Source organism: Pseudorca crassidens, chromosome 3, assembly GCF_039906515.1.
Source record: "Pseudorca crassidens isolate mPseCra1 chromosome 3, mPseCra1.hap1, whole genome shotgun sequence".
In the NCBI taxonomy this organism is placed as follows: domain Eukaryota; kingdom Metazoa; phylum Chordata; class Mammalia; order Artiodactyla; family Delphinidae; genus Pseudorca; species Pseudorca crassidens.
Window position 1 is genome coordinate 98,520,245 of NC_090298.1, and position 144,179 is coordinate 98,664,423.

General features: G+C 39.8%; 1 protein-coding gene across 4 annotated transcripts; it reads left to right on the plus strand.

Moving 5' to 3' along the window:
• Window positions 1–1,145: 1,145 nt before the first annotated feature.
• FAM170A (family with sequence similarity 170 member A) lies at window positions 1,146–56,646 on the plus strand. 4 transcript variants are annotated; one of them, XM_067731522.1, is made up of 11 exons: window positions 1,146–1,545; window positions 1,883–2,014; window positions 6,277–6,370; window positions 14,246–14,371; window positions 37,134–37,292; window positions 39,200–39,396; window positions 50,072–51,503; window positions 53,903–54,043; window positions 54,850–55,576; window positions 55,849–55,907; window positions 56,512–56,646. In XM_067731522.1, exons 7-10 carry the CDS (start codon window positions 51,434–51,436, stop codon window positions 55,853–55,855), a joined length of 945 nt encoding a protein of 314 aa, XP_067587623.1. In that variant the 5' UTR covers window positions 1,146–1,545; window positions 1,883–2,014; window positions 6,277–6,370; window positions 14,246–14,371; window positions 37,134–37,292; window positions 39,200–39,396; window positions 50,072–51,433; the 3' UTR covers window positions 55,856–55,907; window positions 56,512–56,646. The 4 variants fall into 4 exon arrangements, with proteins under 4 accessions (XP_067587623.1, XP_067587621.1, XP_067587622.1 ...); XM_067731520.1 differs by having other exon boundaries at window positions 1,146–2,014; XM_067731521.1 differs by lacking the exon at window positions 14,246–14,371 and having other exon boundaries at window positions 1,146–2,014.
• The last annotated feature ends 87,533 nt before the right edge of the window (window positions 56,647–144,179 follow it).

Genomic DNA, 144,179 nt, shown 5'->3' on the forward strand with positions numbered 1-144,179 from the left:
GGAATATTACTCAGCCATAAAAAGGAACAAAATTGGGTCATTTGTAGAGATGTGGATGGACCTAGAGACTGTCATACAGAGTGAAGTAAGTCAGAAAGAGAAAAACAAATATCGTATATTAACGCATATATGTGGAATCTAGAAAAATGGTACAGATGAACTGGTTTGCAAGGCAGAAATAAAGACACAGATGTAGAGAACAAATGTATGGACACCAAGGGGGGAAAGGTGGGTGGTGGGATGAATTGGGAGATTGGGATTGATATATATACACAAATATGTATAAAATAGGTAACTAATGAGAACCTGCTGTATAGCACAGGGAACTCCACTTCGCTGTACGGTGGAAACTAACGCAACATTGTAAAACAACTATACCCCAATTAAAAACAAACAAAAAAACTAAAAGTAAAAAAATAAAAACAAAATATGGTCTCTGGACCAGCAGTATTAGTGTCTCCTGGGAATTTGTTAGAGAAGCAAGTTTTGGGGCCCAACTTCAGACCTATTGTATCAGAAACTCTTAGGATAGGGTCTCGCAATCTCCCTCCAGGGGATTCTGATGCACATTACTGTTTGCACACCCCGTCCTGGACTGTCTGGTTGGCCTCCATGAAGGCAGATTAGGCCACTTCATCTCCCCCTCCTCCCTGTACTAGTCCGAGAGAGTAGAATTTCTGCCTGGGGTCAGGTTTCACTCTATCTCTGCCATCCTGTTGCTCAAATCCATCAAAAGGATCATGATTATTTCTACATATAAATAGTCCAGGTTAAGATTACCATGGGGGCATAACGAGCCACATATTCTGGTGCTGTGATTTACAGACATCCATCCTGACCTGAACTAACTGAGTACTAATTCCGCAATGGCAGACAACATACAATTTTTTAAAAAACAAAAGAAATGCCACAGGAGGGAGTGGTGGGGATGGTGGAGGAGCTCAAGGGTTTGAAGTCGGCTAGAATATTACCCTATATCACACTCAGGATAACTTCCCTGTACTTCCTTTTTCTCACCTCTTTTTTTTTTTTATTTAAACATTTCCTTTAATGAACTTGGAAGGGCTTGCTTTTTGCTTGTTACTTTAAATTTTATTTATTTATTTATTTATTTATTTATTTTTGGCTGTGTTGGGTCTTCGTTTCTGTGTGTGGGCTTTCTCTGGTTGCGGCAAGTGGGGGCCACTCTTCATCGCGGTGCACGGGCCTCTCACTATCGCGGCCTCTCTTGCTGCGGAGCACAGGCTCCAGACGCGCAGGCTCAGTAGTTGTGGCTCACGGTCCTAGTTGCTCCGCGGCATGTGGGATCTTCCCAGACCAGGACTCGAACCCGTGTCCTCTGCGTTGGCAGGCAGATTCTCAACCACTGTGCCACCAGGGAAGCCCTCTCCTCTTATTTTTTCCTTCTGTTCTGGTTCTGATTTTCTTTCTTACAGGAACAGATGAGTAGTTTGACAATGGTACTAGCTAATGAAAAGAAGAGAGCATTGCCTTATTTATAGACTTTGGGCATTACTACCTAGCGGCTTAAATGTGAAAGCTGAGGTATGTTTTCATGATTGCTACTTAATTTTCTCAGGAATAACTAAGTGGGAGCTACAACATCTTTGTTGAGCAGCTATGGTTTTCATTAAATTTAATTAAGTCTCCCAGAAGCTTTAAATTTAGGGTAACTTCAAAATTCTGGTGGCTTCTGCTAAGTATAATTATATTCCCTTTACAGCTGCCATGGTTTGGGAAAGCTGGCCTGTCAGACTTAAAAATCTTTAACAAGTTCACCAGTACTTTGGTTTCAGAGAGTCCATTTCCAAGCTCAGCCCTCCCTTCCCTCTCTCCTTTCCTCCCTCCCTCACTCCCTCTTTCTTTCTTCCCCTTTTTGCAGAAGGCTGTGGCTAATGTGAACTTAACAAAAGCTGCCCAGTTATGCTTACAACCTCAGTAATGAGTTGAGGTCAACATTTCTGAGGTTACTTTTGCCAGAAGGATTCTAAGACAGTCTTGGTTGACCACTGGGGTAAGTTGGGGTCCCTGAGTTCACTAGATTCTGTGTCCAAAGAACCAAGTGCACACAAGGCCTGGAGAGGATGAGAACAAGGGTCTGAGGCTGCCTTAATGGCAAACACTCACTGCCAGAGTGGAAGGAGACTTAAGTGCCTGGAGCTTCCCCCTCACCTTCTGTTTAATCCTTTTTCCTTTGAAATAAGTACATCCTTTTTAAATCTAGATTTAGAAAGGACTGTGCAAATTTGCTGTGAAGGTAGTGCAGTAACATTGCAGAAAGCCTTTTGATGTAACCATCAGTGTTTTCCAAATGACAAACTGTGTCATGAGAAGGAATTTGCTCCAGGTCGGTTTTCTGAGCCCTCACCTGTGCAGTCCTGCAAACTGAGGTGGGCATAGGGAGGAGGAGAAGGAAGAGGAGTTATTAAACAGCTACAGTGTGCAAAACTGGTCTTCCAGGCTCCAAGATTTTCTTATGAAAAGAGTTCTTCCTCAGAGGTCCCAGAACAATTGCATTTTTGTACTGGTGCTGTAGTTTCATATCAGCATTTTTCTCGCCTAGCTAAGAGTATAATGTATCATTGCAAAGGTAATGAGAGAAGGTTGTCAGGAGTTTGATGAAGTTCAAAATTTTTTTTGTACCCTTGGTATCAACTACACTTCCCTGGGTCTGAACGCAGATTATCCAGGTCAATTCTATTTCTTTCGAAGTAAACAATTTTCAAGGTGCAAGCAGATTTCTGTACTACTTGTGTGCATTCTGTTTGTTTCCAGCTGTAATCCTGGGCACATTTAATGACATGCATAATTGTTATGATGATCTGTTGTCACTGGGGATAAATATCAAGCAGTTGAATAAATTGCCTTAATTAGTATTGTTTTAATAGAGCTAAACAAACCAAATGTTTTAAAGTTTCGTTTCCCTTTGATAGTTGTTCAGTATCTATAATCATATTACTATAATCATTTTTTCTATATTATTAGTTTTCCTGCTATCCATACAAAATAAAAATATTCCTCTCCAGTTCAGGATTGAATATGGACTGGATGTTAGATGATATCAAGGAATTTTATTAAGGGTAGCAGTGGTGTTGTGCTTATGTAAGAAAATGTTCTTACGTTATAGAAATGCACACTGAATCATGTAGGACTGAAGTGATATGCTAGTTGATTATACTATTTTTTTGTGCATATTTGAACATTTTCATGATAAAAAGCTCATGGATTGGAAGAATTAATATTGTTAAAATGACCATACCATCCAAGGTAATCTACAGATTTGATGAAATCCCTATTAAAACACCACTGGCATTTTTCATGTGACTGGAATAAATAATTCTAAATTTTGTTTAGAAACACAAAAGACCCTGAATAGCCAAAACAGTCTTAAGAAAAAAAGAACAAAACAAGAGGTATCATGCTCCCTGAGTTCAAGCTAAATTACAAAGCTTTAGTCATCAAAACAGTATTGCGCTGGCACAAACACAGGCACATAGATGAATGGAACAGAATGGAGAGCCCAGAAATGAACTCACACTTATATGGGCAATTAATCTGTGACAAAGGAGGCAAGAAGATAGAATGGGGAAAAAGACAGCCTCTTCAATAAATGGCGTTGGGAAAACTGGACTACTTTCTCACACCTTATACAAAAATAAACTCAAAATCGATTAAAAACTTAAATGTAAGACCTAAAACCATAAAACTCCTAGAAGAAAACATAGGTAGTATGTTCTTTGACATTGGTCTTAGCAATATTTCTTTGGCTATGTCTCCTCAGGCCAGGGAAACAAAAGCAGAAATAAACAAATGGGACTACATCAAGCTAAAAAGCTTTTGTACAGTGAAGGAAACGATCAACAAAATGAAAAGACTGCCTATTGAGTGGGAGAAGATATTTGCAAACGATATATCCAATAAGGGGTTAATATCCAAAATATACAAAGAATTCATACAATTCAATATCAAAAAAACAAACCACCCAATTAAAAAAGGGGGGAGGACCTGAATAGAAATTTTTCCAAAGAAGACAAATAGATGGCCAACAGACACATGAAAAGATGCTCAACATCACTAATCACCAAGGAAATGTAAATCAAAGCCACAATGAGATACCACCACCTCACACCTGCCAGAATGGCTATCAAAAAAACAACAAAAACTGTTGGTGAGGATGTGGAGAAAAGTGAATCCTTGTGCACTGTTGGTGGGGATGGAAATTGGTGCAGCCACTATGGAAAAGAGTATGGAGTTTCCTCAGAAAAATAAAAATAAAAATACTGTATGATCCAGCATTTCCACTTCTGGGTAGTTATTCAAAGAAAATGAAAAATTAGTTCAAAGAGATGTACGTACTTCACTGTTCATTGTAGCATTATATACAATAGCCAAGTTATGGAAGCAACCTAAATGCCCATGAATAGATGAATGGATAAAGAATATGTAGTATATATATATATATATATATACACAATGGACTATTACTCAGCCATAAAAAAGAATGAAATCTTGCTATTTGTGACAACATGGATGCACCTAGAGGGTATTATGCTAAGTGAAAAAAGTCAGACAGAGAAAGACAAATACTGTATGATTTCCCTTTATGTGAAAGCTAAAAAACAAAACAAATGAACAAACATAGCAAAACAGGAACAGAATCATAGATACAGAGAACAAATGGGTGGTTGCCAGAGGGGAGGGAAGAAGGGGGATGAGAAAAATAGGTGAAGGAGATTAAGAAGTATGAGCTTCCAGTTACAAAATAAATGAGTCCCAAGTATGAAATGTTCAATGTGGGGAATATAGTCAATAATAATGTAATATCTTTGTATGGTGACCGTTGGCAACTAGACTTATTGTGGTGATCATGTTGAATGTATAGAACTATTGAATCACTGTGTTGTGTAATGGGAACTAACATAGTGTTGTAGGTCAATAATACTGCAAACCCAAACAAACTCACAGAAAAAGAGATCAGATTTGTGGTTACCAGAGGTGGGGGTGTGGGGAGAGGGGGCATCTGAAGGTGGTAACAAGGTACAAACTTCCAGTTATAAAATAAATAAGTACTAGGGATGTAATGTTCAACATGATACATATGATTAACACTGCTGTATGTTATATATGAAAGTTGTTAAAGTAAACCCTAAGAGTTCTCATCACAAGGAAAAAATTTTTTCTTTTATTTTGTATCTATATGAGGTGATGGTTGTCACTAAACTTATTGTGGTAATAATTTCATGATGTAGAAGAGGCAAATCTTTACGCTGTACACCTTAAACTTAGATAGTGCTGTATGTCAATTATATCTCAAACATTGGAAGGAAAATAAAATTAGCCCCTTCATACGCGTGCACGCCATAATGCAAAGCTACCGCCTTTGATCTGCACACATAGAGTGAACCCCACCCCCTCTGCCCAGTTTGAAAAGATGAGCAAGGAAGTCTAGAAAATGCTAGGGTTACTCCGCAGTCCTTGTGACAACCAGAAGCACCCCCACGTGTCCAAGTGAGCCTAGGAGGCTGGCATCTGAGTACTTGGTGCAGGGCTGGGTGGGGTCAAAGGGTGGGAAAGGAAAGGAAAGCCTCTGCATCCAGGCTGAGACTGCACGAGATATTCGTGCTGGGGAAAGAAGGGCTCCAGTCCCTGAGGCTGTGTTTCTGGGGCACTGCTGTCCTGTGGCTCTTGCCTCCTACCCATCACATTCCCCTCCATTTCCAGAAAGTGGTTCTTAGGTGCTCCCTACAAACTCCATCTACTTGCTGATGGCTAAAATCCCCGTAAGAGGAGAAAGCATTTCAATCTCTAATCCATCATAAGATACATAAAAGCAAACACCTGGTTGAGATGAAGCATTGGCATTCATTTACCCTGAGGTCTCATCAGTCAACAAGTGTTAAGTATTGAAATGAGAGCTTCTCCTAACGAGAGGGGAAGAAGGTGGTGAGGACGGTGCCTGGAAAGCGGAAGAGGCCGCTCCGGACTCATTCTGGTCTGTGTGTGGACTGACAAAGGCCTTTCTTGCTTCCGTGGCCTCTGGTGCCTGAGGTACGGAAGACCCTGAGGGAAACCCCGAGGTGTGCTTTTGAAGCAAGAAGCCTTCCTGTTATATTTGGCCAATGGAAATCAATTTCATTGCTCTACAGTATGAGGTTTTCTTTTTTCCAAATGTGACAGGGGAAGAGGTCTTAGAGGTTCAGAGATGGCAAGTGTAAATTAGGGAGCTAAAACCAGACAATGGCAAGCATGGCTGACACGTGTTCTCTGTCTACTTAGGTGCTAGGATGGCCGCATCATTTTGGATATTGTAACAACTGAGTTTTCCTCTCTGACACTGTTACATGGAGACTGGGCTGCACAAGTGAAACAGGTGATCTCTGATATCTAATACAGTGTGTTTTTACCTTGTATTAACAAGGTACTTTTAAATCCTTGCTTTTTACCATAAATTAATTGTAGTTGTTAATATGCTTTGGCATTGTCTTAAATCATTGTATTAGCTGTGAGAAGATCATTCAGAAAGGGTTTTTTGTGTTTTTTTTTTTTTTGATAAAGATTACTCATGACTGCTCCCTGAACTATCTCACATACAGTATTAGACATAAGGTAATCAGTACATGATTTTGCTCCATGACCAAAAAAACAGTGCTTTGTGGAAACCTGCTTTGTGCCAGGGACTCTAATAGAGCCTAAGCTATGTTTTAAGTGTATTGTAAATGGCTTGGAATGCAGAGGAATAAATTAAGATGACTGTAAGGGGATGTGAGTCCAGCCACATTCCCACCTTTCCTGCCCTTATGCTGTCTCTATTGCAGTCGTTAGTCTACTGAGGACGTGTTTTTACCTCTCAGAATTGTTCACAAGCTATTAAAGTGTTTGCAATAAGAGAAGCTAATACCAGACTGCCCCCTCCCTCTGAGTATGGAGAGGTTTTAAAATGAAGAGGGACTTACTGACTTGCTAATAAATGTTGAACTCTTAAAAGTGCTTTAGAGAAATCGTGACCTGGTGAGCAGTTTGCATCTGCCTTCAGAAAAGAGCCAAGTTTTTCCTTCATTGGGCTTTTATCTGAATCAGAAGATCAGTAACAGTAATGTGATCCTGAGACAAGGGCAACAGTGGTCTAGTAATGAAGCAGAGGGAATGTGGAAAATTCTGAAAATCTTGGCAAGGGAAAAGGATCCAGAATCCAGAAGGCCACAGTATCAGTAGCAGTGACTTTAGCAAGTGATTATGGAATCCAGGATCTCTAGAGTAGGTGAGGGCTGCAAACGAATTCTTGAGGGTTTTAGCTGTTTTTCTAATCTTTTTAACCTTAAAGTTGGTGTGTGTTGAGAAAAGTCAGTATCTTTCCAGACTGGAGGTTAATGCACAGGGATTTATGCAGCGGTTTTCAGATCATGGTCATGGAATCAGCAGCATCAGCATCATCCAGGAAATTGCTAGAAATGCAAATTCTTGGGCCCAGATCAGACCTACTGAATCAGCAGTTTGTTTTAACAAGTTACCAGGTGATTCTGATGCCTGCTTAAGTAGGAGAGCCACCTGTCTACATCCTTTCAGTGGATCCCACCCGTAGGTATGTGGGATTTCCAGAACTCTTTGTGAATTGGTGAGATTAGAGCTTGGTTTGTAAGCTCTCCTGTAGTGAATGAGTAAACAGGAGGTTGAGTTTTGGCAGCTAAAGTTGGCCACAGATTTAAGAAAAAGATTTCTTTTCCTAAAAATCTTGGAGATATTTTGCCTCTTCAGAATAAAATATTCCTGAAGCTAAGAAGGAAAGTACTGACTTAAAGAGGAAAAGGAATAAAGGGTGATTCTGGGAAACACCAAGACACACCTGACTGGTTATTAGTTGACAATATGAAAATCACTGTGCCCCAAAGAAAACTTATTTGATGATATTAAATGAAATTTTATCCAAATGAAAGCATATAAAAAGGAAATATGGATGGATAATTACCATGAAATTGTTGAATTTCAGTAACGGCAATTTTTCATTTGTAGAAATTACATTTTTAACTCTGTACCACCTCAGAGAAACCATCAGCAGGAAGAGTCATGGGAGTTTTAGTCATTTTTAGCCTTGGATCAGTTATATAGCATGTTTGTGATGAGAATCAAATGGTATAAAGATTAAATATGAAGGCCCTCTTGCAAATCATTATATGTGTAATGTGTTCTTCACGTTAAGGTCAGTTCATTTGGTAATATAAGGAATTCCAATTGGAATATGGAATTTTATGAATATTTTCTTTCGTCAATGTGACCAGAATTTAGGTGGCTACCATGTGGACAGAATAGTAATAGTGTTCTCACCCTTCCTCCAAATAATGTTAGGAAGAGTTAGCCACATTCAGGGGGTGGTGGGATGAATTGGGAGATTGGGATTGGTATATATACACTATGTATAAAATAGATAACTAATAAAAAAAGTTGTATAAAAAAAATAAAATTCATAAACTAAAAAAAAAGAGAAAGAAAAGAGAAAGAGTCAGCCACATTCATATGAAGGGTGAATAAGATTTTTTGACCACAGAGTTACACTGCTATGGAAAAGATACAAAATTAAAAGTAACCGAATTTTACCTCAAGTCAAACCAAGGTTTTTGAAAATGAGAACGCTTATATGCATAAAGGAGAAACCATATACAAAAGTAAAAATATCACCTTAGGAATGCCTTCCCTTTGAGATATGGGGCTCTTAATTTTCTAAAATTACCCCTTCCCTTGTGTGGATATTATATGCTGAGCTAACGATTCCTTATTGAGCATCCTTTTTGGCTGAATAGCTTCCCTATCAAACTATCCCAGAATGGTCAAGACTGAGATAGATTTTTAGAAGATTGGGTATATCAGACACTGACTAAAAAAGGATTCCCCAGTTCCTCATATGTCCACTCTATGACTTATTCTTCCCATTATATGTTTTAGAAATCAATTGTGAATCAGGTTTCTGTGAGTCATTTTTGTAAACAATAGTCTTTTGAATCTTTTTAATAAAATATGTGCTTTCTGCTACTAGATGTCTAGAAAAAAATGGAGTAATATACCTTCCTCGGAGCTCTAGTGAGGATTCTTTTATGTTAATATTCTTTTAAACAAATGAAGCTTCAGGATAAAAGTTCATTCAGCAATGTCTATGGGAAATAAATGATAAGCCACAGGCCATATTCAGAAATGCAATCAGAGGGCTTCCCTGGTGGCGCAGTGGTTGAGAGTCCGCCTGCCGATGCAGGGGGCACGGGTTCGTGCCCCTGTCCGGGAAGATCCCACATGCCGCGGAGCGGCTGCGCCCGTGAGCCATGGCCGCTGAGCCTGCGCGTCCAGAGCCTGTGCTCCGCAACGGGAGAGGCCACAGCAGTGAGAGGCCTGCGTACCGCAAAAAAAAAAAAAAAAAAGAAATGCAATCAGAAAAGAAGGCTAACTTTTAACTTAGGGCTGTTTTTTAACTTTGTGGGACATAAGTCATGCTAGAAGGCTGGCGATAGATAACTACATACATACATAATATTTGTATATGTAACCAGGCAAAAGTACTTCTTCCCGTGGCAGGCCAAACAAAGTCAGTATGGGAAGAAAACCTTCATTATATTTAAACAGTGAGAATATGTGAGATTAAGACTTTGGAAGGCAGAATGTGGGAATAAACATTAAAATGAGAGGAGGAGGATCTATTATTTCAACTATAAGCCGAGTGTTTGTATACATTATATCATATAGTCCTCAAAAGAAGCTTCAAGGATAATATCTCCAGTTTACAGATGAAGTACGGACGGATCAGGAATATCCTCAAGAACTTGGACTAAAAATAGGGGTTTATTGCAGAAATCTTATCGAAGACCCAAATCTTCGGTGCTGGGATGGTAAAGTCCAGGCAATGCCAGAGCCCTGATGGGATAAACAGTTGATAAAAACATACATAAGCTGACTGGCACGATTCCTCATTTACTGCCTCCTCTCAATGCTGCTGTTCCCTGAGTTTACTCATAAAATCTTGGCCAAAGAAATTGTTCAAAGGAGGTGGATAAAAGTCCAGTATCCAGAATATATAAGTAACTCTTACAAATCAACAATAAAGAGACAAATAACCCAAATAAAAACGGGCAAAGAATTTGAATAGACCATTATCCAAAGAAGATATACAAATGCCAATAAGCATGTGAAAAGATGCTCAACGTCATTTGTCATTAGGAAAACTCAAATCAAAACCATAATGAGATACCTCTTCATAGCCACTAGGATGTGGAGAAATTGAAACCCTTATTCATTTTGCTGATGGGGATGTAAAATGGTGTTGCCACTGTGGAAAAGTTAGGCAGTTCCTCAAATAGTTAAACATAGATTTATCACATGACCCAACCACTTGACTCCTAGTTATAGACTCAGAAGAACTGAGAACATATGTCCACACAAAAACTTGTACGTGATGTTTGTAGCAGTATAATTCATAATAGCCCAAAAGTAGAAACTCAAATGTCCATCAGCTCATGAATGGATGAACAAAATATGCTATATGCATGCAATGGAATAATATTCCACCATAAAAAGGTAGAGGCACTGATATCTGCTACAACGTGGGTGAACCTTTAAAACATTACGCTGAGTGAAAGAAGCCAGCCATAAAAGGCTACATATTGCATGATTCCATTTATGTGATTGACCCAGGATAGGAAATTTATGGAGACATAAAGCAGATCAGTGAGCGAAAGAAGGAAATGGAAAGTGATGACTAATGTATATGGGTGCTCTCTTGGGGTAACAAAAATGTTCTGAAATTAAATAGTGATAATAGTTGAACATTCTTGTAAATATACTAAAAGACCAGTGAATTGTACACTTGAAAAAGGATGAGTTTGATGGTATATGAATTATATACTAATAAAAAAAACCCTTTATAGCTCAATAAAGCAATAGAAAAATTAACAAAATCAAAGGCTGTTTCTTTGACTAGATAAATGAGATTGACAAACTCTAACAAAAGTGTCGAGGAAAAAGAAGGTCGATAAAATTAAATATGATACAGAAAGAGAATGGTCAAATAAATACAGATACAACAGGAATATTAAAAAGAATAATAAAAGATTACAGAAACATCTTACAATAGTATGAGCTTGATATATCAGGATTGATGATGTATCCTGCCGGTGTTCTCAAATGGCTGTGGGCTTAAGGTTTTATCTTTTCTGGGAGGGCCATATTGTGGGTGTGAGGGTAGGGTTGGGGGGCAACAGCAATCTTTGAAGGGGCCTCAAAGGGAGAAGGAGTCCCTTTAGGCCAAATCTGCAGCAATGGGCAACCAGGGAACTGGGAAATTCCTAGCATTTCTGCCAGTGACCTGGAAGTTTTGGCTAACCTGAGTCCTAGCATTGTTACCATCTATAATGAAGCCCTAGTGGACAATAACCACTAGATGGCATCATAATGCAGCTAGCCAGGATGAATTTGAACTGTGCAACGCTGCAACTCTCGGTCCATGGTTATAGAAGCTTGTGCTGGACATTTCATTTAGTCTCACAATTAAGCACCTCTTCATTTACATGGCTAATTTCTAATGTTTGCATTCTACTTATCCAATTATGGCTTTTTCTCTACTGTGAATGACTGTATGTGAGTGAACTCAAAATGTAGATGAAGTGGATACATTCCTTGAAAAATATAAAATGTCACAACTAGCACAAATATAGAAAACTGAAATAGAATCATACATATGAAATAAATTGAAATGGCATTGAACAACTTCCCCTCCCTGGAACCCCAAGCTTAGATTGTTTTACGGGTAAATTCTAAGAAACTTTCAAGAAACAGTTGTTTTCTAACCTACACTGGATATCCCAGACAACAGAAGAGAATAAAAACTGCCTGCCTCATTTCATGGATCCAGAGTAAGAACTAAGCCTCACAGTGTGTCTATGAGCGCACCCTCTGCCAGGAGGGGCGGCTCCCTCAGCACCGGGCAGACCTTGGAGCCTGGCCTTTGCCCACTGAGTCCAAAGATGTGCCACCACGGTGCCAGGTTCTTCCCGCTCCCTTCTTCCTCAACCTCCCCAGCAGACGAGAGCTCTGTGTACTCAGGATTGGAGACCTCGGCTGGTATGTGGAGACTCCATGTCACACCAGGACCTCTTGATTAGAGGAAACCAAGGCAGAGAGAAGGGACTGCACCGCTCCCTCCTAGGGCAGCTGGGTGAGAAAGCCCTTCCTTGGTCTGAGTTGAAATCTGCTTCCCTGGGGCACTCCCTGAGAACAGGACCTGCTTGAACCGCTCAACTGGGAAGGTAAACAACTGGCTGGGAAGAAACAGGGTCTTCTGATCTATCTGTGGTGCTAGGGTTAAAGACTGAGGTCTAAGGAGGTACTGGCTACCACACACTGGGGACCTGAAGCAGATGAAGGACAGACCAAGATAGTGAAGGGTCTTGACTGGAGGAGCCAAAGGCAGCTGGGTTAGCTGTTTAGCATACAGCTGCTGTGGCTGGATAGCACAGGATATGAACGGTGTTGGGAAAATCCCATATTAACCAGAGGCTTCTCTGTTATACTGATATCATTTGTCTGTCAGTCCATATGTAGGAATTTCTGCAAGACAGACTGTATCTAGGAGTTAATTTATCCAAGACTATGCACATGCTCTATGGGGAAAAAATTAAAATGTAAAGAAAAGGCATAGAAGATGATCTGAATAAATGGAGAAACATTTCATGCTCTTGGATGAAATGACTAATATAATGAAGATGACAATTTTCCCTAAATTATCTATAATTCCAATTCAATCCTGATAAAAATTCTATTTGGATTTTTTGATGAATTTGATAGCCTTTACTTGAACATTTATACAGAATAATGAAAGTCCACAAATAGTAAACCAATATCTTTTTAAAAATTGTAAACACATGAGATCTGTGCTCCTAACAAATGTACGGTACAGTATTGCTAACTATAAGCAGAATGTTGTACAGCCGATCTCCCGAACTTCTTCATAGTAAGCCAATCTTGCAAAAGAAAAGTAAACGGAATAACATTCCCTGGCGGATGTTAAGACATACTACAAAGCCATAGTAATGAAAACAGTGTGATACTGATACAAGGACAGACAGATCGATCAATGGAACAGAATAGAGAGCTCAATGTGATTTGTATATTGATTGGAAATTAATGTATCGTCAAGGTGGCACCACAAGTCAATGGGGAAAGGAAGGATTGTGTAGTATACTGCTGGATGAACAGGCACATTATACAGAGCAGAATAAGATTGACCTTGTTATACACCATATACAAAGGCAGATTCCAGAAGAATGAAAGACCTAAATGTGAAAGTTCAAACTATACAGTTGTTAGAAGAAAATGTACAATTTCTTTGTGATCTTAAGGTGGGGAAGGATTTATTAACTAAATCCTCAAATGTGAAATCTTTAAAAAAAAAGTTGATTTCGATTACACCTGGGCAATGTTATTGTTGATACAAAGATTAGAATGTTAACGGACATGATAAATAAAGTGCTAATGCCAACAAGGGACTGATATCTGAAAACTATTGCAAATTAACAAGAAAGAGGTACAAACTGTAGGGGAAAATGGTGAAGTATGGGAAAAGAAAATTTACAGAATACACACAAAATTTTACAAGAACGTATGCAAATAAAAGAATATACATTGTTTACAAAGAGGCAGAGAAATGCTGGTGGGCCATGGGGATTTACAAGTATACATGTGAAGAGACAAAGGAGTTAATGAATAAATAAGAGAGGAGTCTGTGTGGACCAATAACTGAGTCCCACCAACTGAGGCATGTAATCATCTCAGTCTTTGAAGGAGACCCAAAAAGAAAAGGAAAGCAAAAAAATTGAAGATACCTGTCTTTTTTAAAGCTCCAAACCCACCCCTTCTTTCTAGTTTTATCCCTTGAGGCTCTGTAAATATCTTCTCATTAATTAGGTAACTTCAGAGGCTGTCTTTTTTTTTTTTTAACATCTTTATTGGAGTTTAATTGCTTTACAATGTTGTGTTAGTTTCTGCTGTATAACAGTGAATCAGTTATATGTATCAGAGGCTGTCTTGATGATTATCTGAAGTGATGTATGTAGGGTAGCTGGCACAGAGTACATACTCAAATGCTAGTTTCCTCTTCCTCACTTTAATGCTTTCTTTTTCATCGGCCTTCCCCCTACCAGTTCTTTATTTGAACCTTCAAAAATCTTTCACTGTTGGGTTCATTTCTCTCTGTTTTTCTCTATTGCTTTTGAAGCGTGGTCACCTATTCTCTCCTACGGGTGTGTCTCCTGATTAACCCTCTTCTGGAGATCTCATGTCTATGGATGCAGCCTGGGAGAGCACGAGGGGTTTCGGCAGCCACATCACCCTGATGACTCAGGTGGAGTTACTGCCCCCCAGCCCTCCCTCCCTACCCCAGAAATCTATCACGGAACTCCTGCTGCTAACGCCCTTTCTCTCCCATCCTCTCCTTGTGCTATACTTTCTTAGCCCCAAGGAAAAAAGGTTGTGGATACCTGTTGGATTTCATTTTGTTCAATTTGCCCTCAGCCTGTCAATTGTGCTATCAAAGCAGCTCTCCAGGTTTGTATCATTCCAGAATTTGATATACGTATTGGGTAGATTTCCATGGTGCTTCTGGGCAGAACAAGGACAAATTGAGGGATGGTACAAAACGCGGCTTTAACTTCAACGTAGGGGAAACATTGAAAAATCAGAATGGTCTCAACAGGGAACGGGTTTCCATGGAAGGTAGTGAATTCCTTGTCAGTGGAGATGTTCCAATAAAGCTCCCTGTGCTTGTCCCTTTCCCTCATTTAGTCTTCTTTAATTGGTTCGACATGGGAGCAGACATCAGAGTTAAAGCTTAAAACTCCCCAGGTGATTCCAATATGCCCCCAGAGCTGAGAGAGTCTACTGCAGAAAAAAATTAAAGTTATGGAAGTTGGGTCTGACAACCTAAAACTCTTCCTTTCATCTTGGGAATGATATTATTTTAACTTCCTATTTGGTATCGAGTCGGTGCTTAGGTGCTTTTTGATGCTGAACTCCTTTTCCTCCTCATGTTTTCTTTCAACTAAGCTCTCCCCTGTGTCCACCCAGAACAGCTTTGTGGAAGGCAGGTGGCTGCCTCTCCTGTGGCCGCTCTTCCTCTTGGGTGCTGGTGTGTTTTGCTCCCTTTGAGATCAATTGCCTTAAAGTGCTCTGTTGCCCTCTCACACTGGAAATCACAGCACTTTCTCCAGAGGGACAGTTTTCTGTAGAACTGGCTATTTTAAATAGTAGCACAAGATTGAAGAAAACACATTAAACTGTGAAAAAGCCATTGACACTAGCCGTAAGTGTAAATTTTGTTTTTTGGGCCCATATGTTGAACTGGTTTAGAAAGCCCCAGATTCTTGTTAACTTAGTTGGAAAACACATTAAGGAATGATGACAGGGGCCTCCATTTAGGGGCGCTTGTTAATTACCTGCTTCCTGCAGAGAAAAGATGAGGTTGGGTGGAGGAAGGGCATAAGGGGAGAGAGAGAGAGAGAGACAGACAGACAGACAGAGACAGACAGAGAGAGAGAGAGAGACAGACAGACAGACAGAGACAGAGAGAGAGAGAGAGACACACAGACAGACAGACAGAGACAGAGAGAGAGGAATCAACTGCAGGATCCCAGCCTGTAATAGAGGTAATGACCTGAAGTCCCCTCATCACAGAGTCTATATCCTGTTTTTCTGTCAAGGGAACTTATCTTGAAATCTGGGATGCCCCTTCCCCTCTGTCCTTTTCAGACTTGCTGTCTGCTCTTTCCTTCTTTTTAGCTGCCCTGAGAGCACTGTGACACAGTGCCATTCTATAGAGTTAATTCTTATGTCTCTTGCCTCCTTTCAAGAAAAGGATCAGCACTTGACATTATGACAGGTCTCCTCAAAGACCTGTGAGAGGGTAAAGTTCTTTAAAACATAATCATTTGCTTCTAGGAGAATAGCAGCAATTCTTGTTCCCAAACTTTAACCTTCCAACCATTAAATGTTAAATGTAAACAAGATAAACCTTTATATTGCCTTAAATACCTTCCTTTAAAAAATTTCCTCTCAGATAAATTTTCCCACCTAGTTTCATGGATTTCTTTCCTTAACCTGACAGTTGGCCATATTTACTCCTTCCTAAATTCTTTTTTTTTAATTGAAGTATAGTTGATTTACAATGTTGTGTTAGTTTCAGGTGTACAGCACAGTGATTCAGCTCTCTATTTTTTCAGATTCTTTTCCCTTATAGGTTATTACAAAATATTGAGTATAGCTCCCTGTGCTGTACAGTAGGTCCTTGTTGGTTACCTATTTTTTTAAATTTTTGTTTATTTTTAAAAATAAATTTATTTATTTTTGGCTGCATTGGGTCTTCGTTGCTACGCCCAGGCTTTCTCTAGCTGCGGTGAGCGGGGGCTACTCTTCATTGCGGTGCATGGGCTTCTCATTGCAGTGGCTTCTCTTGTTGCAGAGCACGGGCCGTAGGCACGCGGGCTTCAGTAGTTGTGGCATGCGGGGTCAGTAGTTGTGGCTCGCAGGTTCTAGAGTGCAGGCTCAGTAGTTGTGGCATACGGGTTTTGTTGCTCCGCAGCATGTGGGATCTTCCCATACCAAGGCTCGAACCTGTGTCCCCTGCATTGGCAGGCGGATTCCTAACCACTGTGCCACCAGGGAAGCTGCTATCTATTTTATATATAGTAGTGTGTACATGTTAATCCCAGACTCCTAATTTATCCCCTGCATCCCCTTTGGTAACCGTAAGTTTGCTTTCTATGTCTGTGGGTCTATTTCTATTTTATAAATAAGTTGATTTGTATCTCTTTTTCTTAGATGGCACATATAAGTGATATCATATGATATTTTTCTTTCCCTCTCTGGCTTGCTTCACTTAGTATGATAGTCTCTAGGTCCATTCATGTGGCTGCAAATGGCATTATTTCATTTTTCTTTATGGCTGAGTAATATTCCATTGTACATTGTATATATGTACCACATTTCTTTATCCATTCATCTGTCTATGGACACTTAGGTTGCTTCACTCTTTCCTAAATTCTTAAAATGGGGTGCATGGGAGTATAGTTTTTAAGCCACAAAGAACATTTTGTTTGTCTGTTACCTCACTGATAAGCGCTTCTGTTTTTGCTGGGTCGGCTCTATTGAGCTAAGGCTGAGACGCGATGCTCTCCACTCAGCCATCTCATTGCCCTCCTGGAACCGAAGTTACTGCGTCACCCTTGGCTGGAACTCCGGATTCAGAGGAGGAGAATCTGAAGGATGGGAACAGGGGCTTTGTAGTTATGGAATTATACCCTTTCCTTGAGTGAATAGAGAAAAACACAAGCTCGTGTTTATGTTGGTCGTTTTTAACTCATATCCTTTTTGGGGGGACGTTAAAATGCTGCTCACGAAACACAGAAGTGCTAGGCTTCAACTGTGTGCCTTCAGCACAGTTGGCTGACATGCAGTGCCCAGCAGGCTTCTAGAGCAGAGGTCCCAACCATTTTGGCACCAGGGACCGGTTTCGTGGAAGACAGTTTTTCTACGGACCGGTGGCGGGGGGGTGGGCAGGAATGGTTCAGGCAGTAACGCGAGCCACGGGGAGCAGCAGATGAAGCTTTGCTTGCTGGCCCAGCACTCACCTCCTGCTGTGAGGCTCGGTTCCTAACAGGCCACGGACCAGCTGGGGAGCCCTATTCCAGAGAACAAACCAGGATGATGGGGTTGAGGAGTTTCACTTTTGGCTTAGCTTTATTTGACATCCAGAGATTTCATTTTAGAAGTTCGATGCCCTAAAGGTCCAGAGATGGATAAATGTTTATGGCTCCAGGAAGCTCTCACCGGTTCTGAGCTCCCTTATGAATCATTTGTGTGACTGTAAGAAGTAGGCTTAAAGAACTTCCTAGGCACAAGTCAGTACCCCTTGGCCTGGTGGAGGCTGACAATGTTGGCACGACCATGTGACAGATGCACCACCTCCTTAAAGCTTTTGGGAGCCTTTCCTCAGTAGAAGGTGCTCTTACCCTGGAGAAATAGGGGCTATTAAATTAGGAGGAATTGTGGTGTCTTGGCCCAGCATCCAGTAAGAGGTCCTCAGAGCAGCGCAGCTACCCCCGCTCTGGGTCCTGGCTGCCTGGAGCTTTCGGTTCACTTAAAAAAAATGACCAAACAAAATCACACACACAAATTAGCTCATGCTGAATGGGTGGCAGCTGACAGGAATCATGTTAGCAGATATGATGGAAATGAGTTTTATTAATTACATAATTTTGAACTATCTGAATTCAGCTAGTTACACCAGACCCATTTGATGAATCAAGAGATCATGAGTATGAATAATGCCTTGGTATACATTTGCTGTGTTTCTGAGTAAAGTCCATGTTTATAGGATAATCATTGATCTTCTCTAGCTACCATTATCAACAGTTCAAACAGTCTTCCCAATTATGTTTTTATTTTCTTGTGACCTACTTCTGAAAAAATGTAGATGCCTTTGGTCTAGGCTATGATGGTCTTGGACCTGCTCTGCCTGAGTTCCTTTTCTTTTGTCCTTCTGCTGCTGTGTTCTCTGTCACGGAGGGGCTAACGCATGAAGGCTGTGGTTTACCAAAGTCTTGTGTTTGCTAGCTTCTCACTGACTTCAGCCAGCGGAGGCACTGGTGAGAGCCCCAAGGGAGGCTGGGAGAAGCCAGGGCATCTTCCCTCCTCCCTCTGCCTTGGGCTGATGCTCTGGCAGCAGGTGAATTTATCACGCGGCTCCAGCTCCCACTGTACAGGCTCTCCGTGCTTCAGGCTTTGTTGGCTGATGGACTGTCCTGAGTTCCAGCAGTACCACCTCTTCTCTTTGTTCTCCACCCTAAAGGTGGTATTGGCTTCCTGTTGTTGCTAATATCTGGGTTATGACACATCATCACCTGTTCAACTCTCAGCTTCTCCATCACGTGTGTTACCCATTCTGTGCCTTCAATCCCCTCTGTTTTAAATACTTGCAGTGGTACCTAATCAACCTCCTCATTTTGTAAAGAGGAATTTGAAGTCCAGAGAGATAAAAGTGTGCTTCCTAAGGCTATCTGGAAGTCAAACTTCTAGCATTTCAAGCACTGGCAATGCGGTTAAGAATCCAGCAGTAAGAAAACAGTAATTTCTTTGATGTGAGTAGCTATCTGAAAATCCTTACACTAAGGTCCAAACATTAGCCCCCCAAGCAGACACTCATTAAGCCTATTATTTCTGTTTTTGGCAAACAGTTATTCAAGTTGTTGTCACTAAAATTCTCCTGGGAAACTGGTGCTTATATTTGCCTGGTGACAGCTTTGCGCCCGGGCTGCTGTTTCATTGACTTAGAGCTCTCATAGCCTGGAATGGTGGTGAATGTGTCTCCCCAGGCACCTAATTTACTGTTAACTAGAGACTCGCCCAGTGGAATCTGAGTTGATAATTTATAGAAACACAGAGAACTGAAACCCCCAAACACAGGACTAAATAAATTAGTGGTTTCATTTTCCTGACACAATGAGAAGCCAGAAATGGGGAGTTGCCGGCAGTAATCCCAGCTTAACGATATCAGGGCTGAGACCTTCACTGTGGTGCTGGCCATGCAGGTCTACCGCTTAGATCTTCCTTCAAGGAAGAATTTGCCATCTTGAGAGACTCCAAACGCAACGCTTTCAGGATCTGCCTCAGCTTTTGATGCAGGGCCACACTTTTCCCAGGCAGCCCCCAAGTAATGACTGAGCATAGCAGAAGACACTTGGGCATGGCCATTCTCTCTGATATAGGATTCATCAAATGGACAGTCTCTGCTCTGGAGGTTCCTGTTGGCTTTGCTGAAATTTTGCGAGATTTGCATCTTAATTCAAGGCTCCTCTTGTTCAATACTGCCTTCTTCCCCCTTTCTTCTCATAAGCGTGGTCAGATTTTCAAGTCAGAAAATCTGAAGGCCTTTGTGGCCCAATCCCCTACCCCCCTCCAATACCACTTTTGATCTTTACCCTCCCAATAATGCCAGAGTTGCACTCCTAACTCTGATTCAGTGTCTGCTTCCTGGAGGTCCTGACAGCGCTTCTCTTGGCCCTTCCCTACTATTTTTTTTAAAATTAAATATAGCTGATGTATAATATTATATAAGTTACAGCTGTACAATATAGTGATTCACAATTTTTAAGGGTTATACTCCATTTATAGTTATTATGATATATTGGCTATATTCCCTATGTTGTATCCTTGTAACTTATTTTATTTTTCCATTAAAAAATTTTTTTAAAATAAATTTATTTAATTTTTGGCTGCATTGGGTCTTTGTTTAGTTGCTTTCTCTAGTTGTGGTGAGCGGGGGCTACTCCTTGCTGCAGTACACGGACTTCTCATTGCGGTGGCTTCTCTTGTTGCAGAGCATGGGCTCTAGGCACGCAGGCTTCAGTAGTTGTGGCATGCAGGCTCAGTAGTTGTGGCTCGCAGGCTCTAGAGTGCAGGCTCAGTAGTTGTGGCGCACAGGTTTTGTTGCTCCGCAGCATGTGGGATCTTCCCGTACCAGGGCTCGAACCCATGTCCCCTGCATTGGCAGGTGGATTCTTAACCACTGCACCACCAGGGAAGTCCCAAAATTTTAAAAACTTTTATATTGGAGTATAGTTGATTTACAATTTTGTGTTAGTTTCAGGTGTACAGCAAAGTGATTCAGTTATACGGCTACATGTATCCTTTTTCAGATTCTTTTCCCATTTAGGTTATTGCAGAATATTGAGTAGAGTTCCAGATACAGTAGGTCTTTGTTGATTATTTTATATACAGTAGTGTGTATATGTTAACCTCAACCTTCTAATTTATCCCTCCCCTCCCTTTCCCCTTTGGTAGCCATAAGTTTGTTTTCAAAGTCTATGAGTCTGTTTCTGTTTTGTAAATAAGCTCATTTGTTCATAAGTTCATAAGTGATATCATATGATATTTGTCTTCCTCTGTCTGACTTACTTCACCTAGTATGATTATCTCTGGGTCCTTGTAGCTTATTTTATACATAACAGTTTGTACCTCTTTGTCCCCTACCCCTATATTGCCCCTCCCCCTTCCCTTTCCCCAGTGGTAACCACTAGTTTGTTCTCTGTATTTGTGAATCTGTTGCTTTTTTGTTATATTCACTAGTTCGTTGTATTTTTTAGGGTCCACATGTAAGTGATATCGTATTGTCTTTCTCTGTCTGACTTATTTCACTTAGCATAACATGGATCCAAATCCATCCATGTTGTTGCAAATGGCCCTTCCCTTCTATTTACTTGAGGTTGTAGAATGGTGCTCCCACCTCCAGCATCTCAGCACTGTGCCCATGCTTCAGCAGAATGCAGCACTACCAACTGATTCTGTTCTCCTTTTAGGAAATTTTACTGCTTTCATTTCTTAGGCCAGAACTGTGTCGTATAACTATAGCAACCACAAGGGAGGTGGGGAAACGTTTTTTGTTTTAGCTGAACATATCACAGTCCCAACAAAATTGAATTCTGCTACTGAGAAAGAAGAAAAGAATAGGTATTTTGTAGGCAACAAGTAGTTTTTGCCCCACTTTCTTTTCATTTCTGGAAAACATTTTTTTAAATTGAAACATAGTTGATGTATGCTATTATGTTAGTTTTAGGTTACTACATAATAATTTGACATTTGCATACATTATAAAATGATCACCATAACTCTAGTAACCATCTGTCCATGTACAAACTTTTTACAATATTACTAACCATATTCCTTATGCTGTATATTATATTCCTGTGGCTTATATATTATATAACTGGAGATTTGTTACCTCTTATCTTCTACAGCTGCTTCATCTCCCCACCCCTCCTTCTGGCAACCACCTGTTTGTTCTCTGTGTGCATGATTCTGTTTTCATTTTGTTTTGTTTGTTTTTGTTTTTTAGATTCCACATATAAGTGAGACCAGGTGGTATTTGTCTTTCTCTTTCTAACTTATTTCACTTAATATAATACCTTCTAGGTCCATCCATGCTGTTGCAAATGACAAGATTTAATTTTTTTATGGCTGAGGAATATTCCATTATAATTTTGTAATATTCCACATCTTCTTTATACATTTGTCTATGTCTGTCTTAGGTGGCTTCCATACCTTGGCTATTTTAAATAATGCTGCAATAAACATTGGAGTGCATATATCTTTTCAAATCAGTGTTTTTGTTTTCTTTGGATAAATACCCAGAAGTGGAATTGCTGGATTGTATGGTAGTTCTATTTTTAATTTCTTTAGGAACCTCCATACTGTTTTCCATAGTGGCTGCACCAATTTACAGTCTCACCAATGAGGCGTGAGGATTCCCTTTCCATATCCTTGCCGTTACATGTTATTTGTTATCTTTTTGGTGATAGCCATTCTGACAGGTATGAGGTGGTATTGCATTGTGGTTTTGATTTGCATTTCCCTGATGATAAGTGGTGTTGAGCATCTTTTCATGTGTCTGTCGGCCATCTGTTTCTCTCCTTTGGGCAAATGTCTATTCAGGTGCTCTGCCCATTTTTTTAATTGGGTTATTTGTTTTTTTGATGTTGAGTTGCATGAGTTCTCTGTATATTTTGGATATTAACCCCTTGTCAGATATATTGTTTGAAAATATATTCTCCTATTCAGTAGGCTGCCTTTTTGTTTTGTTGATAGTTTTCTTTGCTGTGCAAAAGCTTTTTAGTTTGATGTAGTCCCATTTGTTTTTTATTTATTTTTGTCTTTGTTTCCCTTGCCTTTGGAGACATAACCAAAAAATTATTGATAAGATCAGTGTCAAAGAGCGTATTGTCTATGTTTTCTTCTGGAAGTTTTATGGTTTCAGGTCTTACATTTAAGGCGTTAATCCATTTTGAGGTTATTTTTGTATATGGTGTGAGAAAGTAGTCCAGTTTAATTCTTGTTGCATGCAGTTGTCCAGCTTTCCCAACACTATTTATTTAAGAGGCTATCTTTTCCCATCATATTTTCTTGACTCCTTTATTGTAGAATAATTGTTCACATACATGTAGGTTCATTTCTGGACTCTCCATTCAGTTCCACTGATGTATGTGTCTGTTTTTGTGGCAGTACTATACTGTTTTCATTATTATAGTTTTGTAGTATGGCTTGGAATAAGGGAGCATGATACCTCCGGTTTTGTTCTTCTTTCTCAAGATTGTTTTGGCTATTTAGGGTCTTTTGTGCTTTCATACAAATTTTAGAATTATTTGTACTAGTTCTGTGAAAAACGCCACTGGTAATTTGATAGATATTGCATTGAATCTGTAGATTGCCTTGGGGAGTATTGTCAATTTAACAATATTCATTCTTCCAATCTATAAGCATGGTATATTTTTCCGTTTGTTCGTGTTGTCTTCAGTTTCTTTCATCAATGTCTTACAGTTTTCCAAGTACAAGTCTTTTACCTCTTTGGTTAGATTTATTCCTAGGTATTTATTCTTTTGATGCAATTGTAAATGGGATTGTTTTCTTAATTTCTCTTTTTATAGTTCATTGTTAGTGTATAGAAGCACAACAGATTTCTGTATATTAATTTTGTATCCTGCAACTTTACTGAATTTATTTATTAGTTCTGATTTTTTTTGGTGGCATCTTTACGATCTTCTATATATAGTATTATGTCATCTGCAAACAGTGATAGTTTTACTTCTTTCTTTCCAAGTTGGATTCCTTTTATTTCTTTTTCTTGTCTGATTTCTGTAGTTAGTGCTTCCAATACTATGTTGAATAAAAGTGGTGAGAGTGGACATCCTTGTCTTGTTCCTGATCTTAGAGGAAATGGTTTTAGCTTTTCACTGTTGAGTATGATGTTGGCCGTAGGTTTGTGATATTTGGCCTTTATTATATTGAGACTATTCCCTCTCTACCTACTTTCTGGAGAGTTTTTACCCTAAGTGGATGGTGAATTTTATCAAAAGCCGTTTCTACATCTATTGAGATAATTATATAGTTTTTGTTCTTCAGTTTGTTAATGTGGTGTTCACCTTATTGATTTGTGGATATGGATCCATCCTTGAATCCCTGGAAGAAATCCCACTTGATCATGGTGGATGATCCTTTTAATGTATTGTTGTATTTGGTTTGCTAATATTTTGTTGAGGATTTTTGCTTCTATATTCATCAGTGATATTGGCTTGCAATTTTGTTTTTTTGTGGTGTCTTTGGTACCTGGTTTTGGTATCAGGGTAATACTGGCCTCACAATGAGTACCTTCCTCTGCAGTTTTGGGGAATAGTTTGAGAAGGATAAGCGTTAACTCTTCTCTAAATGTTTGGTAGAATTCTCCTGTGAAGCCATCTGTTCCTGGACTGTTCTTTGTTTGGAGTTTTGTTTGTTTGTTTGTTTATTACTGATTCAATTTTATTCCTGGTAATTGGTCTGTTCATATTTTTTATTTCTTCCTGATTCAGTCTTGGAGGATTGTGTGTTTCTAGGAATTTATCCATTTCTTCTAGGTTGTCCATATTTTTAGCATATAATTGTTTGTAGTAATCTCTTATGATACTTTTTATTTTGGTGATGTTTATTGTAACTTTTCTTTCCTTTCTGATTTTAGTCACTTGGGCCCTATCTTTTTCTCTTGGTTAATCTAGCTAAAGGTTTATCAATTTTGTTCATCTTGTCAAAGACCAGCTCTTAGTTTCATTGATCTTTTGGTTTTTCAGTCTCTATATTTCATTTATTTCTGCTCTGAGCTTTATGATTTTTTTCCTTCTATTAATTTTGGGTTTTGTTTTTTCTTTTTTTAGTTCCTTTAGGTAAAATTAGATTGTTTATTTGAGATTTTTCTTGTTTACTGAGGTAGGCTTGTATTGCTATAAACTTCCCTCTTTGAACTGCTTTTGCTGTGTCCCATAGATTTTGGATCATTGTTTCCGTTTTCATTTGCCTCCAGGTATTTTTTGATTGCCTCTTTGATTTATTCAGTGACCCATTGGTTGTTTAGCAGCCTGTTGCTTAGCCTCCACATGTTTGTGGTTTTTTGTAGTTTTTTTCTTGTAGTTGATTTCTAGTCTCATAGCATTGTGGTCAGAAAAAATGCTTCATATGATTTCAATATTCTTAAACTTGTTGAGACTTGTTTTATGCCTAGCATGTGATCTATCCTGGAGAATGTTCCACGTGAACTTGAAAAGATTGTGTATTCTCCTGCTTTTGCATGAAGTGTTCTATAGATATCTATTAAGTCCATGAGGTCTAATGTGTCATTTAAGGTGAGTGTTTCTTTATTGATTTTTCTGTCTGGATGATCTGTCCATTGATGTATGTGGGGTGTTAAAGTCCCCTACTATTATTGTGTTATTGTTGATTTCTCCCTTTATGTCTGTTAATATTTGCCTTATATATTGAGGCGCTTCTATTTTGGGTGCATATATATTTACAATTGTTATATCTTCTTCTTGGATTGATCGATGATCATTTTGTAGTGTCCTCCTTTGTCTCTTGTAACAGTCTTTATTTTATTTTATTTTTTTATCTTTTTATTTTATATTAGAGTATAGTTGATTAATAATGTTGTGTTAGTTTCAGGTGTACAGCAAAGTGATTCAGTTATACATATACATGTATCTATTCTTTTTCAAATTCTTTTCCCAATTAGATTGTTATAGAATATTAAGCAGAGTTCCCTGTGCTATACAGTAGGTCCTTGTTGGTTATCCATTTTAAATATAGCAGTATGTACATGTCAATCCCAAACTCCCTAACTATCCCTCCTGCCACCCTTCCCCCCTGGTAACTATAAGTTCATTCTCTAAGTACGTGAATCTGTTTCTGTTTTGTAAATAAGTTCATTTGTATCATTTTTTAAGATTTCGCATATAAGCAATATCATATGATATTTCTCTTTCTCTGTCTGACTTAGCTCACTCAGTATGACAATCTCTAGGTCTGTCCATGTTGCTGCAAGTGGCATTATTTTATTCTCTTTAATGGCTGAGTAATATTCCATTGTATATATGTACCACATCTTTTTTATCCATTCTTCTGTTGATGGACATTTAGGTTGCTTCCATGTCTTGACTATTGTAAACAGCACTGCAATGAACATTGTATCCTTTTGAACCATGTTTTTCTCCAGGTATATGCCCAGGAGTGGGATTGCAGGATCACATGGTAGCTCTCTTTTTAGTTTCTTAAGGAACCTCCAAACTGTTCTCCATAGTGGCTGCACCAATTTACATTCCCACCAACAGGTTCCCTTCTCTCCACACCCTGTTCAGCATTTATTGTTTGTGGATTTTTAACAGTCTTTATTTTAAAGTCTATTTTGTCAGATTTAAGTATTGTATTTTGGCTTTCTTTTAATTTCCATTTACGTGTAATACCTTTTTCCATCCCCACACATTTATTCTGTGTGTCATTAGATCTGAAGTGAGTCCCTTGTAGGCAGCATATATATGGGTCTTGTTTTGTTTAATCCATTCAGGTACCTTATGTCTTTTGACTAGAGCATCTAGTCCATTTATATTTTAAGTAAGTATTGATAGGTATGTACTTTTTGCCATTTTCTTAATTGTTTTGGAGTTGTTTTTGTAGTTCTTTTTTTTCCTTTCTTCTTTTGCTGCCTTCCCTTGTGATTTCATGGCTACCTTTATATTGTGTTTGGACTCCTTTTTCTCTATTTTTGTATCTGTTACAGGTTTTTGTTTGTGGTGACCATATATATATATATATATATATATATATATATATATATATATATATGTTTATTTTAAGTTGATGATCTCTTAAGGTTGAATGTATTCTTACAACCCTGCATTTTTACTCACCTGCTGTTGCCCTGTGCATGCTTAATGTTTTTTACATCATATTTTACATCTTTTTATGTATCCCTTAATTATTTATTGTGGATAAAGATGATTTTTACTTCTTTTGTCTTCAACCTTTCTACTAGCTTTATAAGTAATTGATCTCCTACCTTTACTGTATGTTTGCCTTTACCAATGGAATTTTTCCTTTTATAATTTTTATATTTCTAATTTTGGTCTTTTCTGCTTAGAGAAGTCCCATTGACATTTCTTGTAAGGTGGGTTTAGTGGTGCTGAGCTCTTTTAGCTTCTGTTTGTCTGTAAAACTCTTTATCTTTCCTTTATATTCGAATGACAGCTTTGACAGGTAGAGTATTCTTGGTTGTGTTTTTTCCTTCATTACTTTTTTTGTTTTGGCTGCGACGTGTGGCTTGTGGGATCTTAGTTCCCCGACCAGGGTTTGAACCCAGGTTCTCAGCAGTGAGAGCATGGAGTCCTAGCCACTGGACTGCCAAGGAACTCCCTCCTCTCATCACTTTGAATATATCATGCCACTCCCTTCTGGCCTGCAAAGTTTCTGCTGAAAAGTCAGCTGATAGTCTTATGGGAGTTCCCTTGTGTGTAACTAGCTGCTTTCCTCTTGCTGCTTTTAAGACTCTCTCTTTATCTTTAATTTTTGCCATTTAAATTACAGTGTATCTTGGTGTGGACCTCTTTGGGTTAATACTGTTTGGGACTCTCTGTGCTTCTTGGAACTGGATGTCTGTTTCCTTCCCTCAGGTTAGGAAAGTTTTCAGCTATTATTTCTTCAGATAAAGTCTCTGTTCCTTTCTCTCTCCTACTTCTAGGACCCTTATAATGTGAATGTTTATACTCCTGATGTTGTCCCAGAGATGTCTTAAACTATCCTCATTAAAAAAAAATTCTTTTTTCTGTTCACCTTCAGTGATTTCCACTACTCTGTCCTCCAATTCACTGAGCTGTTCCTCTGTATCATCTGATCTACTGTTGATTCCTTCTAGTGTATTTTTATTTCAGTTATTGTATTCTTTAGCTCTGTTTGGTTCTTCTTCGTATTTTCTAGCTTTTTGTTAAATTTATCACTATGTTTCTCTATTCTTCACCTGAGCTCGTTAAGCATCTTTATGATCATTACCTTGAACTTTTTATTGGGTAGACTGCTTATCTCCACCTCATTTAGTTCTTTTTCTGATGTTTGTCTTGTTTATTCATTTGGAATATATTTCTCTGTCTCCTCATTTTGCCTAATTCTCTGTTTATTTCTATGTATTCAGTAGATTGGTTATGCTTCCCAATCTTGGAGAAGTGGCCATATTAGAGACATACTATGGGGCCTAGCAGCACGTTCCCCTGTGGTCTTCAGAGATATATGCTTTAGGGGTACCCTTATGTGGGCTGTGTGGGCCCTTCTTTATGGTGGGGCTGACTGTTGTGGGTGTGCTAGTAGACAGGGTTTGACCTCCACACCCCCCAGCCAGGTTGGCTGCCAGGCTTACCTTGTGCAGTGGATGCTGACCTGCTTGTGGGTGGGGATAAGTCTCAATATGGCTGGCTGTGTGGCCTCCTGGGTCCTGGGGCCAGTGTTGGCTCTCTGATGGTCAGGGCTGGGTCCCTACTAGGCTGGCTGTGGGGCCTGGGAGGCTCGGGGCTGGCACTGGGTGGGCCGGTAAGTCCCTGGCACTAATAATCTAGCAGATGGACTCCAAAGTGGTGCTTACCAGTTCCAGTGTCCTCATGGTAGAACGAGCTCCCCAAAATGGCTGCCACCAGTGTTTATGTCCCCAGGGGGAGTCCCACTAGCCTCTTGCCTCTTTGGGAGGCTCTCCAAGATCAGCAAGTGGGTCTGACCCAAATTCCTTTCAAATTACTGCTTCTGCGCAGGGATTTGGAGTATGTGAAATTTTGCATGTGCCCTTTAAGCTATTTCCCAGAGCCCTCTGGCTCTCCCATATACAAGTTCTGCTGACCTGCAAAGCCAGTTGTTCTGGGGGCTCATCTTCCCAGTGCAGGACCCCCTGGCTGGGGAGCCCAATGTGGGGTTTGGAACTCTTGCTCCTTGGAGAGAACCTCTGTAGTTGTGGTTATCCTTCCAGTGTGGGTCACCTACCCCAGGGGTATAGCTCCTGAGTTTACTACATCTCCATCTCCACTCCTCCTACCCATCTCACTGTGATTCTTTTTTTTTTTTTTTTTTTAAACTTATTTATTTTTGGCTGTGTTGGGTCTTCATTGCTGCGTGTGGGCTTTCTCTAGTTGCGGTGAGCGGAGGCTACTCTTCGTTGTGGTGCGCGGGCTTCTCATCGCGGTGGCTTCTCTTGTTGCAGAGCACAGGCTCTAGGCACGTGGGCATCAGTAGTTGTGGCACGTGGGCCTAAGTAGTGGTGGCTCACAGGCTCTAGAGCGCAGTCTCAGTAGCTGTGGCTCGTGGGCTTAGTTGCTCTGCTGCATGTGGGATCTGCCCAGACCAGGGATCGAACCCGTGTCCCCTACATTGGCAGGTGGATTCTTAACCACTGTGCCGCCAGGGAAGTTCTCATTGTGATTCTTTATATATTTAGTTGGGAAATCTTTTCTGCTAGTCTTCAGGTCATTCTCATCGATAGTGGCTCTGTAAATAGTTGTAGTATTGGTGTGCCCATGGGAGGAGGTGAGCTCAGGGTGAGCTCACCTCTTCCTACTCCATCATTTAGCTACACCTGCTCATTTCTGGAAAATCTTGAGTTTATGAAAGCAAAATGTTGTTGATAATATAGATGGTAGTCAGGCGTGAGGAAGAGACAGTTGACCATTGGCTCTTTGGTATAGTTTGGGGAAAGGTTTTTGCCACTGGAAAGCAGAGGAAAGAAAAAATGATGAGTCTCCATTAGTAAGTTCATGATTATGACAGGAATCTCTTGGTCTAAGCTAATAACCTTCTTTAACACATAAGGAAATTGAGGCCTAGTGAGAGTAAGCCTTCTTACTTGAAGTGTTTATTGAGCACCTGTGAGTATATGTTGTAAATGCTTGGGATTCATTAATGAACAAAACAGAGTTCTCTATCTCAGGTGCTAAGGCCCCACCAGCAGGGGCAGGATGGGTGTTGGAAGCCAGGTGTCTTAAATGCCCATTGCTGTATTGCTCAGGGCCAAAAGAACCGTAGCTTTAAGGTTATTTAAAATTCATGTAATGTAACTATTATGACTGGAAACCATCAGAGGTTTGCCTGGTTGATTTGAGAGGTATTGGGAGATTATGAAACAATCCTTTTGCCTTGTGAATCTGATTGACCTCCAGGCCATTGATAATATCTGCTGACTACCTCCCATATCCCAACCCCCAGTCTTGTCTTGTCTTTTTCTTCTCTCAGGTTTTTTTCTACCCTGTAAAGGGGAGGGAGCCAGAGCTGACAGAGTAAGTCTCATTTCTCCTTTCAAACAATACTTGAAAGGGAAATAACCCATTTGGTAGGTAGGTAGGTATCTTTAGGAATTTGCCTTAAGTTGACAAGTTACTTTTGAACAAAATGTGAAAAAAGGGATTGAGAACTATTTTGAACAACCATATCTAAATGTTCATAACAAAAAGTTTAATTTGTCACATTCTTTTTGGAGAAAGATATCTTTTCTAATGATGCTACCATTATTTAAAACACTTTGGAATTCTTCCTATCTTACTGGTTTTGGAACCACTTCATAAGTTACACAAGAAAGTTGGTGTCATTACTTCACAGGAAGATTCCAGGTGATCAAAAGGCCATTTACCTTATTTTCCAGATCTGGCTCTGAATGTCTTTGTCTGTTCTCCAAATCAAATCTACCCATAAATGATGAAAAGTTGTCACCACTGAGTCTATGTCATAAACTAAAGTTTATGTCATAAACTAAAGAGGTGTTCAGAAATATTTTGAATAAAGGTGATATTGTTGGAGTAAAGTTATAGACTCCCGAGGTGTCTAGTTGGAAAAGGTGTACCCTTTATTTTGTCAGGTATTGAATCACCTACTCTATGAGCAGTCCAAATATATATTCAGGTAATCTTCCCAATTCAAATCTAAGTGAATGTTTTTTAAAATTAAAAAAAATTAAACTATTTTATTGAATGAAAGATTCTTTAAATTCTACAATGCTTTACAATTTTCAAAAGTTTCATACACATGATTTCATATAATCCGATAATAACCCCATATTTAATCCCCTACCCCTATAATGCCCCTCCCCACTCCCTCTCCTCACTGGCAACCACCAGTCCATTCTCTGTATCTGCTAGTCTGACTTCTTTTTGTTTTACTCACTAGTTTGTTGAATGTTTTAGATTCCACACATAAGTGTGGAAATCTTTACTTAACTTTGTTCTATTAACATTTCTCATTTTTTAATGAAACACCTGTTAATATCCTTCAGAACATTAGTTTGAGAGACATACCATTAAACTGATTCTTTATTTCTATCACAGATTGAAGGGGCTGTTCTAGAATTTGATGAAGTTAAGAAATGTTATACAGTTAAACATGTCCATTCCCAGCTTGTAAAAATATTCCAGAGAAGCTAATTCTAATGCTAGAATCAGAATCTGGCAAGGATTAAATGATGTAGAAGTTGGCAAGATGTTATGCTATAGTAATTAAAAGGTTTTTCCATGTTAAGCACAGATCATTTTCAGAAAACGCTGAGAAGTATTTGTTTTGAATTCCATGGAAAATTAAAGAAAATGTAATTATAATATACTCAAAATGTGCTTCAATTTTGAATAATTTCTCTAGGGATATTATATAAATGTAGTATTTGATCTGTTGCTTCAAGATAATATTTATTGCTGCTGTGAAAAGAGAGAGAGATTTATGGTAATGATATCAGTGTTATTTTACATTAAATACACTAATGTCAAATTGGTTATTACCAGAGTCAAATTAGCATACCAGGAGCACATGGAATGGAAACTTCTGGAAATGAAGACTAAAAACAGCCATGGGAGCTGGCCCTCCCTTCTGTAATTTCTGTATAGCATCATTCCTCCTTGGAATCCCCACTCTTCCCCAGTCCCACCACGCTGTTCTCCCTGTCTATGTGGATTGACGTATTGTCCAAAGCCTAATTTATCACAGTTACCACCTCCTCCATGGAGTCTTTTCTGATCTTCTCCAGGGGCCTGTTACTGCACTGGGAGTTTTGTATTTCTGTTTGTCTTATGGCATTTCATTCTGCCTTGGTTATGGTATATGTAATCTTGTCAAGAACCTTTCATGCAACCCACACGCCACCTTGAAATCCTTGTTCGCATCTCTTATATTTAGCCAACACACAGCTAGTGTCCAATATTTATGAAGTGAAGAGTGAAGAAAAAAAAACCAAACACCCAGCTACTTCCTGTAAGTACTCTCATATTGAGAGCAACTGGTAAAAACAAAATGGGCATCTGAGGACAGTCCCCTCATTGTTCTGTGTTGGCGTTAGCATTAATGGTCTCCCCAGGACACCAGTTTGTACTCGAGAAAGAACTTAAAGTCTGTAATTTCATCGTTGTGTCTCTAAGAGTCAGTTCTAATTTAGCCAGCAGAATATTTCTCAGTATTTCTGTGGCAGGGACTGTTTTTTTTTTTTTTTAGTGTGTTATTATCTTAAGATGTGTAAATTCTTGGCAGCTGTCTGGATTAAATAAATAAACAAGAACAAAGGATGATATGAAATAAGAACATTTAAAAGGTCCATTACCTCTTGACTTTGAGCAATTGCCTAATTACCTCAAGTTCAAAGCTAATTTATGGAATTCCACATAATAATGACTTACATTTGTCTAGCGATAGGAGGTTTCTAGGGTGATTTCATCTGTGACATTCATTCAATCAATCAACTAGTCAGTCAATTAACAAATTAATCCTTCAACAGACATTTCTTTAGAGCCTATTACATAACAAACATTGGCAAGCATGGTTTGGGGATTTCTAAAATAAATAAGACAAAGGTACTGCCCTGTAAAAGTCTTCAGTCTGGTGAGGGTAGACAGAAATATAGACAAGTAAATGAGGGAATTCCCTGCTGGTCCAGTGGTTAGGACTCTGTGCTTCCACTGCAGGGGGCCCAGGTTCCCTTCCTGGTCGGGGAACTAAGATCCCCCCACAAGGCGCACGGCCAAAAAAAAAAGCAAGTAAATGACGGAAACGTTGTGATAAAAGCTTGTATACACCTCAGTGGTGGAGGCAAAGGTGGCAAGTGGGCCATTCTCATTAAGGGAGGGGGAAACTGGACAGGATAGCATTCATAGAGGAGCAGTCATTGAGTGAAGTCTTATCTGATTCTTACTAGTGTCACTATTATATTATGGCTTACAGTTGAGAACCTGACTTGGGTGTGAAGCATCTTCTCTGAGGTGACTCTGCTCTTAAGATTTCAGAAGCAACTTGCATCCCACTGCACAGCATCTCTCCTGCACCCCCTGAGATTCCTGGAGTGTGACTCTCATGTTCTAGTAGTGATGAGAAAGGGAAGGTAAAGCCAGAGAGCCTGAAAATCTCTGGCTTTATGCCAGAGAGGATTATGTTTATGCAAAATGAGCTTGGTTCCCAGAGTAAGAAGAAAAACAACTTGATTGAAAATGTTATTCATCCATAAAGAAAGGGAGAAAGCCAAACCCAAAGGCAGGGTTTAGAGCTGGAAACAATGGCTTTGTTAAGATTTACAGGTCTGTGGGATTTCTCAGTTGCATAGGGTATTAAGGAAAGTTATTTGAAAAATATTCAAATTACTTTGACATCGTTTTCCCTAGGCAATATGGAAACTCACTTTTTGGTGGTTGGGCCTCTTTAACATAAAACTTCGGAGGAAATGAGGTTTAAAAGGATGACCCACTTCTTCTGCTGTCACCACCCACAGACTCCAATTTAATTTCTTCCTTATTCTGTTCACTAAAAGTCACTAGTTTTTTTCATGGGCTGGATGCTTCTCTCTAGTCGTACTTTTGGTGTGGGTGGCCACATTTCACTAGGTTGGTGGCATATTGATTTGTATAAAGTGCCTTAAGAAGACACCCACATTCATTTAAGACAACAGTGGCAAGAATAACTTAATATTGGCACATATTTTCTTTATTCTCTGAAAGAAAGCTTAATATCGGATGTTAGAATGTAATATCATACAGAGATTTCTAATATGAGCCAGAACGGCCCAGATACTGTGATTGAAGGAGATTTGGTCTTTTTCTTTTCTTTGCCTTTGTACTTCATGTCATCACATAAGAATTAGGAGCTGGAGTGATACATTTTGTAAATTATTAAATTGTAAATTTAATAATTAAGGAAGCAGGTATTTTAACTTACCTGAAAACAAAGTTCCATTACTCCAATGGACTAGGTGGCCCCTTATTTTTATAGTAGAAAATGTTAGAAAATGTTTCAAATACTCTCTTTTGGCCCTCACAAGAACTCCAAGGGGTGGCATATGAAATCTTTTTAACTGCAAATTTTTTTTTAACTCATGAGAAAACTGAGACCCAGACAGGTTAAGGCTAGGCGCTAGCTAATAATAATGCTTTTTGGTGTATCTTCTGGACTAGTGTTGCTTAGTTCTGTTAAAAGATAAACTGAGGCATATTCAAATTTTAAGAGTTTATTTCAGCAAAAATTGATTTGAATCAAGCAGCACCGAATGGGAAATGGTTAGGATGCTCCCCATACGGGAGCTGGGAGAAAGACTTCTGTAGAGAAGATGCAGGGGAAGCAAAGCGAGGGAATTATCTGATTGGCTGAAGCAGTTGCATTATTTGGAAAAGCTGAATTGGCTGTCTGCGATTGGTTGTCCTTAGGTTTCACTTTCTTACCCTTGAGGCATTACAGGCTTAGGTTTTGGTTTGCTTATGTAGGCTAATGTATTAGAGCTGCCTCAGTCTAATGGTCTCCTTGTTTAATTGATTTAACCATTCTTTATATTATATTGCTTCTTTGCAGAGAAATTGTCTCATGGACACACACGGTGCCTCTAGTCCTGACCTGCTATTTCTCAAACGTGTGTGATTAGTTGCAAGGGAACCTTCGTGAGAAAATGCATGATTCTTTACCAGCCCATCCCACTTATAGGAAAAGTAATACAAATCATATACCCCAGTGGTACAGTAGTTTGAATTACTTTAATATACAAAGAGCAGCACATAATTAAATTCTAAGAATCAAGAATCGTATTTCTTTTACTGGGAACACCTGCATCAGAAGAGCTTTAGTCTGGATGAATACAGCCCACTAGGGATCCTCGTTACAACACTGTGTGCAGATTAAATTGTAGAGAAATAACAGAAGGAGGTGGTATTACCAATGTCAACCCATTTTCTCAGGCCACGCTAGCCTGGAGTTTTAAAAGGGGTCACAGCAATGGTGATAACCCGTATTTTTAGCTTTTTATCTCTTTGGCTATCACAAATCTCCATGTCCTCCCCACCCAGCCCCAGCGGAGTCCCACGGGTTGTCTCCTACATGCGCTCCAGTTCTGTCCGCCTCCTGTGGGTTCCATGATGCGTTCCCTTCCTCCCTCGCTTCAGCCCCCGTGGTGGTAGGCTGGTTGCCCTCACAGGGGACACAGATTTTGCTCTCAGTTGTGCAGCCTCCCCTGGTACCGTTCTTGCCTCTGCCTCTGATTTCTCTCTTGGAGTTCTTGATGTGAGCCATGCAGAAGCAGGACATGCAGTCTTCCCCCTTTTGGGATATGCATGGATCTCATAGCAGGGCAGGATTGTTAGTATGCCTTCTCTTTATTTTTAGATGGACAGCCTTCTCTTTTTAGCACTGAGTCCATGAGGGTAGGTAGGCCATGGACAGAGCTGGGGAACATTGAAACTGTATTAAGACCCTCACCTTGTCCCCCCCTTGGTTCCTCATGAAAATACTTATTAGCGTTTTTTGGCAGACGTTTATACCTATTAGCTGCCAGAGGAGCCCAGAATTTCAGCACAAAATAGAGCCTAGACTCAAGCTTAGGGGACCCCAAATATCAATATTTGTGTTCACCCTGGGGCTGATTTTTTTTCCCTTCTATTTTTCTGTGCTCTCTTTCTTGTACTCTTGGCTTCTGTTTCTTTGGTTACTTGAAAAAATGTTTAAAATCTTAGTTGTTGAAGTGAAAACTGCTTTGAAAGGCAGAACACCCTAGGTGAGATCTATCTCCCTGATGGAAGGGAAAGAAATGAAGGAGACCCACTGAAATAAAGTGAGTATTTCCAATCAGAAGAGGAATATTCTACCTCCCTCAGTGGTGAGTGACACCAAATCAGCTGGAAAGGGCTCTCATTCCTAGAGCTAAGGAATAAGGAATCTGGAGCTCACTGATACTGTACATACAAAACAAAACAAATCTAAACTGCGATATAAAAGCAGCGTTTAAATTAACCAAGGGAGGCAGAGCTTCCTGGATTTGGATTTGTGGGTGGCAGGTATCTGGGTGCACTGCCCTTATTTTACTGACCAGAGTGAGGTAAATAGTCCCTGCTCTGAATTGGGATATTTTGGGGGAGCCGTTCTCTCCCTTTACATTCCCAGCATCTTCCTAAACCATCCTGAGTCCACGTCTTTTCTTTATTCTCATTTTATTGGAACCTCAAAGAAGATCAGAGGTCACCTGACAATTTGAACTCTGTTTGTAGGAAGGTGTTTCTCAATCAAGACAAAACTTAAAAGGCAGCATGACCTGGGGAAAAGAATGTAGTCATCTGGGTATCAGGAGACCTGGAATCTTCTTTTCTGATAACTGTGCCACCTTACCAGGGAAGCTCCCTTCTCTACCTCTCATCCCTGCTCTCCCTGTCTACATCCGTCAGTCTGTTTCTTTGTAAACAGGTTTTATCTACGTGATCCCTCTTTCTCTAAAGTTCTGAGTATATAATTTTTTTGGGGGGGGGGTGGTATGCAGGCCTCTCACTGTTGTGGCCTCTCCCGTTGCGGATCACAGGTTCCGGACGCGCAGGCTCAGCGGCCATGGCTCATGGGCCCAGCTGCTCCGCGGCATGTGGGGTCTTCCCGGACCAGGGCACGAACCCATGTCCCCTGCATCAGCAGGCGGACTCTCAACCACTGCACCACCAGGGAAGCCCTGAGTATATAATTTTGAAAAGCTCCTCCCACCCAAGGAGTTTCTTCAGACCCCAAGGAAAAGTCTCTAGTTGGGAGGGGAGATATTTTCCCATACATTTATTGAGCACCTCATGTGTAACAGGTGCAAGTCACTATTCAAAGCGTCCTTTATGTGTGTCATTTAATCCTTAATGATGATGATAACACACTTATATAGAACTTCCTCTGTGCCAGACTCTGTTCTAATTAGTTTACATACATTCACCCATTTAAATCCTCATCACGAAGTGTATGAAGTTGGTAATATTATGATCTTCCTTTTGCAGGTGACCATTGAACCTTAAAGGAGAAAGAAACATAGTGCCCTAGGGCCTAGGGCTGATCTCAGTATTCATAAACCAGGACAGGACAATCATCTTCTCTTGACAGATGAGGAAGATGGGGTTCTAACAGGCTAAGGAAAACTGCCCACAGTCACAGAACAAGTAAGTAGCGCACTTGGAAATCAAACTCACGTCTAATTTGTTCCAGAGCCCACATTCTTTCCATTTTGCTGCTTTGCCTCCCAGAGACGGTTTTACTTTGTCATAAACCGCAGAGCAGAGCGTGGCACTTTTAATGAAGGAAGAGTTTGCCAAATGAAAAGCAGATTAATGAGATATTTGGGATGCTTTGCAGTAAATAAGTCTCTTTCAGAATTCTCATCTTCTCCCACTCACATCGTTAAAGCCATAACAGTAACAATTACCTCAGCCTGGTTGAGGCCGTGTGGGAGTGTCTGTCGCCCTGGGAAGACACTGGGGACCCACAAAACTTCCCTTGAGCTGACTGAGCCATAGGTCAGAAATTGGATATATCAGAGGTTGGCTTTCCCTGTCAGAGCCTCATCTTGCCCCTCCTGTTTTCTGGTTGTGTCTTGAAACACGGTTACTTGAGGAGAGAAATAGAGCTTAAAATTGGGTCAACATTAAGAATATTAGAAACGTCAATGTCAACCTGTTCTCCGAGACTTAGAGCACCATTTGAACATGATTGCCCGGGACTTGAGTAGAGTCTATCTTTTTTCTTTTTTATAATAGGTAATCTTAGCTATTCCCTGGGAATTAAAAAAATATCCCTTTGAAACTGAGAGGCCAGAGCAGAAATGTAATTATTTCTATATGATATACAACTGAATTTAAAGCCAAATGCTCACATTTATATTCAAGAGGAATGTGTGTCTGCTTACACTGGTGTTGAGGGTCTGGAGGATGTGAAGACAAGGAAGTCCCAGGCCCTTTCTCTAAGAGCTAGGAATCTACTAAGGGAAATGGGGTGTAAGCTGTAATAATCTGTGCTGCGAGGGGAAGCATATCATTTACTGCCCATCCGCCACAGACCAGGCATTGTGTCAAGTACTTTATACAAGGACATGGCAAGATGGATGTATTAGCCCCGTTTCTAGGGGAGGAAAGCAAGACTCAGAATAAGTTGTCCTGGGCCAACAGCACTTTATGAACATGGCTGAGATTCAGACTCAGGTAGCTCTAATGACAGACCTGCACTCTTTCCCCTAGGATTTACTGTTAATTAGGCAGGATCCATTTAATGGTTTAACGTATTAGGTATCCTTCATGGTATTTTAAAATTCACGAAATTAGCTCACCGAGTTGCATAACGTTTTGAGATGACGATGTTTGACCTGGGGTATTTTGAGGAGTCATGGGCAAATCAAATAATTTTCAGCTTTTTCAAAGGAATATACAAAACAGAAAACTTTACCCATTTCTTGTACTTTTATGTTGGTGGGGTGAGGCTTACGGATGGTCTTTGGGTGAGGGATAGAAGAGGTCTGGATAACCCAGATAGCTACATTACTTGGTAAGAAATAATGGTTTTGAAGTATGACTTGGCTACTTTAAAGTGGCTGTATCAGCTCAGTAGGAGTTAGCAGTTTGATGTGGCTACCAAAAAGCCAGTCTTAAGAGAAGTATCTCTGGTGGGGGAGGTAAGAACCCCACTCTACCTTCCCTTGGTGAGACCTTAGTTGGAATACTGTGTTAAGCTCTGGGGAATGTAGACTAAGATAAATATAAAGCAACTAGGACACATTCAGGAGAAAGTTTGCATCACAATGTGGAAATGAAATCTGGACGTTTAGGGAAATAGGGCTGTGTAGCTGAAGAAAAGACCTGAAGGGCTGAGATAACAGTCTTCAAATATTAGAAGGATTGTCTTGTGGAAGAGGAATGTTGATTTTTTTTTTTTCCTCTGTGGCCCTAAAAGATGCAACCAGAAGCAACAGGCTCTGGGGAAGTGGATTTGTCCTTACAAGGAAGAATTTTTTGTTATATCTGCCTAAATATGTTTTATCTGCCTAAATATGTTGAGTTTATTTTTTGTTTTGTTTTAGAAAGTGGTGGATTCCCAGTCCCTGAAGGTCCTAGGACATGTGCCAAGTAATTACTTGGTGGAGCCATGGCAGAGGAAATTCAAAGGTACCATGGATTGGGATTTCACAAGCATCGAAGTCCTTCCCAACCCTGAGCATCTCAGTACTTGTGGACTGTCCTTCCAGGCTTTGCCTCCACCTTTGTCACTAGGGTTGGGGTATGTTTTGGGGGGATGGGTAGATGGATGGGTGACAGGGGATAGGAAGAATGTACAACGGCAAAGCAGTTACTTGGTCCATTCAAATTTGGTCTGCCATTTTTAAATTTTGCCTTTCCTATATGCTCATTTGCTTGCCCTAAACTCCGGGCACCTGGAGGCCTTTGCTGTAACTGTTTGTGATCCTCAACATAGTACCCCATCTCATGCAACTGGGTTCTTATAAATGTTATTTGATAGTGATTTTTATCAGGTATCAAGTATTGTCAGGCTCCAATAGTAAGCAAATCTAACTTTGCCGTATGTACAAACTCTAGGTTTGTAAAGCTTGTGGCTGCCTCCCCTCTCTGGGGAAAGATAGAGCCTGAATTCTTTTCCAAATTTCAGTGAGATGGAAATTTCGGGACACCCATGAGACAGAGAACCAGTCAAAGGGCTTCACACTTAAAAGTAGCCTTAAAAATTACCCATATGCTAGTTGCACTACTCCCCGCTCCCTGTCAGGTAGCAATCTTCAACTGTTTTGAAAGATCTCTAGCTCTTTTTATCCCATTAAGGACTGAAAGGGATTGACAGAAGGTTTTTGCTCATAGTCTACAGCTGAACTCTTGTGTCAACAGTAAATATTCCAGCAGAAGGAGTGGTGGGGGTTTGATCATTTCACTGCTTTCTGCAGGGCAGACTCTGTGGGCTCCTGGCAACATCTAATCTTCAGTGACCCCAGTTGTCACACCCAGGAGTAGGTTTCTCTCTAATCCTTTTCAGAGCTATGAACAGCAGGGAAACATGATTTATAGACCAAGAGGCATTTTAATCATGGGATTTGTGAGCGTTTCATATTCCTTTCCTCATTATGGATACACTGCCCATCCTTTGGAAGATACACTAAGATGTTGGTCAGATCCTGTTAACCTCATTTACTTCCATGAATTCATGTCAAGTGTATTATGTTCATGGTGGAGATTTTCAAAACCCTACCAAATGGGTTTAGAGGATGATGGGGCTAACTTCAGATTACTTCTTTAGGCCAGAGGTTTTCCTAGGCACCAGTAATCATCTGATTCTGCTTTCTAAGGCTGCTTCCCTTACTTACAATTCATACATAGAAGCTAAGTCCCTGATGGAAAGGTGTTCTTTACAGTTGTGGGTTTTACCTCAATCCCTGGGCTCCTTTAAACTTCGAATATTCTTCTCAACCCTAGTTATTTGAACTCTCTGAGTCTCAGCTCAGTTTATTAACATTATTAATTTGAAGTGGATCTGTATGTCTTATGTCCTTAATACATTGCTTCACACAGGGGCACCAGCTCAGGAAGACTTCGTCTGTTGCAAATTTATGAGGAAGTTGAATATTTATTGTTGGTACTTTTTCACCACCTCCCCAACATCTACCTCCTGACCAGATACCAGTTCTTCTTTTTCCTGTCTCTACATTTCCAATCCCATTAAAAAATGGCCCAATTCTCAGCCTGTTTTCCCCTAGTCCTTGCTAAAACAATGGCTGATGATGGTTTAAGTTAAGGCATCACTTCTCATGAGGTTACTTGTATTTTAATAAAAATCTTTGAAGGGTAAATATTCAAAGTACTGCTTCTTTATGGTTAAATTTTAGGCAGTGTAAAAAATAGTTTTAGATGGAGATGAAAGGAGTTGGGTGGATTACACAGGACATGGGATGAACAGGGCTGTCACTTTTGTTCAGTTACATGAACATGGTGACAGGCAAGCATAAATGCAGAGATGGCATTCCTGTGCTGGTATGGGGAAAAAGAAGAGAGGCCACTGGTCAGGACATTGTTTGGCCTAGGGAGGAAGAAGATCCAGTACTTTGGCAATTTATTTAAGCTTTTGTTTTTTTGCGGGATAGAGGAGCTCATACTTGAAGCCGAATCCGGCCTCTGTACCCTAACACTGAATTAAATCTCAAGACAGAGTTTTGGGTGAAGTAGAAAAGAATAGCTTTATTGCTTTGCCAGGCAAAGGGGGGCTAGAGCAGGCGATTGCCCTCAAAACTCTGTGGCCCTGACCTGGAGAGGGTAGTGAGGAGTTTTATAGTAATCGGTCAAAGAGGAGGGCGTGATCAGCTCATGGACATTCCTCTGATTGGTTGGTGGTGAGGTAAGTGGGAGTCAGCATCATCAACCTTACGGTTCCAACTGGTTCTGGGGTCTGTGTGTTTGTGGGTAGCACACCATTAACTTCTCCCAAGTAGTGGGGGTTTCAGTATCTGCAAAACAGCTCAAAGATATTGTTATGTGTATCCCTTGAGGGGGAACCAAGACCCTGCCCCAAGGCTGCACTATTGTTTCTTTTGACTGTTCCTCCCTTGTCTCACATCCCCTCCCTTCTCTAATTAGCAACTGTTTGAACCTGCTCATTGGAACTCAGGGAAGGTCATGGAGGCTGAATGAAGCCTATTTCCTGTAATCAAGAAATGCGGGACACTGATACAGGCTTTGTGCCCAGGAGCCCCCAGGGTCCTGCTAGGGATCATGCTCAGTGCAAGGAGATGTGGAAAATCCAGAGATAAGGAATCTTGGCCTCTACTTTCCAAGGGATCCTACTCTATGTTGTGGGGGAAATCAGACACATTCGTTAAGAGTCTGCCCGACTGAAGAATGTGAAAAGAGTTATCACAGAGGTACAACTTACATGCTGGGAAAATGTGTGGTCCATTCTCACTGGGACATCTGGAAGGGCTTCTTGTAGAAAGTGGGGTTTTAATTGGACTTAAAAACAAATTGTACTTTGAAAAATTATACTTTTGAAAGAAATGACTTGAGCAAGCGCCTGTCCTCTGATGGAGGGAGGGAAGTCTGGCCTAGTTGAGTGGAGGCGGGAAGGTGAGTGTTACGCTTAGTCTGGAAAACTCGGCAGGGTCTTCAACCCTACGGGCCTTTGAATGTTCGGTTGAATATTTTAGGTTTTATTCTTCTCGCGTTGGGAAGCCATTTAAGATTTAAGCAGGGGAATAATATTCTTAAAGAAAATAACTATGACCAGGATGAATTGAAGGGAGGGAGAAACGACATACTCATTTATCTACAGTTTGGGGAAGAGAGGAAGATTATCTCTAATTCATTAGATGTGCATTGTATCAGCAGGAGCGAAATAAGCAGCATATCTTGATACATAAATCCTCCTCCCATATATGCGTTCTTTTTCACCAGGGAGCAAGTATTTGGCAGCCAAGTTATCTTTAAAGTAATAATAAGAAAGCTATTTGGAATAAATGTTTCAGAACCATTTGTTACTTCGCACAGACCTATGAGCAAATAGGATTGAGCTAAAGCATTTACAGTGGTATGTGGTTCTGCAGGGGCCGCCACACTATTACATATACTTTTATCTTGGCTAAACTCTAGCTGTTGCCACTGCTATTACTCAAAGAACTGAAGTGTCAACAAGCTAATCAAAATGGCAAAGTGGGAGTCAAGAGTTTTTCCCCCTGTTTCTTAAAGACTTAGGAAGATTGTTTCCTTTTTATTCCCTATATTCAGAACATAAAAGCCTCCCAGACATCTAATCTTTACTAGGTCAACCATTTCAAAAGGCAGTGGGATTATTTTCCAGTTGCTTTTCAGTTTAAGGCAAGTGTTTTAGGGGCTTCCAAAGTCTCCCTCCTGAATCAATTTATGAAAAAAACCAAAAAATGAAGTAAAGGCATTATTAACCCAACTACATTGTCTTGGTATAAAAATCCTGACATAGCATAGTGGAAAAAGGTTCTGAATCATGACCTAAGAGATCTGAGTTCTAGACCAGTTTTGTGAATGCATAGCTTGATGATTTTGTCAAGTCTTATATTTAACAGGGAGGGATTAGAATTGTTCTGTATGGTTTCTGTACTATTCAGTAGTATTGTTCACAATTACTTTTCCCTAAGGAGTTTAGAAAATGGAGAGACATATGATAATGTTGCAGGAAGAGGGACCTCTTCCGGGGCCCAAGAGTGGGCTCTTGTCTACCACTCAGAAAAGAATTTTCTGAGGAGACACACGTGCTGACAAAGCAAGAGACTTTATTGGGAAGGCGTGTCCGGGCAGAGAGCAGCAGGGTAAGGGAACCCAGGAGAACTGCTCTGCCATGTGGCTCGCAGTCTCAGGTTTTATGGTAATGGGGTTAGTTTCTGGGTTGTCTCTGGCCGATCATTCTGACTCAGGATCCTTTCTGGTGGTGCACACATTGCTCAGCTAGGATAGGTTCCAGCGAGAAGGATTCTGGGAGGTTGGTAGGACATATGGACTGGAGTCTCCTCTCTCCTTTTGACCTATCCCGAATTCTTCCGGTTGGTGGTAGTTTGTTAGTTCCGCGTTCCTTACCGGGACCTCCTGTTGTAAGATAACTCGTGCAAGTGGTTACTATCGGGCCTGGTCAGGGCAGGCGGTTTTGGGCAGTGGTTTCCCTAAAAATAAGATTGTGGTCAACAGTTTTGGGTGGAAGTGATGTGTGTTACTTTTGGGCCAGAACTCACACTGCCAGTGTGAGGCTCCAGAATTCTTTCTCTCTACAAAGATGACTGAGAGAGGTGGCTGTGTCAAGCTGGGGGCAGGAATAAGGACAATGAAGAGCAAAACTCCTAGGCAGCCCATGATGGGCATGTACGAGGAGCGGGAAATGAACCTTTGTTGTTTTAAACCACTGAGATTTGGAGGAATTATTTGTTACAATAAAATTTCAAGCTTATTCTTTTTTTTTTACATCTTTATTGGAGTATAATTGCTTTACAATGGTGTGTTAGTTTCTGCTTTATAACAAAGTGAATCAGTTATACATATACATATGTTCCCATATCTCTTCCCTCTTGCGTCTCCCTCCCTCCCACACTCCCTATCCCACCCCTCTAGGTGGTCACAAAGCACCGAGCTGATCTCCCTGTGCTATGCGGCTGCTTCCCACTAGCTATCTATTTTACGTTTGGTAGTGTATATATGTCCATGCCACTCTCTCACTTTGTCACAGCTTACCATTCCCCCTCCCCATATCCTCAAGTCCATGCTCTAGTAGGTCTGTGTCTTTATTCCCACCTGACCCCTAGGTTCTTCATGATATTTTTTTCCCTTAAATTCCATATATATGTGTTAGCATACGGTATTTGTCTTTCTCTTTCTGACTTACTTCACTCTGTATGACAAACTCTAAGTCCATCCACCTCATTACAAATAGCTCAATTTTGTTTCATTTTACGGTTGAGTAATATTCCATTGTATATATGTGCCACATCTTTTTTATCCATTCATCCGATGATGGACACTTAAGTTGTTTCCATCTCTGGGCTATTGTAAATAGAGCTGCAATGAACATTTTGGTACATGACTCTTTTTGAATTATGGTTTTCTCAGGGTATATGCCCAGTAGTGGGATTGCTGGGTCATATGGTAGTTCTATTTGTAGCTTTTTAAGGAACCTCCATACTGTTCTCCATAGTGGCTGTACCAATTCACATTCCCACCAGCAGTGCAAGAGTGTTCCCTTTTCTCCACACCCTCTCCAGCATTTATTGTTTCTAGATTTTTTGATGATGGCCATTCTGACTGGTGTGAGATGATATCTCATTGTAGTTTTGATTTGCATTTCTCTAATGATTAATGATGTTGAGCATTCTTTCATGTGTTTGTTGGCAGTCTGTATATCTTCTTTGGAGAAATGTCTGTTTAGGTCTTCTGCCCATTTTTGGATTGGGTTGTTTGTTTTTTTGTTATTGAGCTGCATGAGCTGCTTATAAATTTTGGAGATTAATCCTTTGTCAGTTGCTTCATTTGCAAATATTTTCTCCCATCCTGAGGGTTGTCTTTTGGTCTTGTTTATGGTTTCCTTTGCTGTGCAAAAGCTTTTAAGTTTCATTAGGTCCCATTTGTTTATTTTTGTTTTTATTTCCATTTCTCTAGGAGGTGGGTCAAAAAGGATCTTGCTGTGATTTATGTCATAAGGTGTTCTGCCTATGTTTTCCTCTTAAGATTTTGATAGTTTCTGGCCTTACATTTAGGTCTTTAAGCCATTTTGAGCTTATTTTTGTGTATGGTGTTAGGGAGTGATCTAATCTCATACTTTTACAGGTACCTGTCCAGTTTTCCCAGCACCACTTATTGAAGAGGCTGTCCTTTCTCCACTGTACATTCCTGCCTCCTTTATCAAAGATAAGGTGATCATATGTGCGTGGGTTTATCTCTGAGCTTTCTATCCTGTTCCATTGATCTATCTTTCTGATTTTGTGCCAGTACCATACTGTCTTGATTACTGTAGCTTTGTAGTATAGTCTGAAGTCAGGGAGGGAGCCTGATTCCTCCAGCTCCGTTTTTCGTTCTCAAGATTGCTTTGGCTATTCAGGGTCTTTTGTGTTTCCATACAAATTGTGAAATTTTTTGTTCTAGCTCTGTGAAAAATGCCAGTAGTAGTTCAAGCTTATTCTTGATTGATATGGTCTTCAAAGAGTATAACTGGAGCTTCCCTAGTGGTGCAGTGGTTGAGAGTCTGCCTGCTAATGCAGGGGACACAGGTTTGAGCCCTGGTCTGGGAGGATCCCACATGCCGCCGAGCAACTAGGCCTGTGAGCCAAAACTACTGAGCCTGTGCGTCTGGAGCCCGTGCTCCACAACAAGAGAGGCCGCGACAGTGAGTGGCCCGCGCACCGCGATGAAGAGTGGCCCCCGCTTGCCGCAACTAGGGAAAGCCCTTGCACAGAAACAAAGACCCAACACAGCAAAATTAAATTAATTAATTAATAAACCCCTACCCCCAACATCTTCTTAAAAAAAAAAAAAAGAGTATAACTGGGATACATAGGGAAAGCCCTATGGATATAGAAGATCCTTCTTTTTACTGAATTAAAGTTTAAGTTTTCTATACATAAATGTCAAAGCTGCTTTGAGGGGAATTGTTTCCTATCATTGGAAATACTGAAATATGGACTGGGCAACCTCTTGAAGGCAGTGCTGTAGAAATTGAAGGTGGTTGTGTGATATAATAAGAAATAGATATTTGGTCTTCAATTGTTCTGGCGCAGAGCTCCTAAAACCCTTGGAATTTCCTAAGTGCTGAGGGCAATAAAGGTGTCTAAGGACGAAGGCTCGTTGCTAGTAGAGCCAACCAAGTGATTAGAGGGTTGGAACTTCCATTCCCACCCCTCTGAAGTGGTCAGAGGGGCTGGAGGTTGAATCATTCACCGAAGGCAAATGATTTAATCATCATGCTTATGTTAATAAGCCTCCATAAAAACCCAAAAGGAGGGGGTTTGGATTGCTTCTGAGTCGGTGAACATGTGGAGATACGAGGAGAGTGGCATGCTCAGAGACCATGAAAGATTTAGACACTTTCCCTATGCCTTACCTTATGCATCTCTTCCATCTGGCTGTTCCTGAGTCTATATATATATAAAACTTATAATATGTAGTAAGTAAAATGGTCATCTAGTAAGTAAAATGTTTCTCTGAGTTCTGTGAGCCCGCTTTGTGTGAATGGATTAATCGAGCTGAAAGCAACATCTGGTTGGTCAGAAGCAAGGATGGAAACCTGCATTATTTGCTACTGGTGTCTGAATGTGTGTGTGTGTGTGTGTGTGTGTGTGTGTGTGTGTGTGTGTGTGTGTGGTAGGAGCAGTCTTGTAGGACTGAGCCCTAATCTGTGGAATCTGACGCTATCTTTGTGTAAATAGTGTCAGAATTGAGCTGCATTTGTACAACACTCAGGTGGTGTCTGATAATTGCTTGGTGATACGGGGAACCCCCTGTCCCTCCCCACTGGACTTGGTACTACAGCTGACTCTTGAACAACGTGGGTTTGAACTGCGTGGGTCCACTTATAGGTGGATTTATTTCAGTAAATACACATCCTTAGATTCAACCAAATGTGAATCAAAATTTCTATCCATGGTTGGTTAAATCTGCATCTGCGAAACTTGTAGGTAAGGAGGGCTGACTATATTATGCCATTTTACATAGGGGACTTGAGCATCCGTGGATTTTTGTGTCTGCAGGGGCTCCTGGAACCAATCCCCTGAGGATACTGCGAAACGACTATAGAATCTTAGGTTGGAACAGAGAAGGTCACGGTCCATTTGAGGTTAAAAGTATTCAGAATTACAGCTCCTGAGGGTAACTGTTGCGCCTCACCTTTGTGCAGCTTGTACGGTTTATGGAGTGTTTTCTCCAGTGTTAACTTACTTGCTCTTCCGTGGGTAGCAAAATGTTTATTCACTGTACCTTTCATAGTGACTTCGCAGGTGCTAAGAAAAATTTGTTTGGAGAAACAAGCTAATTTTTTACCTGGATCCCATAGCTATTCTGATAGCTGAGTAGTGGTATCTCATTATGGTTTTCATTTTCATTTTCTTAATGGCTAGTGCTATTAAACATCATTTCATGTGCTTATTTGCGATTTGTATATCCTTTTCAATGAAGAATCTCTTCATATCTCTTGTCCATTTTCTAATCAAATTGCTTATTTTCTTACTGTTGAGTTTGAGCGTTCTTTATATGTTATAGACTTACTTCTTTGTTGGCTATGTAGTTTGTAAATATTTTCTCCCAGTCTCTAGCTTGACTTCTTATACTCTTAAAAGAATCTTTCACATAGCAAACGATGTTAGTTTTGATGACGTCTAGTTTACCTAGTTTTCCTTTTATGGTTCATCTCTTTCCTGGTTTATTGCAATAGGCCCACTATTCTCTCTGATTCTGACCTTGCCTTCCAAATGTCTGTTCTTAACAAAGCAATTAGAGTGATCTTTTAAAATGTAATTTCTCATTTGAAACTCTCCAAGCTTCCCACGTCACTCAGAGTAAAAGCCAACGTTTTAGCAGTAGCCTATAAACCCTATATAATTTGGTTCCTCATTATCCCTCTGACTTCCCCTCTTACCACTCTCTCCCTCCCTCAGCCACGCTGGCTTTCTTCCTGGTATTCAAACACGCCAAGCAATCCCCGACCCAGACTCCAGTCTCTTTTTGCCTAAAAAATGTAACCTTGGCTCTAAGCTCCCTTATTGCCCTCAGGTACTACTGAAATGAGGCCCTTTTAGTGAAGCCTTCCATGACCTCCCATTCAGCATAGAAATTCCCCTATTTCCTATAGTCCCATATCCAGTTTCTTGTTTTATTTTTCATCACGGTACTTGCAAATATCTAACCTACTAGGTATTTTACTTATTTTAAAAAAGTTGTCTATCTTCTCCTCTAGAATTAAGCTCCTTGAGAGAAAATCTTTGTATCTCTTTTGTTCTTAAATGTTCAAGTACAGAATCTAGAGAGCCTGGCACATAGGAGGGGCTAAATAACTGTTTATATAATGAAGAATGGACAGAGAAATGAAGGAATGACCAAAGTATGTCCCAACCTAGCTGGGGCTAGCTGTGATGAATCCATTGCTTCTAGGTTGGACAACCTGAGCTGGTACGTTTGGAATCGTCTTTCCTTTTCTGAGGGGAGGTTCATTTCTTTCAGAAATTCAGGGTCTAAGAAAGATGCCTAAAGAATCATCCTCCTTGGAATGATGGAATTAGAACTTCTAATGAAAGTTCAACTCCTAAGGAAGTGGTGATCATCAACGGTTGTTATGCTCTTTGTTGAAAGGTTGGTGAGGAGCATTGTGGTTCCTCATCATTATGGATGGAGGGACCAAGCTGACAGTACCTGACCTCACCGATCAACCTTAACTTCATTAAAAATCAGACAGGGCTTCCCTGGTGGCGCAGTGGTTGAGCGTCCGCCTGCTGATGCAGGGGACGCGGGTTCGTGCCCTGGTCTGGGAGGATCCCACGTGCCGTGGAGCGGCTGGGCCCGTGAGCCATGGCCGCTGGGCCTGCGAGTCCGGAGCCTGTGCTCCGCAACGGGAGAGGCCACAACAGTGAGAGGCCCACGTACCACAAAACAAACAAAAAAACAAAAAAACGGACAACTTTTTGTACTTCCTGTTGCAATGCAATAGGAAGGTACACAGCATCACTTATAAAATAATCTTGTAGTAACATGAAATCGAATCTAAATCTAATTAATTCTCTAGCTGTAACTACCTGTTTATAAGAAAATAGAGGTAATAGGGAACATCTTAAATGACATCACAGGAATACAATCAACAGATTCCTGTGGAAAATTCTAAAGGATAAATTACTTAGTTTCTTCAACAAATCAGTGCCAAAAAAAAGGGAGGGAGAACTGTTGTAGACTAAAAGACACATTGACATATTGCAAGGTGTGGACCTTCTTTAGATCTTGATTTCAATAGATCATGTATAAAAAAAGACATTTAAACACATTTGGAGGAAATTGAGTATGGCTTAGTTATTGTGGTAAGAAAAAATGATAATTAAATTTGTTGGGTGAGATAATGATGTTATGTTAGAAACAAGTTTTTATCTGTTGGAGATAAATACTATGGCATGTAAGGAGAAATGACATAATGTCTGAGATTTGCAATAAAAAACAGCACTTGCCCCACCCTCCCCAAACTCCTAAACCAAAATAAATACACAAAAAACTAAAAGTGTGCGAGTGAGTGAGTGTGTTTGTGTGTGTGTGTGTAGCAGAACAAGAATGGCAGACTTTTGATAATTGTTGAAACTGGGTGATGGGTAAATGGTGCTGCACTCCTTTTATATCATTCTCTTTACTTTGTGTATGTTTGGAAATTTCTACCCCAAAAAAACTAAGAAGAAAAATCCTCCTTGCCCCATCTTTTCTAGGGATTCTCCAAGAAGCAGAAAGATTTAATCTCATCAGCAAACCCTCACAAGGCTGAAGTTGTCTTCTCTTCACTCTCCTGTTGCCTGAAACCTTAAGTCATTCTGCAGTGCCCTTTCAAATTGGGACCCGCCTCAGTCCATGTGGTATTTCTAATGAAAGCAGTGACTTCTGGGAGTCTACCTCGTCCCGTGCACCAATACTCCCACTGGATCCTGGCCACTACCTCAAAATGAGGTGTCTCTAATTCTAGAGTGGAATCAGGAGGATCCAGATGCATTGCCACTTATAACTGGTATAAATTACAGCCCACAAGCAGAGGTGTGCAAGAAACAGTACAAAAATTTTTTTTATAATTCCACGCAATTTGTATTTTAAGCCTTGATCCTGCTGGTGTCCTGTTTGGATTTCCGCCGTCCCTATTTGGAAGTCATACAGGGCCAAGCTTTTGAGGAAGTGGGTGGAAGCATGATCATTGTTGACTGGAGCCCACAGTTGTAAGTGTAGATGTCCATCAGCTCGGGGGCCATGCCTCCTTTAGGTTTGGTGGCTGCTGTGCCAGGCATGGGACAGGTTGCCGTGATTCTGCTTGTGTGCATACTATAGCCATCTCCTTTTAGAGTTTTTGCCTCATTTACCCCTCCAGCCGCACTTGAGAGGCCTTTTCTCCTCTAGGATTTGCAGACATCTCTCTCTGACTTAATTAGCACATTTCAACACTCCAGTAGGGAAACAAGACAGTACCTAATTTCAAAAACCTGCTTCTGTTATGTTTCTGCTCAAGTATCCTCTCTTTTCCATGGAGTTTGCGATTTTAGAAATAAAAGCCAAGATCTTCAGCATGCTATTTCTGCTATGCCCTGCCAGGCTCTTCCACTGGCCAGAGAACATAGGGTCTGCTACCCACCTGAATGCAGAAGGGAAAGGGTGAAATAAAGGAAGAAAAGAAAATAAACAGGAACAGATTAACATCTCAAAATATCCTGCCACATTGGAAAGATGTGAGAGTTGAATTCACGGGAAAGGTTCTACTGGGAAAAAGGAATTGTTCTTGAAAATGGGGTCTGTGCTGTTGCAGAGACTGTTGAACCTAGGTCCACAGAATGCTCTGAGGTCATCCTTGAGGTCAGAGAACTCTGCTGTGGCCGTGGCAACCTTTGAAACTTAGCAGCCCTGGTGAGCGCTAGGCAGTACTGCCGGTTCACTAAGTGGTCTAAGTTCTTCAGCCATTTAGGAGACTTGACTATTTTTATTGGTATTGAATCATTTCAACGGATTTCCCAAGAGCCAAGAAGGGCCAAGCTGTAGGGAAGAGGAGGAGTTGGAGGTGAGGCATCTTCTAAGGGAGACTTCTAGTTGGTACGATGAAACAGCGACAAAAGAGGAAACATCTGGAAAATGAAGAGTCCCAGGAAACTGCCGAGAAGGGAGGAGGTATGTGGGGGGGGGCAACTTGTCTGGGGCACATGGGTTTCTGCCAAACTGAACCTTCTCTAGGAAGGGGGGGTTACTGAGAACCTGTCACCTGTGAAGCAGGGAGCGAGAGACCTTGTCTCACTGATGCTGCCGTATCCATCCGGAGGGTCCCTGTGGTGTGAGACGGCACAGAACGGGCCAGATGCCCCTGGGAGATGGGAGGTCAGCTCCGCTGGTCTGAGGACTCTCTCCTGGGGCTGCCGGGCCTGGAGCTTTGTCGGACGCACAGCAGGCTGCATCCTGCTCGCACAGACCTAGAGGTGCAGCTTTTCTCAGTCCCCGAGTTGTCTCTTATTCTCTTTGATCTTTCCCTGGGGTCATGAGGTGTGGGATGTGAAGGATGCAAGGATGCTGAGAGAGACCCATGAGTTGCTTGGCCCCTTTTACCAAAGTGGAAAGAGAAGCCCCATGAGTTGAAGGCCTTGTTGAAAAATACCTTGAGAAGTGGAATGCAGTTCAAAAGAAGATTGTTTGTCTAGGGATGGTGTCATATTGAAAGCAAGGAAGTTTTATTCCTTCAACAGGAAGAATTTCCCAAAGGAAATCAAGGGAAGGGAAGGGCTTTCCAGAGACTGAGACCACGTGGGCAGGGGTAAGAAATGTCCTCAGGGTCCTGCGGGGAGCTCTGAGAGCCACGGGCCACGTGGTGCCTGCGTGCATTAAATGTAGGCGAGTAGCTTGCCCTGGGAGAGGGGTGGTCATGTGAGGAAGTGGGGCAGAGCGGAGCCCACCCCAGAGTTCCAGCTAGAGGCCTCTGCCCCAGATTAGAGCCCAGTAGCTTCTACCGGGCCCAGGGCCCTGGAGACTGTAGGATGGGCCCTGGGAATGGAGGTCTAGACAGCAGGCAGATTTTCAGGCAGTGGCTGGGACAGGCTGGGGAAGGCAATGACTGCCCCTGTCCCCACCATTCAGAATATTTTTCTCTATGTTCCTGTGTGTGAGAGAGAGAGAGAGAGAGAGAGAGAGAGAGAGAGAGAGAGAGAGAGTGTGTGTGTGTGTGTGTGTGTGTGTGTGTGTGTGTGTGTGTGTGTGGTAGTGGAGAGAAGAGCGGGATGAATGGGGGTAGAGTGCTTATCAGATATAAAGTCTGCATGGTAAAGTTCTTGTCACCCTGCCTGGACCTGGGTGACACTCGGTGTATGTAAGAGTGTATACAGAATTATTGTTAGGGGTGTTTTATGAGACAGTAACTCATACACCCATGTACACTCTGATACAGCAAAAATATCACACACCCCACATACGACTTCCTTATTAAACCACACACAGCACATGTAGGTATATACACGCATCACTCCTGTACTACATTCTCATACAACCCACCTGTGTCACAATCCTCTCCTCCAATGTATATAGACACACACACTATATATATATGACACACACACTATATATATATATATGTATCTCCTCAACTCTCGCACAAACACAGCTAACTTCAGCTATCTCTAAATACCTCTATAAGAACCAGTCACATGTCATACACACCACACTTATAACACATTCTTGAGTAATGCCAGACCCGCTTTGTACAAACCACAGTAAACCACAGTCTCACTAACCCATGTCAGGATTGCCAGATAAAATATGGGCTATCCAGTTAACTTTGAATTCCAGATAAACAACAAGTAATTTTTCAGTAGGAGTATGTCCCAAATATTGTATGGGCCATACTTACACTAAAAATAAGTAAGACCAAATAGTGCATGGGAATACTTACACTAAAAATTTATTCTGGGTTTATCTGAAATTGAAATTTAACTGGCTGCCCTGTATTTTTGTTTGCTAAGTCTGGCAACCCTTATATACTTACCACCAGCTGATGTATTATATATTGATTGTATTTTTGTTTAGTGTTTGTCTTCCCCTACTAGAATGTGCAGCATTACCAGAGACTAGAACAATGGAAGAGTGCCGGATACATAGGAATAGCTGCTTACTGAATCTTGGTGAATGAAAGAATGAACACACACCATAAATACAAGCCACACCATGTAATGAGGAAAAGTTACATGTCCCAGAATTCCTGACTTGTGAACAGAAACCACGCACACAAAGCCCACAGACACAGATAGACACATCTGCACTGTGCTCCCCACGCCAACCCCACGCTTACCACAGACTTAACTGATACACATCACTCACTCTTCCCTCATACGCAGTCATCACTGAGGCCTACATTACCAACAAGACACTGACAGAATAAGTATTGATTTGAATTAAATACTGGAGTATCCACCGGGAACCACACTCTCAACTGTGTGTATTCGCTGCACCTGACACGTGTCAGACACTGAGTAAATATCTGTGGACAGAGGACTGATGAACCCACCCTGAGCCTTTCATTCCTCCCTCAGGAATCTTGAAGTCACAAGAGGATCCCCCTCCGCTTGGATCCACTGTGGTGGCCCAAGGCTGCAGCCCAGGGTCAGGGGAGGTCTCCTCTGCCTCTGAATACTTCTCCTATGCTTCTTCTCCACGCAAGCTCATCTGCAGTGGTAAGGGCGCGGGGCTCCTCAGGTGAGGGGGTGCTTGGCTGTGAGGCAGGAGGCACACAGATCCCAGGGAGGCTGAGAGGAAACCCAGGGTCATCGGAGGTGATGAGGGCTCTGTGGAGGAGCCTGGGCAGGATGGCTGAGCTGTTACGAGGGCAGGGATCCCAGCTGAGTCTGGGGGGCGTGTGAATCCTGGTACCACCATGGTGGGGAAGTCAAGGAGCAGGGGCCGGAAAGGTCTGGGCTTGAGGTGGAGGGCAGAGGGACCGGATTAAGCATCTTCAGGGGGAAATGTAGGGTTTGTCTTTGCCCTTGCTTCCAGAGAAGGACAGAGTTCTTCATCATAGACCTCCAGCCTGAGAGCAGGACCACCCAGCTGAGGTCCACACAGCTCACACATACATCCGCCCTCCAGGCACAGCCCTTCTCAGTGCACACATAAACCCCAGGCACGTGATCCACAGTGCTCTTCTCCTGCACCACAGCCCCATTCCACAAGTAATGCACCACCGATATTCCCAAACTCACACTCCTTGTCGTACACGCATCCTTCCGCATCCCTCACATACCACAGCCCTCACCACCATACTCCACACCCCTGTATACAGACACCGCTCCAGTATCCCCCCACGCGCAGATGAAAAGCCCACAGATGACACCAGATACACCACTCCATCCTACGGCCAACAGACACCAAGCTCATTACACAGCTATGTCATGCAAATGTCCCTCCCTCGTCTACCACACCTGCTCCCTCAGCTTCTGGCATGGCCCATGCATGTTATTATGTTTTTAATTTCCTTTTTCAGAAATCCAGAGATTACATCGAGACACTGCCCAGCCTAGAGCACCCCTAGCCCAGGTTCAGGAACAAGGGGAGACCACTCCCCCATCACAGTATGTCTCCTTCTCATCCTCTTCATCGTATGAGGACTCTCTGTATACAGACGAAGAGGAAAGGGGCATGAAAATATTCTACATGCGGGTACAAGTGAACAAGGGTGTAGCTGTCTCCTGGATGATAGAGAAACCCTTGGAGTTGCTAGAAAAGCAGCTGAGGAGAGAAGAAGTGACCCTTCCTGAGCATGTGTGGGTAGGCAATGCCATCTCTCATGTGTCCACCAGAAACCTGTCTGACAGTGAGCCCACTGGGGAGGAGAATGAGTGTGAGGAAAGGGCAGAGCCAGACAGCCCATCAGGGTCACCTGCAGTCAAGGAGACGCCCAGGGCCAAGACACCGGACTGGCTGGTGACCATGGAGATGGGCTTCAGGTGCATGGCCTGCTGCCGGGTCTTCCCCACCTTGGAGATCCTCCAGCAGCACGTGCAGTACAGTGTCCAGGACGGCTTCAGCTGCCATGTCTTTCATCTCGCCATGTCCCAGCTGACGGACAATGTGGAATCCGAGAGCACCTCTGAGGAGGAGAAAGAGGAGCAAGAAGAAAAGGAGAATGAGGGGCAGCAGCCCACGGGGGAAGACCTCTGCCCGAGGAGCCGGTGTCCAGTCTATGTGTTTCATTCTCCGAAGGACAGGAAGTGAGCAGGGGCTGGGGCTGCGGAGGGAGCTGTACCTTCCCTGAGCCAGTCCCGTCTCACCACCCCAGGCTCATGCTTCCATAAGGGAGAGTTGGGGGCTTTAGCACCTCGGGGGACAACTGAATGGGAGATAACCGGCTCCCGTGCTTCTGGCCCAGTCATTTAATAATAAAGTCATGACTGTAAGTGGGAATTTATCCTGAGCTTTTCAGCTCCCACAGGAAATTCTCTTTAGCTAAGAAGTGTTTTTCTCTCTTTTGATTTCCACACAGCAACTGAGATTCATGGGACAGAAGATCCCAGAAGACGGTGTGGCCTTCTCTTGGAAGAGGTAAGGCTGGAGGCTGGCACAGTCTCCTGAGCCTATGTCACGAGGGCCCAGAGGAGTCTAAGGGAAGGGGCTGCAGAGATGTGCTGGTTTACCTAATGGCTGTGCAGTTGCGTCGACTTGGGGACACACCCAGCACTTCCAAAGGAATTGACCTCTGTTGACTTAAACAAGAATGTGGAGCGTTTTGACTAGGAGTTTTCTCAGGGCCTGCACGGTGGACTTCAACTCTAAGAGGATGTACTTCCAGCAGCTCCTTCTCGGCAGAGAGAGCCAGGAGTGGTCTGAAGAGAGGACAGGGCCCCTTGCAGGACCAGAACTTTGAGGTCTGAGAGCCTTTGGCCTGAGCTGAGATCTCACCCTGACCACTGTACCTAGCCTTCTGGGGCAAAGGGGAATGTGAAAGAGAGTCACGTGGAAATGAGGTCCCCCGAGATATGGAAATGTTCCAGAACCTTCGTTGTGCGGTAGTTGATCTGGAGCCAAGCTCACTGTGCTGTGTGTGGCTCTGAGCTTTAAGGCAACGCTGGAGGGTAACCCTGACCAGCAGAGCTTATACTGCTTCTTGTCTCTTCCTGTTCTACCTCATTTGTTTTCTCCATTCCAGGGAGAAGAAAGGACCCTCAGGATAGTAGCAGACAGAATGCCGTGGTCTGAAGGAGGATGAAGGGACCAGCACTCAGTCTCACATTAATATAATGTTATAAACATCATATGCAATAAAGGGCATTTTCCAAACCTTTCCTGGATGTTTTATTTAATTACATTTTTCTATCTATGCATCTATCTATCAGTCATCTACATCTGTATCTTTCAAGGTTTGTGAACAAGCTTTCGCATAAGCACTAGAGACGTCCGCCAGCATTTTCCAGAAGGAGGCCTGGAAATTGCTGGGGACTTCTCACACATAGGGAATGGCCACAACCCTTGCCACACAGACTGTGTGCGTGGCCCTCCTGACTTACTCCCACTCTCTCTCTGAATTTCCTGAGATCTGAGATGGGGGTGCTGGCTGGAGGTGATGGTCACGTGCAGGCTGAATCTTCTCCAGATTCTGATTGTCTTCCTGGGCATATCGTCCTCAAGCACAGTTTCTATGTCCCTGGCCACGCTGATCTCTCTCCTTCAGTCCTTCCCTCCCTCCCTCTCCTGCCTCCCAGTGCAGAGAATACTTTTTACATTTGAAATGAGATTTATTTTTTGTTCACAGAATTCTCACCTGTTCTACTGTGGCCTCCGTTTTTAACATTCCAAAGCTGAGAATTTTCTTTTTTTCTCCCTCATTTCTGCTGAGTCTTTACCTTCCTAATGCAGTGAACTCAGAGTGCCTAGCTGACCGGATGGGGAAAAAAATCCACGGAGCAAAGAGAAATAACAAAAAATATATCAGTTAATTTTTCATAGTGTTATCCAACTATATATTTTTAAAATTTAGGAATAATATTAGGAATATTCTCTTTATAAAAAACTGAATTATTGGGCTTCCCTGATGGCGCAGTGGTTAAGAATCTGCCTGCAAATGGAGGGGACATGGCTTCGAGCCCTGGTGTGGGAAGATCCCACATGCCACGGAGTAACTAAGCCCGCGCGCCACAACTACTGAGCCTGCGCTACAGAGCCCGTGTGCCACAACTACTGAGCCCACGTGCCACAACTACTGAAGCCTGTGCGCCTAGAGCCCGTGCTCCGCAGCAAGAGAAGCCACTGCAATGAGAAGCCCGTGCACCACAGCTAAGAGTAGCCCCCGCTCACTGCAACTAGAGAATGCCCGCTGGCAGCAACAAAGACCCAATGCAGCCCCAAATAAATTAATTTAAAAAAACTGAATTATTTTAAACGGTACAATGTATAAAAGTACAATAAAAGTCCCCCTTCATAACCCCCCAACCCCACTCTCAAGACTACTTCCTTTTGTAGAGATTATTGATCACTAGCTGTCTGATTTCAAGACTTTTGGTCCATGAATTTACATATGTAGGTGCTTTATATGTGATTTATAGCTTTATAGAGATTTTTTATTTATAAATTATATCATACCATATCTATTCTAAAATTAACATTTTGATTGGAGATCTTTTAATGTCTTTTATATAGAGATTTAATATTAATATTTTAAATAGTCTCCAATGGATTATTGACCTTTTAAACTCTGTACTTCAGTTTTCCCTCAATACCTGTAATTTTGTCATGGCTATTTCTGTACTTAAAGATGAGTAACTATATGATTGATTTCTTCATTTTTTTTCCATCTCTTTCCAAGGTACTGAAGTTGATTGTGTCTTATGAATTAGTGAAAAATGCTAGTCCTTCAGTCAGGACATTGGGCCCTTTACCAAGTAACTCAACCTTCCTGGGCTTCAGCTTCTGTATGTGTGATCAAGAGGCTTGGACTAGCTGACTTTTCAAATGCTGTGTTTCTTTGATTCACTCTCACTTACTGATCTGCTACTTAAGAAGAGGGTCTGTTCTCATAAAGTAAGAATGGTCTTTTTTTAATCCTTGGGTTGGGCAGAGTTTAACTGGTCATACTCAGTTTGTTAGTTCTATTTACTTTTACATATGCTTAGCTCTAAATTTATATAGCTCTTGTAACTATTTTTAGATCTTATTTTTTTCTTATTTTCTTTTACAGTTTCTAATTTGTTATCACCAGTGTAGAGGAGCCTGATTGGTTTTTAAAATTTATTGATCTTGTATCTATCTGTCTGCCTTGTTGAACCGTCTTATTAGTTCCTACTAGTTTATCTGTGGGTTCTTTTGGGTTTCCTAGATAAATGAGCAAATTAAATGTAAATAATGTGTTCTTTGGATAAAGTTTATTTTCTTGCATCTATATATATATTTACAAGCAATATGTTGAATTGCTTTAAATATTTAAATACTTACATACCTGTTATCATAATCTAACATTCTTTATCTTATTTTCTTTCAATCAATATTATGTTTTCAAGATTTATCCACGTCAATCCATATAGATCTAGGTCTTTTATTTTTGACTGTTTGATATTATTTCGTCACATGCGTATAGCATCATTTATTTTCCATTCAAGCATTATTGGACAATTGGATTGTTTCCCTCCCTTCTCTAGAACAAACAATGTTTCCTAGAATCTCCCTGAAGATGTTTGACAGTCGAGAAGGGCCAGGCTGCCCGAAGGATTCCTACTTGCTTTTAGCCACCTTCCGACAGGCCATCTCCAGCCAGCAATTTGAAGCACAGATGAAATGAAAACTCCCCCAAATGTGGAGATCTTAGGAGCTTCCTAGAAGGTGGGAGGTTAATGATAGGCATCCTGCTGGGATCCCAGGGGAGTCTGAGCTGGCCTGAACCTCTTCCTCCTCCTCCATCTCTCAAGAGAAATGTGGAGGAAAGACTTCAAAAACCGTGAGTAGGCAGAGGGAGAGATATTGGGGGCCGAAGCTGTAACTGAGGTCTTTGAGTGGGCTGTGAGGACGCAGAGCCTCTAGAGAGCCAGGCTCTGCCTTCTGAGAACTTCTCCCCTAAGGATGCTCATGATGAAGGTGATACCAGGCATATACAGCCGACTTGGTCCACACTGTCACAGAAAGCCTTATCAGAATCTCTTCTTGTTCATACACTCTTGTGTCTGTTACTTGGTTATTGCCTTTGGTACTCCACTGATGTGAACCACAGTCGCTAGGGGATGGAGGACACTAGTGACCCATCTTGCTCTGTGGCATTAGTCCACAGCTTGAGGGTAAGGGAGGAGGCCAAATGAAGCTCAAGAAGGAAAGATGGAGTTTGAAGAGAAGACCTGAGTTAAGGGTGTCTTCTCAAGTCTTGATGAATGAAACGTAGCTCCAGTACCTGAAGTCCTGCTTGTTCTCAAGTCTGACCACGGGGCTGGGTGTACTCAGTGAAGGAACCGTATACACTTAGTATTTCATTGCTTGCTCACACTTGCCCTCCTCTGATACACACTGCAAGACTGATATTCCCCTGAAACAACGTTCCACCTGCTACTGTCATCTCATGAACATTTGCTTCCCCTTCCTAGTGTCCCCCTAGAATCCCATTGCAGGAAATTAATAATTTGATAATCATGCTTCTTACCATATTCTCAGCAACTTCTGATAAATTTTATTCACTTTATTCCATAGTCCTCACACATCAATAATCTTCCTTAACTTCCTAGCTGCAGGTTAACCCATTCAGAATAATTTCTTTTTCTTTCTCCTCTTTGGCAAATCCTTTCTATCTTTTAAGGTCCTTTTCTTGTCTCTCTACCATCCTGCCTTCCTGAACTTGTTTTTCTGTTTAAGTAACCTTTCAATCTCCTTCCCCAATTTCCTCATAAGCATTTAGAGTTTATTCCTCACAAGTCAGACAGCGGTTTATGAATGGCCAGGCATAATGGACTCAGAATGAGTTGGTACCCCCGAGGTACCTGTCTTGCTGGGGAACCACAGGTGAAGGGCTGGCTGCTGGACATATGTTTGCATGGAGTCAGGCTGAGTGGCCTCAGGGTGTTTGCTCTGCACTTATGTGTGTTTCTCCCTAGTTGGTTTCCTTGTCCAGCCACCTCTGACCTCCCTCCATCCAGCCCAAGGAATCCTTCTCATCACAGGGGTAGGATGTTTGTCTCATTTTCCATCACATCCTTTCCAAAAGTTTGGTTGTGAGTTGTTCCCATTCCAAAGACCTTTCCTCTTTTAAGAGAAAAGAGAAAATCTTTTCTCTCCTTTTCTCTCACTTCACTTCTGCTCTATTATCTCCTCCGTCCAGAATGGCCCACTGACTCAAATGGGTGTAGATCTGAAGATGACAAGGAATGCCAGCAATTCTGAAATAATAATACAGATGTATCAGGAAAACTTGAAAACCTTTATCCCGCCACATTAAAAAAAATTGCACTTCCAGTGTGTTAAACGTCTCAGTGTAGAAACACAAATGATATAGAAATTGAATTACACTCAATCTTTTCTTCTTTCCTGATTTATTCTAATCCTCAAAGTTAAGATGATTGACTATTTGTTATGTAAACTTTCAGACATTTTCTACACATACACACTTCTCTTTTTTTCACATAAGAGTGTGAACTAGGTCACTTTCAACATGCTGTGATTCTGTGATTCACTCTCTCCCACCGAGTCATCCACTGATAAAGTAATCTTTTTCATGGAGAAATATTTCCAATAGCTAATAGCCAATGTCTGTGGAGTGCTTACTCTGTGTTGGTTTCTTCTAACTATTTTACAGATAATTTGTACAATATACCCATGGACTAGGTACAATTATAACCCCCAAGTGACAGACAAGTGCAGATAAGTACAAATAAATACAGAGGCCAAGTGACTTGCCCAAGACACTGGAGCAAATCAAAATCCATGCTTCTGTAATCATTTTGCTCTATTGCCTCTGTCTGGAAGGCTTGATGATTTTGCAACTAAAACCTTAAATATCATGTTACATTTTTATATCTCTGACACAAGCGTGGGGTTGTGATATGGGGTAACTAACCTGACTACTTTTGAAAACCCTTATGCACCTGGATGAAAGTAAGCCAGGGACTGCAAGCTATAGATTTAAGATTTCCTACCAACTTTTAAAAATACCTTCTTGAATGCAATTTATGTAATGTCAAGTCTAGGATGTAGTCCAAATAGTAACAGAAAAATGGAGATATGTAGAAAAATACTTAAAGTTGACAAGTATTGGGAGTGTAGTATTTTTGGGGCCAACGTAGACCACAGGAAAACTTGCTGCTTCCATCCCAAAGGGAAGAGCTCTATGTTGCAACTGCCAAGGTCCCTGGGGCAGCAAGTCTGCTCACTGCTTAGTAAAGAAGCCTCCTCAGTTTGATAGAATCATATGGGAGCCTTACATTTGGTTAGTAGTTCTACATTCTTGATGTAATAATATTTTCAGGGTGTGGGAGGGTATCAAGCTATGAAAATACCCTTGGAGAGATTTGCTTATTAAGTTTGGCTTTTTCAATCTCCCTAATTAATACTTCTTTACTAAACACCAGGCAGTTTCCTTCACTTTTCAGAATCGTGTTGTTTTTCCCTTGTCTAATGAACTTTCAAATACTTTCTGATGAGCTATTAAGTTTGGAGAGAAATAAACATCTCTTTAAAATAAGGAAGATAATAACAATGACAAGTAGAAAAAGCTCTAAAATTGGGAATATACTCCATTATAGCCAATTAACGGGAGTGGAAAGTTCGTGCTCACTGTCCAGGACATATAAATAAAAGTTGAGGATGCTCTGAGGCATCTCTTGGATCTCGATAAGCCTCCATCATTTCTGATGAGTAGGGTTGACAGATAAAATATAGGCTGTTTAGTTCAATATGAATGTCAGAAAAACAATGAGTACATTTTTAAGATAAGTATGCCCCAAATAGTACATAGGATATACTTATACTAAAAATAATGATTTATTATTCATCTGAAGTTCAAGTTTAACTGGGTATTCTGTATTTTTATTTACTAAATCTGACAGCCCTACTGATGGTCCACAATGGAGGCAGTTCAGGAACGGTACCTGCTGGCTCTCGGACAGCAGAAATTGCTTCAGCAGATCCAGGTACAGTAGGAAATTCTTTTCGGACCTAGCTCAGAAGCCACGGGCAGCCCTTGACTGCAAGTACTTCCTCGGGTTTCCCTGAGGTGGGGTAAACCTTCCTCTTAATGGCCTTTTGGTAAGTCTGGAAGACCATATCCAAGGGGAGCCCCAAAGTCAGTTTCATCCTCACAACCATGTTTCCAATTCCTGGAATTGGCTGCATGTGACTCACAAGAGATGAGGAGGTTTGTGAAAATTGGGAGTGTCATAGCTTTAACACTTTGTAGGTAAAGTTTTGCTGTTCTGAGAGTTTTAACAGGAGCAATGTGAAAGACTCCAGGTCCCCAGGTAGATAGAAATAATCCTGTTATACTTCTGTGTATGTGACAAGTCTCTAATAGTTCACAGAGCAAATATATGGTCTTAGAAAGACTGATCCAAGCTTGGATGTTTCTGGTGACAAGGCAAGGTCCTGAGTTTCAAGTTCACCTTTTATGGTTGAGGAGACAATAAGGTTGTCAGAAGGGAAATCATGGAGGAGACCTTGGCTTCATCCATTGTTCAGGCTTTTATATTTGGTTCTATCTAGATTGTGTTTCAAAGGTGGAGCTTGTTTACAACTATGAACATTCTCTGATGTGCTTTTTGGACCTTCATTCCCAGAGCGAGAGAAGTGCTGAGGCTATAGAAATGCCATGGATATTCTGAAATGCCATTGGTATTCAATGGCATTTCCCAGGTACTGTTCCCTTGGTGCTGCTCCTTGAAATGTGCAAAGGGATTATCATCTGTTTTGTGGCCTGTCCTAGCATCGTGAAAGGAAGCTGCTGCATCTGGCTCAGAGGATTTAGGATGTGGTGGGAGAAGACGGGCCACATTTAGGTAACTGGTGTTACTATAGCCAAGGAGAACAAATTATTGGAAGTGGAGGTGTCTGGGATGGGAATGATGTTGCTGTAATTTCACAAATGCTCCAGGACCAGGGAAGGCATCCAGAAGTACTGGTCTTTGTTTTAGGTTGCAGGTAAGAGAGGGAGGGATGGACTAGAGATTGACCTCATACAGCTGGTCAGTGTGTTGTTCTTTTGTTCATTCATTCATTCATTCATTCATCCAACACGTATTTACTGAGTTACTGGCATGTGTCGGTTACTCTGTTAGGTTTTTAGATATGATAGTGAAGAAAACAAATTCTCAGTCTTTAAGGAGTGTATAGTTCAGTCAGAGAGACTGATAAAGAAATAGGTAATTACAACATAGGAAATAAGTCATTTGATAGAGGAAGTGGGTCTTTGTGGGTGTACACAGGAGGCTAAATTTAACTAAGCCCAGTGGTGGAGGTAGGGAATGGGAGACCCAGAGGGACTTCTTGAACGAAGTGATAGTGGAGATCAGCAGGGTGAGTAGAAATTTTCCAGGACCTTCCCAGGCAAAGATGGAAGGAAGAAAGAAAGTTTCAGGCAGAGGGACCACTCTGTACAAAATCCTTAAGATAAAGAGAATATTGTATGTTCTTCAGTATGGCTGGGGCATGAACTCTGAGAAAGGGGGTTGATAGGAGATATGGCTGGAAAGAGAGCCACGGCTCTGTCATTTAGTTTGTTCTGTAGGCGATGGAGATTCACTGAAGGTGAAGGCAGAGGAGTGACTCCATCAGATTGTGTTCTAGAAAAGTCACTTAGGTGACTGTGTATAGGGTGGGTTTAACTGAGCCTCAGCGTGGACAGTAAGCTCAAATTTTTCTATGTGGGACCAGTGTCACACATGGGACTATGTAGGTCACCAGATTCAATGGGGCAATGAATGTTTTTTGGCTTTTTCCTCCTTTTTTATATGAGGCTAGGCAGATGATGCCATGCCTTCGTTCCATTAAGAGCAATGTGAAATCAGTGAAATCTAAGATTCTGCAAGGCAGATTTTTCTTTGTATTTATTTAAAATTACCTCAAGACCTGAAAGGGCCATTGCTGTAGAAAAGGGGTCTGGTACATGTAACACCTGGATGGAAATAACAGCTTATAGGAAAAAAATGGAATTTGAGGAATTCTGGGGCAGGATGCTGGAAGTAGATAACCGCTAAAGGCCTTTCCAACTCATAGCCCCCAACCTCATGAGGATGAAAGTGTACTCTAGAGACCTTTGATCAAATCCTGCCCACAACACTCTGTGGTTTGAAAGTTACAAAATTCCCTGGGAAGTGGTAAGCTGTTTATCTTCCTTATTAGTCATTTAGTACCATTTATAATTTCCAAACAGCTACTGTTTATAGAGCCCTCTTGCTTTCCATTTCTGAGTGTGTTTTATCATTATTCTTTTTGGTCTTGGAAATGTAATCTTTAACAAACCACCAGTTAACCATGAAATGTCACTACAGCAAAACATATCAGTATTCTCCATGGGATTTGTTGTACTTGGATTTGACCTTCATTGTTAATTCTTGGACTGTCTTCCTAGTTTGTGGCATATTTGGACTCACATTTCTTCTTTTTGTTGATTACTTCAAAGCTTTTGTGTAGAAATTAAGCTGGTAAAATAACATAGAAGGCTTTTCCCCATGATAGTCCCTTTCTTTTGATACCAATAATTAAAAATGTGCTGTGATAGCATTACAGGACGTAAAGTTTGAAGGTTTTAAGAGTGACTTGGAGACTCAGGAGGAAAAAGGGACCAATACAAGTGAGTATGAATTATTATTTTGCTCAAAATGCTATTTAAAATAGATTGGAATTTAGGTTTATTGAAGAAAATGGTTATATTTGAGCTATTTGAAGTTCTAACAGTCAGATATTCTTTGAAAATCTATTTTAAAGATCTAACTGGTGATCTTAGAATAAAATTGCCACTTGATGGAATGTGGAATGTGAAGAGGTGAAAGAAAAGTCAGACTGGAATGATGCTACAAGAAAAGAAACTTCCCATCCATGACCAGGCAGAGCAAATGGAAATCAGACGGGAAAGGAAATAGAAGCAGAGATGATTTTGTAATTCATGGAGCCTGCAGCTCTTTGAAAGTGCTAACCACCAAGGGGCAGGTACAGAGCACTAAATGAGAGCTTCTCGTAAAAGTCCATGCGGCAAAAACGGCAGGGGCATCAGGTGAGAAGTCTCTCCATTTTTGGTACACAGGCTGGAATTTCAAAGATATGAAGACACAGGTCTTTCTCTGAAAAGCGGGGGACTGTGATGTTTTTTAGATAGAATTTCCAGAGCTAATGACATACTCAAGCTAAAGAAAATATATCTGTCCATCTAGGGACATTGAAAACAGTGGGAGGCAGAAAGAAAAAATATTTTGGCAACTGAGAGACCTGGGCTGGTGTCTGTTACTTCAGTAAATTACTTAATCCCTCTGAGTCCAGCTTCCTCATCTATAAACTGGTGATGTAATAATAGGATTGTTGTGGGCATTAAATGAGATCATGGACGTTGGGCCATTGGTACAGTACCTGGCACAAAAGAACTGTTTAATAAATGGAAACCAGGCCTTCCCTGGTGGTGCAGTGGTTGAGAGTCCGCCTGCCAATGCAGGGGACACGGGTTCGTGCCCTGGTCCGGGAAGATCCCACATGCCGCGGAGTGGCTGGGCCCATGAGCCATGGCCGCTGAGCCTGCGCGTCCGGAGCCTGTGCTCCGCAATGGGAGAGGCCACAACAGTGAGAGGCCCGCGTACCACACACTCACAAAAAAAATGGAAACCAGCACTCATTATTCAAATGATAAGAAGAGTGCATCTCAGGGCTTCCCTGGTGGCGCAGTGGTTGAGGGTCTGCCTGCCGATGCAGGGCGCGCGGGTTCGTGCCCCGGTCCGGGAAGATCCCACATGCCGCGGAGTGGCTGGGCTCGTGAGCCATGGCCGCTGGGCCTGCGCGTCCGGAGCCTGTGCTCCGCAACGGGAAAGGCCGCAGCGGTGAGAGGCCCACATACCGCAAAAAAAAAGAAAAAAAAAAAAAAATGGAAAGCAGCACTCATTATTCAAATGATAAGAATAGTGCATCTCAGGCTCTTGTTGAGAGAGGTTTCTTATTATCCATTCTAATTGCTAAGATTACTTGTGAAGCCCTCTGAATTTGCATTTGACACTTGCCTGCTATTGGAAATTTGTTCAATGTCCCTCCTATATTTCTTAGACCCTACCATTTTGTGCATGTGGCAAACTTTCAACTGCCATTATTTGGCATTTTCCAGCCCAGGAACTTCTGAAGCTGTTGAAGTCTGCTCTGCCTGTGTAGATGGCAGGGAGGAAGTGAGGGGAATTAATAGCTTCCCAGCAGCAGTCCTCAACCAAGGACTGATGGGAGTGGGTATCTAAATGCCCCAGCTCCCTGGCCCTTCAAGTTGGAAGCTTGTGTTTCCCAGAGTTTCTCTGTGGATTACCTCCACTTTTCCACATGGCTATAACACAGTATTTAATGCTTGCCTTCTCTTCCCTATCTCACTTTCCTATTGGAGTTTCATCCATTTCTCATATTAACTATTTGAACTGGAATGTTTGTGATTGGGTTTGATTCTGGGAGGACACATAGGAAGTCATTTTCTTGAGAAAAAAAAGTTGTCAAGTTGCCTTCTATGAAAAGATATTAAATAATAGAAAAACTTAAGTTTTCTTTACAGTTGATTCATTTTTCCCTATGCACATTAATTGGCTACAGTATTGTTTAAATAATTATATAATATAGAAGTGATACAAAAATCAAAAGGACACTGCTGATTTTAGAATATTTGCTTTCATGTTAAGCATCTAAGACACATCAGTTATGTGAATGAAAACATGATGACCCAAAACCTATGGGATGCAGCAAAAGCAGTTCTAAGAGGGAAGTTTATAGCAATACAATCCTACCTCAAGAAACAGGAAAAATCTCAAATAAACAACCTAACCTTACACCTAAAGCAATTAGAGAAAGAAGAACAAAAAAGGCCCAAAGTGAGCAAAAGGAAAGAAATCATTAAGATCAGATCAGAAATAAATAAAAAAGAAATGAAGGAAACAAGAGCAAAGATCAATAAAACTAAAAGCTGGTTCTTTGAGAAGAGAAGCAAAATTGATAAACCATTATCCAGACTCATGAAGAAAAAAGGGGAGAAGACTCAAATCAACAGAATTAGAAATGAAAAAGGAAAAGTAACAACTGACACTGCAGAAATACAAAGGATCATGAGAGATTACTACAAGCAGCTATTTGCCAATAAAATGGACAACCTGGAAGAAATTGACAAATTATTAGAAAAGCACAACCTTCCGAGACTGAACCAGGAAGAAATAGAAAATATAAACAGACCAATCACAAGTGCTGAAATTGAGACTGTGATTAAAAATCTTCCAACAAACAAAAGCCCAGGACCAGATGGCTTCACAGGCAAATTCTATCAAACATTTAGAGAAGAGCTAACACTTCTCCTTCTCAAATTCTTCCAAAATATAGCAGAAGGAGCAACACTCCCAAACTCATTCTACAAGGCCACCATAACCCTGATATCAAAACCAGACAAATATGTCACATTGATAGAAAACTGCAGGTCAATATCATTTATGAACATAGATGCAAAAATCCTCACCAAAATACTAGCAAACAGAATCCAACAGCACATTAAAAGAATCATACACCATGATCAAGTGGGGTTTATCCCAGGATGCAAGGATTCTTCAATATATGCAAATCAATCAATGTGATAAACCATATTAAAAAATTGAAGGAGTAAAACAATATGATCATCTCAATAGATGCAGAAAAAGCTTTCGACAAAATTCAACACCCATTTATGTTAAAAAGCCTCCAGAAAGTAGGCATAGAGGGAACTTACCTCAACATAATAAAGGCCATATATGACAAACCCATAGGCAACATCGTTCTCAATGGTGAAAAACTGAAACCATTTCCTCTAAGGTCAGGAACAAGACAAGGTTGTCCACTCTCACCAGTATTATTCAACATAGTTTTGGAAGTTTTAGCCACAACAATCAGAGAAGACAAAGAAGTAAAAGGAATCCAAATTGGAAAAGAAGAAGTAAAGCTGTCACTGCTTGCAGATGACATGATACTTTACATAGAGAATCCTAAAGATGCTACCAGAAAACTACTAGAGCTAATCAATGAATTTGGTAAAGTAGCAGGATACAAAATTAATGCACAGAAATATCTTGCATTCCTATACACTAATGATGAAAAATCTGAAAGAGAAATTAAGGAAACACTCCCATTTACCATTGCAACAAAAAAAATAAAATACCTAGGAGTAAACCTACCTAAGGAGACAAAAGACCTGTATGCAGAAAACTGGAAAACACTGATGAAAGAAATTAAAGATGATTCAAACAGATGGAGAGGTATACCATGTTCTTGGATTGGAAGAATCAACATTGTGAAAATGACTATACTACCCAAAACAATCTACAGATTCAATGCAATTCCCATCAAACTACCAATGGCATTTTTCACAGAACTAGAACAAAAAATTTCACAATTTGTATGGAAACACAAAAGACCCTGAATAGCCAAAGCAATGTTAAGAAAGAAAAACAGAGCTGGAGGAATCAGACTCCCTGACTTCAGACTATACTACAAAGCTACAGTAATCAAGGCAGTATGATACTGGCACAAAAACAGAAATATAGATCAATGGAACAGGATAGAAAGCCCGGAGATAAAGCCACGCACATATGGTCACCTTATTTTTGATAAAGGAGGCAAGAATATACAAGGGAAAAAAGACAGCCTCTTCAATAAGTTGTGCTGAGACCACTGGACAGCTACATGTTAAAGAATGAAATTCGAACACTCCCTAACACCATACAAAAAATAAACTCAAAATGGATTAAAGACCTAAATGTATGGCCAGACACTATAAAAGTCTACAAGGAAAACATAGGCAGAACACTCTATGACATAAATCACAGCAAGATCCTTTTTGACCCACCTCCTAGAGTAATGGAAATAAAAACAAAAATAAACAAATGGGACCTAATGAAACTTAAAACCTTTTGCACATCAAAGGAAAACCTAAATAAGATGAAAAGACAACCCTTAGAATGGGATAAAATATTTGCAAATGAAGCAACTGACAAAGGATCAATCTCCAAAATTCACAAATAGCTCATGCAACTCAGTATCAAAAAAACAAAGAACCTAATCCATAAATGGGCAGAAGACCTAAATAGACATTTCTCCAAAGAAGATATAGAGATTACCAACAAACAAATGAAAGAATGCTCAACATCACTAATCTTTAGAGAAATGCAAATCAAAGCTACAATGAGGTATCACCTCACACCAGTCAGAATGGCCATCATCAAAAAATCTACAAACCATAAATGCTGCAGAGGGTGTGGAGAAAAGGGAAGCCTCTTGCACTGTTGGTGGGAATGTAAATTGATACAGCCACTATGGAGAACAGTATGGAGGTTCCTTAAAAAAACTAAAAATAGAGCTACCATATGACTGAGCAATCCCAGTACTGGGCATATACCCTGAGAAAACCATAATTCACAAAGAGTCATGTATCACAATGTTCATTGCAGCTCTATTTACAACAGCCAGGACATGGAAGCAACCTAAGTGTCCATCAACAGATGAATGGGTAAAGAAGATGTGGCACATATATAAAATGGAATATTACTCAGCCATAAAAAGAAACAAAATTGAGTTATTTGTAGTGAGGTGGATGGAGCTAGAGACTGTCATACAGAGTGAAGTAAGTCCGAAAGAGAAAAATAAATACTGTATGCTAACACATATATATGGTATCTAAAAAAAAAAAAAACAACGTTCTGAAGAACCTAGGGGCAGGATAGGAATAAAGATGCAGATGTAGAGAATGGACTTGAGGACACGGGGAGTGGTAAGGGTAAGCTGGGATGAAGTGAGAGAGTGGCATGGACATATATACACTACCAAATGTAAAATAGATAGCTAGTGGGAAGCAGCCACATAGCACAGGGAGATCAGCTCTGTGCTTTGTGACCACCTAGAGGGGTGGGATAGGGAGGGTGGGAGGGAGACACAAGAGAGAGGAGATATGGTGATATATGTATATGTATAGCTGATTCACATTTTTATAAAGCATGAACTAACACACTATTTTAAAGTAATTATCCAAAAAATATCCAATAAATAATCCAATAAAGATGTTAAAAAAAAAGAAAAAAAAAAAGATTGAATCAGACCAGAAGGCTAAGAGCGTAGCTGGAACCCATGTGTAATCACAGCTCAGCATTTAACAACTGCTTTAATTCCTTATCATAAATATAAAACCAGGCCAGAGGCATCCAATATTTATAATAAATATCAGTGACATGATAGTATCATCATGGGACCTCTGTGTATTCTTTCTGTTTCAGATGAAACCCAAATTTTGTGTCTCCCCACAAAACTTACTTTTTCTCTTTTCATGCATTGACCGCATATTTGATTTTGGAGAGCTGTTCCATCTGTGTTTTGAGTTGGGCTGAAGTAAGCAGTCTCCCTCTCAGTGGGGATGCCTACTCATAACTCGGACAAAATACAGCATGGAATACACTTTGGATGTTTTGGTTCTACCTATCAGGTTGATTTACAAATGATGCCAGTGGTTGTACCTTCAAAATAGCAGTTTTCAAACTTTTTTTTCCCCAGTGATTGATTCCCTTTACAAATATAATTTTCTCTAGAACTCCAAAGTATAAACTATATTATAAAAATACTGATTTGACAGGCAGGTAGTTGAAAATGGTAATGGACTTCTGTGTGCTCTCAGGACACTCCGCAGTTTTTACCCAGAAACCCATGGGAGGTATAGTAAGAAATTCCATTTCAAAATTGCATCACCAACAATACCTAACTACTGCTTGTATTTTTTTATTTTATTTTTTTTGCGGTACGCGGGCCTCTCACTGTTGTGGCCTCTCCCGTTGCGGAGCACAGGCTCCGGATGCGCAGGCTCAGCGGCCATGGCTCACGGGCCTAGCCGCTACGCGGCATGTGGGACCTTCCCTGGCCGTGGCACGAACCTGTGTCCCCTGCATCGGCAGGCGGAATCTCAACCACTTCGCCACCAGGGAAGCCCTTGTATTTCTTATCATAAGCATCAAAGTCAGAGAAGAAGCACACAAAACTTCTAATAAGTACTAAAAGATTTATAATTAAATAATATTAAAACATTATCTGTTGGAAATTAGTTATTGAGTAATTGACTATTATGTGATAAGACTGTGTTCCAGGTAGATGAATCTGAATTTTACATGGTATAGAAATTGGAGGGGCATGTTATTGTAGAACTGCGTTACTGATATGGGAAAACTGAGTTCTCTTATTATATAAATCTTCGAGAAGGGACAGTTTACTGTGATAAACTTAAATGATATGCACTTAGCAAATTGTACCTATAGGCCAGTCTGTGAGATGTTCAAGGAACATGGATTTTCCATTCTCTGAGGTCCTATCCAGTTGCATGAAACCCAGAATGGTGTCTCATCTAACCCTTTATGATCCCAAAAACTGTTTTTCACCCTGAAAATCCAGCATGATTCCCCAACATGATTGCAAAATCTGCCATTAATCAAACAGCCCTTGTAACCTGGCTCTAGTAGTTTCTCAATATACCACTAGCACCATCTTGCCTCATTGCCCAAAGATTGCATGATAAGACTAGGTACTGCACATGCCCAATATGGACTGGTTTAGCATGTAGGCTTTGACAAAGGCTTTCACATACATGAGGACTTGATTACACATCTTTAGAAATGAGAGCAAACCAGGTACTGCCGTTTTAAAAAAATGACCAGGGCTAATCTACACACTTACTAATAAATAACATATTTAAAGTAAGGTCATTTATATACACAAATTTGGTAGGAGTTTTACACTGAGATTTGAAGACAAGAATGAGTTAACCAGACATATCTTGCAAGGGGGTTCACCAAAATGTGTTAAAATCTAATATATATCACTTGTGAGTTAGTGACTCCTAGAATATTCCCACAGTGTTAAAATATACATTAAAAATAAAAAATTTGGACTAAATTATTTATATGTAACACCTGAAACAACTATGCAGAATTTTAGGGCTTCTAGAAACATAGCTTAAAAATAAATCCTAAAATGAGGTCCCTGACTTGGAGAATTTGGATTATTGCCATTTTACAAGTGGAGAAAAAGCAAACAAATCAAAAAATGACTCAGGCATGATTACATAGTAACTCAATGGCAGGCCTGAAGAGTGGAACTCAGGGTTTCTGTGCTGAAATCCAGGAATCCAATGAGCTAAACTTCCAGTAAGTAGAGTATAGCACTGAAGTTCCAGACGACAGCTATATCGTTGAGTTTGGTGTAAAATAAAATTCATTTCATTCAAGTGAGAACTGTTAGTTGCTCAAAAATAATATTGGGATATAACTTCCTATTACTTTGACTTTTCTTCTAATCCATGTCTGATGGCTTGGTAATGATAAAAAATCAAAGTGTAAAGTTATGTGCAGGAGTAATCATTAGGCTTGGAAGACAGAACCAGTAATGGGAAGGAATTGTAGGCTACTGTCTTAGGCTGTGAAGACATTCGTAATAAGTTTCTTATTAGCTTTTGGGCCATCATGTTGTACTGAATATCAAACGTTAGTCAACTCAACTTGTAGACAGTAAAGTGTCTATAGGAAACAAAGTGTCGTTTGTTTTTCCCTAAAGTGATGCTGAAGCACATTGCCAATAGATTAACATTTTAAAGGACCATCATTTAAAGAAATCCTTTTCCTCAAAGAGTGAAATTCAGAACAACCTCTTCTAGCCTTAAAGCTCGGATGGCTCTTTGCATCCAAATTCATTCTGATGGGAAATTCTGGACAGTCCCCTTCCCTCATTGTGGAGAGTCAGGGGGAGCTCAGTTAAGGTGCTTGCCTTGAAAATGCATGATGAAGTTTGTGTAGTGAAGGAGGAGGTAGGGGTGAGTATTCACTAAAGGCATTTAGTTTTTTCATTCAGAAGATAAGTTCAGATTTTCCCCAAAGATAGGAAAAGATCTAGAAATGGAAGACAAAGCTGAGAGTAGAAGTAGGACAATGTGAGATCAGGTGGGCATGGAGCATGGAAGGATCTCTTTTTCTCTTTGTTGATTTTCAGTTGGTTTATTGGCTTTATTGGTGTATTAGTTTTGGAGAGAAGGTGTGAACATAGGCTTCGTGTATGTACAATCTTCTCGTTTCCTTTTACTGAGAATCTCTGGTATAGGGTGGGATTAGGATCAGTGATAGTGGGTACGAGTCAACAAAGGAACAGATCTCAAGAAATAGTTCAATTGAAGAATTTTAATAACGAACTAATAATTTCATAAGAAGATAGGGCATGTTTCAACCAATGCATACACACAAAGGGAATATTTTATTGAAAAATACACTCTCTCCATAGTATATGCTTGTACCCACTGGGGTAATTCTGGGAGTAAGATAATACTTTGAAGTTAGTTGGGTGGTTTGAAGGTTCCTGAAAAGGTTCTTTTCATCTTTCTTTTTGATAATAATGCTTACAGGCTTTGTAGAGTAGATACAATGATGCAGAATACACTCAATAGATAGAACAAATAGGTAGCTAAAATACCTCTCAGTGGAAGGGGACCAAATGCATTGTGAATAACCAAGTGTTCATTTTATTCCAAAGAGGGGGTTGGGTAAATGACTCCGGTTCTGTGCCAGATGTTGTTTAACAACTGGAGCTAGTGGCGATGGAGTCTTGCTGTGTCACTTCAGAAAGGATGTGTTGACTACCATTGTCAGTCTATCTGGTGGCAGTTTTTGTCATCATTTGCCACAGCCGAGAAGGCAGGCATCTCACACAAAGTTGTTTAGTTGACAGATGTTTCTTGCATGGAAGCTCCGAGTTAGCTACCTTTGTAGAGTTTCCTATCCAGCTCAAGCTGGGATTACAGGAACCATTCAGCAAATGAACACTGACTCTACCAGCTGTTCCATCTACAGCACACGGAGGCTCTTCAGCTTGTCTGAAGACTGGTACAATTTGTCTGCACAGGTGCTGCAGGTGGAAAGGTATTAGACTTTCATTAGTGCTGGCATTTCACTAGAGGCATTCAAGCCTCCCAGAGCTGGAAAGGGTTGCACTCTTAAATGTTAGGATTCAAAGGACATTCAGATCTTAAGGAGAGAAGCAGGAACATGTAGGCAATGACCCTCTTTGTTTATAATGTCTCTGAACTCATTCAGTGTTTTGTCCTCCCCTGCCCCTCTGGATGCTACCGTGCCAGATCCATTAACTGATTAACCCTCCTTTTCATTTTCACGTGAAATGATTCTAACGTTTAAGGAATGAACCCTGGTCTCACTGGTGTGCTGCTGACCTTGGGCTTGTTTTGAATTTGCTAGTTGTCTGCAGTTTACTCTTCAAGCCTTGCCTAAAGTTATCATTCTGTGATGAGATATGAAGAAAATCGATTAGAAATGGTCCAAAAGACTGAACCAATACAGGAATGGATGATTTTTTTCACCCAAACAGAGATGGAAGAGAGGGAAGTAGGGTAAATGCATCTTAGTGGGACATGGCATGTCTGAAGTGAGTGGGAAAGGGAGACGAATATGGAAATTCTTTAGCCCTTGCAGTAGAGACTGGGGGTAGAGGGATAGCTTTAAATTCCCTTTAGTTTATTTAAGAAATGATTTTATCCTCACATCTGAATGGTCTGAGTACAAATCCAAGTTACTTACAGTGGAACCCGTTGGACTCCTGATGTTATGGTGGGAGTCCTATACCTGCTTTATGAGTTGGCTGCATAAGATGGGTCTTTGATTCTATTCTGTGTTTCTGTTAGAAAGGATGTTAGGATAGTGACATATCTTAGGGATATCAGTGCATTGTGCTGTGATACTTCTTCTTTTCTTTCCTTCTCTCCCCATCCTCTTCCTTCTCCTCAGAACATATAGAAGCCAGAAATTTCCTAACCTCTTTTTACCTTCAATTTTTAAAACATTGACCATGTCCCTGGCTCTGTGCCAGGTAATGTTGATTTCATTACCCCATTTAATATCCTCAGCAAGCAGCAGAAGTAAGCATTATTAGAACCCTGTTACAGACAGAAAATTGAGGCTCAGAGAGGTAAAGACACTAATGTCAGGTCATGTAACTAATAAGTGATAAGGCTGAGATTCAGATCCGTATTTCACTACAAAAGCCGCCTTTCCCCCACATGACTGATGTGCATTCACTTTGAATCTGTGTTTTCTTTAAAAAACTTTGGAGACAGACCAAGTCCTTGACTTGGGTTAGAAAGGAGTTTCATAGACCTGAATCTCGAAACGCTTAAATTACTGAAATAACGAACAGTAAGAAGTCTAGACCTTCTCCACATTTGGAATCGTTGTTCTTCCCATAGTCTTGTGTCTGTTTCATCAAATATGAGTTGATTATGTTTCAATAAAAAAGGCCACTGAAACATAAAGCTGGGTGATTTAAAGTCATCTTTTGAGGCTTGACAGTCAGTGAATGTTTTATTCTCCTCTGTCGCTATGTCACAAGGACAAACATGGATCTGGTTATAAAATGCAATTGTATTCCTCTCCATATTCTACACAGAAAGTGTTATTAAGCCGTGGTGACCTTTACTCACAAGAAACGTGGTTGGCGAGTCACAGAAAGTGTGAGCAATTGCTCCCCCATGAAGCCCTGCTCCTGTGAGTGGAGAGATGTCTTTTGGGTAAAATGTAGCCATCTAGGAGGATTTAGGAAGGTTGAATACTGAGAAGTAAAGTGATCTGGGTCTTATGGATGGTTGTTGTGAAGTAGATCATTTGTCTAAATCCCAAACCCTGAAATGACTATCTCTATGAAATGGAACACAGCTTTTAAGATATGAATATTCAGTGACCTGACATCAATAACAAGAGGAACAAAAAAAAGAAAAGCACATAGGTCAATTACATCTTGCCCACCTGGACAGGCTTTTGCCTCTGAAGCTTGGCATGTCTTTGGACACAGAACATCCTTCTGGTGTGTGCTTCAGGCATTGTGCGCAGGTGTCTGGCTCCCACTGGGCTGCCAGTGGGCTGGGGGGCCACTTGGCTGATGGAGCTCATTGGCAGCTCTTTGTGTATCTTCCAGCTGTTCTTACCTCCCATGAAGCATCATGTCTTTATCTTCTTCCTTCACTGCCTACCTCAGGCACAGCAGGGGCTTGGATCCTCTAGCACCACCCTGAACTTGAGAGCTTTGCCTCTGCTCTTAAATCTTGCCAAAAGCTTAATTGACACGTTTTCTTGAAAATTCTTTTTTACATTATAACTAAATCTTTTGGAGCTTTTTTCCAGGTTCCTTTGTTGGAGTTTTCTCTTATTTGCTGTGAATTTGCTATTAGTTCTCAATTCGTGGAAGTATCAAATTTGGTATGTCTTTTATTCATTGTTAATTTTACGTTATTCATTATCCATTGATATTTAAACTCCTTTAAGCATATTTAATGGTGATACACGTCATGCCAAACAAGTCTGAGTTTCTCAGATCCATCTGAAGCAGAGAAGATGAAAAAAAAATCAGAATCTTCACTTTTCCAGTGGAAGGGGGGCCAGACCTTCTAATATTGTAAAATGTGTGAAATCATTGCTGTCTCCAAGCACAAGATTGTTTCAGCATCCATGAGGCAATTTTATGTGTTTTTGGAATGAGATCCTTTAGTTTCTCTCTGTATTACATTTAGTGTCTGATAAACAATCCCTACTGTCTACACTTTTGTCTTGTTAGTAGTCTAAAGACTTCATTCTCACAAACTGTACCAGTTGACTTTTATCTCCCCTGTTACAATAAGTAGTTTGATGTCTATTATAAGTAGCTTTGCCAATAATATTCAAGAATCATCAGGTTCACTAAAATCCCTTTGGCCTGAAATGTTTTCAGTATTCCTGCTCACCTCATTGTGTTCAACCAGCCCTTCTAAGCTTTCCTTCTTGTTTCCATTGATCTCCTTCTCTAAGTCACAGTCCCTGTGACCAGTCCTGCCATTGCAGGTGCACTCAGAGTTCACCCTGGTGGATCACAGATTCTCATGTCTATCAAATGAAGTGGGATGATATTGTAAAGAAGAAATATGTTAAGTCAGTATGGCTGGCATCTCATGAAACTCACTTGGCACGTGGACTAATATGCTTTCATGATTGCTATAGTCTTTGTTTTTAAAAAATGTTTGAAAACATTGTGGTAAAATATACATAACATGTAATTTACCATTTTAACCATTTTATAAAAAGGTATACACTTCAGTGGCATTCACACTGTTGTGCAACCATCACTACTGTCCACTTCAAGGACTTTTTTCATCTCGTAAAATGGGAACCCAGTATTCATTAAACAATAACTCCTCTTTCCTCCCTTCCCCCAACTCCTGGCAACTATCATTCCACTTTCTGTCTCTATGAATTTGACTATTCTAGGTATTGTATATAAGTGGGGTAATACAGGATTTGTCCTTTTGTGACTGCCTTATTTCACTTCACATAATATCTTCAAGGTTCATCCATGTTGTAGCATGCGTCAGAATTTCTTTCCTTTTTAAGGTTGCATAATATTTCATTGTAGGTGTATACCACATTTTCTTTGTCCATTCATCTGTTGATGCACAACTGGGTTGTTTCCTCCTTTTGGCTATTGTGAATACTACTGCTATGAATGTGGGTGGGCAAATATCCTTTCACATCCTTGCTTTCAATTCTTTTGGGTATATATCCAAAAGTGGAATTGTTGGATCAGATAGTAATCCTATTTTTAATTTTTTGAGGAACTGCCATACTACTTTCCACAGTGTTGCATGGTTTTATATTCCCACCAGCAGTGCACAAGAGTTCCAATTTCTCCACATCTTCACCAATAGTTATTTTCTGTTTTTTTGATAATAACCATTCTGATGAATGGGAAGTAGTATCTCACTGTGGTTTTGATTTGTATTTCCCTAATATTAGAGATGTGAAGCCATCTCTTCATGCGCTTATTAGATATTTGTATATTTTCTTTGAAGAAATTCCTATTCAAGTGTTTGCCCATTTTTAAATTGAGTTATTTGTTTTGTTGTTGAGTTGTAGGAGTTCTGTTTATATTCTTGATATTAACCCTTTGTCAGACATATAATTTGCAAATATTTTGTTTCATTCCAAGAGCTGCCTTTTCACTTTGTTGATAGTACAAAAGTTTGATGCATAAACGTTTTAAATTTTGATATAGTCCAATTTACCTATTTTTTTCTTTTGCTGCTTCTGCAGCCTTTGTCTTTTTATATTCAATCTTTTATAGTGTTTTTATCTTGAAAGAATAATCTTGGTTATTTTACTCTTTCCTCAAGATTCATGTTATAGACCCTTTACTTAACCTCACTGCTAAGCATGCTTTTCACTCTCACAGACACTAAAATCTAGCCTGGAGTGTTGCTCCACGCGGAAGGTCAGTGAGCAGGCTGCAAGGGACCTTACATCCCCATGCTTTTACTTAGGCTTTCTCTAGGTTGAAGTTGTGTTATAAACACTCACATATGATTTGGTTTGTTGGATAGCCTCAGAATTCCACTTTCTTTTCCATCTATTTATTCACTGTTCATTGGTGCTTGTATTTTCTATTTGTGCAGTTACTTTTCTATTAGTGTTATCTGAAAAATTAATGAGTATTCTAGATACCCTCATCTAGGTCAGGGTTTTGTTTTTTTTTTTTTTTTTTTTTTTTTGCGGTACGCGGGCCTCTCACTGTTGTGGCCTCTCCCGTTTGTGGAGCACAGGCTCCGGACGCGCAGGCTCAGCGGCCATGGCTCACGGGCCCAGCGGCTCCGCGGCACGTGGGATCCTCCCGGACCGGGGCACGAAGCCGTGTCTCCTGCATCGGCAGGCGGACTCTCAACCACTTCGCCACCACGGAAGCCCCTAGGTCAGGGTTTTTTAACTTCTTTCTTTAAAGCACTTGAACCCCTTTTCTAAGAAAAGCTTAAGTAGAAGCTCAGTACAGTGGGTAAGAGCAGTGGTTACCCAGGAACAGGGGATGAAGATGTTCAACTCACTGCTTTCCCTCCTCCAGCCCTTGAACCTTTCCCTTTGAACCTGGATGGAGGCTCTGTGGAGCCGAGTTTACTCAGGACAGAAAAGCCTGTTGATAAGGCAGGAAATGAATTACAGTCATTCACTTCCCACTTCTCCAGTCCTACTTACATCAAAGCAATTCAGCTTTTGTATGGTAAATGTATTTAGGAATCCATGTACTATTCAGCTTAAACTACAGGGTTCTCTCAAACTGGAAATCAAATAAACAAACATCCCTCCACCCCCTCAAAAAAAAACAGGTTTCTCTGCCTGAAATTGTTGTTCAAAAACCTCCAGTCTAGTTTATTGACCAAAACGATAACCCACACATGCTAAGGACTTGTAACCATGATACACTTCTTGGGACACCCCATTGTGCATAGTGACCCATTTTATTGATGAGTACTTCACATAGGAAGATTCAAAAGCCAGAGGAGAGTCCGCTGGTAGGGAGGCCACCTACTGAGACACAGGAAACTTAATTTTGATCCACAGACATTTTAAACTAGAAAGGAACTTGGAGATCGGTAGCCCAAGAGGCAGCAAGTGGTGTGTTTGGTTTGCACAGAATTTAAAAAATTAGTTGCCAGCATTAAAAAAAAATCAGCAATGTTTATATAAACCTAAAAATAAAGATAAAAATCTTGATTTTAGCCTCTCGGAAAAATCATAACATCTGACGCTAGGCCCATGGTCCTGTATGGCACTGATGAATTACAGGGGGCCTTTAAAAAATATCAGTGTCCAGTCTGCATCCCAGACAAATTAAATGATATTCTCTGTGGTTAGCACTCAGACGTCAGTATATATTTAAAAAATTGTAATAAAAACACAGTGATTATCATCTAAGTCATTTTAAACGTACAGTTTAGCGTTTTAAGTGTATTCACATTGTTGTGCAACAGACTTCTAGAACTTTTTCATCTTGCAGAACTGAAACTCGATACCCATTAAACACTAATTCCCCCACCCTCCTTCTTCCAGCCCTTCCTTGGCAACCACTTTCCTACTTTCTGTTTCTATGATTTTGACTACTCTATATACTTCATATGAGGGGAATCATACAGTATTTGTCCTTTTGTGACCGGCTCATTTTGCTTAGTATCATGTCCTCAGGATTCATCCATGTTGTAGCATTTGACAGGATTCCCTTCTTTTTTTTTTTAAGGCTGTATAATATTTCATTGTTTGTCCATTCATCTGTGAAGGAATATTTTGTTTGCTTCCACCTCCTGACTATTGTGAATAATGTTGCAGAGTGTGCAGATTTATTTCTGAGATCCTGCTTTGAATTATTTTGCAGAGAAACCCAGAACTGGGATTGCTGGATCATATGGTAATTTTATTTTTAATTTTTTGTGGAACTTCTGTACTATTTTCTATAGTGGCTGCACCATTTCTCATTCCCAGCAAGAGGGCACAGGGTTCTAACCTCTCCATGTCCTCTCCAACACTTGTTATTTCTGTTCTTTTGACAGTGGCCATCCTAATGGGTGTGAGATAATGTCTCATTGTGGTCTTGATGTGCAGTTCTCTTAAGTTTAGTGGTGTTGAGCATCTTTTCATATGCTTGCTGGCCATTTGTATATCTTCATTGGAGAATTGTCTATTCAAGTTCTTTGCACTTAAAAAATCAGTTATTTGTGGGGTTTTTTGTTGAGTTGTGGAAGCTCCTCAGATATTTTGGATATTAATTCCATATTAGATGTAAGATTTTCAAATATTTTTCCTATTCCAATAGGTTGCCTTGTCATTCTGTTGATTGTTTCCTTACCTGCATGGAAGTTTTAAAATTTGATGTAGTCCTATTTGTCTACTTTTGCATTGTTGTATGTGCTTTTAGTGTCATATCCCAGAAATTATTGCCAAATGTAATGTCCTGAAATTTTTACCCTATGTTTGCTTCTAGGAGTTTTATAGTTTTGGTCCTGTACTTAGTTCTTTAATTCATTCTTTTGCAAGTAGATATCCAGTTTTCCAATATCATTTGTTTAAGAGATTGTATTTTCCCCATTGTGTATTTTTGGCACCTTTGTCAAAAATCATTTGGCCATATAAGCAAGGGTTAATTTCTAAGCTCTCTATTCTGTTAAATTGGTCTAAATGTTTTTCTACCAGTACCATACCACTTTGATTACTGTTGCTTTGTACTGTGTTTTGAAATCAGGAAGTGTGAGGCTTCTTTGTTCTTTTTCAAGATTGTTATGGCCACTTGAGGCTCCATAAGAATCATAAGATATTTTTCTGCTACTGGGATTTTGATAGGAATTGCATTCAATTTGTAGATTTCTTTGGGTAGCATGGCCATTTTAACAATATTCCAATTCTTGAGCATGGGATGTCTTTCCATTTATATACAAACACAATCTTCCTTGATATCTTTAAGCAGTGTTTTGTAGTTTTCAATGTACAAGTCTTTCACCTTCTTGGCTAAGTTTATTCCTAAGCATTTTCTCCTTCTTGATGCTGTTGTAAATGAGATTATTTTCTTAATTCTCTTTCAGGTTGATCATTGTTAACGTATAAAAATGCAACTGAATTTTGTATGTTAATTTTATATTCTGCAACTTTGCTAAAATTATTTCTTGGATTTAACGGGTTTGTGTGTGTGTGTGTGTGTAATCTTTAGGAATTTTTGTGCCTAATATGTCATCTGTGAACAGAGATCATTTTACTTCTTCCTTTCAAATTTGGATGGCTTTTATTTTATTTTTTTGTGTGTCTAATTTCTCTGGCTAGGACATTTAGTACTATGTTGAATAGTAGTGATGAGAGTGGGTATCTTTTCCATCTTCCTGGTCTTAGAGGAAAAGCTTTAAGTCTTTCACTGCTGTGGGTTTTTCATATATGGCTTTTATTATGTTGAAGTACTTCCCTTCTATTAATAGTTTGCTGTGTTTTTATCATGAAAGGGTATTAAACTTTGTCAAATGTTTTTTCTACATCAGTTGATATAATCACGTGGTTTTGTCTTTCCTTCTGTTAATTTGCTGTATTACAATGATTGATTTTCATATGTTAAATCATCACTGCATTTCACTTGGGCATGGTGTATAGTACTTTTAATGTGCTGTTAAATTCAGTTCTCAAACTTTTGGGGGTTGTGAATCCCATTGAGAATCTATGAAAGGCATAGACTCTCTCTCGGGTAAATGAATTGCAGCACATAGAATATTTTAGAAATAACTTTGAAGGCTTCATAGAGCGCCCTGAAGTTCTTCTTGGGGTCCTCTAAGGACAACTAACCTTTGTTGTTTGATTACCATGCTAAGAACTATGTGATGCATGTTACCTGAGTCATCTCAATTAATTCCAGCAATGACCTGATGAGACAGGTTCTATGTTATACTCATTCTATAAGATGAGGAAATGGAGGAAGTAAGCAGAGGAACTGAGATTAAAACCTAGGCAGTCTGGTGCCAGAGCTGGAGACCCATGGAGTTCAGTTTGAGAACCCTTGATTTGGAGAATTTGATTTGATTCTAGGCTGAATTCTAATCTGAAGGAGCATCAAGAGTATTGGACATTTATGGGGGTTCTGAGTCACCAAGGGACTCAATGGTGTGATCCATAGACCAGCAGCTTTTGACATCACCTGAGTGCTTGTTACAAATGCAAGCACTCAGTTAACACCCCAGAACTATAGAATTTTAACAAGATCCTTCAGGAGATTTGTGTGCACATTAAAGTTTGAGAAGCATTGGTTTAGGCCCTGTAGCATTAACAATTTTGACACCCTCTGAAACCATTTCGAACTTAAAATTAAATTTTTGGTAGCTTTGGGTAATATTGCTTATTGGTTCCTGGTGAACTGACTGATAGTGATGGTTGTGGGGGAGGTGATATTGGGAGAGGTGGAGTCAGCACTAAATGAGTGTGCATGACAGCAAATATTTGCACCCAGTATGTCCCTCTTCTCCGAGGTCACTGTAAGATCTCTTTCGAATATTCTTTTAAAAGGATAGCATTCTAGAATTGAGAAACAAATGGATGAAAGTGCCATTCTCACTTGTTAGCTGCATGCCTTCCAGCAGCACAGGATGATTCTGGGTAGTACTAGGCTATGGAGAGCCATCAAAGCTTCAAAAGGAAAAGCTTTCATCTCTCGTGAATATTTCCTGCCAGGCACCATTGCTGTGGTAGGTCTTTAAGGACCAGTGGGGGTGTGTCACTCCTGGGGAGCAGGCGTCCTCTGAGCTGATTGCCTGCTGCCCCCTCCTGATACCCTTACTCTATGACCCAATTTCTGACCTCCAATGTTGGCTATTCTCTTAGAGCCCTGCTTAGCTTTGGCATCAGTGCCTCCCTTGGAATCAATTGCCTCTTGGATTGTTACCATCTTCAATTGGATTCTGCAAGTAATCCCTTTCTTGTTTTTGAACTATAGTAACTTGAACTTCCTATGGCTAAATGATGGCATATCCCAGAAAGCCAGAGCTTTTACCAAGCAGTAGTTCTTACACTCAGATCTCTCCTCATGTGGGACCTTCTTTGTCATCGAGAGCAGTCATTATGATTAATTCACAGGATCACAGGAAAGGACTTTTTTTTTTAACCCTTTCAGGTACATTATGGAATGTAGAAATATCCTGTAGAATAGTGAGGTTAAATGACTACAATGTCCTCACAGACAGGCTTTTTTGGTGAGAACTCGAGTCCAGCAAAGATTTTGTAGTTAATTTAATAGGTTCTGGGATAGAGATTGGACTTTTGTGATGATCAGTGAAGAGATTATTATTTGGATATTAGGAGAGCTGTGTGTGCTTTTCTTTCTCTGAGCATGGAGCATGAAATCTAGTTAGAGGTGTAACCATCAGCCAGAAATGAGAAGTCTCTTAAAACAAGAAAAAAAAAGGCACTGCTAATAATTTTGATTCCTGTACCAAGAGTGCTCTGTAAAAGTGGTGCTAAGAGTTCCCCTTTAAAAAACATCTTATTTCATTATATTTTAAAGTTCAGTACAACTTCTTCAACTGATAAAGCTGGAGGACACAATGTTTCAGAATGTTTAATATGGGGTTCTATATTTGAGTTAACTAGACTGGGAACACACAGAGAAAATTGAAATTATAGACATTTATATGATGACCACTGAAGTATATTGATATTTGGCATGAAAATATTATCTCCTAAACTGCAAGGATATGCACATCCTTGACATTAGACAAACACAGATACCATTGAATATGTGGGTCCTGAGAATTTTGCTTTTCCTTTAATTACTCATTTGAAACAAGTGATGACTGAAAGAGTAAGCAATATGTAAACTCTTCAGCTGGGGGAATATTTCAGTGTGAGATGTGGATCCATTAAGGTCTTTTGATGTGTAGATTCATTTTTTTATTAATTAACCATTGTGCAGAAGTCAGAGCAAATGGCTGTTTTCCACAGGAATAGAGGAACCAGTGCAAACCTTGGAAATGTCAATGTGCCAACCACCTTGAAAAGGTTGTTCGATGGAAGGTTTTTTTTTTTTAATTTTGGTATAGTTGATGTACAATATTATATAAGTTACGATGTAGTGTTTCACGATTTTTAAAGGTTATACTCCATTTACAGTTATCATAAAATATTGGCTATATCAAAAGGAGATCCTAAACTGCAAGTTTACTTACAGTGCCTGGGAATGTTTCTTCATTGGGAAATACCTAATATAATTAAAATAAATTAAATTAATTCATACTCGGCTTAGTTCCAAAGAAGAGTCAAGCTGTTATAGATGTTGCTTTCCTAAAACTTAGGGTAATTCAAGGTTGCCTAAGGAGACAAAGTGCATCAGTTGTGGAATCATCTATGTGTCATCTGCTGATGTTTCACTAGTGATCATTGAATCATTCAGAATTCTATAAAAAATATTCTTCGACCAGGGGAAAGAAGTCCGCACTGCACTGTTTCTTGGCAGTTGTGAAAAATGCAATCAGAGAAGTTATCAGGGACCTTAATTAAAGCTCCCTGAGTGAATCTTTTGCATATGCAAATTATCCTCATTGGTATCATTTGTGAGGAAAGTTAAGGTGAGTTAGTACTTATGCTATTAATTAAAAGAAAGATGATCTTGTTAGTGAATCAAATAAAGTGTTTATTTTATTTATTTATTTATTTTTTGCTTGTACCTCAGACTGTAAGCAGCACCCACAATGCAGGGAAATCCTTTTCTTGATCCCTTTTGATCGCTGAGAAGCCTCTGTTTACATACTGAAGGGTCTGACAAATACTGATTGCAACTGTCCATGTATTTTGGGGTGTTTGTCTCAAGTACCACAAATACGTTTATTCTGGTGATATTCTGAAGGGAATGGTATGAAAATAAACTCTCTAATGTTTCACAGGCTGATCTGTCAGCAGCCTTGAAATTGAGAAAAATGAGCTTTGAAAGGAAGAAATGGGTAAAGTTGGAGCAGGTGATTGGGGACCAGGAACAAGGGAAAGATAAAACATCAGTGAGTCACAGTGGTGGAAGGGCAGTGACATTTTAATGGAAGAGAGTCCAAGAAAAAAGGAAATTAGAGAAACAAAGATAAATTAACAGAAAAGAAGTATTTGTCAATTTTTAAATCAGGATTTAAACTTTTTAAAAAGTATTTTCTTTCCTTTTTGCGTTAATGTTTATAAGCACTGTTTATGCAACTGGCACTGTACTAGATGCTTTATTTTAAATTTTATTATTACAACGCTGTGAGGAGGCTAATAGTGTTTAAATGTGTTTAATAATGATTAAATGTGTGAGCCCTAGAGTTTGAGCGTCTGGAGTTTGAATACCTGAGGTGCCACTTATTGGCTCTATGATCTTGGGCATAGTAAGCTTTTTGTACCCCAGTTTCTTCATCTGCAAAATGGTGACAATAATAATAATATATAATAATAATTATTAATAATAGAATACCAACATTATTGTATAATTATATATTATTATTAATACAATATATTAATATTATTATATTAGTAATACTATTATTAATATTATTATTACTATATCTCGCTTTCCGGGCGGCGGGGACGGAGGTGGGCCTGGCGGGTCCGCGCGGCCTCGGGGCCGGAACCCGGGGTCCCCGCCAGCCCCAGCGCCCGTCGCGCGCCCGCCCCAGCGCCCGTCGCGCGCCCGCCCCCGCGCCCGTCCCCGCGCCCGCCGCGCGCCCGCCGCGTGCCGAGCACCACGCCCCGCGCTTCCGTCCTGGGTCACGGTGGCCGGAGGCGTGGCCGGAGGTGCACCCGGGTCCGCGGGACAGGCGGGCGCAGAGGTCGCTTGTGTTGGGGGTAGTGGTGCGGCGAGGACCCGGCGCCTTCGCGGAGCATGGCGGGTCCGGGGCTGGGGGCGCCGCGGCTTGCTATGCCCTTCGGACTTTCCCGGCTCTGAGGCCTCGAGAACACGGCCAGGCAGCGGTAGTTTAATGGGGAGTTTGCCTGCTGGGAACTAGGGGCCTGCTGGGGTCTCAGTTCTTGGCTGGCCCCGAACACGAGGTTGCCAGGCCTGTGATGGCAGCAGGTAGGAGTGAGCCACTGGTGCAGTGATGAGCAGGGAGGGAAGGGCACTGGCTGTTGGCCTGTGAACCTAGGCAAGAATGATCAGCCAACACAATCCAGACCAAGGTCCGTGGGCCCAGCTCGGTCCTGTGCGGCTGGTCAGTGGAATAGACTTGCAGGTGTGGCTCTTGTCACTCTAGGGCTGGCTTCAGGACAGATGAGCCCAGGGAACCGTCCTCGGTTCTCCAGGAGAGTGCTCCGGAGTGGAGCCACGGGAGTGTGCCCGACTCAGCACAGCGGCCACGCATATCCAGTATGCCGGCAAGGGCAGTGGGGAGCCGGGGGAAGTCATGACCTTGGGAATCTCCTCTGCTGAAAAAGAACCCACAGGCTTATAAAATAACTTTTGTGTGGAATGTTGGTGTGTTGAAAAGCAGTTCTGTGTGCTTTCCCCCATTAGTGTGGATCAGCAGTGCTGAGGCAGCAGGCGTCATACAGAAGTGTGAGCAGAGACCGTCTGGAATCCCCAAACTCCAGGGAAACTAGAGGTGACAGCCAGCCTAGTGAAGAGGACAGGAGCTGGGGGTGGTGGCGCTGGCGGCAGTCCAGCAGGCACCCCTCGTCTCAGGGCCCTAGTCCTGGATCCAGCCGGGTGGTCAGGGGAGCTGCAAGGTCTTCTGGGCGAGCAGAGCCCACAGTCCTGAGCTGTTCTTCGCTGTGGTTGGGTCATCTCCCCCCATCCAAGGGGAGAAATCTAGATGAGGTTTAAGAATCAGTGCTTTAAGAATGTGGATCTCATAGTTGAAACCTCAGAACACATGTTTTCAACACAAGGTGTTAAAATGAATGGAAGGATTCAATGCCTTTTCAAGGAGGGTGTCTCCATGTGGGCAGAATTAGAGAATAAATGGGTCTTGAATAATAAAAAAAAAAAAAAATATATATATATAATATATATATATGTCATAAGGTTACGGTGAGGATTAGAAGGTTAATATATGCAAAGAGTGTACACATGGAAGCACTCAATAATGACTGGCCATTGTTATTATCATTTATATTAATATTCCGATTAAGTGGTTGAGCATCAGAAAAATCAAGTCACATTCTTAAAGTACACCAGTTAGTTTCAGACCCAGTTGAATGTGACTTTAGTGCCTGTGCTTTTAATCACATCCCATAAGCAGACAGAAGACCTGTTTTCTAACTGCAACATTAACTGACTCTCTTTTAAGTTACTTAAACTCTCTGATTTTGTTTGGGTTCCCTTCTAAAGCAGATTCTATGACAAGGGCTTGATGAATAGTCCCCAGGGAATGTGATTTTTCTTGAAGTATATATTAACGATTTATTAATTAACTACTGTAGCCAAATCTGATAAAGCAGGATAAGCACAGCAGATTGGGAAGAGTGGAACAGGGAAGAAAGGAAGTGAATCCAAGGATGCAATTTTAAGAAGGTGGCTGCGTGCAGCTGGGGCTCAATGCTAGCAGGGCCCCACTGGAGTTATACAGAATGTGCCTCAGAATCGTCCACCAGGGACAGGGAAAGGTGAGTGTTTATTTCCCAGTTCCTATCCTGTGTTAATCAAGGGTTGCTCCAGGGGTGTTAATTTCCTTGTACTTACAGATTTGCATGTGACCCATCACAGCCCAGAATCTCAGTGGACAGAGAAGCTTGGGCCAGAAAGCAAGTGACGGGCAGTACAGCAGAGGTGTGTCATTTTGTCAAAGGTTATATCTGCGGCACAGCTGGTTGCCACAGCCATTTGAGCAAAGCCGTGCAGCAAGGGGTTATAAAGGTGTTTAGCACCCTCTGCCTACTGGAATACACATATTGATTACATGAGATATTTGCTTCACGTTTGCATAGGTAAATTTTCTGTCATTCACACTCATTGAGGTGATTCAATGAGATGTGTGTAAAAGTGCTCTGAAAAATATGTCATGTAGACTATTACGCTACACATGTGATATTGAGATCTCCAAAGCTGAAGGTCAAACAGTGGTTGAACAATTTTTTTAACCCATTAGTCTATAGGTACTTTTGAACTCAACGCCTCTCTCATTTCATGTAAGTAATAAACCTTTCATACCTTCTTGTTGTGTGTCATCAGTCTTGACGTTCCAACCAGATTTTGGGTGGGGGATTTATTCTGTTTCTTCAGAGTGGTTACAACACAGAGAAATCTGGATTTCAGCCGAAAAAAATCACCTCAAGACCGCAACAGGGCATACTTCACTGAATTCCAAACTGATTGTTGATGTGATCCTTTGGATTGGAAAAGTCCAAACAGTTTTTCTGCCCCATCCCTGGTCATTTGGCTACTGGCTGTCTTGGATGCTGGACCCTAATATTCTAAGGTAAAAATAGAAGAGAAGAGAATAAAAGTTTATGCTGATTAGGTTAAAATCTGAGCCAGTCTGGCGCTTTCTATCTTTAGTGGAAATCAATCCGTGTTCTACTTTCAGAGCTAAAATACAGTAATGAAATGTTGAATTTTCTTTTTTTAAAAAAAATATCTATCTATCTTTTTATTTATTTGGCTGTGCCTGGTCTTAGTTGTGACCTGTGGGGTCTTTGTTGCAGTGTGGGGGGGATTTAGTTCCCTGACCAGGGATCGAACCTGGGGCCCCTACACTGGGAGCACAGAATCTCAACCGCTGGACCACCAGGGAAGTCCCGAAATGTTGAATTTTCAATGTTATTTTTCTGCTTTGTGTTTGAATTCTCACTTCTTCACTTACCTGCCGTGGGATGTTGGTCACATTATTTCACCTCTTTGGGCTTAAATTTCCTCATTGCAAACTTGAGATAATATTAATATTAAATCCAAAGAACTGTTACGAGGATGACTATAATGTGTTTGGAACATAAAGACATTCAATTCATGTTAGCTGCTAATATTATTGTTTTATCATTATATGTTTTGACAAAGATCTGTAGCTTTATTTTTTGAGTGTTTAAATGTAATGGTTATTTCTATTAATTCAACTTAATGATGAGCTGCTCTAATCTGACATTTATATGAAATATAGAGGCTCTTAGAATTATCTTGATGTCTTGACTGAGAGACAAGTTTAAATGCTTTTGACCCTCTGAGGAGCCCTCTGACATCATGAAAGCACATATCCTTTCTAAAGTTGATTTTCTAAACAGAAAATTGATAGCCCTGTCCATAACTGATTTAGAAACAATTTGAAAATGTCAAGTAACTTGCAAAGGAATAATGATTTTTCTGCTGCTACTGTGTATTAATAGAGGTTGTTTCCCACTTAAAGAGCTGGAAGTTCCTTGTGTTCTTATTCCAGGTACTTCACATGTACCCTGTGGAGGTGATTTGGCCGCACATGGTACCTATGTAACAGATCTCTATCTCATAGACTTATGTAAAAGAATGTAAGTGTAGCCCAGTGTAATAGTCTGACCCCATTTTTAAACATTTTAAAAACATTTTAATTAATTTATTTTTTAAAATTAAAATAACTTTTTAAAATTTTTCTATTTTTAAAGTTTTTTAAATTAAACAAATTTAAAAAATATTTAAAATTTTATCTGACCCCATTTATTTGATGTTTGCTGACATCTTAAACCTCATCCTTCCCTCCTCCCATTCTGCCCCACTTCTGGGAAATCTGATAAGAAGGTCTGAGTGAGGGCTTCCCTGGTGGCGCAGTGGTTGAGAGTCCGCTTGCCGATGCAGGGGACACGGGTTCGTGCCCCGGTCCGGGAAGATCCCACATGCCGCGGAGCGGCTGGGCCCGTGAGCCATGGCCGCTGAGCCTGCGCATCCAGAGCCTGTGCTCCGCAATGGGAGAGGCCACAACACTGAGAGGCCCGCGTATGGCAAAAAAACCAAACAACAACAACAACAAAAAAAACCAAAAAAAAAAACTGGGACAATTTGAGCATTGAAAAGAATAATGATGGTAAGAGATTATATCACATTGAACATAAATCTATAGTGATAGATGGAAGAGGGGAAAGAGAGGGAGAGAGAAGAAATAAGTAGGAAAGCTCTTCTTTACAGAAGATTATAGTAAATGTAGAAAAAGGAGAGAATTTTTAAAAAAATCACCATTTTGCACCTGAATGCAATTCAAGCAAAGATCATCAAAGAATACTAAAACTTTTGAGTAAAATGTTGTTGGAGGTGGCAAGAGGTATTATCCCATGGATTATGTGTTTTCATTGCCAAGGAAAATTAACCTTTAGAATAGATACCTGACACAATGGGAGGTATACAGCATCCCCTGTGTGCTATGTAGTACTTATGCCAAAAATATTTAACCTGATTCTCGTGGTGAAGAACAATTAAATACAGAATGTGGGGCACAATATAGGACAACTGTCCTGAATTTTTCAATGTTGTGAAAATAGAAACAGAAACAAAAAGAATGCTCTTCAGGAAAAGATTTAAGATACTAAAAGACATAATCAAAGGCAATGTGTGAACCTTGATTTGATCCTAGATTGAAAAAGTAAAACAATTAAAAAAAACAATTTTGGTCAACTGGGGAAATTTGAATGTGGATATATGAAAGTGATACTCTGATTATATAGGAGAACACTCATTCTTAGCAGATGTGTGATATTTAGGGATGAACTGTCATGGTGTCTGGAACTTATTTTCAAATGGTAGAGCAAGAAAGTATATATATTCTTACATTAAAAAATATGATTAGTCCAGAGATAGGCAAGAAGGAAAGAAATGTTAACACAACATTGTAAATCAATAAAATAAAATAAAATAAAAAAGAAAATTCCCAGAAAAAAAACCCAAGGGTGATAAAATATTAATATTTTGATGAATTTAGATGAATGGTATTTATTGTTCTCTTCTTTCAGCATTTTTGTAGGTTTAAAAATTTTTAAATAAAATATTTAAAGTTAAAAGACCGATGGAACAGCAATAGAAACAACAAAAGAACTTCAGAGGACTGCTTAAGCCAGCAAAACTCTTGTTACTTCCCCTGAAAACTTAATAGATTTGAACAGATTGTAATATTTGTACCTGGAAATTATTTTTAGTGTACAAAACAAATAGCAATTATTATTACGTCAAAAGACCTACTGCACAGCAACCCATGTCCATGAATCAATGCTATCTTCCCCTATCTCTGGCATCTATATGAATTATTTTGCTCTGAAAGCTGAGTAAATATGTGCTCTCTGACAACAAGGACAAATAGACAACTGACTTAGAGATCTAAAGATTTATGGTTGCTGCAAATCTCCTTATTGTGGGATGTCGTTAATACCAGATTTGATTTGAGAGCATCATGCTTGAACTGAAAATGAACCCTGACTTCTGTGATTGGAGAGCCACTGGCAAGACTCACCTGTGATTAACATCTCTCTGCTCAAATATCCTTAGACTGCTTGATGATGACATTTCTGACTTGTCTGGCTTGTGTTATTGTGTCAGAACACAGCAGTAATTCCTCGACCTGCTCCTGTGCCCTGAGAAAATAATTGGTGTGCTGATTATCTTTTAAGAGCCTGGAGGAATTTATCCTATTAAGTTGGTGGGCAAATGAGTGGTTACCCAGCTCTCTTTGACTTTGTAATGCCTTCCCATAATGGTTATTGTGCTGCCCTTTGACAAATCTTTGTCCCTTTCTATAGTACTTTTTTTCTTTTTTAAGATGACAACTTATTTTTCTTTTCCTCTGCCGAAAGACTCTCATTATGAAGAGAGATTGCCAGTCAGTGTAGTACTGTGAACTCAGCGTAAAATGCAATGGTAAAAGAATTCTCCAGCATTACATACTCCATCCTCAGCCAATGTGAGATGTAACTATTACAATCATATTCCATGTTTTTTTTTTCACATTTGTAACGTAGTAGTTTTTGGTACTTGGTTTTTAAAAAAATGTTCCTTGGATTTCAACCTTTATTTTATCACACATCTTTTCTCCCTAGTAGAGAACATAACTTGCTCTACATAAAAATGAAAAACCATAGGCTAGTTTAATGTATTCAGTGAGTTTAAGGAATATGAGTTTTGGTAAAAGTAAAATTTCCTTATAAAATGATTATTCATCTCTGAAAACTGGAAAATTCCTGTTGAATGCATACTTTCAAAATGAAACGAAACCGTTATTTCAGTATCATACGAGTGTTTCCAGTCATCTAAAAGAGAAAAGCCTACAGTCAGATTCAGATGACACAGGTTTGAATCCTGATGTTGCTACCAGCTTAGGGTAGACTTTGAACAGGCTGCGAGGCTTCTTTGAACTGCAGTTTTGTGAAATGGGTACAGTAATCCCCACCACACAAGGCTATTGTAAGGGTTAAATTATGATGACATCTATCAAGGAGCCTGGAAGTATTAGGCATCCAATTCATGTTGTCTGAATTTGAATCTATTGAGAATCCCTAACACCCAAATAATTAGTGTGGAAAGGAAATTCGCACCCTGACTTACTGTAGCTAAACAAATAGTTTTATCTTTACCTAATAGGAAGTCTGGAGGTAGGTGTTGCTCTTCCTTGGTTCAGAGGTTCGATAGTACCAGGGTTGGCTGGCAACTCTATAGACCCCCTGGCCTTTCCTTAATAGTCATCACAAGATGAGGGCTACATCGCCCGTCATCAAATCTGTGATCATGGCAAGAGGAGGAGGGGCAGATCAGTGACTCATGTTTGTCCCTTTGATCGTGAAAGCCAAGATTTTCCAGAAGCTCCAGTCAACTTCTGCTTTCACTTCTCTGGCCGGAACTGTGTCACATGGCCTGCTCTGGAAGTGATGGAAGCTGGAAAGGGAGAGTTTAGTTTTCCCAACCCCTGCCATAGAGTGGAGCAAGGGAGGAGAGGGCTGGGAATGGGACTGGGGTTAACTGAAACATGGTGCTGTCCCACAGGGTTACTTGAGGAACTGGGGAAGCAGTATAAGAGCATGGGTTTTAGATGGTCTTGATCAGCTTTGCCAGTTACCACCTGGTGGCCTTGAATGATTTACTTAATATCTCTGAACCTCAGCTTCCTTATCAATATTAAAAGGTGAATAATAATCTTTCAGGGTTGTGGTAAAGATTATAATGTATACTATATGTATATAATATACACTGGATATATAGTATGCACACATATACACATACTGGATATATCCTAAATATTGCATGGGACATGCTTATACTAAAATAATATCCATTGTTTACCTGAAATTTAAGTTGAACTGGGCACCCTGTATATTTATTTGCCGAATCTGAGAACACTGCCACAAGTACATCTTAAAAGCAGCTTCATCAGTTATAGGAAACTGCTTGTCCTCCAGACTCCAAAGAGAAAGCAAAACCCCTGATGAGATATCATTTTGTATTTCTCACTTTTCTGTGATAACAAATTGGTCTTCCTTTGTAGATGTAAGGGTAGCAAAAATCAAACCTCATGTGAATACTTACCCTATTAGCTGATGAACATTTCTTTGCTATGATCAATTTTATTTTTTTCTGAACTTCTAGGTAATAAAACGACCTGGAGGATAGGGGCAGAGAGACACACAAAAGTTTCTGCCTCAGAAAATTGTACCAGGTTTCAAGGCACAAGAGCTGAATTTTTGACAAGGAGCCACCACAACTAATGTTGTGACTTTGTACGATGCGCTTATTTTACGATGCGCTTTTTTATTTTCTTCAATATATAATGGGCATAGCACTTAACTTACAGAATTTTAGTGGATATTAAATGAGGTCATTTATGTACACAACATAAATATGAATTTTATTGAGAGTCAGAAGCTAAACCTAGGATCAACCTCAAGGGAAGTATTTGTAAAATTAGGGCTAATTTTGGCATTTGATAATTTTCTAGGGATTTATCCACTTTATCTATCTTTAAAAATTTATTAGTGTATAGTATCTAGCTGTTCATTAATTGCTGATATTGTAATTGTGTACTTAAAAGAACTAATAGAATCCAGAGACCACCTATTAGAACCAGTATGTGTTTAGCAAAGTTGCTTTATACAGCATCAACTTACAAAATCAAAAATATTTCTCTATACCAGCAGTAATTAATCGGGAAACTCCAGAAAAATAATATTCCATTCATAATTGCAATACAACTATAAACTATCTAAGACTTAAAGTAACCTAGAATATGTAAGACCTTTATGAAGGAACTCACCAAAGTGTGCTTTTCAAAAAGTTAAAACCATGACTTTCATGCAAATAGAAAATCAACATGTTAAAGATTTTAAACCCATTAATTAATACGGGGACCAATAAGGTGTATGGCCAGTTCAAAGAGAAGATGCCAGGGATTTATAGGCAGTTTAGCAGAGAAATATCGGGACTGCTGAATTAGTTATAAAACTAATGTCCCAAACCCAGACCATAAATCTTTGGAGTCATCTCTTTCATTAGACACGAAATTATTTGCATCTACTGGAAAAAATTCTAGAAGTTAACATGTAACCTCACTAAGTTTGAGACCTTTTATTAATGGTAAACAATGAGATAAACTAAATACATTTCATAACTATACTTTTGTGACCTTTGCCCTCATGTGATATTGAAAGGATATCCCACTCACCTTTTTGTGGTCTTATTTCCAAGTTTCAAATAATTTTCCTGTCACACTTTAAAATTTGGGTGAAGGACATGAAAGATGCTATGAAGAAAGAGAATGACATTTCATGCTCTTGGATGGGATGAATTCATATTATTAAGACAGAGATTTTCTTTAATTTAGTATATAAATGCAATGCAATTTCAGTAACAATTCCAGTTAGATATTTTAGGGAAACTATTAAATTTGCTGTAAAATTTGTAGAGAGAAATAAAAGTTCATGGCTGTCTGCTGCTTAAAGAGAAGTGGTAAAGATGAAGAGCTTGCCCTGCCAGATATTAAGACATACTACAAGGCCAGAGTAGTAAAAGCAATGTGCTATTGGTATAAGATCAGATAAACAGATAAGTGGAAGAAAATGATACACTCAGAATGAGACTCATATATCCATGGGAATTTAATAAACTTTAAAGGAATTACCACAAATCAGTAGAAAATGTTTAGTTGAAGTTTTTTGGGGAAATTGTCTCACTATATGGAGAAAAATTGGATCCCTACCTAAGACTACATAATGAGTTACCTCCAGATAGATTAAACATGTAAGTTAGAAGGGAAAAAAATACAGCTGATTTAAGAGAATGTATGAGATAATCTTTACAATCTAGGAATGGGGAAACACTTCAAAAAATTTCAAAAGGAAAAACAAAGCAAAAAATTGCTAAATACAATTATATCAGAATTAAGGCTCCCCCTGCAAATATGCTGTATAGATGGGAGAATTTTATTGCATGTAAGTTATACCCCAATAAAGAAAACAATCAGAAATATTGTGGGAATGTACGTTTTGGATTGGTTTGTACCAGCAAGAAATATTGGTTACCAGCAAGATACTTACTCATATGCATATCTATGTAAAATCTTCCAGATACTGACTTTTCGGAACGATCCACTGGGAACAATATGGAGATTGAAATCATGGAAATTGAAATCATGGAAAGAGAGTGACAAACAGCTTCCGTTGCTCCACCCCACTGCAGCCCTCCCTCCCTGAGCAAGAAGGATTTTTCTTGTACGCAAAGCAAGTAAGTCGTGGGGAACTGTGCACCTTAAAGAATCCAGGAGGTGAAACGACCTCTCCATAGCTCTGGGAGACTTTCTAACTTCATTCATTTAGCACTTATATATAATGGCACTAACCCTGGTCCAGGCATTGTTGTAGATGTGCGGAAAGAGCATCAAACAAAACTGATCCATCCTCTGTACTTGAGCAGCTGTCATTCTGTCCCCAGCACCCTCAGGTGAGACTTCAGGCAGGGAGAGGACCACAGGGGAAGATCTCCAAGGATGAGAAAGTTAGAAAAGAAGAAATAATCTGTGAAAGCTTCATTATGCTCAGGAAAATTAAGGTTTTTCATTCATGAAGCACACTATGGACCAAATTAATAGATGACTAAATGGGAGAAGGTATTTTCCATGTTCAAAACTGGAAAGGAATTAATAATTAGCAGGGGATTTCTGTAAATTGACAAGTCAGTTACCGCAATAGGAAAACAGGTAAAGACTATGAGAGAGCAATTTACAGAAAAGAAAACTCTCAAAACCAAGTCCTCAAAGGCATGCTGAAGATAGTAATCAGAGAAATTCAGGTTAAATTAACAGTATTAAATTGGCAAAAATTAGAAAACTGAATAATGCTGAGTGTTGTCAGGGAAGCAGCTATGCAGAAAGCTTCATGGGGAGTAGATTGATACAGCCATTCTGAAGAACAGTCTGGCATGATGTAGACAAATTAAGTGTACATACATACTATGACACAGCAATTCTGCTACTGAGAATTTATCCCACAGAAAATTTCAAATATTTTTATAGTGTGAAAGATATAAAGATAGCTATTACAGTAATGTTTACAGTGGTGGGAGTTGGTGGCAGTTTGGGTAGAGTAAATAGGCAAGACTTGGAGAATACATACCATGGGTGGTTATGGAGCTTTAGGAGGGACATATCTGATGTACACATAGAAATAAGATTGGATCTTAAAAAGATTGTACTTAGTCCAAAAGAGTAAGGAAATGAATGAGATCTATTAGGATTTACATAGTTTAAAAGAAATGCTAACAAAATCACACAACACATTTTAGAGCACTTTAAAATAAAAAGAAATAAATAGGGCTTCCCTGGTGGTGCAGTGGTTAAGAATCTGCCTGCCAATGCAGGGGACGCGGGTTTGAACCCTGGTCTGGGAAGATCCCACATGTTGTGGAGCAACTAAGCCCGTGTGCCACAACTACTGAGCCCGTGTGCCACAACTACTGAAGCCCGCACGCCTAGAGCCCATGCTCTGCAACAAGAAAAGCCACTGCAATGAGAAGGCTCGTGTACCGCAACGAAGAGTAGCCCCTGCTTACCGCAGCTAGAGAAAGCCTGCGCGCAGCAATGAAGACCCAACGTGGCCATAAATAAATAAATAAATAAATTAAAAAAAAAAAAGAAATACAGCAGAATGGTTACCTTGGAGATGTGGATAACTAGAATAAATAACTGTTAAAACTAGAGAGACTCATATGGATCGATGATTATAAAGTGCCTTGAGCTGAGGCGTATTATTAATTCCGCCCTGTATATCTGATAAACAGCTAATAAAATGAAATGAAACATAGTGCACCAAAAGAACCTAAGCATACATGGCTGTTGAAGAGATATGCCTTGCTTACTCCTGGACTCTGTTTAAATTCACTGCCACGATTGCTTTCTGGGGTGTGGCCCAGCTGGGAGGCTGCTGGAGGCTGATCCAGGGTTTTCACATGCTCTAAACTCAGAGACCAACAAGGAAAATCCCGAAAGAAGGAACACAGGCACAGTCAAAACAGTTCCGGTCTCTACTTTTGTGCGTATTCTTAAAATGCTGCAAAAGTTTTGAATATTTTCTTTGCTATGAAGCACCCCAATGTTTCTGCATTTCCGAGCCCCGTTTATTTAGTAAATCATTTTCATGTTTATGCTTCTACACTTGTCTAGCGTGCGAATCACTTTGATGAAATAGCCTCTTATTTTATCTTCATTACAACTCAGCTGGAGGCCCTCTCTTTTGCAGTTGAGAAAACAAAGGCTAAAGACTCCAATAACTTTCAAAATGTCATATATCTGGGAAGTGATGCAAACAGAACTTAACATCAAGTCTCCTGGCTTCAAACCACACTTTTTTAAGCTAATACTTCAGGCTGCTTTAATGCAAAGAAATCTTCAGTTCTAACCAAATTTCAAGTAATTGAAGAAAAAATTAATGAAGCTCTTATAGAGCTTTCTATTGCTATTTATGCAGAAATTAACTAAGAATTAATTGGCGAAGAGACAGTAGATCAGACGACCAGGGAAAGGCAGTTTTCAGGTGGAAGTCTGAAAAGCAGCGCTAAATACTGTAATTCCCTGGTCATCCACTACTATTTGGAAACCATAATGCCTTTTATTATAAATTCTGAATTTCAAGGAATTTCAACTTAGCCAAATGCATTAGGCTATGAATTGCAAATGCTCTGGAGTGTCATCAGAGATGCAGTTTCCAAAAAAGGAATATTTATGACATTAAACTTTTCAAAATCAGAAAATGTTTTAAGCATGTATGTAATTCAATTTTGCAAAATAACAGTTATAGCAAAACTGATTAAAACAGAACTTACACACGCCGGAGAAAAAGCAACAAGAATCTACTGTAAAGTGGCTGGTGGGTTTTCTCCAAGTGTCTTGTAAGAGGTGAGACTACAATCACCTCTCTCCTGAACCACATGTTGTCTACAGCCTCCCAGTGCTCAGTTGACACAAAATTATCAGAGATCTGATTAGCGTACTCTTGCACTCCCCTTCCACATTTGCTTTCAGAATGAAGACATAAATATTGCCTCATCTAGCCCCATCTACCTCTCAAACCTTATTTACACAACTCTTTTCCCACCCTAACCTTAATCTCAAGTAAATACATGGTCCTTCCTCCTCCTCAAACTTGCTGTGTTCCCTCTCATCACAGCTGTCTGCATATGTGCTTCCACTGAATGGAATGTTCTGGAATGTTCTTCAATTCCCTTCGTCAGTTTAGTTCTTATTCCTTCTTCAGATCCCAGGTCAGAAATCATTTCCTTAAGAAGTCTTCTGGATCTCCAGTTGATACGAGCTCTCAGAGAACCAGAACTTTCTCCTTTGGATCACTTATGCGGTTGGTAGTTATACATTTATTAATGTGATTATTTGCTTAATTTTTGTCCTGTCTTCCCCAACAGACTAAAAATTCCACAAGAATTTGTTTCTTAACATGTTATTTTATTTTTCTTTAACACTTTCTCACCCAGTATCTAATGCCCTGTTGCTTTGGCAGGGGTGGGTGGGTGGGCAGTGGTCATTTGATTCCTCAGCACCTTTGTATACCTTTTTTTGTGTGTGGGGAGTTCTTTGCCTTATTAGCCCACCGCTCACAGTGGCAGAGCCCATAACCTTACTTTTCTAGCCATCATGCTTTGCAGCCAAGCACAAACATTGACGCAGGCCAAGACATCCAGCCTTCCAGAGGCACAGTCCAAAAGACTCTAGGAGTTGTCTCTAGTACCTGGAACCACCAGTGCAAACTGTGATGTTGTACCTGGTGGTAGCCCTGGTGCTGGAACAGTCTTGTGTCTTATTTTGGAGATTGTTCTTGGAAGAGTGAACATCAAGCCTGCTTCTGGGTCTTTCCCAGAGATTCTGAAACTTATATCCTTTTAATGAAGTATTTTTTTCTGCTTTAATGAGCTAGAACAATTTCTTTGGTTTGTAACTGAGAATCTCAAGATGAATAAGTGAATAATGGAATCTCTTTGCCGCCGACACAAATTATATGTTTTAATGTCTGTGCTGTCCTATGAAGTTATTGCAAATGGGACTTAAATTATAGAAGTGAGCTTTGTCTGGAGGCTTGTTGTGGCTCAGTATATTTCAGCTGTAGGAGGCTACAAAAATGTTCTTAGACTCATGTAAATATATGCATTACCTTCCTAATATCTATTGCTTAAAATCTTCTGACAAGTATTTTGGAGTTCTGTGTGACCAATTTCAGAATAATTCAGCTCTTAATGCTTTCTGTTTGTTGTTTTATTGTACATTGCTAAGCTGAAAGAAAAATGTTAGATATTTTTGTGTCAGTATTTGTAAATACTTCATCCATTGTTCTATACTGAGAAAAGATATTTCAAGCTAAACAAATAAGCCAAAAAAGAGATGTATGTATGCTGTGATTCTGTGAAACGAACAGAAAAGATTCTATGAATATACATATTTTATAAGAAGAGAGCTATCGGGACTGCATATTTTTCTGATCGTGAGCTTTGGAATGCTGGATGAAAGGCCTGGAAGAACATGAAATACAGCATAGCTTGCTTTTTATTAAATGTGTTAATTGGGGTATCGGGAAGAGTGACCTACAGTTTAATTGGCCTTTCCTTGAATCATCTACCACTGGACCCACCTCATACTCACTTATAGCAGAGGCTTTCAAGCTCAAATGTCACTGAGTCACAAAAATGTGAAACACAACTGTTAAAAGACAATTGAGAGTCCTGGGGACTGTGAAGGACTGGAGCGTTCATGCTGTTAAAAGAGTAATTGAGGCATAGTAAACATTTTGAGCTTATTTGAGCAAAAATTGATTTGAATTGGGCAATACCAAACCAGAAGTGTTTAGGAATGGTCCACCAGTAAAAGCTTGGGGAGAAGCTTTTATAGAGAAAAGGCAGAAGCAAAGTAAGGAAATTATTTATTGGCTGTAACTTAAAGCCTAGTTGACTGTGATTAGTTGTCCTCAGTATTTTGATTTTGTAGTCTTGAGGCATTTATAGGCTGAGATTTTGGGTTGCTTATGTAGGTCACCACAGCATTAAAGCCACATCAGTCTAATGCCCTCCTTGTTTATTAATTTAACAATTCCACCCTTTTGTTCATCCTCTCATACATGAGAGATTGACCAAAAATTGGTATTAGCCCACTCTCAGTGACCATCAGAGTTAAGTTCCTTCTTGTCTCCTTGTAAAAGTTTTAGGTTATAATGCCAGATCGTGAAAGAATTGTTCTTGCTGTTCATCTCATTGTTTGTTTTGTTTCTGTTTTTCCAAGTGCAGCGAGACCATTTGATGTACTGCTGGTGGCTGCAAACATGCATTTAAGACCTTTGAGAGAATATAGCACACCAGGGAAACTATAATGATAGCTATTAGGAGGATAATACCAAGAGACTGAGTGTACTCCTTAGCCAGGGCCCCCAAGAATCAAACCAATTGGCATCAAATAAATCAAAGAATGTACCTGAAGGAGCATCAACCTGTTTTAGCCAAGTGGCTTGTTTGATAATTTCTTGTATTTGTTGCAATACCAGAGGTGTCTATGTAGGTACAGTAAGAGATATTTACTATGGCACAGACTCCTTCTAGTTCTGCAATTTTATTATCTAAACCACCTTAGCAAGAAAGTTTTAAGGACTTTTGTTGTGCAGCTATGACCTTAGCAGTACATTCAATGAAAGATACCGGAGATAAGGAACCTTATCTTCCTGTACATTAACAGAGAGAAAAGGCAAGTAGTGAAAAAGCAAAAGGAATAAAGCTTTCATATTGGAGATTAAGATCTTGATCCACGATCTTGGGAGAACTGTCCACCTTAAGATGCCAACTGCTTCTATAGAGAAACCTCCCTAGGTCAGTTTTAACTTCAGATCTCCATCTCGTTCCAAGAGCCTGCTGTAACCCTTTTTAATTGGGGAATGTGAACCAAACGTTCAAGTCCCTGAAGGTGGTCTGGGTCTGATCCCAGACCCAGTCTGGTTTTTAAATCACACTTATTCTGACACCACTGGTTTTCAGACCCAGTCTGGAAAAAGAAATGCTCAAATAAAGTCTGAAAATGCATAATGCAAGAACTCCGGAGCTAAGATCATAGGGGGACTTAACCAATACCTCCAGAGGCAGCAAGAAATCTGAGAGCTCAAGGGCCTCAACAGGTACCTACACCTTCCCCTTTCTAGTCTTTCTGGGGGACCCCAAGAGGAAGGTTATCTTACATAAGATTTGTGCCTCTCTTTGTGCCTCTGCTTCTGTGTGCTGTAGCCACTGCTCCTGTTATCTCTCCAGGATGCTGTACAAAACATGTGCTGCTGCTGTTGTCTGCACTGGCCTGCTGTGCCACTAGCACTCTGTCCTGGTTACCCATCTAGTGACCTTGACTCACCCTTGACCTCTCAAGCTCCTTGTGGTCTTTTCTCTGTACAAATCCAGGACTATGAGTCTTCACCAACTTTCCTATGAATCTCACATGCTCACCCCTTTATCTGGCCAATAGGAAATACTTATGCCATGTTGTGTCCTACTCCTCGTTTTTAGCGCTGGCAGGAGGGGATTCTACTGTAGAAGTCTTAACTTCTCAGTAACGTTATTTCTTTAGGCTTACTCACCCTCCCCCACGAGAGGGCTTGTTTGGGTAAACTGAAGTTCAAGCTTCAACTTTATGGGAGTTTTCCCACCCTACTAACAGGCAGACCCTGAAGCTGAGTCTGGTCTCACAGGCGAGGCCAGTGGGTAGGAGTGGACCTCTTAGTAAGTGAACCGATCAGCGACCCAATAATATCTCCATCTCAGCAGGGCCTTCCTGGCCTCTGCTTGTTTCAGTGTAGGCAGTGATACTGAGGTTGACTATATGCACTGTGTACAGAGACATCCTGAAGATAATAATCTGAGAGCATAGTGTTATCACTTATAAGGTTTTATTAAGCTTTGTTCACACCCAGGTGCGGGGTAACTACTTTAGCGATCTAATAGAAAAAAAAAAATTGCTTAGTGCCAGGAGCCATCTTGAGTTTTCTCCCTGCATAATGAATTTCTAAGTGACTTCTCTAACTTCTCAGTGAGAACATTCAGTCCATAAAAATTATTAAGAAGAATGAACTACTGATGCATGCTCTTCCTCCTTTTGTTCTGATAATAGAGTCTCACAAAAGCTGCTCTGCAGCTTTCTTCTCCAATATAGTGTTTCAAAAAAGAAAAGAAAAGATGAACTATAGCTTGTAGGAACAGTCACTTGGAGTGAAGTGTACCCAGGCACTGCAGGCTCAGGGTAAAGGAGGAAAAGAGTCGTGGTTCTGGGAAAGCACTGCCTTCAGCTCCATCTGTGAAAAGATGTGTGCCGTCAAACAGCGAGGATCAACCTCTCACACCAGGATAAAATGTTGTTGGTCTTCAAATTATGGGGAAAAATGGGCTTTGCTTGGCCTAAGGGGCCTTTCTTTTCAAAGCTGGAAAGGTCATAAAACAACTGCTAGCGTTTTTCTAACCTCTGTCCCCTTCAAGGCATAGGACTGAGAGTCATTTTGTTTTGAACCATGATAAAATATGACAACTTCTTGTTTCTCAGTCTTTGTGTCATTTATGATGTCCAATATTTTCTAGGTTCTGGTTGTTTATCATGGTGAACCTGACTTATGAGCTAAAGCTTTCCTTCTGAAACAGTATATTATAGATGGCTATGTTTGACTATTCTTTGATAGCTTCTTACTTTTGTCTCAAGAATGACGTTCATCTTAAATGTCTGTTTTGTGCCTATTGAAACATCTTTATTCTTTTACAAGGTTTGCCTGGCTTTTATTGTTATACGTTTTTTTATGATGGCAGTAGTATTGAATGAATGGCTATAGTTTCTACATTTAAATAATCTTTTTTAACCTCCTTGTTTATATATATGAGTTTTCATAATGTGATGGTTTCTCTTTTTCTTTTTGATGTGTCTACTTGGCTAAGCTACATCCCCAGTTATTCAAACACTAATCTGGGTATTGCTGTGAAGGGAATTTGCAGATGTAATTGAAATCCTTATTCAGTTGGCTTTAACTATGGGAGATTATCTGGGATGTTCTAGGGCCTGATTAAAGCAGTTGAAAGGCCTTAGAAGCAGGGCTTCTAAGGTTTTTCAACTGCTTTTTAACTCTGTGTGTGTGTGTGTGAGAGAGAGAGAGAGAGAGAGAGAGAGAGAGAATAAATTCTGCTTGTGTTTTAAATTTTTTTCTATCTTTACCAAAATATAATTTTCATATAACATTGTGTAAGTTTAAGACATACAAATATGATGATTTGATATGTGTATATATTGCAAAATGATTACCACAATAAGGTTAGTTAACACATCCAGCACCTCACATAGGTGTTTCTTTTGGTGCGTGTGGTGAGAACCTTTGAGATTTACTCTCTTAGCAATACAGCATTGTTAACTGCGGTTACCATGCTTTATATTGGATCCCAAGAACTTACTTTTTTTTTTTTTTTTTTTTTTTTTTTTGCGATACGCGGGCCTCTCACTGTTGTGGCCTCTCCCGTTGCGGAGCACAGGCTCTGGACGCACAGGCTCAGCAGCCATGGCTCATGGGCCCAGCCGCTCTGCGGCATGTGGAATCTTCCCGGACCGGGGCACGAACCCATGTCCCCTGCATCGGCAGGCGGACTCTCAACCACTGCACCACCAGGGAAGCCCCACTTACTCTTTTTATAACTGGAGGTTTATACCCTTTGACCACCTTCATTCATTCCCCCATCCCCTGCCCCAGGCATTAACCAGTATACACTCTGTTTCTATGAATTCAATGTTTTTAGATTCTACACATAAGGGAGATCAGATCATAGAGTATATCATTCTTTTTTTAATTTTTTAAAATTTTATTTTATTTACTTTGTTATACAGCAGGTTCTTATTAGTTATCCATTTTATACATATTAGTGTATATATATCAATCCCAATCTCTACATCTGTGTCTCTATTTCTGCTTGTTCTCTACGTCTGTGTCTCTATTTCTGCCCTGCAAACTGGTTCATCTGTACCATTTTTCTAGGTTCCACATATATACATTAATATACGATATTTGTTTCTCTCTTTCTGACTTACTTCATTCTGTATGACAGTCTCTAGATCCATCCACGTCTCTACAAATGACCTAATTTCATTCCTTTTTATGGCTGAGTAATATTCCATTGTATATGTGTACCACATCTTCTTTATCCATTTGTCTGTCGATGGGCATTTAGGTTGCTTCCATGACCTGGTTGTTGTAAATAGTGCTGCAATGAACATTGGGGTGCATGTGTCTTTTTGAGTTATGGTTTTCTCTGGGTATATGCTCAGTAGTGGGATAGAGTATTTGTCATTCTTATTTCACTTAGCATGAAGCCCTCAGGTTTCATTAATGTTATTTTTTGCAAATGGTAGGATTTCCTTATTTTTAATGACTGAATAATATTCCATTGTATGTATAAAGAGAAGAGATAACAATTGCTGGCAAGGATATAGGAAAAGGAGAATTCTTATGCATTGTTGGTGGGAATGTTAAAAGATATATATATATATATCTCAACATTTTCTTTATCCAGTCATCTATTGATGGACTCTTAGGTTGTTTCCATGTCTTAGCTGTTGTGAATAATGCTGCATTGAACATGGGGGTGCAGATAAATCTTTGAGATCATGATTTTATTTCCTTGAATATATAGCCAGAAGTGGGATTGCTGGATTATAGGGTAGTTCTATTTTTAATTTTTTTGAGGAAGCTCCATGCTGTTTTCCATAGTGGCTGCACCAATTTACATTCCTACCTTTTCATTGACCTCTTATCAAATGCATGATTTGCAAATATTTTCTCCCATTCCAAAGGTTGCTTTTTCATTTTTGTTAATGGTTTCTCTTGATACTCTGACACGTTTAGTTTGAAGTAGTCCTTTAAAAATTTGTGCTTTTGTTGCTTGTGCTTTTGGAGTTATATCCAAAAAATCATTTCTAAGACCAATGGCAAGGAGCTTACCTGCTATATTTTATTCTAGGAGTTTTACAGTTTTTAGGTATCACATTTACTTTTTAAAGTAACTTCAAGTTAATTTTTGTGAGTGGTGTAAGATCAGGATCCATTTTCATTCTTCTGCATGTGAATATCCTGTTTCCCCATCACCATTTTTTTTTTAACATCTTTATTGGATGCTTTACAATGGTGTGTCAGTTTCTGCTTTACAACAAAGTGAATCAGTTATACATATACATAGGTCCCCATATCTCTTCCCTCTTGCGTCTCCCTGCCTCGCACCCTCCCTATCCCACCCCTCTAGGTGTTCACAAAGCACCGAGCTGATCTCCCTGTGCTCTGCGGCTGCTTCCCACTAGCTAGCTATTTTATGTTTGGTAGTGTATATATGTCCATGCCACTCTCTCACTTTGTCTCAGCTTACCCTTCCTCCTCCCTGTATCCTCAAGTCCATTCTCTAGTAGGTCTGTGTCTTTATTCCCATCTTCCCATCACCATTTATTGAAGAGAATATTTTTTCCCCATTGAGTATTCATGGCTCCCTTGTCAAATAATAGTTGATCTTATATATGGGGGTTTATTTCTGGGCTCTTGATTCTGTTCAATTGGTCTATGTGTCAGTGTATAGGCCAGTACCATACTGTTTTGATTACTGTAGCTTTTTAATATAGTTTGAAATCAGGAAGTGTGATGCCTCTACCTTTGTACTTCTTTCTCAAGATTGCTTTGGTTATTTGTGGCTCTAAATGAATTTTAGAACAATTTTTTCTATATCTGTAAAAAAATGCCTTTTTCCCTATAAAGATTACATTGAATCTATAGATAGCTTTGGGTAGTATGAAAATTTTAATAATATTAAATATTAAGAAGAATACTTCTCTCCAGTAGGGACAATTACAGGGTCACTGCAGAGAGCGTGTCTGACCTCCTCCAGTGTGTCCTCAAACAGTAGTGAATGGAAACGTCTTCTACTCCCAGCTTCGTCCAAACTGTCAAACCCCCTAAGTGTGATAAGAAATAGCCAAGACTACAAGGCAGGATAAATCTCTCTCTCTCAACCCCAAAGCATGAATTCCTATACTCTGTGAACACTGGCAATGGAGAACAATAGCCCAGACAATCCAAAAATGTTTAATAAACTTTCTAAAATCCAAAACAAGAAGAATATAATTCTTCTCATGAACAGGAAATATCTTTCCATTTTTTTTGTATCTGCTTAATTTCTTTCATCAGTGTCTTTATAGCTTTCAGTGTACAGATCTTTCATCTCCTTGGATACATTTGGATGAGCCCACTGTCCATGCTCTGAAGTCAGGGCAGTTACTGCTGGTTGGACTCCACAGTTGGTTGGGCCTGCTGGCTGGGCTCCACATTCAAGTGGGGCCGCTCGGTGGGCTCCCTAGTCTGGCAGAGATACTTGCTGTGCTCTGCTGTCAGGTGGGGCCACCAGCTGGGCTCTGCAATCACCTCTGGTTGGGCAGTATCACAAGCTGTGTTTCCTGGCAGGGTGGGGCCACTGGCTTGACTCTATGTTCAGGTGGGGCCACAGACAGGGTACTAAGTTGGTGCAGGGCCTCAGGCTGTGTTGTGTGATCACTGGGGCCAAGAGCTGTACCCTGACGATGTGAAGGTTGCAGCCTAGGCTTCACTACTGGGTAGATTGCTGGCTGTGCTCCACTGTTGGTGTGATAGTTGTGATAATTTGTGGGGTGGAACTATAGAAATATCCTGTTTCTCACCAAACTCACTCACCACCCTTATCACCCAAGACTAATCTATCAATTAGCCTTATCTAAATAAATTTTTATCATGATAGTTGCATGTGATTTTCAAATTGGATCTTTCCAGATTTATTAGTTGGCATTCTAGTTAGAAAGATCTATCTATACCATTTATTTATTTATTTATCAATCATCTATTTATTGTCAATATGGATTATTATTTTATTCAATGGGTTATAATATGTTATGGACCTTGTTTATTTTGATGCTTAAATTGTCTCTGACTTGCCCAGTGGGAATGCCTTTGAGCTGGCTCTATGTGTCCTTTTGACATGTCAATTTTTTTTTTTAACTTTTAGTGTATTTTTAGCAGCTCCTTACTTTCTGGCACACAATGTTCAGGTTCATCTTGTACCTTCCCTGCACCAACCCTGGAATCTGTCATTTCTCCAGGGTTACCTGATTCTTTTTAATAGAGAATGGTATTCTACTAGGTACTGGATAAACAAATGTGATAAACTTTCATTTAGAAAAGAAAATGTGAAGTTTGAAACTAGAAAAGCTATGCTTCTTTGTCTGACCTTCAGATGCATTGGCAGAGAATGGATTGTTTCTGTAGAAATAAAGCCCTAGGGCTTCCCTGGTGGTGCAGTGGTTGAGAGTCCGCCTGCCGATGCAGGGGACACGGGTTCGTGCCCCAGTCCGGGAAGATCCCACATGCCGCGGAGCGGCTGGGCCCATGAGCCATGGCCGTTGAGCCTGCGCGTCCGGAGCCTGTGCTCCGCAACTGGAGAGGCCACAACAGTGAGAGGCCCGCGTACCACAAAATAAATAAAAGTAGAAAAGAAATAAAGCCCTAGCCAGTCCTTCACGGGTGGCAATGGCAGGGGTAACTTATTAACCCAGTGCTCCACAGGCAGATGTGCAGCTGAACGGAACAAGAGTGGTTTATCTTATGCAAGTACAGAAATAGCAGAGCCTCATGCCAATTTTTGAAAATTAATTATTTGGAAAGAGGAAAACCACATCACTTTAGCCATTTCCTGGAATATGCAGGAGGCCTCCATGGAGCTGCTCTCCTCATCTGATCTCGGAGACATGCAACGTGACTCCCCAGAATACTCAGCTTCCTGCCCGGGGGGCTGATTGTAGCCAGCAACCCAGGGGGCATCGATGTGAAAGAAAACCCTTATACTTCATCATCAAAGCTGAGGGTAGAATGTGATGATATTCAAGAGAAAACTGCAGGTAGAAATGCACATCCTCTGAGGAAAGAAAATCACAACTTTTCCTTACATTTATAGTTAGTTTCTGTCGTAACTATAAGCTACTAAAAACATTGAGCAAGGACTCTATAAAGACTCCAAATGACTATGTAGAACTTGAAAAATATGCATTTGTGTGTGATTTGATCATAAGTTTAAAAAGAAATTGTGTGTTAATTTTTAACTTTTTTTTTTTTTTTTAACCAAGAGAAGCATTTAGTTGGGCTGAGGTAAATTCTTCTTTGGGAATTCTGCTCGGTGGAGACAGCAGAACAATGGGCTTTTGAATGTATTAAGAGCTGTAACATATGTATGCTGTTTTTGCTTGCCCAGCATCTATTCCCCCTCTACAGGAAAAAATATGCCAATTTTCCTTTGGGAAACTGGATTACCTATTCTCTGGCCAGAGACTCTACAGCGTGAAAGCTGTGACCCTGATTTCCCAGGGTATAGTGTTTGTTTCAGGGAAAGTCACCTGACCTAAGTGAGCCAATCAAAGTAAATTATTTGGGTTCTAAAATGAGCTTTCTAAAAGAGATGCTCTTTATATTTTCTGCTAGACTTGAACATGAAAGGTGTGGATTAATTACCTTGCCTCATTGACATCACATTAAGCCGTCACATTAAGGAACAGGGTGGAGAGAAGGAGAAAGCCTGGTTATGCTGACGTAGTTCAAGCCCTGGCCTCAAGTCATACATGAATTTTTAATCCATGTGATTCAATAACTTCCTTTATTTGCCAAGGTAGCATCCGTAAGGTGTCTATTCTGCAACAAAAGGTGACTTAACTAATATGGTAACTGAATAAAAAGCAGGCTCCTATTCTTATGCCCCATTGAACACAGTGAAGTGTTTACATGGAAAAACTAAAAGAAAAATTATCCGGTTACCATGCCTTACAAACCGAAAAGGTCACACAAGTATATGATTGCATTGAATGTTGGTGCCAGCAAAAATGAAACTAAAAGATCTGAAGAGGGTGTTGATAGAAGCATTTATGGGATACTTATCTTGCAAAACAAGCTTAATAAAAGATAATGTTAATTAAAAAATTTAAACACGAGGAAAGTGTTATTTCCCACCTTTTTAAAGGTCTCCCCTTCTCTCGTTTATAATTCTTATTCCAAAACCCTTTGTAAAATAATTGGTTATAGTTTAATTTCCCTAAACTGTTAAAGGCTAAATAATTTTCTGCAGGTATAGAGGCAGAACATTTTCCCTCTTTCCCCTTTAGGTTTTTAAAGTAATTAAAATTGAAATAAGTAATTAAATTGAAATAAGATCGATTATCAAGAGAAATATTTAATTTTGTATATATGGGACCCCCAAAGATTTGAGCCCCAAGAGCAAGTTGGGCAGTTGAGGATTATATGCCATACTGAGCTAAAGAATGGGGTAGGGGCCTGGGGCTTCAAAGGGGAAGAGGGAAATTCACAGGAGAATAAGAAGAGCAGATGCTTGGTAATTAGATGTTTGCCCTGCCTACGTTTGGTCTTTCGGATAAAAAGTTATCTTTGGTAATAGCTATATTTCTGGGCCAGGTCTTCCATCTAAATTCTTTTAGGTAATTAAGGGAGTAAAAGTTGCTTTTTTTTTTTAGGTCTGCTGGGTCTTATTTACCTTCAGCTCAAAATAATCCACATGCCAAGGTGACATATTTTGGGATCACATATTCTGCTCCCCTCACAGGCAGCAAGCTGTCATGGTATATTTTTCTGGGCTTACATATCCTATGTATGTCCCTGAAAAAAAAAAGGAACATGGAAAATAATTTTTTAAGAATAATCAAAAAATGTTTTCAGGAGACTTTCATACTTGAATCAAGCTACTTGGATATACAATTCTAGATTGAAAAACAATTTCTCTCAGAATTTTAGAGATATTATTCCATTATTTTCCAGCTTTTAGCCATGCTGCTGAGAAATATAATGCCATTTTTGGGCCCAATTCTTGGCATTTTACCTGTGCCCCACTCCCTCCCTCACCATTCATACTGACAAAGACCAAACTTCAGTCAGGCTCCTCTGAGTCTTCTTTTTGACTAGGCGTCACTCTTGGGCCCTGCCGTTGATCAAATTTTAGAAATATTCCTGCTGGTTCAGCTTAGTGAAAACCCTGCACTCTTTTTTTTTTTTGTCATTTTTATTTACTTATTTTTTTTTATACAGCAGGTTCTTATTAGTCATCCATTTTATACATATTATTACATATATGTCAATCCCAATCACCCAATTCATCACAGTAGCCCCCTGCTCCCCCCACCCCCCCGTTTTCCCCCCTTGGTGTCCATACGTTTGTTCCCTACATCAGTGTCTCTAGTTTTGCCTTGAAAACCGGTTCATCTGTACCGTTTTTCTAGATTCCACATATATGCCCTAATATACGATATTTGTTTTTCTCTTTCTGACTTACTTCACTCTGTATGACAGTCTCTGGGTCCATCCACATCTCTACAAATGACCCAATATTGTTCCTTTTTATGGCTGAGTAATATTCCATTGTATACATGTACCACATCTTCTTTATCCATTCATCTGTCGATGGGCATTTAGGTTGCTTCCAGGACCTGGCTATTGTAAATAGTGCTGCAATGAATATTGGGGTGCATGTGTCTTTTTGAATTATGGTTTTCTCTGGATATATGCCCAGTAGTGGGATTACTGGGTCATATGGTAATTTTGTTTTTAGATTTTTAAGGAACCTCCATACTGTTCTCAATAGTGGCTGTATCAGTTTATGTTCACACCAACAGTGCAAGAGTGTTCCCTTTTCTTCACACCCTCTCCAGCATTTGTTGTTTGTAGATTTTCTGATGATGCCCATTCTAACTGGTGTGAGGTGATACCTCATTGTAGTTTTGATTTGCAAATCTCTAATAGTGTTGTTGAGCAGCTTTTCATGTGGCTCTTGGCCATCTGTATGTGTTCTTTGGAGAAATGTCTATTTAGGTTTTCTACCCATTTTTTCATTGGGTTGTTTGTTTTCTTAATACTGAGCTGCATGAGCTGTTAATATATTTTGGAGATTAATCCTTTGTCCATTGATTCATTTGCAAATATTTTCTCCCATTTGGAGGGTTGTCTTTTTGTCTTATTTATAGTTTCCTTTGCTGTGGAAAAGCTTTTAAGTTTCATTAGGTCCAATTTGTTTATTTTTGTTTTTATTTCCATTACTCTAGGAGGTGGGTCAAAAAAGATCTTGCTGTGATTTATGTGAAAGAGTATTCTTCCTGTGTTTTCCTCTAAGAGTTTTATAGTATCTTACATTTAGGTCTTTAATCCATTTTGAGTTTATTTTTGTGTATGGTGTTAGGGAGTGTTCTAATTTCATTCTTTTACATGTTGCTGTCCAGTTTTCCCAGCACCGCTTATTGAGAGACTGTCTTTTCTCCATTGTATATCCTTGCCTTCTTCATCATAGATTAGTTGACCATAGGTGCGTGGGTTTATCTCTGGGCTTTCTATCCTGTTCCATTGATCTATATTTCTTTCTTTCTTTTTTTTTTTTAAAGAAGATGTTGGATGGTAGGAGTTTATTAATTAATTTATTTTTGCTGTGTTGGGTCTTCATTTCTGTGCGAGGGCTTTTTCTAGTTGTGGCAAGCGGGGGCCACTCTTCATTGCAGTGCATGGGCCTCTCACCATCGCGGCCTCTCTTGTTGCGGAGCACAGGCTCCAGACACGCAGGCTCAGTAGTTGTGGCTCATGGGCCTAGTTGCTCCGCGGCATGTGGGATCCTCCCAGACCAGGGCTCGAACCCATGTCCCCTGCATTAGCAGGCGGATTCTCAACGATTGTGCCACCAGGGAAGCCCCCATTGATCTATATTTCTGTTTTTGTGCCAGAACCATATTGTCTTGATTACTGTAGCTTTGTAGTATAGTCTGAAGTCAGGGAGTCTGATTCCTCCAGCTCCGTTTTTTTCCCTCAAGATTGCTTTGGCTATGCAGGGTGTTTTTTGTCTCCATACAGACTTTAAGATTTTTTTGTTCTAGTTCCGTAAAAAATGCCATTGGTAATTTGATGGGGATTGCCTTGAGTCTGTAGATTGCTTTGAGTAGTATAGTCATTTTCACAATGTTGTTTCTTCCAATCCAAGAACATGGTATATCTCTCCATCTGTTTGTATCATCTTTAATTACTTTCATCAGTGTCTTACAGTTTTCTGAGTACAGGTCTTTTACCTCCTTAGGTAGGTTTATCCCTAGGTATTTTATTCTTTTTGTTTCAGCGGTGAATGGGATTGTTTCCTTAATTTCTCTTTCTGATCTTTTGTTGTTAGTGTATAGGAATGCAAGAGATTTCTGTGCATTAATTTCGTATCGTGCACCTTTACCAAATTCATTGATTAGATCTAGTAGTTTTCTGGTGGCATCTTTAGGATTATCTATGTATAGTATCATGCCATCTGCAAACAGTGACAGTTTTACTTCTTTTCCAATTTGTATTCCTTTTATTTCTTTTTCTTCTCTGGTTGCCGTGGCTAGGACTTCCAAAACTATGTTGAATAATAGTGGCAAGAGTGGACCTCCTTGTCTTATTCCTGAACTTAGAGGAAATGCTTTCAGTTTTTCACCATTGAGAATGATGTTTGCTGTGGGTTTGTCATATATGGCCTTTATTATGTTGACGTAGGTTCCCTCTATGCCTACTTTCTGGAGAGTTTTTAATCATAAATCTGTTGTATTTGGCAAAAGCTTTTTCTGCATCTATTGAGATGATCTTGTGGATTTATTCTTCAATTTATTAATATGGTGTATCATATTGATTGATTTGCATATATTGAAGAATCCTTGCATCCCTGGGATAAATCCCACTTGATTATGGTGTATGATCCTTTTAATGTGTTGTTGGATTCTGTTTGCTAGTATTTTGTTGAGGAGTTTTGCATCTTTGTTCATCAGTGATATTGGTCTGTAATTTTCTTTTTTTGTGGTATCTTTGTCTGGTTTTGGTAGCAGGGTGATGGTGAACTTGTAGAATGAGTTTGGGAGTGTTCCTTCCTCTGCAATTTTTTGGAAGAGTTTGAGAAGGATGGGTGTTAGCTCTTTTCTAAATGTTTGATAGAATTCATCTCTGAAGCCACCTGGTCCTGGACTCTTGTTTGCTGGAAGATTTTTAATCACAGTTTCAATTTCATTACTTGTGATTGGTCTGTTCATGTTTTCTATTTCTTCCTGGTTCAGTCTTGTAAGGTTATACCTTTCTAAGAAGTTGTCCATTTCTTCCAGGTTGTCCATTTTATCGGCATAGAGGTGCTTATAGTAGTTTCTTATGATGCTTTGTATTTCTGCAGTGTCCGTTGTAACTTCTCTTTTTTCATTTCTAATCTTAATTGATTTGAGTCCTCTCCCTCTTTTTCTTGATGAGTCTGGCTAAAGGTTTACCAATTTTGTTTACCTTTTCCAAGAACCAGCTTTTAGTTTTATTGATATTTGCTATTGTTTTCTTAGTTTCTATTTCATTTATTTCTGCTCTGATCTTTATGATTTCTCTCATTCTACTAACTTTGTGTTTTGTTTGTTCTTTTTTCTCTAGGTCCTTTAGGTGTAAGATTAGATTGTTTATTTGAGATGTTTGTTGTTTCTTGAGATAGACTTGTATTGATATAAACTTCCCTCTTAGAACTGCTTTTTCTGCATCCCATAGGTTTGGATCATCGTGTTTTCATTTTCATTTGTCTCTAGGTATTTTTTGATTTCCTCTTTGATTTCTGCAGTGATCTCTTGGTTATTTAGTAACGTACTGTTTAGCCTCCATGTGTTTGTGTTTTTTACATTTTTTCCCTGTAATTGATTTCTAATCTCATAGCCTTGTGGTCAGAAAGGATGCTTGATATGATTTCAATTTTCTTAAATTTACTGAGGCTTCATTTCTCACCCAAGATGTGATTTATCCTGGAGAATGTTCCAGGCACACTTGAGAAGAAAGTGTAATCTGCTGTTTTTGGATGGAATGTCCTATAAATATCAATTAAATGTATCTAGTCTGCTGTGTTATTTACAGCTTGTGTTTCCTTATTAATTTTCTGTTTGGATGATCTGTCCATTGGTGTTAGTGAGGTGTTAAAGTCCCCCAATATTATTGTGTTACTATCGATTTCCTCTTTTACAGCTGTTAGCAGTTGCCTTACATATTGAGGTGCTCCTATGTTGGGTGCATATATATTTATAATTGTTACATCTTCTTCTTGGATTGATCCCTTGATCATTAAGTAGTGTCCTTCCTTGTCTCTTGTAACATTCTTTATTTTAAAGTCTATTTTATCTGATATGAGTATTGCTACTCCAGCTTTCTGTTGATTTCCATTTGCATGGAATATCTTTTTCATCCCCTCACTTTCAGTCTGTATGTGTCCCTAGGTCTGAAGTGGGTCTCTTGTAGACAGCATATATATGGGTCTTGTTTTTGTATCCACTCAGCCAGTCTGTTTCTTTTGGTGGGAGCATTTAATCCATTTACATTTAAGGTAATTATCGATATTTATGTTCCTATTCCCATTTTCTTAATTGTTTCGGGTTTGTTTTTGTAGGTCCTTTTCTTCTCTTGTGTTTCCCACTTAGAGAAGTTCCTTTAGCATTTGTTGTAGAGCTGGTTTGGTGGTGCTGAATTCTCTTAGCTTTTGCTTGTCTATAAAGCTTTTGATTTTTCCATCGAATTTGAATGAGCTCCTTGCTGGGTAGAGTAATCTTGGTTGTAGGTTCTTCCTTTTCATCACTTTAAATATATCGTTCCACTCCTTTCTGGCTTGTAGAGTTTCTGCTGAGAAATCAGCTGTTAACCTTATGGGGATTCCCTTGTATGTTATCTGTGGGGTTTTTCCCTTGTTGTTTTTAATAATTTTTTTTGTCTTTAATTTTTGTAAATTTGATTACTATTTGTCTTGGTGTGTTTCTCCTCGGGTTTTTTCTGCCTGGGACTCTCTGCACTTCCTGGACCTGGGTGGCTATTTCCTTTCCCATGTTAGGGAAGTTTTGGACTATAATCTCTTCAAATATTTTCTCAGGTCCTTTCTCTCTCTCTTCTTCTGGGACCCCTATAATGTGAATGTTGTTGCATTTAATGTTGTCCCAGAGGTCTCTTAGGCTGTCTTCATTTCTTTTCATTCATTTTTCTTTATTCAGTTCTGTGGCAGTGAATTCTACCATTCTGTCTTCCAGTTCACTTATCCATTCTTCTACCTCAGTTATTCTGATATTGACTCCTTCTAGTGTATTTTTCATTTCAGTTATTGTATTGTTCATCTCTGTCTGTTTCTTCTTTAATTCTTCTAGGTGTTTGTTCTTTAATTCTTCTAGATCTTTGTTAAATATTTCTTGCATCTTCTCTATCTTTGCCTCCATTCTTTTTCCGAGGTACTGGATCATGTTCACTATCATTATTCTGAATTATTTTTCTGCAGGGTTGTCGATCTCCACTTCATTTAGTTGCTTTTCTAGGGTTTTATCTTGTTCCTTCATCTGTTACATAGTCCTCTGCCTTTTCATTTTGTCTATCTTTCTGTGAATGCGCTTTTCGTTCCACAGGCTGCAGGATTGTAGTTCTTCTTGGTTAATGCTGCTAGCGTTGTAGGGTCTCCTGCAGAGGCGGGGGGCAGCTGTGGCTCAATGTGGGGACAAGGACACTGGCAGCAGAAGCTCTGGGAAGTACTCCTTGGTACAAGCCCTCCTGGAGTCCACTATTAGCCCCACCAAAGAGAAAATCCTGCACTCTTGATAGCTGATCAAAATTTTCATCTCTTAGCTTTGGCAGCTCACCAAATTCCTTATCCTGCACTCTAGATATCTTATCACCCTGGCCTGCCTTCAGCAATAATCCTGTCAAATTGATTATGCAGAATCTCTCCTTACTCCTGATGTTTCCTTTTAGTAATTTTCCATCCACTGATTTCCACCCTGCTCTTTGGCTATATATTTCCACTTTTTCTTGCTCTATTCAGAGTTGACCCAGTCTCTATCCCCCACTACAAACCCCATTGTAATAGTCTCCCTGAAAAAAGTCTTTCACAAGTGTCAGAATAATCTTTTTATTTAATAGGCATTTTCTTAATTCCTTGTTTTCAACATACACCTTGTTCTCACTCTGTTAAGCCTGGGTGTGTCTGAGTCCCAAGTCTTCCTGGACTCAGTTTCTCTAGAGTACATTTTCTCTTTTCTTGAGGGCATGGGGAGGGAAGCTCACTTGGTGCAGGGTAGAGGAGGTATGTAGTATCAAATGAATCCTTATGTAGCCCCATCCTTTTCTCTGCCTCCCAAGGTACCTGGTGCCTCCAATTCTTGAGAGCTTTCCAGGGTTCTAAAGAGAGTCTTAATCTACTTGTCATCATTATCATTCTCTGCAAGTTTCAGCTTTCTTTATGCTTCAAGTCATTTACCACTTCCCAATCTGTTTTCCACCCTCTGAAGTTATAATAAAAATATCTTGTTTGTCGTTGCCTTTTTTCCCATTTCCTTTGTCCTTTAAAGTTTATAATGTTTTTTATTCTTTTATGTTATGCTAAAGTTGTTTCAAGAAATAAATCCATGGAGTCAAACCACCATTTTATGTAGAACTTCCTATTTGCTATTTAAAGAATGACTTTATACATATATTCATTCTTTACAAAGTCCGTTGAGGAGGTAGACGCTGGTTGACATCTTTTGGATCTCTAGTTCCCCAAACACTGCACCTTGTGTTGTAAACTCAAAAGTGTTTAGCATTGATGAGTTAGTTTTACACATTCTGATTCTTACGTTCTCATTCACCACATTCCTGTAATATACCTAATATGCATAAGGGGCAGAGGCCGTGTGTAAGTATTTGCCTGTGTGTTCATATGTGTCTGAACTAGAAATACGGCATACTCCCTGCCTATAAGTGACTCATTATCTATTTGGAAAAACAAAACTTCTATTCTTAGAATGTTAAAAACAAGATGGTAATTAGAAAACAATAGGATAAAAGTAAAGAGATACCACAAGAGGGAGTTATTTGTCAAATGAGAGATCAGTGTTTGTATTCAGAAGCTGGCCAGATCTTCATCTGACTGAGGTGGAATTGAAAATTTTCATAAAAGAGCTGGATTTGAGTGAAGGCTTGGTGGATGCATAGACTTAAAACTATTTAAGTTCTAGACTGATGTGTCAAGGACTGTCATGTATTCATGAAACCCAATTTCCTAATCCACTTATTTCCTATCCTGGGCCCATGGCTAGACTATATTTCTGAGTTGGGTGAGACCATGAAAAAGTTTGATAGACGTGATGCACTCCACACTCATCCTGTCCCTTAAAATACTCCTCAACCCTCACGTGATCACTGTATGTTCTCAGCCTTCCCTAGTCTGTGGCCAGTCTTTGTACTCTCGTTCCTATCCAACTTGACATATGGTTGTAAATCTCCATGTGCTATTCTCTTCTTCCCTAACTACACTTGTTTCCTGCTGTCTCCTGGCTTCCTCACCTCATTGCCCCTAGGACGTGGCCTGACACAAATTGAATTGAAAGTGGTGGCAAAACACTCAACTGTCCAGTGGGCACTTAGCCTGTGGGCACTCCATTAGGAAGCTGGAGGTGTAAACTGATTTCCACTTTGAATATTTTTCTGGATTTTAAACCCCTGAACTGACTGACATGGTCCTAGAAAGGGTGGTTTATATTGGCTTTGAAGTGAAGCATTTGATTGAAGTGAAACTTTTTTTTTGAGCCAATAGCTGTTTTCTGGGAGGAGATTTCATTCTTTTTACAAATCCTACGTTTCTTGGCACCTATCAATTGCAGGGACCAATACAGATTTAAAAACTGTAGAAACACTTTGGCCGCAGGGGTTTATTTCCTTGGTAAGACTGGCCATGTACTGTGAACATCTGAGTGCCAGAGGCAGTGAGGCCCTTATGATTTGGGGCAGCTGTGAAGTAAATCTGACCTGTGTGGTGGGCATGAACTACTGGATAGAATCAGCTTTAAAAAACAGGCGATCGGGGCTTCCCTGGTGGTGCAGTGGTTGAGAGTCCGCCTGTCGATGCAGGGGACGCGCGTTCGTGCCCCGGCCTGGGAGGATCCCACATGCCGCGGAGTGGCTGGGCCCATGAGCCATGGCCGCTGAGCCTGTGCGTCCGGAGCCTGTGCTCCGCGACGGGAGAGGCCACAACAGTGAGAGACCCGTGTACTGCAAAAAAAAAAAAAAAAAAAAAAAAACCAGGCAATCGTAGGCCGTGCACAGCGCTCAGGCTCTACCTGCTCAATGTGAGTATTTGCAAGTAATGAGTGCATGAAGAGAATAAGATTGATTTGGGTTCTTCAACATAACTTGCTCCATATGAGCAAGTCAGCTATGCATAGCTCTTAATTCAGTTAGTTGTTTTCACATTAATTAACTCCTGCATATTAAATTTCCCCCCAATCATGACTAAAATGTTAACCTGTCTTTAATTTGTGCTGTTAAGAACCACATCATGGACTACATTTTCCATCCACTATGCATAGATTGCCTCCAATGACAGGCAAACCAAAGGGCTGTAGTTAGAGCTGCAGAAAAAAAATTCAGGGATCTTTTGAATATTGCACAAGCACATATGGGATTCTCTGCTTTAGCATCCTATGAGAATGAGGGTGATCAGATTGTTTTGAAGGAAACAAATTACAGGGAAGCTTTTGCTAGAATCCATTGAAATCATCTTCTGTTACCTAGGGACTGTTTCTTTATTCCAGATGCTTGGAATTAATTCCACATTCAAAGCCTGTTTTCTAGAGGAAGAAAGATAGGCTTCTTTATAATTTTTTAAGAGGTTAAAGGTGGGAAAGTTTCTTAATTTATTTTCTTGGAGAAAACAAAATATAGCAAGCGGCATTATAATCCCTTTTAAGGATTTATTGAAATGTCAAACTCTGGGGGACTGAAGCTATATGAGGAAAATGAATAAACAGCAGATTAGCATTTAGACAATATTCTTTTATTGTTTGACTACAGGAAATAATGCTCAATAGAATTAATTTGGATTTTGGCAGGAATTTGAATAGTAGAGGTAAAGCATGCAAATAATTGAGTAAATTTGAGTCTTGTAAGAACATTTATTGGAAAAATTAAGGAATAACATGATGACAATAATTCTTTTGGAGGCTATAAGTACCAAAAAAGTAAGAATTTTATACTTATTCAATGGTTTTATGGAATTTAAAATAGGAAGGTCTCTTTTTCTTTTTCTTTTGAAATCAGGACTTTTTAGCACTAGTGCAATTGAGAACTAAAATCCATCACTGGTATTGAAAACCATCATTTTTTTTTTTTTTTTTTTTGCACTACGCGGGCATCTCACTGCTGTGGCCTCTCCCATTGTGGAGCACAGGCTCCGGACACGCAGGCTCAGCAGCCATGGCTCACGGGCCTAGCCGCTCCGCGGCATGTGGGATCTTCCCGGACCAGGGCTTCAACCCATGTTCCCTCCATCGGCAGGCGGACTCTCAACCACTGCACCACCAGGGAAGCCCCCGAGAAAGGGTATATAATTTTTAACATAAAGTTTTCTTCTGTGCAAGAACTATTCTGATAATTTAATTACTGTAGTTTATTGAGCATAAATTGTGAACATTTCAGCTATTTTATCCACTTTCATTTGAGATCTAATTAGAACTAGATAGCCTATTTAAATGTATACATGCAGAAATACTTATTTAATGGAGAAGCTTAAGAATATCCTAAATTAGAAAGCCATTTATTTTACTGATGAACTCTCCAAACTGTGCCATGTTGATCAGCTCATACAACTAAATGGAATTAATTTACTTCATTCATTCTCCTTCCTATATGGTGAGACCTTTCAGGGCATTGTTGGGAAAGCTTCTTCATTATATGTATTAAGATTCCTGGGTCTATTATCAATTTCAGTGTAGAAAATAGTGGTTCCATTTTCTTTCTTAGGCACTCAGTCTGGTAGTCTACAGAGAGAGGAAGTGGGGCTCCGCTGAATATAGTCAGGAGTAACTAAAAGGCCAAGGAGATTATGTGGGGACAGTCTGAGTTCTAGAAGGGCAGTGATGGGAACAAAACCACAGCTGGCCAGAAAGTTGTTTAGATGAGAAGTCAGAGTCTTAAGAATATTGCCGTACCTTTGCATTCCTTTTTCTCCACTCCTGTTCCTTTGAGTGGGCACCTTGTGATGAGGATATCCTTGTTCTGCCTATTTTCAGAAAAAGGAAGGTAAAGAGCAGGCTTGGGATCGCAGGAGCCTGGGCTACCAATGTGGTTGTGGTTGGTGTGGTTAACTGAGAGCCATAATGTTTCACCTGTTGGCAGTGTCCCCAGTTGCTTAAGAAGAAAATTTCCAAAGAGAACAGGCATCACCTTCCTTGCATGGATCCTGTGCCATCTTACTACGGAAACGCATCAATAACCCAGAGGACCACTGTGTGCGGAGAGCAATGAGAGGTGATAGGTGCCTGACCCCAGCTCCTGTTCTCTCCCTGTTTCCCTCCCTCCTTCCTTTCCTGACTCTCCTCCTTTCCCTTCAGTCTCTTTTCTAATATTCCTTTCTGCTCCCTCTCCACTTCTCTTCACTAACCAAATGGTTGTTTTGTGATATAGACCTGATCCACTACAAACATATAATAAAACTTGCCCTTTATTAAAAACAGCTCTCTTTATGGCTGTAATAATCTCATGACCTAATCTGATACTGCAGTCAGTGTCCCTTGAGTGCAATGACATTATTTAAGCATAATAATAGTAATTTGAATGTAAAGATCTCCTAAAGCTATGAGTAGAATTAAACACCTATCCCAGTGTAGAACTCTCAGCATAAAAAAGCCTTTGGAGGGACATATCAAGGCCCAGTGGTTTTTTTTTTTAATTGAAGTATAGTTGATTTACAATATTGGGTTAGTTTTAGGTGTATGGCATAGTGATTCAGTGTTTTTGCAGATTATATTCCATTATAGGTTATTATAAGATAATTGGTATAGTTCCCTGTGCTACACAGTAAATTCTTGTGGCTTATCTATTTTATTTTACTTTACTTTTTTTTGTTTGTTTTTGGCCGTGCTGCACGGCATGTGGGATCCTAGTTCCCCAACCAGGGATTGAACCCATGCCCCCTGCGGTGGAAGCATGGAGTCTTAACCACTGGACCGCCAGGGAAGTCCTATCTGTTTTATATATAGTAGTTTGTATGTGTTAATCCCAAACCCCTAATTTGACCCTTCCCCTTTCCCTCTTCTCTTTGGCAACCACAATTTTGTTTTCCGTATCTGCGAGTCTGTTTCTGTTTTTGTATACACATTCATTTGCATTATTTTTTAGATTTCATTTAGTATTTGTCTTTTTCTGTCTGACTTATTTCCATAAGCGTAATATCCTCTAGGTCCATCTGTGTTGCTGCAAATGGCAAGGCTCAACAGTTTTTCCTCAGCATGTTTGAACATGAAGTGACCAAATATCAGCATGTATATTAGATTATTTAAATGCTGAGTATAAAATTGAGAACATATTTGATTTCCTTAAGTATATTCAGGGGCACAAAGCAATTAGAGTTTTGCAAGGCTAACAGATATCTCTCCTCTTCGATCCAAAAGAAACTGTTGTTGGAATATGTATTACTAGTAAATGCTAGCTAGGCCTCAGATGATTTATCATGAATGATCTAAAGATTCACCCTCCTGTTTTGGGGCATGAAATACCTCCCTTTGTAAGGGATGCTTTGATGTTATAATGGAATATCTTTTATCCATTCACAGAATCCCTATTATTTTCCAGTTTAGTGAAGCCCCTTAACACTGTGTCTTTTTCTCTCTGACTTCTAAGTCCCGTCATATCTTGAGAGAATCTCTAATTATGAGTAGTCTTGGTGGAGGCAGTGTCCACTTCCCAATATGGAAATGCAAAAGGTTAGGCCCTTATCTTGATAATACTGCTTGGGCATGACCTATACTCAGCTGACTGGATGCTCCTGCCAGGTATTTAAAACCTTAAATTAGGAAATACGAGAAAGGACAGCTGGGTTCACGGAGTGGCGGTGACATAGAGTGTCCAGTGGTGGCAGTATCCTGGCAGATTATTACTGCTAAAAATGATTGTTGTGCTTCCAGCTCCTTGGGTTTTAGAGATGTTTATTTTATGAGCCTGATCATTAAGTTTCCATCAATTGTGTGAGTCCTCAGTACGTTTCTAATAATTTTATTTTTGGTAAATAGAGCCAGATTTAGTATCTGTGGTAGATAGAAATACCAACCTTGGTCCTTAACTTCTCTTTATATTCAAGCTCCTTGCCATGTGACTTTGCAGTCCTCTCCATTAGAAATGGTGTGCATTTCCTCATGTCTTGACTTTGATACTGTGTCAGTGCTGAGTTAGACCTTAGCAGGTATCACATTTCTGCCTGCCTTCTTGGGCTTCTGCTATTGACATGAGAAAGCTTCTTTGGGTACCTTGTGCTCCTTTAGCCTGTGCCCCAGAATGAATGCATATTGGATAGACCTCAGCCCAACCTGCAGTGAGGAGCAAAGTCCAGCTGAACTTTGAAGCAGCACCACCTAGCCAAGCCCAGCCTGGATTAGCTGCCTATCAAAAGAAACACAGGTCCAGCTGAGATTAATAGAACCAAATATCTTCTGTTAACCTGCAGCTCTCTGAGAAATACATGATTTTTGTTTTATGCCACTGAGATTTTGTGCTTGTATGTTTTGTAGCACACAATAGCTAACATACATATCTGCTATTTGCAATTGAAAGTTTTCTAATCAATGGAATATATGGATGTTGATGGTGTGAGGGAAGCATGTGTGTATGATCCTATCCTTAGCCCTGTGAGGTAGATCATGTCCAGCCTTAGCAATCATGTTTTCCTATTCTTTTTCCTGTTTTGGTTGAAATGAGCATATAACTTAGTTTTCACATTAATGAGATGTATGGGAAATCTTGTGTGTGTGTGTGTGTATGTGTGTGTGAGTGAGTTTTTTTCCTTTCCTGGTAAAAGAGGATACGTTGGAAGAGAGGTTCTCTGTTCTTTTGTTCTTCTCTCTTTCTTCCTGGAGTTGAGGAAACTGTGTCCATCGAGGAACACCTGACTATAGCAGAGAGGGAATGAACCTGAGTGCCTGATGCCAATGTGCTACTCAATTAACCAACTCTGGACTGTCTTACCTCTGAGTTTTGTATCATTCGAAAGAATACATTTTTTTTTTTCTGTCAGTGGATATATATATTTTTTAACATCTTTATTGGAGTATAATTGCTTTACATTGCTGTGTTAGTTTCTGCTGTATAACGAAGTGAATCAGCTGCAAGTAAAGAATACATTTTTATTTTTAAGCTGATTGGTTTTTTTTTTACTTGTTAAAAGTGTCTTAACTGATGTGGATGTGGTGTGTATGGAGCATGAGGAGGACTGAATGTGGTAAAAGTTTGGGTAAAAAGAAGAAAATAGTTCAAGTCACCCTTTATGAAACTGTAGGTACACAGCAGCAAGTGTTAAGTGGGTACAGGTGGAAAGCAGCCCACATCTACCTGGTGTTTCCTCTGTACCTTCTGCTGTGGCTTTATTTGCTCTGTATGCATCCCAAATGATGGGAGACATACCTTAATTGCTGACTCTTTTTTGCAGAGTCCATATCTAGAAGACTCTGAGCCATAAAACACTTACCCTACCTTTCACTTTTGGAAGGAAGTTTGGCAGGTCAAGTTGGCTCTATATCTCATGTGAAATCAGGTGGTGTATTGTTTGAACATAATTTTTACTCAATCCTGATGTCCAGGTTGTATCCCACACCAATTAGATCAGAATCTCTGGGGTTGGGAACCAAGTGTGAGTGTTTTTAAAGCTTCCCAAATAAATTCCAGTATGCAGTCACAGTTGAGAACTCACTCTTCCAACTTTTGTCGTCCTATGAGTGAAGCAAACCCCAAATCAAATGTGTAGACAAGGGGAAAGAAGGCATAGGAAAGAAAAGACTATGGAGGTATTCATTATCAATTGCTACGTAACAAATTACTCCCTAATTTAACAGCTTAGAGCAACAACCTTTCTTATTCTCATTTCTGTGGATTAGGAGTCTGGGAACAACTTAGCTGGTTGTCGTGGCTAAGGGCCTCATGCAGCTGCAGTCAAGCTATTGGCCAAGGCGGCGGTCATCTGAAAGCTTGAATGGAGCTGGTGAATCTTCTTTTAAGATGCCTAGCCCCATGGCTGTTGATAGGAGGCCTCCGCTCTTTGCTAGCTGTTGGCAGGGGGTATTAGCAACTTGCCAAGAGCTTTCCTCTCTAGAGCTGTTTAAGTGTCCTTGAAACATGGCAGCTGGCTTCCCCCAAGCAAGTAATTCAAGAGAAAGCTTCGAAGTCATACACCATCATTTCCACAATATCCTATTGGTTATACAGGTCAGCCCTATTCAATGTGAGATGGGACTACAAAGGTCTGGAGTCTGGAATCATTGGGTCTATCTAGGCTACTACACTGGGATAAAAATACATAAATATTTGTCTTTATTTTAAGGGTGGATGTCTGTTAAGCTGAATAATATGAACCCAAGCTTGTGGCTTCCTTGAAGACCCTTTGTCAGAATCAAAATGCTCTAGAGCAGCCCTACCAATTTCTCAAACACCAGGTGGCTGGGCAGAGCCTTCGGGGTATCTTAAAGGACATTATTCAAAGGCACAGTGCTCTTTACTGAAGTCCAACTCTCCCGTTACTTGAACTCATTTTGTCCAGATTCAGATCAGCTGAGGCTAGTAGCTGGTGCTTAGCAGCAAATAAATAAGATGTGAACTTCACTAGCACTGATTCCTCTGAAAATGATACTGCTTAATGATAACTACCAATTGCATATAGCTACAAAAGAGACCTCTGACATTAAGAAGCATGACTGAATGATTTGAAATTGAGTCTTCTCCCTCACCTTTTGGATGTGGAATAACAAGGGTCTTCAAAGCAGTCTTCTTTATAATCCCTTACCAACAGAGTCACTTACTCTATCCCAACCAGATGCCACCTATATACTGATATTGCCAAATATGCGTTTCTATCCCAGATTTCTCCTACCAAATGCCAGACTTGCATAGGCAACTGCCTATTTGACATCTCCTCTTGAGTGACTAATGGGAATCCCAATTTTATTTGTCTAAAACCAAATTATGTTTTTAAATTAAAAAAATGTCCTGCTTTATTGAGATATAGTTGACATTAACATTGTGTAAGTTTAAGGTGTACAGTGTGATGATTTGATATACATATATATTGTGCTGTATTTACCACAATAAGGTTAGTTAACACATCCTTCATCTCATAATTACCATTTTGTTTTTGTTGTATGGTGAGAACATTAAAGCTCTATGCTCATAGCAACTTTCAAGTATATAATACAATATTGTTAAATGTAGTCACCATGCTGTAATTAGATCCTCAGAACTTATTAATCTTATATTGAAAAATTATACCCTCTGACCAACATCTCCCTGTTTTCCCCATCCCTCAGCCCTGGCAACCACCATTCTCTCTCTGTTACCGTGAGTTTAATGTTTTTAAAGTTTACATATAAGTGATATCATACAGTATTTATCTTCCTCTGTGTGACTTATTTCACTTAGCATAATACCCTCAGAATTCATTCATGTTGTCACAATGGGAGGATTTCCTTCTTTTTTTTATGGCCGAATAATATTCCATTATTTATCTATACACCACATTTCCTTTATCCATTCATCCATCAACAGACACTTAAGTCATTTCCATGTCTTGGCTACTGTGAATAATGCTACAGTGAACATGGGACTGCAGATATCTCTTTGAGATGGTGAGTTCATCTCCTTTGGATATATGCCTAGAAGTGGAAATGCTGTATTGTATGATAGTTCTATTTTTAATTCCATACTGTAAAATCAAATTCTTAATTTCTTTCTCTACATTTGTTCCTCTATTTTCTTCTCTTTCTTAGTATCTGCAATTCCATTCTTCCAGTTGATCATGTAAAAAATCTGGAGTCATCCTTACCTCTCTTTCTCTCATACCCCACATGCAACAATCTATCCACAACCACCTTCTTTCTCCTTTCAAATTATTTCTTGAATCAAACTATTTCTCACTACCTCCACCACTCCTATGCTGGTCCACCTCATCTATTGCTTAGAAGTGCGATAGCATTTTAATGCATCTCTCTGCTCTAACTCTGCCCTTATAACCTCTTTTCCATAGAGCATTAAAAATGAGAGACAGGTGTTGTCAGTTCTCTTTTCAAAACTTTAAGATGGTTTCACATTTAAAAAATTCTTGCTCTGGTCTACAGTTCCTAACATCTTCTACCATCTCCCCTTACACTACTCCACTCTATTCCAGTCCATTCCACTCTACTCCATCACACTGGCCTCCTTGCTATTCCTTGCACATCAAGCACACTCATTCGTCCCTCAGGGCCTTTACACTACCTCTTCCCATGTCTGTAATTTTCTCCCCCATGTATCTGTTCAGTGTGCTTTCTTCCTCCTTTTAGAACTCAGCTTAAGTATCTTTCTAAATAGGAGGCTCTTCCTTATCTTCATATGTAAAGAGTATTTTTTTCAACCTCATCTATCCCTTTATAATGCTCTAATGAAAAATAGACTCATCCTAGGAAACATACCCCAAAATACAAGCATAGTGATAAGTCAGAAAGATTTATTTGACAGCAGGTGGTGTCTGTAAGATATATCAGGAAGTACAATCAATTCTTTCCACAATTATACTGGAAGCAAAATTTGTTTTCATGTTATTGGGAGAAAACCAATTAGCCTAGGGTTACTGATCTGGAAGGATAGGTCAGTCAGCAAACATGGTAAGCCAAGCACCAAACTACTTCCATCAGCAGGGTCATGATAGTACAAAAGGTGGATGTGTAAAGCATATTTGCTCATGGAAATAAGGGGCTGGCATCACTACCCTTGTTACTGAATCAAACTTGGGTCCACTTGCCTGTGCACAGTAAAGCCAATCTGCTGACACAGGGTTGTGGTGAAGGAAAGTGCTGAATTTAATGCAGGGTGCCAAGCAAGGAGTCCAGGCAGCTAGTGCTTGAAAGACCTGAATTCCCTGAAGGCTTTCAAGGAAAGGTTTTTAAAGACAGGGTGAGGAAGGGGGTCAGCTTGTGGACATTATTCTGACTCGTTGTTGGTGAGGTAATTGGGAGCCAACATCATGAACATTCTGGTTCCAACCAGTCTGTGGTCCACTGCTTGTGGGCAACCATACAGTTAACTTCTTCCACCTGTTGGGGGTTTCAGTATCTGCAAAACAGCTCAAAGAACCTGGCTTAGAATATTATCTAGAGCCCTTAGGGAGGAATTAAAGGTCCTTGACTTTAATGGCTAAACTATTATTTTTTTTTGTCTTTCTTGACTGTTTTCCTTTCTTTCTGCATTTTCTCACTTCTCTGATTAAATTTATTCTTTGACTAAAGTTTTTGTACAGACAAAAGGCAGGTGGAGGACATGGTGAAGAGTCCTGTTCTGGGAGAGCCCCATAGGGTCCTTCTCGGTTACACCCTAAGGGAGGTAGTCCCAGAGAACAAGGATAAAGTCAAAGAAGGGACAAGGAAGGGAGGGGCTTTGGTTTTATATAAATTTATAAAACTAAGTGTGCCTTTTTGAGGATGTCTTAGGCTGTTGCAAATCTACTTCCTTGTTGTTTTGCCTTCTCTACCAGTTGGTAGAGCTTCGAGGCTAATTCTTAGACTAGGAGATGGTGGAGTTTGCTCCCTTTTTAAGTTGGTGAGTTGAATTGGGCTGCTGTGGTTATGATATGCTGTGAGCTACTGGTTTCTAACTCAGCAACGATACAGGTTGTGTCTATACAAACAAACAAGTTTTAGAGGTCAGTATCCAAAGAAATTAAGTAAAATAATTTAAAATTTGAACTAATTTGACATTTTTGGTCTGATGTATCCATCAATCCTATAAAGAGTTCACTTGTTTATGTGTATACTATCACAATTTCAGGCACTGTTATTTTCCCATGATCCTGCTCTATCAGTGATTTCAAGAACCAAGGTAAATGGGGAGAGAGAAGAATGAAGAATGGACTTTTAAAAAATTTTTGGCAGACTGTAATGTGACTAGGGACAACTTTATTTTGTAATGATCCATTAGCCCTCTCTTCCTTTTTTTTTTTTTTTGCAGTTATTTTAATAGAGAAGATAGACTGGGCAATCTGTGGCTCATTCTTTTTTTTTTTTTTAATGTTTTTCTTGGAAAAGAAATTAGCCTGAAACAGGTACATGAAATTGTTTTATTTTTCTCTCACTATTTCTGTTATTTTCATTGCATCAGTAATGCGGAAAGCATTGTCAGTTTTTCTTTCTCGTTTTCTTTCGTCTCTCTTTTTTTGCTTTAAAAAGAGGTAGAAATTTTAAAAAATAAAGAGGTAGAAATGAGTTAACCTATAAGCATGTAAAGAAAGTGGACATTTAAGTGGAAAAATACAAAGTTCAACCTTAATTGTATTTTAACCTTATATTGCTAAAATGCACTAGTCTATTCTTAAGCCTGAAAGATTAGCAAGCTGATAGAATGGTAATGATTTTAATTTTAGAATTATGATTTTAGCATTAGAGATTTTTTTAAACATCTTTATTGGAGTATAATTGCTTTACAATGGTGTTCCTGCTTTATAACAAAGTGAATCAGGTATACATACACATATGTTTCCATATCTCTACCCTCTTGCATCTCCCTCCCTCCCACCCTCCCTATCCCACCCCTCTAGGTGGTCACAAAGCACTGAGCTGATCTCCCTGTGCTATGCGGCTGCTTCCCACTAGCTATCTGTTTTACGCTTGGTAGTGTATATATGTCCATGCCACTCTCTCACTTTGTCCCAGCTTACCCTTCCCCCTCCACATATCCTCAAGCCCATTCTCTAGTAGGTCTGTGTCTTTATTCCTGTCTTACCCCTAGGTTCTTCATGACATTTTTTTTTCTTAGATTCCGTATATATGTGTTAGCATACGGTATTTGTCTTTCTCTTTCTGACTTACTTCACTCTGTATGACAGACTCTGGGTCCATCCACCTCACTACAAATAACTCAGTTTCATTTCTTTTTATGGCTGAGCAATATTCCATTGTATATATGTGACACATCTTCTTCATCCATTCATCTGATGATGGACACTTAGGTTGCTTCCATCTCCTGGCTATTGTAAATAGAGCTGCAATGAACATTTTGGTACATGACTCTTTTTGAATTATGGTTTTCTCAGTGTATATGCCCAGTGGGATAGCTGGGTCATATGGTAGTTCTATTTGTAGTTTTTTAAGGAACCTCCATACTGTTCTCCATAGTGGCTGTACCAATTCACATTCCCACCAGCAGTGCAAAAGGGTTCCCTTTTCTCCAACCCTCTCCAGCATTTATTGTTTCTAGATTTTTTGATGAGCCATTCTGACCGGTGTGAGATGATATCTCATTGTAGTTTTGATTTGCATTTCTCTAATGATTAATGATGTTGAGCATCCTTTCATGTGTTTGTTGGCAATCTATATATCTTCTTTGGAGAAATGTCTATTTAGGTCTTCTGCCCATTCTTGGATTGGGTTGTTTGTTTTTTTGTTATTGAGCTGCACGAGCTGCTTGTAAATTTTGGAGATTAATCCTTTGTCAGTTGCTTCAATTGCAAATATTTTCTCCCATTCTGAGGGTTGTCTTTTGGTCTTGTTTATGGTTTCCTTTGCCGTGCAAAAGCTTTGAAGTTTCATTAGGTCCCATTTGTTTATTTTTGTTTTTATTTCTATTTCTCTAGGAGGTGGATCAAAAAGGATCTTGCTGTGATTTATGTCATAGAGTGTTCTGCCTCTGTTTTCCTCTAAGAGTTTGAGAGTTTCTGGCCTTATATTTAGGTCTTTAACCCATTTTGAGCTTATTTTTGTGTATGGTGTTAGGGAGTGTTCTAATCTCATACTTTTACATGTACCTGTCCAGTTTTCCCAGCACCACTTATTGAAGAGGCTGTCCTTTCTCCACTGTATATTCCTGCCTCCTTTATCAAAGATAAGGTGACAATATGTGCATGGGTTTATGTCTGGGCTTTCTATCCTGTTCCATTCATCTATATTTCTGTTTTTGTGCCAGTACCATACTGTCTTGATTACTGTAGCTTTGTAGTATAGTCTGCAGTCAGGGAGCCTGGTTCCTCCAGCTCCGTTTTCGTTCTCAAGATTGCTTTGGCTATTCGGGGTCTTTTGTGTTTCCATACAAATTGTGAAATTTTTTGTTCTAGTTCTGTGAAAAATGCCATTGGTAGTTTGATAGGGATTGCATTGAATATGTAGATTGCTTTGGGTAGTAGAGTTGTTTTCACAATGTTGATTCTTCCAATCCAAGAACATGGTATATCTCTCCATCTATTTGTATCATCTTTAATTTCTTTCATCAGTGTCTTATAGTTTTCTGCATACAGGTCTTTTGTCTCCTTAGGTAGGTTTATTCCTAGATACTTTATTCTTTTTGTTGCAATGGTAAATGGGAGTGTTTTCTTAATTTCACTTTCAGATTTTTCATCATTAGTGTTTAGGAATGCCAGAGATTTCTGTGCATTAATTTTGTATCCTGCTACTTTACCAAATTCATTGATTAGCTCTAGTAGTTTTCTGGTAGCATCTTTAGGATTCTCTCTATATAGTATCATGTCATCTGCAAACAGTGACAGCTTTACTTCTTCTTTTCTGATTTGGATTCCTTTTATTTCCTTTTCTTCTCTGATTGCTGTGGCTAAGACTTCCAAAACTATGTTGCATAAGAGTGGTGAGAGTGGGCAACCTTGTCTTGTTCCTGATCTTAGTGGAAATGGTTTCACTTTTTCACCATTGAGGACGATGTTGGCTGTGGGTTTGTCATATATGGCCTATGTTATATTGAAGAAATTTCCCTCTATGCCTACTTTCTGCAGGGTTGTTATCATAAATGGGTGTTGAATTTTGTCGAAAGCTTTCTCTGCATCTATTAAGATGATCATATGGTTTTTCTCCTTCATTCTGTTAATATGGTGTACCACGTTGATTGACTTGCATATATTGAAGAATCCTTGCATTCCTGGAATAAACCCCACTTGATCATGTTGTGTGATCCTTTTAATGTGCTGTTGGATTCTGTTTGCTAGTATTTTGTTGAGAATTTTTGCATCTTTGTTCATCAGTGATATTGGCCTGTAGTTTTCTTTCTTTGTGACATCCTTGTTTGGTTTTGGTATCAGGGTGATGGTGACCTCGTAGAATGAGTTTGGGAGTATTCCTCCCTCTGCTATATTTTGGAAGAGTTTGAGAAGGATAGGTGTTAGCTCTTCTCTAAATGTTTGATAGAATTCGCCTGTGAAGCTATCTGGTCCTGGGCTTTTCTTTGTTGGAAGATTTTTCATCACAGTTTCAATTTCAGTGCTTGTGATTGGTCTGTTCATATTTTCTATGTCTTCCTGAATCAGTCTTGGCAGGTTGTGCATTTCTAAGAATTTGTCCATTTCTTCCAGGTTGTCCATTTTATTGGTATAGAGTTGCATGTAGTAATCTCTCATGATCTTTTGTATTTCTACAGTGTGACTTGTTACTTCTCCGTTTTCATTTCTAATTCTATTGATTTGAGTCTTCTCACTCTTTTTCTTGATGAGTCTGGCCAATGGTTTATCAACTTCATTTATCTTCTCAAAAACCAGCTTTTAGTTTTATTGATCTTTGCTATCATTTCCTTCATTTCTTTTTCATTTATTTCTGATCTGATCTTTATGATTTCTTTCCTTCTGCTAACTTTGGGTTTTCTTTTGTTCTTCTTTCTCTAACTGCTTTAGGTGCAAGGTTAGGTTGTTTATTTGAGATGTTTCCTGTTTCTTAAGGTAGGATTCTATTGCTATTGTATTGCTAAACTTCCCTCTTAGAACTGCTTTTGCTGCATCCCATAGGTTTTGGGTTGTCGTGTCTCCATTGTCATTTGTTTCTAGGTATTTTTTGATTTGCTCTTTGATTTCTTCAGTGATCACTTCGTTATTAGGTAGTGTATTGTTTAGCCTCCATGTGTTTGTATTTTTTACAGATCTTTTCCTGTAATTGATATCTAGTCTCCTAGCGTTGTGGTCGGAAAAGATACTTGATACAATTTCAATTTTCTTAAATTTACCAAGGCTTGATTTGTGACCCAAGATATGATCTATCCTGGAGAATGTTCCATGAGCACTTGAGAAAAATGTGTATTCTGTTGTTTTTGGATGGAGTGTCCTATAAATATCAATTAAGTCCATCTTGTTTAATGTATCATTTAAAGCTTGTGTTTCCTTATTTATTTTCATTTTGGATGATCTGTCCACTGGTGAAATTGGGGTATTAAAGTCCCCTCCTATGAATGTGTTACTGTCGATTTCCCCTTTTATGGATGTTAGTATTTGCCTATGTATTGAGGTGCTCCTATGTTGAGTGCATAAATATTTACAATTGTTATATCTTCTTCGTCGATTGATCCCTTGATCATTATGTAGTGTCCTTCTTTGTCTCTTCTAATAGTCTTTATTTTAAAATCTTTTTTGTCTGATATGAGAATTGCTACTCCAGCTTTCTTTTGATTTCCATTTGCATGGAATATCTTTTTCCATCCCCTAACTTTCAGTCTGTATGTGTCCCTAGGTCTGAAGTGGGTGTCTTGTAGACAGCATATATATGGGTCTTGTTTTTGTATCCATTCAGCCAGTCTGTGTCTTTTGGAGGGAGCATTTAATCCATTTACATTTAAGGTAATTATAGATATGTATGTTCCTATTCCCATTTTCTTAATTGTTTTTGGTTTGTTATTGTAGGTCTTTTCCTTCTCCTGTGTTCCTTGCCTCTAGAAGTTCCTTTAGCATTTGTTGTAAAGCTGGTTTGGTGGTGCTGAACTCTCTCAGCTTTTGCTTGTCTGTAAAGGTTTTAATTTCTCCATCAAATCTGAATGAGATCCTTGCTCTGTAGAGTAATCTTGGTTGTAGGTTTTTCTCCTTCATCACTTTAAATATGTCCTGCCAGTCCCTTCTGGCTTGCAGAGTTTCTGCTGCTGTTAACCTTATGGGGATTCCCTTGTGTGTTATCTGTTGTTTTCCCCTTGCTGCTTGTAATATGTTTTCTTTGTATTTAATTTTTCATAGTTTGGTTAATATGTGTCTTGGCTTGTTTCTCCTTGGATTTATCCTGTATGGGAATCTCTGTGCTTCCTGGACTTGATTAACTATTTCCTTTCCCATATTAGGGAAGTTTTCAACTATAATCTCTTCAAATATTTTCTCAGTCCCTTTCTTTTTCTCTTCTTCTTCTGGGACCCCTATAATTCGAATGTTGGTGCGTTTAATGTTGTCCCGGAGGTCTCTGAGACTGTCCTCAGTTCTTTTCATTCTTTTTTCTTTATTCTGCTCTGCAGTAGTTATTTCCACTGTTTTATCTTCCAGGTCCCTTATCTGTTCTTCTGCCTCAGTTATTCTGCTATTGATCCCATCTAGAGTATTTTTAATTTCATTTATTGTGTTGTTCATCGTTGTTTGTTTCATCTTTAGTTCTTCTAGGTCCTTGTTAAGTGTTTCTTTCATTTTCTCTGTTCTATTTCCAAGATTTTGGATCATCTTTACTATCATTATTCTGAATTCTTTTTCAGGTAGACTGCCTATTTCCTCTTCATTTGTTAGGTGTGGTGGGTTTTTATCTTGGTCCTTCATCTGCTGTGTGTTTTTCTTCTTCTCATTTTGCTTATCTTACTGTGTTTGGGGTCTCCTTTTTGCAGGCTGCAGGTTCATAGTTCCCATTGTTTTTTGTTTCTGTCCCCATTGGCTAAAGTTGGTTCAGTGGGTTGTGTAGGCTTCCTGGTGGAGGGGACTAGTGCCTGTGTTCTAGTGGATGTGGCTGGATCTTGTCTTTCTGGTGGGCAGGTCCACGTCTGGTGGTATGTTTTGGGGTGTCAGTGGAGTTATTATGATTTTAGGCAGCGTCTCGCTAATGGGTGCGGTTGTGTTCCTGTCTTGCTAGTTGTTTGCATAGGGTGTCCAGCACTGTAGCTTGCTGGTCGTTGAGTGAAGCTGCGTGTTGGTGTTGAGATGGAGATCTCTGGGAGATTTTTGCCATTTGATATTATGTGGAGCTGGGAGGTCTCTTGTGGACCAGTGTCCTGAAGTTGGCTCTCCCACCTCAGAGGCACAGCACTGAGTCCTGGCTGGAGCACCAAGAGCCTTTCATCCACATGGCTCAGAATAAAAGGGAGAAAAAGTACAAAGAAAGAGAGAAAGAGGATAAAATAAAATAAAGTAAGATAAAATAAAGTTATTGAAATAAAAAATAATTATTAAGAAAAAAAAGTTTTTTTAAGGAAAAAAAAATAAAAACGGACGGACAGAACCCTAGGACAAATGGTGAAAGCAAAGCTATACAGATGAAATCTCACACAGAAGCATACACATACACACTCACAAGAAGAGGAAAAGGGGAAAAAATAATATATCTTGTTATCAAAGTCCACCTCCTCAATTTGGGATGATTCATTGTCTATTCAGGTATTCCACAGATGCAGGGTACATCAAGTTGATTGTGGAGATTTAATCCGCTGCTCCTGAGGCTGCTGGGGGAAATTTCCCTTTCTCTTCTTTGTTCGCACAGCTCCCGGGTTTCAGCTTTGGGTTTAGACCCGCCGCTGCGTGTAGGTCACCTGAGGGCGTCTGTTCTTCGCTCAGAGAAGATGCGGTTAAAGGAGCAGTTGATTCGGGGGCTCTGGCTCACTCAGGCCGTGGGGGAGGGAGGGGTATGGATGCGGGGTGAGCCTGCGGCAGCAGAGGCCAATGTGATGTTGCACCAGTCTGAGGCATGCTGTGTGTTCTCCCTGGGAAGTTGTCCCTGGATCACGGGACCCTGGCAGTGGCGGGCTGCACAGGCTCCCGGGAGGGGAGGTGTGGATAGTGACCTGTGCTCACACACAGGCTTGTTGGTGGCGGCAGCAGCGGCCTTAGCGTCTCATGCCCGTCTCTGGGGTCCGCGCTGGTATCTGCGGCTCGCGCCCGTCTCTGGGGCTCTTTTAAGCAGCGCTCTTAATCTCCTCTCCTCGCGCATCAGGAAACAAAGCGGGAAGAAAAAGTCTCTTGGCTCTTTGGCAGGTCCAGACTTTTCCCCGGACTCCCTCCCGGCCAGCACTAACCCCCTGCAGGCTGTGTTCACGCCGCCAGTCCTCTCCCTGCGCTTCGACCGAAACCCGATCGTCAGCTCCGAGCCCCGCCCACCCTGGCGGTTGAGCAGACAAGCCTCGGGCTGGTGAGTGCTTGTAAGCACCGATCCTCAGTGCGAAAATCTCTCCGCATTGCCCTCTACACCCCTGTTGCTGTGCTTTCCTCCGAGGCGCCGAAGCTCCCCTGTTCCGCCGCCCGCAGTCTGCGCCCACGAAGGGGCTTCCTAGTGTGTGGTAATCTTTCCTCCTTCACAGCTCCCTCCCACTGGTAAGGTCCCGTCCCTATTCTTTTGTCTCTGTTTATTCTTTTTTCTTTTGCCCTACCCAGGTATGTGGGGAGTTTCTTGCCGTTTGGGAGGTCTGAGGTCTTCTGTCAGCGCTCAGTAGGTGTTCTGTAGGAGTTGTTCCACGTGTAGATGTATTTCTGATGTATCTGTGGGGAGGAAGGTGATCTCCGCGTCTTACTCTTCCGCCATCTTCCCCCTCTCCTGCCTTCTGTGTTGTTTTTAAATCTAGGACGAGAGTAACAAAATAAAGAAAAATTGTGACTGATATTGGATTCATATCAAGTATGCTCATATTCAGACTTCAAATGATATGAAATGCAAATTTCATGGCAATTAAGATTAGCATATTCAGAAAACAACATATTCTGAGATTATTATCCTTCACATTTTAATACTTAGACGTGTAATACATTTTGAGTATATAATCATGACATTGCCAGGTTTTTATGCATAAAAGGGAAAACTTCATCTGTTATTTATAACTACAAATACCTAATAATCTTTTTTGTGTCTTCCCCTAGTAAAAGAAATATCCATTCCTTTGACTTGGTGATCAGTGTTTGATGATTTACCATTTCTTTGTCCTTTTTGAGCAAATACTATACTTTCCATAGAAAGAGCTGGGATAAATTATGAGAAGCAGGATGACATGTCAAGCAACAAATAAGGAAAGTAAGTTAGGGTTTTCAAGGGTCTGTCTTCAGTGTGGGAGAGGGTTTTCCTTCGGTCTCTGGGAAACACATTCTAATCTTTAGCTGGAATTGTGGCATGTTTCCTCTTGGTAACTAGAGTGAGGCAGGCTTTAAATTAGATAGCAGAGTACTTTCAGGATGGGGGCCTCGTGCTATGCATAGGGAGTTGTTTTTTTTCTCTGCTTTGGCCCTTTGTGGATGAGTTAGGCTGGAGTGTGCTCCTTAATTCTCCATTCTATAAACAGAATGCACTCACTCATATACAGAGCTTTGTTAAAGCTAAAAACACTTTCAAGAACTTATTGAAATGATTACACGAAACTTTAAAGTATTATCCTTTACCTTAAGTCTGGCTCGTTATCAGTGTCCACCTATTTTGAAAAAGAACAATGTTTTAAAGACTAGTACCATGAAAAGAATTGGCTCCAAAAACAAGTTACAGTCTTTCTTGCTCCAAAAATATTGGGAATTCTTGGCAAACTGGGTCCATGAGTGAAAGCTGCCGATAGGAAGAGAAGTTTGAAACAGCCCACCCAATAAGTCAGAATGACGGTCAAACAGGAATGACATTTAAACAGCCCACCCAATAAGTCAGAAATTAACCCCGGATCAACAAATTACAAATTAAGTGATTTCTGCCCTAAATTAGGACTAACTGGACTCAAAAGTCATTTATATCAATTCATATCCACCCCATCCCCCCACCTGCCCTCTCAGCTACAGCTCAGGGCTGTAAGCTGAGCGCTTGGATGATACCGGTGTATGATAACTGAATCAAATTGCTTTTGTGACACTTTAGGAATCAGTAAATCTGTGTGAAAACTGGTTCAGGCACTAGCTAGGTTACATCAGGGAAAATCACTTAATTATTATGAGCCTTATTTCATCTATAAAATAGGGTACTCTGTCACAGAACTGTTGTAAGATTGAGTTTAATATACAAAACACTTAATACTCTGAGTGACCTCTAGCAAGAATTAAAAACAGGTAGGTATTACTGTTGTCATAGTGGTTAATACCTATGTCATCCTAAATATTAACTGAGTTAATATTGGCTACACTTGTACATTTCAGGACATTTTATTTCTAAAAATGATTCACTACTCTTATTTTTCTTGTCTCTCTTGTTTTCTTTCAACACTTTCCTTAAAACCTCTGCCTACATTGCTTGATTTTTTTCTGATTCTTTTACTAATTGCTTAGTCAGTTATGCCCAGTATTGATAGTTAAGACAAAAGTTTATTTAAGTTTAAAAGTTTATATATGCTCTGCTGTGTCCCCCTGTTTTCACAAAATGATGGTAAATGGGCAGATGGTTGAGCCCTTCCTAAACTGGGAAGGGCATTGGTGGTTGTAAGAAGGGAGATGTCAGTCGTTCTTAACTCTGCTGCACGGGAAGATAGCCTGTCTGGGCTCCACCCTTGAAGATTCTGAGTTAGTGGACCAGGTAGATACTGTGTTTAGTGGGTTTTAACAGCTCTCCAGGTGCCTTTAATATGCCACCAAGATTGAGACTCACTGGGCTTTGGGAGGGAAACTTGGGTTTCTGCAGAATAGCTCTTAGCAAAGCATAAATCTCTGAATCTCTGTATGTTTTCCATAGAGGTTAAAGGGCAGTAGGGAGTAAGCACTTGGGAGTAAGTCTTATTAATTTTTTTATGTTGCTTTAGTCCAACCCCCACCGGGGATTTCAAATTCAATTGTGACTTTTAAGGAAAGTCCCTTTTTTACTATTTACATTATGGTTCATAAGTGAAAGGCTCCTACCTCAAATGTGAGAGTTAACTGGACTTGTTCTCAGTTATTGAGCTTGGGGCCCAAATTTAGACAGCCAGTAAAAATGGACCCTAGTCAGTGTGGACCCCAGTGGTAGTTTGTCATCCTTTTGCTGTCTTGCTAATGCTACCTAAACTAAATTATTTTAGAAGTACATGCTGTTGCATTTCTTTCACTCTTTGGTTAGCGAGTTTTCCCTCAAGCACAGGTGAAATCACCTTTAGTGACGGATAAATCCACAGATGAAGAGAACGTGTGAGTTCCCCAAACCTTCCCATCGGTCCTATGTTGGTCCGTCTCTGCCTCTACATCTTGTTCACGCTGTGGCTGTATGAGAGGGGCCCTTCGTCCAGGACAAACGTGAAGTCTACCTCCTCCATAAACCCTTCTTCCCTCTGACTAATGCAGCCTTTGTGACCCCATCCTCCTCCGCATTCCTGTGTTCACTTACCCCGTGATCTACAACTACTGTGGGCGATTGCTTATACTTTTTTGTGTGTCTGCATCGGTCTTCACTGCAAACTTTAAACTGTTTCAAGCTTAGGAACCTGAAGCCTGATGACTTCAGGAATAAGGTCCTGCATTTCAGTAAGTACTCAATAAATGTGTGACGGTGGTGGTGAAGTAGAAATCACATTTGAGAGAGAAGGGAGGGTGTGGGCTGGATTTATTAGGGAAGATCACAGAGAAGGTAGACCTTGAACAGGGATTCAGGATTGGATAGAATTTCGATTGTTGGAGGAGAGAGCCTTCTACAAAATGTTATTTTTGGTCAAATTTGAATAATCTGTGTAAAACAGACACATATGTACCTGTGGAACCCTCTGAATTCCTAGACCTTCTTAATACCTTCAGAATCTGTCCTAAAATATATATAATATATATAAAATATATTAAAATTTTGCATATTTCAGGTATTACACATATTATATGTTAAATATATAATGTATAAAAATTTTACACATTTCAGGTATTTTATATGTGTATATATATGTGTATATATATATGTGTATACATATATATATATAATTTCCAGTCTCCACGATGAGGGCAAAACATACATCATTGAGCCTTACTACTAAATACAAGCAAGGGAATACATTCACTTTTCTTATTTGTACACTCTCAACTGGAGGGAATTCTAAAGGTTGTTCACTATCACTTTTCCATAATGTGATTGGGGAAGAAGAAGTACTAGTATTATCTTATAGCCTTATCATTTGCTCTTTCAAAATGTATAGCCCAAGCCCCTCACCCACGTGCATTTTGAACTAGCTGTCAGAAACATTGTATTGGAATTGAGAGCTCCAGTGATCTTATTCACTTAAAAAGTCTGTTCAGTATTGCATGTGAAATAAGAACCTTTTAAATTTAACTGTGTATCACAGATTTGTGATGGGGGCCTTGTCATCACTCCCCAGCTCTGACAGTTACGTTAGATGAGTTATTGGAATAGGACGTTCAAGAGGAGGGATGACAAAATCAGCCAGTAACCAGTTTTCAATTATTATGACATTGATGTCTGACAGTGACAAGGTCACAAAACCATTTTCTTGTGTCCATTGGGTTTGGGGCACTAGATATTTCTGTCCAGCAAGACATTTATTTATTCAAAATTTAAAGCTTAATTTCAGGTTGAGTGCTTTTTAAGTAGGCCCAACTTTTCTTCCCCCTTTAAGGATCACTCAGTTTTCTTTACAACATATATGACCTTGAATCAGGTCTTCCTCTTAAATCTTTCTGTGCTTTTATATTCAGCATTAGCTGACTCCTCAGTAAATTCAGAGTGGCCAGTTACTTTTCATAATGAAGCTCATGTAAATTGGAGTAGAGCAGAGGTTTTATTAATGAAACTGATCTGTTATTAAAGGTGCTTTGATCATCCTTTCTGAATAGTGAGATAAAAGTCAAATAATATAATGTCCCTTGTCAACAGGCTTGATGATGAAAATAAAGCTTGGAAAATTTACACATGTCAGTTTTTTTTTGAGCAAGGCAGAGCAGTTTATTTCAACTCCTATTCCAGTATTTTATAATCTTTTGTAGAAAATCAGGATCTTCTGTAGGTGGATCAGTCTGACCTAATGAAAATTTTATTCATGTGCAACATGAAACTGAATGGTGGTGTTTTTCAGAGCCCATGAGGAGTGGATTTTCTAGGATTTTCTTACACTGTCATATTTTCTCTTTTTTCCCATGGATATACTCATGGATGTCATGCCATAAATTTGGATTTTTAGTGTGCAAAACTTGGGCAATGTGTTTACTGTCCAGCTCACTTTTTAAAAATCAAATGACAAGATTATTATTACTTTATTTTCATTTTTAAAAATTGAAGTATAGTTGATTTACAATGTTGTATTAGTTTCTGGTGTACAGCCAAGTGATTCAGTTATACATATATAGATTCTTTTTCATATTTTTTCATTACTGTTTATTACAAGATATTGAATATAGCTCCCTGTGCTATACAGTAGAACCTTGTTGTTTATCTATGTTATATATAGTATTGTGTATATGTTAATCCCAAACTCCTAATTTATCCCTCCCCCTTCTCCTTTCCCCTTTTGTAACCATAAGTTTGTTTTCTATGTGAGTTTGTTTCTGTTTGTAAATAAGTTCATTTGTATCATGTTTTAGATTCCATATATAAGTGATATCATATGGTATTTGTCTTTCTCTGACTTACTTTGCTTAGTATGATAATCTCTAGGTCCACCTATGTTGCTGCAAATGGTATTATTTCATTCTTTTGTATGGATGAGTGATATTCCATTGTGTATATCTATATCTATCTCTCTCTATATATATATCAAATGGTAAAATTACTAATGGTGGTTTCACAGGCGCTAGGATAGAAATGAGGTGGTACAGTTAGGAGGTCAAGTGGGGGCCTTCTAAGTCCTCAACCTATACTAGCTACTTGCTCTGCCTATTTTAGAATCACCGATTTGCAGAATATGGATCTCAAAGCCCCCATCAGTGACCTTATTAATTTATATGTTTGCTGTGAATTACTTCTATATGTTTTATTGTGTCTCTATTTAAAATAATTTAAAAATTTAAAGCATATTTTGGGAAATATGAAAGAAGCAGATGGACTTAAAACATGTTCAGAGATGAATCAACATTTGAAAAATGACATTGCACAGTGCACTGGTAGATAGAGAGAAGTTGAGGATAATTAGAATAAAGCCCAAAGGTGTTTCTGGACTTTGCAGATGAAGGTTATACATCAGGCCCTGGAAAGAGGCGTGATAATGACAGCTGCAGAGCAGAGGAGGAAGCCAGGCTGACACTGGTCATTGGTTAGAGAGGAAGACGGTTGAAGAGCATATGGTGCCCCATGGTATACCAGCTATGAATCTTTTCATTTGCAAGGGAGAGAAAATCAGTTTCTTTTTTAAATATAAAAAAGAGGGAATTTATTAACTTACAAACTGGCTTAATTAAAAAAAAAAACTGGCTTACATAATTAAAAATCCAGAGAAGTCGTGAATCCAGGTGCACAAGTAGTTATGTCAGAAATCTTTCTCCACCTCTTGTTCTGCTTTCCTGTATTGGTTTCCTCTTCAGGTCCCCCCCCCCCCAGCCCCGCCACCAAGAAATGTCTAAGCTATATCTTTCCTGTTTAGCAACCCAAATGGAAAGAGAGTACCTTTTCTAAGAATTCCCACCAGTCCCTGGCCTGATTCTTGTGAATTCAACTTGATTCATTATTCCTTTGTGAACTAAACACCGTAGTCAGGAGATAAAATGATCTGACTTCTCCGGCTGGAACGTGCCCATTTTTGGTGCTTAGGGTAGAGTCAGCTCCACGAACCCAGACCACAAGGACTGAGGGTGTGGAGAAGGGAATTTCCCCAAAAGAAAACAAAAGAATGGGCTATGAAGAAGATAGGTGAACAAAGCAAAACTGAAAAGCAAACAAAGAGGTCCACTGCATATGGTTACAAACAATATCACGATGGAGAATGGTCCTTGCGGAGTGAGAGCTTCAGGAAAAAAAGAAAACAGGCGTTGATGTCATTAGAGGAGAATCTGATGAACATTATTCAAGAAATTATAATGCTAATACTCAGTTATGGTTATTAAGAAAATGAATAGCTAAATCAAAGAACATATTTTCATGCAGCTGTCCCAAATAACCAGAAAAACATGGAGGAAGATTGATCAAACTAAAGGATTTTTTCAAAGTTTTCTGGGGGAAACTTTTAGGTCCAAATTATTCATTATCAGCAAGAGTGGGTATTTTTGTGAAAACAGAAAACCTCCTTGCAAAACAACATTCGTGTTTCAGTCTCTACGTCATATATGTGCCAATTAGTAAAATTGCAATGCAGACACAAGCAGCTACGTTTTGCTAACAAAGTACTGCATGCTTGTCTAGAATAACTTAATTTGTCTGGGAGAGAAAAATGTATTGTTACCAAATCCCTTAAGGTGAACTATAGACACAAACTTGTCACTGTTACAGGGACTGGGTTAACATTTCTAAGTTAAATATTGTTTGTGAAATTAATCTAGTTTTCTTTAATTATTTTCTAATGTTTTAAAAAATGAAAATTGTGCCAAGATATAGGAGGTATATACGGCACGGCTTTTGGATTTTTGATAGTCTTTGTTTAATTTTAGAAATAATTTTCCCTGAAAATTTGATATGCATATCAGAAAACTCAATGCAACACAATGCAGTTCAGACATTATTTATTGAAGACAGGTGCTGCGGAGGATAAAGCAAATAGGACCTGTCCTACTTTCAAGCAATTGAAATTTAGCACAGAAAATATTTCTGTATTTTAAAATCAGGAGTATAATACATAATACATTATTATGATATAAAATAGTTATTGTACAAAATAATATAATACATAATAGTAGTACATGATTATAATGCATAGTACATGATTGTAATACGTACTAGAGAACAAGTCTATAAGAGTTATGTAAGTCAAATGTTCAGAAGAGGAGGACATTTGGCTGGGGAAAGAAAAGAGGGAAGAGTTTTTGAAGGAAGTGCACTTGCCATGTGTCAGATAGGATTAT

Bases quoted from the DNA above. Each gene is read 5' to 3' on its own strand.
- FAM170A (XM_067731520.1), top strand. From the start codon at position 51,434: ATGAAACAGCGACAAAAGAGGAAACATCTGGAAAATGAAGAGTCCCAG. The intron at 51,504-53,902 runs GTATGTGGGGGG...TTCCTCCCTCAG, and splicing joins AACTGCCGAGAAGGGAGGAG to GAATCTTGAAGTCACAAGAG. The intron at 54,044-54,849 runs GTAAGGGCGCGG...TTCCTTTTTCAG, and splicing joins ACGCAAGCTCATCTGCAGTG to AAATCCAGAGATTACATCGA.